Raw genomic sequence first — 144179 nt, forward strand, 5'->3', positions numbered from 1 at the left:
TGATAGTGCACAGAATAAAAACTAGGAAGCCAGGAGTCCATAGTGATATGCATACATAAATGAATAAATTAGCAGTTTGAAGAGGAACAGCTTACCTAGTCTAAAAGTATTTCCTCATAAAATGTTTATTTTTTTTAATTTATTAATTTTAAAATTTACATGCAAGTTAGTTAACATATGGTGCAATAACGATTTCAGGAATAGAATCCAGGGATTCATAACCTACATATAACATCCAGTACACATCCCAAGTGTCCTCCTAATGCCTCTTGCCCATTTAGCCCATCCCCCCACAAACACGTCTCTAGTAACCATAGTTTCTTCTCTGTATTTAAGAGTCTCTTATGGTTTGTCCCCTCCCTGTTTTTATATTATTTTTTATTCCCTTCCCTTATGTTCATCTGTTTGTATTTTAAATTCCACATGTGAGTGAAATCATGGTATTTGTTTTTCTCTGACTGACGTATTTCACTTAGGATAATACACTCTAGTTGCATCCATATTGTGCAAATGGCAAGATTTCATTCATTTTCATCGCCAAGTAATGTTCCATTGTACATATATACCACATCTTCTCTATCCATTCATCAGTTGATGGACATTTTGGGCTCTTTCCATACTTTGGCTCTTGTTGATAGTGCTGCTACAAACATTGGATGCATGTGCCCTTTTGAAACAGCACTCCTGTATCCTTTGGATAAATACCCACTAGAGCAATTTCTGGGTTGTAATGTAGTTCTATTTTTAATTGTTTGAGGAACCTCCATACTCTTTTGCAGGGTGACTTCACCAGTTTGCATTTCCACCAGCAGTGCAAAAGAGTTCTTCTTTCTCGACATCCTTGCCAACATCTGTTGTTTCCTGGGTTGTTAATTTTAGCCATTATGACAGGTGTGAAGTGGTATCTCACTCTGGTTTCGATTTGTATCTCCCTGATGGTGAGCTATATTGAGGATTTTTACATGTGTCTGCTAGTCATTTAGATGTCTTCTTTGGAAAAGTGTCCATTCTTGTCTTTTGACCATTTCTTCACTGGATTATTTGTTTTTTGGGTGTTGAGTTTGATAAGTTCCTTATAGATTTTAGGATACTAACCCTTTATCAGATATGTCATTTGCAAATATCTTGTCCCATTCATCAGTTGCCTTTTGGTTTTGATGATTCTTTCCTTCACCATGCATAAGCTTTTTATCTTGATGAGGTCCCAATAGTTCATTTCTGCTGTTGTTTCCCTTGCCTCTGAGACATGGCAGATAAGAAATTGCTGCAGCAAAGGTCAAAGAGGTTGTTGCCTGTTTTCTCCTCTAGATTTTTTTCCTGGGATTTTGATTAAATTATATTGAATTTATGGATCAATATGAGGGTAATTTATTCATAAACTATATGGTGTCTTTCAGTGTATGAACATGAATTAACTCTCTGCTTTTTATTTTATTTTATTTTATTTTAAATATAATTTATTGTCAAATTGGTTTCCATACAACACCCAGTGCTCATCCCAAAAAATGCCCTCCTCCATGCCCATCACCCACTTTTCCCTCTCCCCAACTGCCCACCAACCCTCAGTTTGTTCTCAGTATTTAAGAGTCTCTTATGGTTTGCCTCCCTCCCTCTCTGTAACTTTTTTTTCCCCTTCTCTTCCTCTATGGTCTTCTGTTAAGTTTCTCAAGATCCACATATGAGTGAAAACATATGGTATCTGTCTTTCTCTGACTGATTTATTTCACTTAGCATGATACCCTTCAGTTCCATCCACGTTGCTGCAAATGGTCAGATTTCATTCTTTCCCATTGCCAAGTAGTATTCCATTGTATATATAAACCACATTTTCTTTATCCATTTGTCAGTTGATGGACATTTGGGCTTTTTCCGTAATTTGACTATTGTTGAAAATGCTGCTATAAACATTGGGGTACAGGTGCCCCTATGCATCAGCACTTCTGTATCCCTTGGGTAAATTCTTAGCAGTGCTATTGCTGGGTCCTGGGTAGATCTATTTTTAATTTTTTGAGGAACCTCCACACTGTTTTCCAGAGCAGCTGCACCAATTTGCATTCTCACCAACAGTACTAGAGGGTTCATATTTCTCCACATCCTCATCAGCATCTTTAGTCTCCTGATTTGTTCATTTTAGCCACTCTGACCAGCATGAGATGATATCTCAGTGTAGTTTTGGTTTGTATTTCCCTGATGAGGAGTGATGTAGAGCATCTTTTCATGTGTCTGCAGGCCATCTGGATGTCTTCTTTGGAACGGTGTCTATTTACGTCTTCTGCCCATTTCTTCACTGGGTTATTTGTTACTTGGGTATGGTGTTTGGAGAGTTCTTTATAGATTTTAGATACTAGCCCTTTATCCGATATGTCATTTACAAATATCTTTTCCCATTCCATTGGTTGCCTTTTAGTTTTGTTGATTGTTTCCTTTGCAGTGCAGAAGCTTTTTATCTTGATGAGGTCCCGATAGTTCATTTTTGCTTTTAATTCCCTTGCCTTTGGAGATATGTCAGGTACGAAATTGCTGCGGCTGAGGTCAGAGAGGTTTTTTCCTGATTTCTCCTCTAGGGTTTTGATGGTTTCCTGTCACACATTCAGGTCCTTTATCCATTTTGAGTTTATTTTTGTGAATGGTGTAAAAAAGTGGTCTAGTTTCATTTTTCCGCATGCTGCTGTCCAGTTCTCCAGGCACCATTTGTTAAAGAGACTGTCTTTTTTTCCATTGGATACTCTTTCCTACCTTTTCAAAGATTAGCTGGCCATACATTTGTGGGTCCAATTCTAGGGTCTCTATTCTATTCCATTGGCTTATGTGTCTGTTTTCGTGTCAATACCATACTGTCTTGATGACTACAGCTTTGTAGTAGAGGCTAAAGTCTGGGATCGTGATGCCTCCCACTTTGCTTTTCTTCTTCAATGTTACTTTGGCTTTTCAGGAATTTTTGCATTTCCATACAAATTTGAGGATTGATTGTTCTAGTTTTGAGAGGAATGCTAGTGAAAATTTGATTGGGATTGGATTGAATGTGTAGATTGCTTTGGGTACTATTGACATTTTAACAATATTTATTCTTCCAATCCATGAGCATCGAATATTTTTCCATTTCTTTGTGTCTTCTTCAATTTCCTTTATAAGCTTTCTATAGTTTTCAGCATACAGATCTTTTACACCTTTGGTTAGGTTTATTCCTAGACATTTTATGGTTCTTGGTGCAATTGTGAATGGGATCAGTTTCTTTATTTCTCCGTTGCTTCATTATTGGTGTATAAAAATGCAACAGATTTCTGTACATTGATTTTGTACCCTGCAACTTTGCTGAATTCATGTATCAGTTCTAGCAGACTTTTGGTGGGGTCTGTCAGGTTTTCTATGTAGAGTATCATGTCGTCTGCAAAAAGTGAAAGTTTGCCTTCATCCTTGCCAATTTTGATGCCTCTGATTTCCTTTTGTTGTCTGATTGCTGATGCTAGGACTTCCAACACTATGTTAAACAACAGTGGTGAGAATGGATATCCCTGTCCTGTGCTTAATCTCAGGGGGAAAGCTCTCAGTTTTTCCCCATTGAGGATGATATTAGCTGTGGGCTTTTCATATATGGCTTTTATGATGTTTAAGTATGTTCCTTCTATCCCAACTTTCTTGAGAGTTTTCATTAAGAAACGATGATATATATGGTGTCAAATGCTTTTTTCTGCATCTATTGACAGGATCGTATGGTTCTTTTCTTTTATTAATTGGTATATCACATTGATTGATTTGTGTATGTTGAACAAGCCCTGTAGCCCAGGAATGATCCCACTTGATCATGGTGAATAATAATTCTTTTTATATGCTGTTGAATTCGATTTGCTAGTATCTTGTTGAGAATTTTTGCGCCCATATTCATCAGGGATATTGGCCTGTAGTTCTCTCTTTTTTCTGGGTGTGTGTCTGGTTTGGGAATCAAAGTAATGCTGGCTTCATAGAATGAGTCCAGAAGTTTTCCTTCCCTTTCTGTTTTTTGGAACAGCTTGAGAAGGATAAGTATTAACTCTGCTTTAAATGTCTGGTAGAATTCCCCAGGGAAGACATATGGTCCAGGACTCTTATTTGGAGATTTTTTGATAACTGATTCAATTTATTCACTAATTATGGGTCTGTTCAAAATTTCTATTTCTTCCTGTTTGAGTTTTGGTAGTGTGTGGGTGTTTAAGAATTTGTCCATTTCTTCCAGGTTGTCCAGTTTGTTGGCATATAATTTTTCATAGTATTCCCTGATAATTGCTTGTATCTCTGAGGGGTTGGTTGTAATAAATCCATTTTCATTCACGATTTTATCTATTTGGGTCCTCTCTCTTTTCTTTTTGAGAAGCCTGGCTGGAGGCTTATCAATTTTGTTTATTTTTTCAAAAAAAACAACTCTTGGTTTCATTGATCTGTTCTACTGTTTTTTGGATTCTATATTGTTTATTTTTGCTCTGATCTTTATTATTTCTCTTCTGCTGGGTTTGGGGTGTCTTTGCTGCTCTACTTCTATTTCCATTAGGTGTGCTGTTAGATTTTGTATTTATAAGTTTTCTTATTTCTTGAGATAGGCCTGGATTGCAATGTGTTTTCCTCTTAGGACTGACTTTGCTGCATCCCGAAAAGTTTGGATTGTTGTGTTTAATTTTCATTTGTTTCCATATATATTTTAATTTCTTCTCTAATTTCCTGGTTGATGCATTCATTCTTTAGTAAGATGTTCTTTAATCTCCATGCTTTTGGAGGGTTTCCAGACTTTTTCCTGTGGTTGATTTAAACTTTCATAGCATTGTGATCTGAAAGTGTGCATGGTATGATCCCAATTCTTTTATATTTATTGAGGGCATTTTGTGACCCAGTATTTGATCTATCTTGGAGAATTTTCCATGTGCACTCGAGAAGAAAGTATATTCTGCTGCTTTGGGATGTAGAATTCTAAATATATCCGTCAAGTCCATCTGGTCCAATGTATCATTCAGGGCCATTGTTTCCTTACTGATTCTCTGTCTAGATGACCTGTCCATTGTTGTAAGTGGAGTATTAAAGTCCTCTGCAATTCCCACATTCTTATCAGTAAGATCGCTTATGTTTATGATTAACTGTTTTATATATTTGGGTGCTATCTAATTTGGTTCATAGACATTTATAATTGTTAGCTCTTCCTGATGGATAGACTCTGTATTATTACATAATGCCCTTCTCCATCTCTTTTTACAGCCTTTAATTTAAAGTCTAGTTTGTTTGATATAACTTCCAGTAGCATGATAGATGGTTTTCCATCCCCTCACTTTCAATCTGAAGGTGTCCTCAGATCTAAAATGAGTCTCTTGTAGACAGAAAATAGATGGGTCTTGTTTTTTTATCCATTCTGATACCCTGTGTCTTTTGATTGGAGCATTTAGTCCATTTACATTCAGTGTTATTATTGAAAGATATAGGTTTAGAGTCATTGTGTTATCTGTAGGTTTCATGCTCGTAGTGATGTCTCTGCTACTTTGTGGTCCTTGCAACATTTCACTCACAGAGTCCCACTTAGGATCTCTTGTAGGGCTGTTTTAGTGGTGATGAATTCCTTCAGTTTTTGTTTGTTTGAGAAAACCGTTATCTCTCATTCTATTCTGAATGACAGACTTGCTGAATAAAGGATTCTTGGCTGCATATTTTTCCTGTTCATCACATCGAAGATTTCCTGCCATTCCTTTCTGGCCTGACATGTTTCAGTAGATACGCCTGCTACTAACTTTATATGTCTACATTTGTATGTTAAGGCCTGTTTATCCCCAGATGCTCTCAGAATTCTCTCTTTATCCTTGTATTTTTCCAGTTTCACTGTGATATGTCATGCAGAAGATCGATTCAAGTTACATCTGAAGGGAATTCTCTGTGCCTTTTGGATTTCAATGTCTGTGTCCTTCCCAAGATTGGGGAAGTTCTCAGCTATGACTTGTTCAAGTATGCCTTCTACCCCTTTCTCTCTCTCTTCTTTCTCTTCTGGAACTTCTATGGTACAAATAATGTTCTGTTTTATTGCATCACTTAGTTCTCTATTTCTTCCTTCTTGATCCTGGATTTTTTTTATCTCTTTTTTTCAGCTTCCTCTTTTTCCACAATTTGATCTTCTAATTCACCTATTCTCTCCTCTGCCTCTTCAATCCATGCTGTGGCCACCTCCATTTTATTTTGCACCTCATTGATAACATTTCTTAATTCGTCATAACTATTTTTTAGTTCCTTAGTCTCTTCAGCAATAGATTGCTATCTTCTATGCCTTTTTCAAGCCCAGTGATTAATCTTATGACTATTATTCTAAATTCTTGCTTAGTTACATTGCTTATATCTGTTTTGATCAATTATTTAGCTGTCACTTCTTCCTGGAATTTCTTTTGAGGAGAATTCTTCTGTTTCATAGTTTTGGCTAGGTTTCTCTCCTTAAAAATCTTGTTATGTGCTCTGCACTTGCAAGCACTACTGTATTAATGTGGGGGTCATACACCATCCGGGTCCTGGCCCTTCAGGAGGTGTATTTTGGAGAGTGTTATTTCCTCTATGTTGTTGTGACTTTGGTTATTTTATTTCTCTACTTGTAGTGATGTTTTGGACCCTCCACGAGGTGTGCTTTGATTTGTTCCTTGAAATAGCTGTGGAAAGGAAAACAGAAAAACAGGAAACAAAACACACACACAGACAAAACAGACCAAAAAAAACCACACACAAACAAAACAAAACCAAACAATCCAAAAGCAAAAAAACCAGAAACACCAGCTATAAGTAAAGAACAGAGTGGAGGTGGTGCTGATGGAAGAGCACATACAAAGAGAAAAATGACAGGGGTGGGGACAAAGAGAAAAAAAAACATTAACCAGACAGAGAGACTTAATGGTTTAATCTAGAGAGAGAGAAAGAAAATAAATAAGGAGGTGGGGAAAAGGAAATGAAGATATGGTTACCCAGACATAGAAACTATGTGGCTTGATTATTCCAGATATACAGAAAGTAAAGAAGGAGGTGTAGAACATGTATCAAGAGAATGGATTAAATATGTCTGCTTAAACCAACAACCAGAGTAACCAGCCTAGAGGAGGGAAGAGATAAGAAGGGGAATAAGAAGGGAGAATATATCTAAGTAACTAGAATTGTCCTGGAATTAATCCACACTGTGCAGCAGTGCTGGTCTGGAGGATGGAGCCGTCAGGGTCCACAGCATCTATCCCGCTCGAGTAGGTACAGAGTTACCCAGCAGGGAGAGGCATGATTTGGTGTATGCTGTTCCCACATCCACTGTGGGCCCCGAGGACCAATCCCTGAGGCCCCACCTCAGGTGGTGGTGGGGGAATGGCGATCCCCCAGTCTCTTCTCCACGGACCTGGTGGACTCCACTTTAGTTGTCTTCATTGTGCTGCTGCGAGATTACAACCTGAACCGAAGTCAGACACTCAACTGATAGAGCCAGCCAGGCACCCCTCTTGAGGGTTTTTATGAAGAAAGGATGCTTTATTTTGTCAAATGCTTTCTCTGCATCTATTGAGAGGACCATGTGCTTATTATTTCTTTTATTAATGTGATGTATCACATTGATTGATTTGTGGATATTGAACTAGCCCTATATGCCAGGAATAAATCCCACTTGATCGTGGTGAATAATTCTTTTAATGTATTGTTGGATCCGGTTGGCTAGTATCTTGTTGAGAAATCATGCATCCATGTTCATCAGAGAAATTGACCTGCAGTTCTTCTTTTAGTGGGGTCTTTGGTTTTGGAATCAAGGTAATGCTGGCCTTGTAGAATGAGCTTGGAAGTTTTCCTTCAGTTTCTATTTTTTGGAACAGCTTCAAAAGAATACGTGTTATGGGGCACCTGGGTGGCTCAGTTGGTTAAGCCTCCGACTTCAGCTCAGGTCATGCTCTTGCTGTTCATGAATTTGAGCCCTGCATTGGGCCCTGGGCTGACAGCTCAGAGCCTGGAGCCTGCTTTGGATTCTGTGTCTCTCTCTCTCTGCCCCTCCCCCACTTGCACTCCACATCTCTCTCTCTCTCTTAAAAGTGAATAAACATTTTAAAAAATTTTAAAAAAGAATAGGTGTTAATTCTTCTTTAAATGTTTGGTAGAATTGCCCTTGAAAGCCATCTGGCCCTGGACTCTTGTGTTTTGGGACATTTTTGATTACTGATTCAATATCTTTACTGGTTACGGGTCTGATCAAATTTTCTTTCTTCCTGTTTCAGTTTTGGTCGTTTATGTTTCTAGGAATTTGCCCATTTCTTCCAGATTGCCCAATTTATTGGCATACAATTACTCATAATATTTTCTTATTATTGTTTGTATTTCTGCAATGTTGGTTGTGTTGTCTCCTCTTTCATTCGTGATTTTATTTATTTGCATCCATTCCTTTTTCTTTTTGATAAAACTGGCTAGGAGTTTATCCATTTTGTTAATTCTTTCAAAGAACCCAGTTCTGGTTTCATTGATCTGTTCTACTGTTTTCTTTTGTTTTTTTTTTTTTTTTTTTGATATCACCGATTTCTGCTCTAATTTTTATTATTTCCCATCTTCTGCTGGTTTTGGTCTTTATTTGCTGTTCTTTTTCCAGCTCTTTAAGGTGTTAGGTTAAGTTGTATATCTGAGACTTTTCTTCCTTCTTTAGGAAGGCCTAGATTGCTTTATACTTCCCTCTTATGGCCCCCTTTGCTGCATCCCAGAGGTTTTGGGCTGTCATGTTTTCATTTTCACTGGCTTCCGTGTACTTTTTAATTTTGTCTTTAATTTCTTGTTAATCCATTCATTCTTTACTAGGATGTTCTTTAATCTCCAAGTATTCATGATCTTTCCAAATTTTTTCTTGTGATTGATTTCAAGTTTCATAGCATCATGGTCTGAAAATATGATCTCAATCTTGTACTTGTTGGGGCTGATTTGTCTCCCAATGTGTGATCTATTCTGGAGAATGTTTCATGTGCAATCCAGAAGAATATGTATTCTGCTGTTTTAGGATGAATGTTCTGAATATATCTGTTATTTCCAGTTCAGTATGTCATTCAAAGCCAATGTTTCCTTGTTGATTTTCTGATTAGATGATCTGTCCATTGTTGTAAGTGAGGTGTTGAATACCCCTACGATTATGGTATTATTATCAATGAGTTTCTTTATGTTTGTGATTAACTGATTTAAATATTTGGGTACTATATGTTGGGAGAATAAATGTTTACAATTGTTAGATCTTGGTGGATAGACTGCTTAATTATGATATAATGCCCTTCTTCATCTCTTGTTACAGTCTTTATTTTAAAATCTAGCTTGTCTAAAACAGACACAAAGACCAATGGAATGGAATAGAGAACCCAGAATTGGACCCACAAATGTATGGCCAACTAATCTTTAAAGCAAGCAAGAGTATCCAATGGAAAAAAGACAGTCTCTTTAACAAATGGTGCCTGGAGAACTGGGCAGCAACATGCAGAAGAATGAAACTAGACCACTTTCTTACACCATACACAAAAATAAACTCAAAATGGATGAAAAACCTAAATGTGAGACAGGAAGCCATCAAAATCCTAGAGGAGAAAACAGGAAAAAGCCTCTTTGACCTCAGCCGCAGCAATTTCTTGCTTGACACATCTCCAAAGGCAAGGGAATTAAAAGCAAAAATGAACTATTGGAACCACATCAAGATAAAAAGCTTCTGTACTGCAAAGGAAACAATCAGCAAAACTAAAGGTCAACTGACAGAATGGGAAAAGATATTTGTAAATGACATATCAGATAAAGGGTTAGTATCCAAAATCTATAAAGAACTTACCAAATTCAACACCCAAAAAACAAATAATCCAGTGAAGAAATGGGCAGAAGACATGAATAGACACTTTTCCAAGGAAGACATCCAGATGGCCTACAGACACATGAAAAGATGCTCAACATCACTCATCATCAGGGAAATACAAATCAGAACTACACTGAGATACCACTCACACCAGTCAGAGTGGCTAAAATGAACAAATCAGGAAACAATAGATGCTGGAGAGGATGTGGAGAAACGGGAATCCTTTTGCACTACTGGTGGGAATGCAAACTGGCACAGCCATTCTGGAAAACAGTGTGGAGGTTCCTCAAAAAAAAAAAAAAAAAAACTACCCTATCACCCAGCAATAGCACTGCTAGGAATTTATCCAAAGGATAAGGAGTGCTGGTTCATAGTGGTACATGTACCCCAGGGTTTACAGCAGTGCTTTCAACAATAGCCAAATTATGGAATGAGCCTAAATGTCCAGCAGCTGATGAGTAGACATAGAAGAAGTGATTTATATATATAACGGAATACTACTTGGCAATGAGAAAGAATGAAATTATGCCCTTTGCAGCAACATGAATGGAACTGGAGAGTATTATGCTAAGTGAAATAAGTCAGTCAGAGAAAGATATCATATGTTTTTACTCTATGGGAAACTTGAGAAACTTAATGGAAGACCATGGGTGAAGGGAAGGGGAAAAAATGGCTACAAAGAGAGAGGGAGGGAGGCAAACCATAAGAGACTCTTAAATACAGAGAACAAACTGAGGGTTAGTGTGGGCAGTGGGAGAGAAGGGAAATAGGTGATGGGCATTGAGGAGGGCACTTGTTGGGATTAGCACTGTGTGTTGTATGTAAGCAATGAATCATGGGAATCTACCCCAAAACCAAGGGCACACTTTATACATTGTATGTTAGCCAATTTGACAATAAATTATATTAAAAAAATAAAATCTAGTTTGTCTGATATAAGTATGGCTACTCCAGCTTTCTTTTCATGACCATTAGCATGATAGTTCTCCATCCTCTTACTTTCAATCTGAAAGTGTCTTTAGGTCTAAAGTGGGCCTCTTGTAAACAGTATATAGATGGATCTTGTTTTCTTATCCATTCTGATACCCTATGTCTTTTGATCAGAGTGTTTAGTCCATTGACAGAGTGAGTTCTGAAAGGTATGAATTTAGTGCCATTAAGTTGCCTGTAGAGTTGGAGTTTCTGATGGTGTTTCTAGACTTTGTTGGTTTGGGTCTTTTTTGTTTTGTTTCTTCTTTTCTCCCCTCAGAGTCTCCCTTAAAATTTCTTGAAGGGTTGGTTTAGTGGTCATGAACTCCTTTAGTTTCTGTTTGTGAAGCTCTTTATCTCTCTTTCTATTTTGAATGACAGCCTTGCTGGATAAAGAATTCTTGACTGCATATTTTTCCAGTTCAGCAGGTTGAATATATCCTGCCACTCCTTTCTGGCCTGCTGAGTTTCTGTGGATAGGCCTGCTGCAAACCTGATCTGTCTTACCTTATAGGTTAAAGACTATTTTTCCCTTGTTGCTTTCATAATTCTTTCCTTGTCTGTGTATTTTATGAATTTGACTATGATATGCCTTGCTGATGGTCAGTTTTAGATGAATCTAATGGGAGTTTCCTGTGCTTGAATTTTGATGTCTGTGTCTTTTCCCAGTTTAGGAAAGTTTTCCACTATAATTTGTTCACCTAAACCTTCCACCCCCTTTTCTCTCTCTTCGTCTTTGGGGACTCCTATGATTCAGATGTTATTCCTTTTTAATAAGTGACTAATTTCTCTAATTATTGTATTGTGCTCTTTTGCCTTAGTTTCCCTCTTTTTCTCTTCTTCATTATTCTCCATAATTTTCTCTTCTATATCATTTTTTCTCTGCTTTGCTTTGTCCATCCCTGCACCATGGCATCCATTCAAGATTGCATCTTGGTTATAGCATTTTTAACTTTGTCCTGACTAGATTTTCCTTCTTTTATCTCTGAAGAAAGGGATTCTATGTGTTTTTCAACCCCAGCTAGTATTCATGGTTTTAAACTCTAGTTTAGACATCTCGCTTCTATCTGTGTTGAATAAGCCCTTAGCTCTCATTTCTTCCTGTTCTATCTTTTGGGGTTAATTTCTTCATTTCATCACTTTGGAGGAAGAAAAATAATAAGAAAATAATAATAATATAATAAAATAAAAATGAAGAATTAAAAAATTATGAACAACACAAAAAATCAAATAAAGAAACCTGTATGGTAGATGTGTTTTGGTCTGGTTGTTGAACAAAACTTGATAGAACAGAGAAAAAAGGGAAAGAACAGAAAGAAAAGAAAAAAAAGGGAAAAAAGTTAAGAAAAAAGGCAAAAAAGGTAAGAAAAAGTTTAAAAATTATAAAAAGTGTATATAATAAAATAGAATAAGATGAAATGCAGAAAGTGAAATAGAATAAAAAGATTTATAAAAAGAAAATATAGTAAAAAGAATTTGAAAACTTAAAAAAGAAAATAAAAATAAAATTTTCTCTTTCTGTATCCAAGAAAAAGAAAAGAAAGGAGAAAAAAAAAACAATTTAAACAAAGACAGAAGCAAAAACAAAAAACAACAAACTAACCCAAATAGGTGCACCAGCAAACAGAATGAAACCCAAATGAAGTTACATCCAATTTCCCCTAGAACTCAAACTATGAAGCACTCTATAGTCTGTACACTAAGCAGGAAGAGTGACTTGTGCTGGTCTTCTAGTGCGATGTACTTGGAGGGCACAGATGGGTGGAGCTTGGTGTAATGGCTCCATTCTCCACCTGGTGGCACTGTCTTGCTTACTGGGATGGATCTGTCTGGCACGTGTATGTTCGCATGTATGTGTGTGCATGGGAGGGGTGGTAATGGGTTCATCCAACTTCCTAGTGTCTGGCACAGGAAATTTGTGCTCTCATTGATCTGCAGTCAAGCACCCGTACCCTGTGTCCAAGCCATCAGTTTGCCTGGTGGCACCTCCCTCCCGAATTTTATCTCAGATGGGGCTATGTTTCCAAACTCCTTACTTCAGAGAACCTTGTGGCTTGGACCCACAACAGCTGGGTCCTGGTTTGCCCCAGGATAGGTTCATGTGGTTACCCAGTGGCAGAGATTCAGAGATTATGACAAATCATAACACATAGCCAGCTCCAGGTTTCACCACACTCTGGCACCTTTGTCCCACTACCAGCAAACATGGCAGCTCTCCAGTTTCCAATGGAACTTTTGCCTGTGGGGAGGCCATATGGCCTCTACCAAATGCACTCCAAGCAGGGGAACCGCTTCTCCCTGTGTGATGCACAGACTCCTCATACCTCACTGCCTGCTCCTGAGGATTCAGTCCTCACCAGAGCACGGCCAGGTATTGAGCTTCAGAATTTCTGACTCTGGGCTTCACTCTTTATAGAACCCTAATGGTAATTGAAATCTTCTCCTTTTTCCCTATCAATGGTTTTAGGGAATATATTTCTTGTTCAGTTCCTTGTGAGTGTTTCCACTCTTTCTCTTTCTCTCCTGCTACTTTCAGGAGGAGTGCTTTTCCTGCATGATCCCAGTGTGCTGCACTCTCCCTCTCTCTCTTTCTCTGTCCTCTCTCCAAAAACAGCTCCCTGCTCTCTGCAGCTTTTTCTCCTCCAGTTCACCTCTCTGCACTGTATGCTTGCTGAGTTCTTTGGCTCAACTTATGCATATTATTGTGTTAATTCTAAGATCAATTTCCTAGGTGTGCAAAATGGTTTGGTATTGATCTAGTTGTGCTTCAGGAAAGAGACAAGCTGAGAATTTCTATACTGCTTCGCCATCTTGGAAATCCTCACTCATAAAATACTTATTAAACAAAACAAAAAAGGGTAACTTTTCTGGTAGAATCCCCTAGACAGCACCTTAAATCAAATGATCAAAAAGAACACCATCATTAGTGGGTCAGATTGAATTTCAAATTAGTTGAGAAGTGTTACAGCATTGCTTCCCTAGTATTCTTGCCCAAATTGCATAACTTGGATCTAATCATGACAAGATATCAAATTAAGGAACATCCTACAAAGTAAATGACCTATAATCTTCAAAAGAGTAAAGGTCAATAAAGTTAGGAAAGACTGAAGAACAATTCCAGCTTGAAGAAGGCTAAAAGACATGACAACTAAAGGCAACACAATGGCGCCTGGGTGGCTCAGTTGGTTAGGCATCCGACTTCGGCTCAGGTCATGATCTTGCAGTTCATGAGTTTGAGCCCCATGTCTGTGCTGACAGCTCAGAGCCTGGAGCCTGCTTCAGATTCTGTGTCTCCCTCTCTCTCTGCTCCTCCCCTCCTGGTGCTCTCTCTCTCTCTCTGTCTTTCAAAAATAAATGTTAAAAAAATTTAAAGGCAACACAAAATCCTGATATGGATTCTTTTTCTGTAAAAAAGATTCTTGGAACAAACTGGAAAAATTTGATTGGGATCTGAGAATTAGATGGTAGTTTATGTCAATTTTAGTTCCCTGATCTTTGTATTGTGGTTATGAAGGAAAATATCCTTCTTCATTGAAATTACAAACTAGTGTACTCATGGGTGATAGGGTATCATGTAGGCAACTTACTCTGATATTGTTCAAGAATAAGTATTTTAGGGGCGCCTGGGTGGCGCAGTCGGTTAAGCGTCCGACTTCAGCCAGGTCACGATCTCGCGGTCCGTGAGTTCGAGCCCCGCGTCAGGCTCTGGGCTGATGGCTCAGAGCCTGTAGCCTGTTTCCGATTCTGTGTCTCCCTCTCTCTCTGCCCCTCCCCCGTTCATGCTCTGTCTCTCTCTGTCCCAAAAATAAATAAACGTTGAAAAAATAAATAAATAAAAAAAGAATAAGTATTTTATACTACTTTCAACTTTTATTTAAGCCTAAGATTTTGTTTTTTAAATTAGAAACTCTGTAGTCTAGCTAGTCTGCCCATTTCCTAATACCAGCTCCACCATTTATGAGCCAAATTCTATGTATTGCATTTTATTTTATTTTATTTTATTTTATATGAAATTAATTGTCAAATTGGTTTCCATACAACACCCAGTGCTCATCCCAACAGGTGCCCTCCTCAATACCCATCACCTGCCCTCCCCTCCCTCCCACCCCCCATCAGCCCTCAGTTTGTTCTCAGTTTTTAAGAGTCTCTTATGGTTTGGCTCCCTCCCTGTCTAATTTTTTTTTTTACTCTTTCCCCTCCCCCATGGTCTTCTGTTAAGGTTCTCAGGATCCACATAAGAGTGAAAACATATAGTATCTGTCTTTCTCTGTATGACTTGTTTCACTTAGCATAACACTCTCCAGTTCCATCCATGTTGCTACAAAAGGCCATATTTCATTCTTTCTCATTGCCATGTAGTATTCCATTGTGTATATAAACCACAATTTCTTTATCCATTCGTCAGTTGGTGAACATTTAGGCTCTTTCCATAATTTGGCTATTGTTGTATTGCATTTTAATTATTTATAAGAGATAGGTTTGTTACAGGATTAAATGAGATAATACAAGTAAGACTTCAAAAAAACCCAAAGAATTATAATTGATATTAACAAATATTTAACTATTTAAAAAATTAGGGAGGAAAGGACAGGGAAAGAAAAGACAATGTAAATTGTAAACAAATAGCAAAGGGTAGACCTAAACTCAGTGATATCAAATATAAATGAGTTAAACATTCAAATTAAAAAAGCATAGATTGCCAGACTGATTGGAAAGAGAGCCCAACTGTATGTGTCTAAAAGAAACTAACTTTAAATATAAAGACACAAATAAATTAAAAGTAAATGGATAGAAAAAAATATACCAAGTAAGTATCACAAAAATGGGGGGCGCCTGGGTGGCGCAGTCGGTTAAGTGTCCGACTTCAGCCAGGTCACGATCTTGCGGTCCGTGAGTTCGAGCCCCGCGTCAGGCTCAGGGCTGATGGCTCAGAGCCTGGAGCCTGTTTCGGATTCTGTGTCTCCCTCTCTCTCTGCCCTTCCCCCGTTCATGCTCTGTCTCTCTCTGTCCCCAAAATAAATAAACGTTGAAAAAAAAAATTAAAAAAAAAAAAAGTATCACAAAAATGGACTATATTAATATCACACAATTAGACTTCAAGACAAAGTGTACAACCCCAAATAAGAAGGACCTTATTGGAAAGATAAAATAGTCAGTCATTAAGTAGACTTAATAATCATAGATATATATGCATCTGATACTGGAGCTTCAAAATCTATGAAGCAAAATTTGAAAGAACTGAGGGGAGAAATAGACAAATCTATAGTCAGTTGGAGATTTTTATCATTCTTCTTGGTAATTGGAAGAACTGGACAAAAATTACTAAGGACAAAGAAGATTTGACCTGATTGATAGTTCTTCAAGTCTGTACCCAACACTTGCAAAAGTTACATTTTTTGCAAGTGTATATGGAATGTTCTCCCAGTGGGGGCATGAAATAAGAATCACCTTCAAAAGATTGAATATTACAGAGTATATTCTCTGACCACAACGACTTAGAAATTAGTAACAATATGATGTCTAGAAAAGCCTAAATATTTAGAAATTAAACCATACTACACTGTATGTTGATTAACTTGAATTTAAATTAAAAACAACAACAACAAAGCAAAACATTATAACTCCAAATAACACATAGAAAGGTTGAAGAAGAGCACAAGTGAAAACTAAAAATTATCCAACCACTTTGGAAAACTTTTTGGTGGTTTCTTATATACATATATACTATTGTCTCCTTTTTTTCCATAACATATACACTGTTCTATCGCCCAGCAATTCCAATCCTAAGATTTTGTCCTAGAGAAATGTCAACAATTTGTCTATAAAACAAGATGTACATGAATATTCATGGCAGCTTTATTTATAATAAATCCAAACTGGAAACAACCCAAATGTTCATCAACCTGAGACAGGAGGAAAAAAAATTAGTATATTCATGCCATAAATATTACTCAGCAATGAAAAAGAATGAACTGCTGATCATATAACATGGGAAAACCTCAAAAACATTATGTAAGCTTAAAAATTAAAACAGTAGAGTATGTATTGTATTTTTCTATGCACATGACATTGAAAAACAGACAAAACTAATCTATGGTGATAGAAATCAGAAAAGTGGTTCCCTATGGGACCAGAAGGGGTGTCTAGGGAATTTTCTGAAGTGATAGAAGTGTTTTATGTCTTGATTGTGATGTTGTTATACAGGTATATTCACTTGTCAAAACTCATAAAATTGTACACTTAGATGTATGTGTCTCACTGTGTGTAAATTTTAACTCATTTTTGAAAAGATATTTTTCCATATATTCCTAAAATTCATGTTCTACTGAGATAATCAGTCATGAATAAGATAAGTGATATCCTTAAATTTCAAATATGTTGCTTCTGGAATTAAAAGAATAATATAAATATTAATAAAACCACCTCAGTGAATAGAGGTAGAAGAGGATCTCATAAAGCATGTATCATTTGAAATGGATCTTGAAGGTTGTGTAGCAGTTTTTCAGGTGAATGGTGGGAGGTCATTCTATGCAGACAGAATGCATTGTGCAAAGGCACATGACATTGACTATAGAGTGTAAGCTAAAGATGGAAAGGAGGGGTTCAAGGACAAATTGCAATGGGCATTTTGGAGTAAGCTGAAGCATTGGGCTTCCATAACACAAACCTATAGAGGTTTTAAAGCAATGGAATGATATGATTAATGTGTCTTTTAGTAGTATGTAGGATATCCTGGAATAGGAAGAAATTGATGCCAATGTCCTGGACTCTCAATGCCTTTTGAATGAAATTGCTCTGAGCATATCCCCTGCTTGAGTGTGTATTTTAGTTATCTGTCAAATGATGATCAGGACTGTACACTGAATGACCCTAAAGGTTTTCTCTGGGTTTCCTTGCAATGAGCTACCTGCAACTAGTGCTTCTCCATAGTGGTAGCATCTAAACATGCCTCACTTCTGACATGGTACCCAAATGCTATAAGCTTGGGAGAGCAACTTCCCAAAGTAACTGGTGACCAATTCCAGACTGTTTCTCCCTTATTTACAAGGACACTACCATACTTTCCCTATAAAAAGGAAGAGTAATAGGGGGGTAGGATCCCACTTTCTAAAGCACAAAAATGGTACATCAAAATAGCCCAAATATATCTCTCTTCAGGATGAGATCTTGTTGGTGTGTTTCAGAAGTCTCTTTGTCCAAAAATATTTCAAACTCTACACACCTGATTGGACCAGGGGTAGGTCAACCCATACGTTGTTCACTAGCTGACAATTCATAGCCTAGAGTAACAAGGTGATTTGTATCATTGACATTCTTCCTTTTGGGGCAATGAAATAGGGAGTACTAAAAGGTACTTGACCATTTAGCAGCAGGAGCAGTTTTTGGAAGAGTGTCAAAAAATGAGTGTCAAAAAGTGCAAACCCAAGCCAAGTATAATAGAAGCTAAGAAGGAGCTGAAAAAAGGAGAATGGGCCAATGTGCAGAGAGAATGGAGACCCCAGGAAAGGGAAAGTAAGAGTACTCAGCCTCCATAGCTGTCTTAGGGTTTTTTTTTGGGGGGGGGGGCGAGGTTACATGGAGGAATTCCAAATTAACTTTAAAGTCCCATAGATTATTTCTATCATTTTTCCACTAGCCTATTCCCTTGGACATTTTCCTTTAAGTTACATGAGTAGAATTCTGTTCTTTACTCTTTGTAAGCCTTTAGGATGCTATGGTAGCTATTGTTTTGGGTTTCCTGAAAAGCTTTCCACCACTCTTACCTTGTAGTAAAAGAGTCTGATCCCTGGCCACAGGGAAGAAAGGTGGACATGTCAAATAGGCTTTTAGAAATATAAGACTGAAACTGGAGTGAGAGTTTGGGCTGGAAAGAGATCATCATCATATAGATAAAAACAAGGAAGTAATTTTTTTTCTATTAGTTTTTATTTTAATTCTAGTTAGTTAACATACAATGTTATCTTAGTTTCAGATGTACAATATAGTGAATCAATACTTCCATATATCACCATATGTTCATGATGACAGGTGCACACCTTAATCCCCATCACCTATTTAACCCATCCCCCTACACACCTCCCCTCTGGTAACTATCAATTTGTTCTCTATAATTAAGAGTCTGTTTCTTGATTTTTTTCCCTCTCTCTCTGTCTTATTTTTCCCTTTGTTTATTTGTTTTGTTTCTTAAATTCTACATGAGTGGAATTATATGGTATTCATTTTCTCTGACTGACTTATTTTGTTTAGCATTATACTCTCTTGCTCCATCCATGTCATTGCAAATGGCAACATTTCATTCTTTTTTATGGCTGAATAATATTCCAGTGTGTGTGTGTGTGTGTGTGTGTGTGTGTGTGTGTAATCACCTCTTTATCCATTCGTCAATTAATGGATATGTGGGCTGCTTCCATGTCTTGGCTATTGTAAATAATGCTGCTATAAACATAGGGGTGCATGTATCCCTTTGAATTAGTGTTCTTGTATTCTTTGGGCAAAAAACCCAGTAGTGCAATTAATAGATCATAAGGTAGTTCTATTTTTAACTTTTTGAGGAACCTCCATACTGTTTTCCACAGTGGCTGCACCAGTTTGCAGTGCAAAAGGGTTCCCCTTTCTCTGTATCCTTACCAACATCTGTTGTTTCTTGTTTCTTTGTTGTTTCTTGTATTTTTGATTTTAGCCATCCTGACAGGTATAAGTTGATGCCTCATTATAGTTTGGATTTGCATTTCCCTAATGATGAGTGATGTTGAGCATCTTTCATGTACTGTTGGCCATCTGGATGTCTTCTTTGGAGAAATGTCTGTTCATGTCTTCTGCTCACTTTTAATTGGATTATTTGTGTGTGTGTTGAGTTTTATAACTTCTCTATATATTTGGATACTAACTCTTTATCGAATATGTCATTTGCAAATGCCTTCTCCCATTCTGTATGTTGCCTTTTAATTTTGGTGATTGTTTCCTTTGCTGTGCAGAAACTTTTTATTTTGATATAGTCTCAATGGTTTATTTTTGCTTTTGTTTCCCTTGCTTCAGGGGACATAACTAGAAAAAAGTTACTACAGCCAATGTCAAAGAGGTTACTGCCTGTGTTCTAGGACTTTTAGGGCTTCATGTCTCACATTTAGGTCTTTCATCCATTTTGAATTTATTTTTGTGTATAGTGTAAAAAAGTGGTCCAGTTTCATTCTTTTGCATGTTGCTATCCAGTTTTCCCAATACCATTTGGTGAAGAGACTGTCATTTTCCCATTGGATATTCTTTCCTGCTTTGTCAAAGATTAATTGACCATATAACTGTGGTTTATTTCTGGATTTTCTATTCTGTAGTATTGATCTGTGTGTCTTTTTTTTGTACCAGTACCATACTGTTTTGACTACTATAGCTTCAAGTAATACAACTTGAAGCCCAGAATTGTGCTGCCTCCAGCTTTGCTTTTCTTTTTTAAGTTTCTTTGGCTATTCAAGTTTTTTTGTTGGTTTCATATAAATTTTAGGATTGTTTGTTCTAGCTCTCTGAAAAAAAAATGCTGTTTGAATTTTGATAGGGATTGCATTAAATGTACAGATTGCTTTGTATTGCGAAGTAAGGTTTTTAAGTTTATTTTGAGAAAGCGAGAGAGAGAGAGAGAGAGAGAGAAAATTCTAAGAAGGCTCTATGCTGACAGCATAGATGTGGGGCTCGACCTCACAAACCATGAAATCATGACCTGAGCCAAAATCAAGAGCCCCACGCTTCACCAAATGAGCCACCCAGGTGCTCCCCGAAGGGAAGTAATTTTTATAGAAAACTTCCAACGTATTAGGTACTGGCACATTATATATATCAATACCAATTAATTTTGATACATCCAAGGATGTATTGACAGAGGAGGGAACTGAGGTTTAAAGAGTTTAAAGTGGCTTAGCCACTGTCATGCAATGGGTAGGGGTCAGAGTGATCAGTCTACAAAGCCCATGCCCCTCCATCAACCCTGGGGTGCCTCCCAGTTTATGGGAGTTCAGGAGGTCTATCTTCTAGGAAGATATTAATGATGAGATCAAGACTTGGAATTCTGGGGCACTCCAGCTCTTGAGAAGAGGAGCTAGCCAAAGAAAAGGGAAAGACCCACCATGGTGCTATGGGTGTGGGTGAGTACTTTGAAAAGCAAAAGGGTGTTCAGCCGTCAAATGGTTCAAAAACATCAGGAAGGATGAGGAGTGAATTGGATCTGGTAATTAGAAGCTCAAGTGTGACCTTGGTGAAAACCAATTCTGCTGGTGCTGAAAGTAGAAGCCAAGTTTAAAATTTTTTTTTTAATGTTTATTTATTATTGAGAAACAGAGAGAGACTGAGCATGAGCATGGGAGGGGCAGAGAGAAGGGGAGACACAGAATCTGAAGTAGGCTTCAGGCTCTAAGCTGTCTGCACAGAGCCGGACCAGGGGCTCCAACTCACAAATCCTCACAAACCTGAGATCATGACCTGAGCTGGAAGTCAGACGCTTAACTGATTTAGCCACCAGGAGCCCCAGTATAAGCCAGGTTTTAATGAGCACACAAGTTCATAAGAATTGAGGGAGTGAGGAGTGTCAGTAGACCGTATTGAGTATGGGCTGTGACAACAAGGTTAGGAGCCAATAGTGATGTCATACCTCAGAATTTGGAGTTCCAAGGAGGAGCAGGCATGAGGGATTAGCAGTGGATAGAGCAGGATAGAGTGGGCGCCTTTTGAAATAGGAACTAAGGAGGTAAGAAAGGAGTCATAATTGGTAGGTCTGTGCATGTGTGAGAAATTTGGGCAGTTTATACGGTTGAAAGTGAAATCTACAAAAGTAAAAATAAAGGATCAGCTGCAGCACATATTGGAAATCCCTGTAAGCTTACAAATTCCTAATTTGTTATCCCTCTTTTACAGATTCGGTACTTCAGGTTCAGTAACTTGATCAAAATCAAATTGCAAAGACCAACTCATGACCGCGAAGTTCTTAACCTAGGTTGAAGTCAGCAGTAACTCGACCTCGCCAGCGGCCGGCGGCCCGGGACACGGCTGGAACTACACTTCCCAGTGTGCCAAGCTGGGCGGGGCGCGAGCGGGGAGGGCGCAGGCTCCTTCCCAGAAGCAAAAGCGGAAACAAAAGAGTCTCGCCGGCGTCCCCTCCCGCACACTCGCGCACACTCGCTCTCGGGCGCACTCGGAGCAGGCACCGGCTGCCGGAGCGAGTTGGCGAGCAGCGAGCCGGGGACCTGCAGGGTTGATCCAGCCGAGCGGAGAGCGAACAGAGCCCACGACGACCCTACGTCCCCGAACCCTGCAGCCGCCCCCAACCGGCCGGTGTCCCCGCCGCCCTCCCTGACCCATGGCGCTGAAGAGGATTCAGAAAGTGAGTGCGGAGGCCAGGCCTGGAGCGGCGGGGTGCGCTTCGGCTCCCTGTCCACACTCACCCGGGCGATGGTCCCGAAAGACGCGCTGAGAGGGCACGAGATGGGAGGGTGGGCGGGGATCCGGCCAGAGATGCCGGCCCGGCCAGAGGGCACTGGATAGGTGAGGTGGGAGCAGGGGCAGGTCCCCGGTGGCCGGAGGTGCTTGGAGGCGGGGGCCCCGCTGCGGGCTCGCGCAGGACCTGAGCCGGGAGCCCTAGGGTGGAGATCCTTCTCGGGCTTCAGACCTTCCCGAAATCTGTGCTTCACGGTCACGACTGGATTTTGCCCTATACCGGTCTAGTTTTGGCCCCTGTCATGCTATTTCCTCCACGCTGTTTCTTAAGCGCGTTCTCTTATGTTCTTGCTTCCCCGGGCTCCGGGAGAGGGCACGGAAGGTGTGGTGGGCCTGCAGCCTTTCTCCTCGGTACTGTGGGTTTGTTCTTTTTCTCCTCTGCGGTTGGCTCCTGCTCAGATCCCCGAACGGGCTGGAAAAGCCCATTTGGGGCCCAGAAGCCAGGAGAAGCCTCTTTGCCTCTTCTATTTTGGTACCTCTTCTGCTGCCACTTCAGGTCACATAGCTGTAGTGAAAACATAGTTGCTGATACACAACAAGATGACCTCCTGGCTGTGATTCATCGTGAGTCAAGCCAAACAGGTTTTTTACCCCTTATGATAAACTTACATGTAAAGTTCGAAACACAAAGAAACTGCCACAGTTTAAGTTGATGCTTTGACACATGAGTATAGAATGAAGAAGAAATGTGTATGTTCATTCGACAAATATTTATCCATTCCAACTCTGTGTAAGGAATTATCTTCTCTTGCATAATACTGTATTTATTGCTACTGTTTCAGATGTGGACATCCCACAAAATTGGGGTTGGGGCATTTTTTTTTCTGTTCAATTTTATTTTTTGTTGGGTTATTGGTCTGTTCACTGACACAAGTTTTAAAAAGGTTTTATAGCTATAGTTTATGTGGAGAACACTGAGAATTTATATCTTAAATGGGGAATGTTTCAGCAAGTTAAGCCAACAACAGACAGCATGCCTTGTAAATAATTTTAGAAGAAATCAGTGCTACAGAAAATTTTTATTAGGTTTTTCAGGCATGAAGTGATAGAGATATATATACATTTGTGCTGTCATCTTCTAGTACAGAGGGCAGCAACTTTCAGGTCCAGACTTTTTTGTTGTTCAAACACTGAATCTGTAAAATACTGTGTTTGTGTGTGTGCGCGTGCCATTTGAGGGTCTTTCACTATAAAACTAACATCATTAAAACTAACTAATTAACTTTCACTATAAAAGCTAACACTCCACATCTATTGATTAATGTTTTCTGATTTGAAGATAATGCAATTATACATTCAAAATTATCCTAGTTTTGAAGCCCTAATCAGCATCTTTGCCATGCCTTGTATACTTACAAATGATGATGTAATACTGGCTTACATTTGAATTAAACAACACACATGTTCCAAGGAAGTTTTAAAATTCCATTTCCTCCTTTCCTACTTGTGACAATTCTTCATAAGACTTTGCATATACCATTGCTTTTAAATAATGTAGAATTTGTCCACAGCAAGTAGACAAAGAAAATGGACACTATTTGTGAATACTTTACTGGGCAGTTGTCAGTCACCATGCTGAACCAATGTATTTGGCTTATATTTAGAATATGGAATACACCCAAATCATATTTTTAATTTATAACAGAGTTGCCTGGTAAAAAATAAAATGACATAAAATTGATGTTAGGCCTGTAACAAATTGATATTTTGGAGAATAAATTGGGGATCACATAATGTCGCATCTCTATGTGTCAGTCTTTGGCTTTCCTTTTTTGTTATCAGAAAAGTTGACTTGCACAAATCTCCCTTTCCACTAGTCACATGTTCCATTCCCTCAAACTTTAAGGGGTGTTATTTTGTTTGATTTCCCACTTTTCTTACTTTTCACACCTTGATTAGAAACCAGTTCCAGGTAAGGTGTGCTGTTTGCCTTATGAACAGTAACAAAGCCTTTTTTTATATCATCAGTATATAAATTTATATTTGAATCTTGGCATGTTCCAACCAAAGACGATGAATATTAAAGAAGATGAATATTAACTTTTGGCCTTTCTCTGTAAGTGTATGAAAATAACACTATCCAATACCTTCCAGGTCATTGGGTTGTGATTTTCCTTTCCTAAAGTGGGAGACCTTAAAGTTGTGTAGAACTACTGAGAACTCTGCATTTTGGAGTTGAATGGAGGGTAGGGGCAGCTTCAGAATAGCTTTGGAACTGCTTCTAGGGTAGCGTATTAGAAATAACTGTGGGACGTTTTCAGACTGTCCCCACTGTTGTAAATGGAAAGATGTTGAATCCCTCAGATAGGCTGGGGTGGAAAGAAGGTTGAGAATTATTATTCAGAGAAGGAACCTGAGGCCAGGAGTGAAGGAATGCTTTGTTTAAGTTAATCTCTGAAGAAGTGACTTGAGAATGTTGAAAAAGTCATGACTTCACATTTCTTTACCTCATGTGAAAAGATTAAAGATGGTTGAATTAAAATTGTATGTATATACGAAGCATGTAGATATCAATGCTTAAAATATATTTTTATAGTAAAGTATGCTAAATGACTTAATACTCTTATTTAGACATCCAGTGCCAGTTTTGCATTTCAGCTCATAAATTTACACACCCATGCCCTATTTTTTGATACAGTAGAAGATGTTATCACAGTCACCTAAATCACTAAAGGGAGAAAGTTTGGACAAAGTCTGAGGAAAGATACCTAAGATATATTTGAAAAAAGAGGATAGTTTTTTAGCTGGGCATCTATTATTTTCTAGAATTATTTCTAAGTGTTTCTCTTATCAATACTATGTTTAATCCTTGATAAGCTTTTGTTGGAAATCACTTTTAAAATTATGAATGTTATGTCATAATACTGCATGTTTTGAAAACCAGAAGAAAAACAGGAGATCCTAATATAGTCATTATTATCATCTTAGTATATTTTTTTCTAGATTTTTTCTATTTGATAAATTGAAGTTATGATCATCATACTATCATGATATGATATTATTGCTTTTTTGGTCTTTTGAAAAGTGAAACAAAGAAGTTTTGTTTTGCAAATATAGCAACACAGATAACTACTCCTTAGTGTATAGTTCTATCCTCAAAATGGAATATTTGCTTTTTTAATAGTAATTTGACTTAAACTTCTTATGTAAGAAGATTAAAATACAACTTTATAAATGTTTTGAGCTGCTGAATTTTTTTATTTGTACAATTCCACAATATACTCTATATCAGTCTGGGAGATCTTAGGATACTTAAAAAAACAGCCAAGCCCTTTGTGGATAGAGCATCAAAGAGAAGAAGATCTGTTTTTTTATTTCTCGCTCTGTGACTTACTAGTCTGTTTCCCTATCCATATAATGATACTGTAGCTAAGTACAACCAGCATGTAATATATAATGATTACTCTGTGATAGATGCTGTTCTAAGTGTTTGACATACATTAATTGATTTAACCATTAGTGAATCCAAGAAGTTGAAATAATTATTTTCCCTGTTTTGCAAATGATGCAGCAGAGGCACAGAAAGTTGAGTAATGTATTGAGAATCACATATCTAATAAGTGGCAGTGCTAGGGTTCAAAACCAGGCAGTTGGCTTCAGATTCCATGCTATTAACCATTTTAGTACATGGCTTTTCTTATCCAAATGGACTTATATCTATTGTATTTAAATTGATAGACATATAGAGTCAAGTGAGTTTATGGTCATGATTTGCAAACTGGACTATTCTATACATATGTAAAGTGGTATTTAAACCTTGGCATATTTAATCATTTTCACTGATGCATCACACTGTGTTGTGCATTTTAAATCTCTGGTCTCAAGTAACATATGCTGAATCATTTAACATGGTAAATGGGTAATATAACTTTGTTTATTCTTGTTCTATCACTTAAAATTTTTCTCCTCCAAAGGGATTTAGAATAATTGTTTGGAATTTATAAATATTCTGTCAAAGTATCATTTCATTGTGAAGTTTTCATTTGAGAAAACTATTTATGAACTGATACAGCTGTTTAGTCCCTCTAGTGGCTTTGAGTAGCAGTCGACTGTTCAGATGACACAAATGTTAGGAAGACTTGCAGATTACAAGATTAGGTCTAGGACTCCAGATTCTTTCAGTAAAGAAGGATACAATTTTGGGGCACCAGGGTGGCTCAATCTGTTAAGCATCCACTTTGGCTCAGGTCATGATCTCACAGTTCGTGGGTTTGAACTCCACGTCAGGGTCTGAGCTAGAAGCTCAGAGCCTGGAGCCTGCTTTGGATTCTGTCTCCCTCTCTCTGCCCCTCCCCCACTCATGTTCTGTCTCTGTCTCTCAAAAATAAATAAACATTAAAAAAAAGGATATAATTTTAACAAAAATTTTAGAAAGGAAGAACACAGTATTTATGCTTCTTGGTAGATGAAGTGGTTTTCCTTGAGATGAAAGGAAGAAAGTGTTCTTTTTCTAAAAAGCCACAATGTCAGTTTTTTTGGCTTCTAAATCTTTGCAATTAAGCTCAATCTTCCTTTTACCCTGGGTATCATGTATTTTTCTTTCTTAATCACAACAAAAGTGTAAAAAAACAAGATAACCTATTATAGGTAAAGAGTTCTGAGGTCCTTCTCTGTGGAAATAAATAGCATAGATCTAAATGAAGCTGTTTATGCCTTTTTAGGAAGCCAAACACATATTATAAAAACCAAGTTAGCAAGATGTGGGATTGCCCCCACTAAAGCAGAGTAGCATCCTTACATGCTTTAGTTCCCTGAAATACACATAGAAAGCATATTTAATGAGTGCTACTAATCAAAATAATAAGCCTGATACTTTCCATCAAACTGAATTAATGGTTGTCTATGATGTATTAGCTCTCCTGTCTTCCCACCTTCTTTTTAACAGTGGGTGAACTGATATTATATTAATTAAAAACAGGTATTGAGATACTTGTCCTGTCTCCTCTTAACCTTGTGATGCTGGAATAAAAGATGCTAGAATATACAATCCAGATTTTCAGGGAATTGGAGGGATCCTCAGGCTACCTCAGAACATCTGTCTGAAGGCAAAACAGGTTCTATTTCTAGCCACTCTTGGTCAAGATGGCTTCTGAAAAGCTGAACTTTTTCTGCATTTAATTGGTTCTGGGATGAATTTGAAGGTTCTGTTAAACACATTATACAGTATTAGAGGCTACTATGTTCTGGAGTTGTCCTTTGTATGGGGAGGAAGCTACCATCCTGAAGCTTAGTTTAGTGCTACCCATCATGTTTCTGGATGTTTCCTCCACTGCTCTCTATTCATATTATTCTGTTTTTTGTTTTGTTTTGTTTTGTTTTGTTTTGTTTTGTGGCTCTTTCCCTTCAGTGTACCACATTGCTTATTAGATACCTAGTATCCTTTCGGATTTATGAAAACCTTTCCAACAGGGATAAGGTTGGTGTGTTGCTTCCTTCACTTTAAACTTACTTAGTAGTGCAAACAATCTGATGATTCTCAGTGCAAATGACTACCTCCTTATGTGAGCAGAGTCTGGATTTTGTTTAGAAGGAACCAAAAAGACCTGATGGCCTGTGCTCATTGTTCTTCTCTAAACCAGTAAAATTCTGGCCTGTGTTTTTGCTTCCCCTAAATTTTGATGTGTTGTATTTTCATTTAGTTAAAAATATTTCCTAATTTCCCATTTGATTCTTCAACCCTTGAGTTATTTAGAAGTATATTATTTATTCTCCCAATACTTGTGATTTTACAGATAGTTTTCTTCACTTTTCGGTCTTTTTTTTTTTTTTTTTTTTTTTTTTTAATGTTTATTATTGAGAGAAACAGAGCCTGCATGGGAGGGGCAGACAGAGACGGGGACAGAGGATCTGAAGTGGGCTTCCCTCTGACAGCAGAGCCCAAGGTGGGGCTCAGAATGACAAACTGCCAGGACCTGACCTGAGCCGAAGTCAGACCCTTAACCTACTGAGCCACCCAGGCGCCCCCAGATAGCTTTCTGTTATTGATTCTGAGTTAATTCCGTTATGAACAAAGAAATTGTTATTTGACTCCTTTTCAATATTTGGGATTTGTTTTATGGCCCAGTATATGGTCTGTACTTTATCCTTCCATAATAGTGATGCCCTTCAGATGCCCAACATAGCTTTGAATGAAAATATTTAATGAATTCCAGACTTCATTTTGCCAGTTTCTGGTTGGTGTCTGTAGAGCCTAGCTTATTTCTAAGGAATGAATGCCAAACCTTCCCGATGTCTTCTTGCACTTTTATGAGCTTCCAGAACAGGAGTGATGAAACCAATTTAGTGGGTCATAAACATCATTTTAAAAAATGGAATAGAAAATGGAATATTAATGCTTTAGGTATAGTAAGAGTGGTAGTGTTTCATGAAACTTTTTTTTTTAATTATATATTTGTGCCTGTGCCCTGTGCCTGTGTGTATGTGTGCTAGGTTGTACTATATGTATCATATTTTTCTTGTTATGAATTGCTGTAAGAAAAGTATGAAAATGATTGTTCAATAGCATAAGATCCTTAGGTAAAATTAATATTATCAGAAATATATGCCACACATTCGTATGTGTGTATATATAGAGAGAGCAAATGGACATACATACACATAGAAACACATATACATATATATATGTATATATATTCACATATACAGTATAAAGTACTGTAGCCTTGGAAACCATTCTATTTGCTACAAACTGCCAATGCTCATTGTTTTCTACTAAAAGTTGTAGCATTTGTGATATATAACCACAGTATTCAAGAATAGTGCTGAGTGATACTGATTAATTGATTTATTATGCAAATACTTATTAAGTGCCTGCTGTATAACAGTTATTTGGGATAGAACTGTAAGAAATGATACATAATAAATATTTGGCAAATATTGAAAGATATGTTGGTCTTTTAAGTAGTTTTTAAGAAATAGGCTGCTAACTTTTATTCTTTCATTTTTTTTCTTTCTTTTTTTCCTGAAGCACCTTTCTTGGTTACTATGAAGTAAATAGTAACTTTTAATAATGTAGCATTGAAAATGCTCTATGTTGCATGTTACATTATGTGTTAGAATTGTATTATGCATTTTGAAAAGTTGTCTGTAATTTTTTATCATGTTTTTCTTGCCTCTCAGAGTATCTTTAAACAAAAACACTCCTCAAAGCTTATGGAGTAGTGTTCATTTCTAACCTTTTGTAAAATTAGAGTTCCTGGGAAAAGATAAAAAGAATCCCTTTTCATTTCCTCACTTGTCACACTTTTGTGTTTCTTGAGTATGGCTGAAACTGTACAAATGGCCTTAATTCAAGTACCAGAGTATTGTTGGCTCCAATATTGATTGAGAATAATGGGCTGTAGTTACTGTAGCCTTGAGGTGAGTATTGTTTCAGGGTGGGGAGAGTGCTGGAGTGGAAATCAGATGGTCTGAGCCTTTGTTCTAACTTTGGCTTTATGACCTTGGCCAAGATACTCATAGTCTTTATTTTCTTTATCTAGAAATGATGCATTGAACTAGATAATTTCCGTGGTCCTTTCTGATTTATAATGAGTCTTTTAAGATGTCTTACTCTTTGATTAAAAAGCAGTTATTTGTGATGCAAATAAGATATATTTCTGTTTTTGTACCAGTATCATAACAAGCTTTTCTAATTCCATTTAGCTTCCATCTGTTTCACAGGTATCTTTAAAGTATAGAGATCGTTTTATCCACATATTTAGAAAACTGCCTTATACATCTACCTTCCATGTAGTAGATTTTTTTTGGATTCTAGTTAATGCATTTATGGAGCACCTTCTGTATATAAGGCATATACAAAATGAAATAAGGAGATACATGGAAAAGTGATGTATAGCTAGCATGAACCTAAGAAATTTAAAACTATTAATAGTGAGAAAGATACCATAATTATTAGGTAGACTTATGAAAGTACAATAAGGAAAATGTAACGTATTTGAACAGAAAGAGAGTTGAAGGTGGGAGAGACCAAATTTATTTAGGGAAGATCAGGAAAAATATTATGCAGATGGAATTAGATATAGGTTTGGAAGAATGGGTAGCATTTTTAAAGATGAGGTTCATAAAGGAAGGTACAGAAATGAAAGCACCAGAAAGTACTTGTCTTGTTTAGGAAGGAACAGATAATCCTGCCTTTGGGAAGCATTTGGGGAATAGTAGACATACAAGTTCATACAGTGGAGGGCCTTGAAGACTCATCATGAGAAATGTGTACTTAATGCTTCAAATTTGGGAAAGTTTGGGAAGCCATTGAAGTTTTTTGAGTAAGGAAGTAACATTCTTAATCATATTCTTAGGTATCCATTCTTGCCCTCATAGAACATAGGATTGTTTACCATTTATAATTACAAATCTGATGAATGTCATAGTATAGAGTTCTCTGGGAATATAGCAGGGACCCTTTGAAGTGTTCAAGCAAAACCTTAAGAAAATGTGTTTAAGATGAGACTTTAAAGGTAAAAGGAAAGTAGGTAAAGTGAATGAGTGTGTGTATGGTGGGGAGGTGCTTAGGAGTCTTCTATCTAAAAGGAAACAAGGGACAAAATAGCATTTGGGGGACTTTAAAGTTATGATTGGTATGGAGAGCATTGGGGGAAAATGGTTGCAGAGAGGAGTCAGATGCTAGAAGGCCTGGTAATAAGCCATTTTAAGGATTTATAAATTTTATGTTAAAGCTAATGAAAAATATTGAAAGGGTTCAACTTGGTACTTTGAGAAGATGATTTTAACTACAGTGTCTTGGTAGAAAAATAGGACAAGTCAGTTAACCCACTACACTTGTTTAAGTGAGATCCAAAGAGGGTCTGAGCTAGGATGGTGGCAGAAGACATTTGGAAAGAGGGTTATATGAGAAACCCTGGCCTTTTTGAGTTGGTCTGACCCACCCATGCCTACTTGGCCTTTCAGATCAGATCTCTAAAGCTCGGTGGTCAAGGCAGTCTCTTCAGACCCCTACTACCCAATTTGTTCTCAGATACTTTAATAGTGTCTCCCTGATTTGAACCTTTGGCTTCTTATGCTGAAATGTCTCATCTTGCTCTTCTCAGACTTTTTTTGTCCATTGGACCTCAGTTTTTTATATTCTGGGACCCTTTCAGTGGGAGGGATTTGGACTGAAGGAGAATCTGAACAACTTGTACTGATTAATATGAGGGATGGGAGAGTGGGGTGGGATATGATGAAGGAATCAGATGGTGATTCTAAAGTTTAGAGTTTGGATTACTGGAAAAAGTATATTTTTATCATAATACTTCATAAAGAAGACTGAAATACAGTTTTTACTGGGATATCTTAGATTTATCTGAGATGCATTTTTATTTATGTAATTCCTGTGATGGAAATATATGTAAAGGAGGTGACTGGGAGTCTTCTCTTTAAGAGGAAACTATGTTTTAAACTACAGGCAAGATAATATTGTGGGAAATTGAAAGTCATTATGACTGCTGTAGAAATCACCGGGAAAAAGTGGTTGCAGATCTGAGATATTGGGTAGATGATGTCCCTAATCTTGACCTCAAACATTTATTCCAAATTATGCTCTTTATAACTCTGGTTCAGTAAATACTATTTTGATATAACAAAGTCAGTAGCATAACTGCTTTCTTCATCTTTTTTTGTGTGGAATTTGGCTGCATTATTATTATTGATTGATTGACTGATTTTTTAATAAATAGCCTTTACCAGAGATATCTGATCCAGAGACAGTGAAGCAGCTAGGACCATTGTGTTGAAATGAGTAGTTCCTATGACTTAATCAATTGGATGCCATCAGCGTTTTGAAGTCTTCCAGGAAAAATCTGCATGGTTAATAATAAAGCTGTTCTTTAATTCAAGAGTTTAAAGAGGTTCTGTATATGGAGACCTTTCTGACAATTGTTTGATATCTCTATTGAAATAGCTCTAGTCAGCTGGATAAGGAGACCAGAGTCTGAACTGTAAGCCTGTGAAATGTTTATTTACAGACAAATCAAATATAGCTCATATATCCCTTTAGAGACAACATCAAAAATACAATGTGGTAAGAATCACTGTCTTGTTTTAGGAGTTTTCAGGTAAAGATAGTTGTGTCACATGAATTAATTGCCTGTTGAGCCAGGGTTTATGAAATAATGTTTTCATATGCTTTGGGTTCGGTAATTTAGATTTTGGACTGTAAATCAGTCCCTATGAACAGGCTGTGCATTAATGTCCTTTACACACATCCAGTGGGGTATATATTGTATCTATTACAGAGATTTAGACCTTCTGAACATTGATTGAAGCTAGAGAACAACCAAGCTTTTTCAGTCTGGTCAGCATAATTTTTTAGAGAATATTTACTGCATAGTGTCATATTAAATTTGATGGTAAATAAGGCAGCTCTGACTTGTTAGCTTTCATTCTCCACTGTTCAGGTTGGACTGTTAGCCTTCTGGGAACTGAGAGATTAATGCAAGCCTCTCTTCTCTTAGATTCCCTTCTTTGTTTCCTTTTATTTGTTTACTTTCTTTGAATTAGGCTGCCTCATCTACTTTTAGATTTTTAAATTCCCTAGAGGCAGGGACTGTGTCTAGGTTGGTTTTATGGAGAACACTCAGCATATTGTGGGGGTGTTATAAACATGCCATCTGTATCAATTTAAAATTCAGTTTCAGACCTCTTAGTACTTTCCTTTGTGTCTACTTGGTTATAGAAATCTGAACTGGAATAGAGGTGCTTAGCCATGTAAGGCTATATAAATCCATTAAGTACACATTTTTGTGGACGTATAATGCTTCTATAGTTCCAGTCAAAATCTGCCTTTCATATACAATATCTTATATTTTTATCTTTAAATTTAGATACCCTAATTAGTTTTTTTATTTGAATGTTAATCACATTGGAATAGAAAATTGCTTCACTGAAAGATTACTTTTGTCTGGAGCATCTTTCACCAGTTTGATGGTATTTATTGCCTGATCTGTGTTTAGGTATAAGGTTAGTTTGTTTTAAGCTTACTTTGTCTCAAAGGAGAAGAAGGAAATTGGATCAACTATGTATTTCAATTTTAGATTTTAAAAGTCACTGGAAATGAAATTGGAAGATACACCCATACATTAGAGACACACACACACACACACACACACACACACACACACCCCACATAGTCTGTTGACTATAATGAATTTCTTTTCATATATGGATTCATAACTAGTCTCATTGTTTGATAGACATCTGTTAACATTAGAAGATTTCTACATATTTCTGTTAGGTATATACCTGACAGTAAACTTGCTGGGTCATTAAGTATTCCTGTGTTTACCTTTGGTAGTTAATGTCAAACTTTGCCTCATTCACCAGCAGCATGAGAGTTCCAGTTGCCTACCATCTTTGCCAACACTTAAATTTTTTCTGGCTTTTTCACTTTATTCTGCTGGGTTTGTAGTGGCATCACATTTTGGTTTTAATTACATTTTTCGTTGATGCCTAATGAAGCCAAGCCCCTTCTCATATATGTATTGGCTGTTTGGATAGTCTTGTCTTGTCTTGTCTTTTCCTTTCCTTTTCTCTTCTCTTTTTTCTTCCTTCCTTCCTCCCTCCTTTCCTCTTTCTTTCTTTCTTTCTTTCTTTCACAGTCTCTTTTATAAAGTGCCTGTTCGAATCTGTCTTTTAAAAATTGATCTGTAGATAAAGATTTTACATATTCTGGATGTGGTTCTTTTGTCAGATATGTATATTACAAATATTTTCTTCTGTTTGATGGTTTGCTTGCCCTTTAATACTTTTAATGTGTCTTTCGATGAACAAATGTTCTTGATTTTAGTCCAGTCCAAATTTTTTATTTTTTCCCTTATGGGTAGTGCTCTTTGTTTGTGTCCTGCTTAAGAAGTTTCTGTCTCCTCCAAGGTCATGAAGACATTTTATGTTTCCTTTTAAAAGCATTATTTTAGGGGCGCCTGGGTGGCACAGTCGGTTAAGCGTCTGACTTCAGCCAGGTTGCGATCTCGCGGTCTGTGAGTTCGAGCCCCGCGTCGGGCTCTGGGCTGATGGCTCAGAGCCTGGAGCCTGTTTCCAATTCTGTGTCTCCCTCTCTCTCTGCCCCTCCCCCGTTCATGCTCTGTCTCTCTCTGTCCCAAAAATAAAATAAAATGTTTAAAAATAAATAAATAAAAATAAAAGCATTATTTTATCTTTTAAATGTAAACCTATGATCTATTTAGAATTGACTTTTGGATATGGTTTGAAGTGGGAGAGGTCAAGGTTTATATTTTTCCCTTATGGATACCCAGATGACCATCTATTGAAAAAATTTTTCTTTTCCTCCACTAGAATGCTGCTGACTTCACTTTTAATTTTTGAAGGCTAGGTTTGCCATTGTTTTCTTTCCATTTGAAATACATTGATAAATAAAGTAAATACTCATGGTCCCACTCATATGTCAAACACCATCACTTTTGCTTCTACATCAAAAGTACTATTTGTTTATCAGAAATAGTGATAATATCCTAAGTTGGGTTTAAAGGATATATTATCCATTTCTTTCATGTGCAACTCTCTGCAGTTAAACTTTATAGAGCCCTAGGGAGATACCACCCCATTAAAGTGTGTGAAAGATACCCCCCTGGATTTGGCTTATGCCCTGTGTGGCAAAATGAGGCAGCCCTAACTGCTACTTGTAATAACTGGCTAATACAAAAACAAAATACATTAAGTTTTCTGTGCTGTAGCAATCCACCTTTTGCAAATAAGGGTTATTTTTATTTAAGTATAGTATTGTAGTGTGCCACAGGTTTAAAGGGGTAGAGTAGGAGATAGTCTTTGAGGTAGTATATGTGGCTTTCCCGAATTTACTAGATCATATAACCTTATTTATTAATGTTTCATACTTGTACTTATTTTTTATTTAAAAGGTAGTTAGTGTCAGTCCAGATAGTCTATGCCAGTTCCTTACTAGATCACACTTCTGTCCTAGGAAGAAACTTTCTAAGATCCTTAGAATGTTCTAAACTTGAGTAAACACATTCAGAAGATGACTCTTGAGGTGTATGGCTACTCTTAAATGTATTTGCTTGGAGACAGAACCATTTTTAAGTTTCTAAGAATCTAGAGGCCCTCTTTACTATAGTTTTTAAACTGTGTCTTATGAAGTTATTTTTTTCCACAAATCAGTTCTCCTTGAATTTCATGCCTCAGTTTAATCATCAACAAATATGCCTGACTGGTGACTTAGGAGGATTTTTATAAGCATCATAACCTGATATCATTAAGTCTTTAAAACATTGGGAGGGTAAAGGTGGGATAATAGTATAAAAACAGAATCATAATCCCTATTAGATAGGATGTGGAACTGCTTAATAAACGTTTGCTATAATTAGTCCACTGGTTAAATTAATCATGGGACAAAAAACAACAAAAACAAAAAACTCTGTCATTGCCACAAACTGCGACCCTATCCCTGGGCAGCTCTGTCACCAAGGATTGCCAGTGGTTGGAAGATACCTTACTTTGAGCCTGGTCAACTCAGCACAAACCCCTAACTCCTGTCAGAAAAGCAACCAAAAGCTGTATCCTGACATTAGGTCAGCAGCATCCTAAATAAACAATAAGGATGGAATATTTAGAGTTATGAGGTCTTCTAAACCAGAAAAAAAACCCAAAAATTACTAATGAGAATTTTGTGTGGCTTTGGCTATTTTACTAGAATATCATACATTCTGTAAATTGAAAATAGTTGCAGCAGTAGCATGATTTTTAATACTTTAATGATTAATATTCTTTTGAGATTCATTTTTAGGTATGATTATATGTTACTTAAAAGGCCACCTCGGTGTTTTTAAGTGAACTGCACTCTTCTCTCTTAACACCTGTTATTACAATACTCTTTTTATTATATGTAGTCTACATGGCTACCTAAGGGAATAATTGATTCTGATTCTGTTGCCAAGTCTAATTATTTGCATTTCTTTAATGTTTTTATTTATTTTTGAGAAAAAGAGACACAGAGAGACAGATCATGAGCGGGGGAGGGGCAGAGAGTGAGCAAAAATCAGAATCTGAAACAAGCTCCAGGCTCCAAGCTGTCAGCACAGAGCATGATGCAGGGCTCGAACTGGAGATGAGATTATGAATGGAGCCAAAGTTGGACGCTTAACTGACTGAGCCACCCAAGCACCCTAATCATTTGTATTTCTAAAAGATTGAAATTTGAGTTGTCTATTCCCTGCTGATCATGTTTTTCCTTAAATTTTATTGGTTAGCTGAAATCATATCACACACCCTATATGAAAGGCATTGTGCTAAGGGTTATGGAGGAATCCATGAATAAAATGCATTAAAACCCTAGTTTAAAAAAAAAACAAAAACATTCTGGTAGAAGAGGAAAAGGAGGGAAGAAATAAGTTCTTATTATTATATATGCCAAATATTTGGGTACTTTTGCATTTTCATTCAATTTTCAATATAGTTCTTCAGGGTTACCAGTGATGTCCCCAGATGAGGCACTTGATACTCAAAGAGGTTAAGTTGCCCAGAGTCACACAGCTAGTAAAGGTTAGTGCAAGGCCAGATTTCATCCAAGTCTGACCCCAAAACTTGTGGTCAGTGACTGTTGAGAAGATGGCCACTATTAAGGAGAATGGGTAAATTTTGGGCATAGGGAAACAGAAAGATTATTTTAGGAGAAAGAAAATTGTGAAAGCCAGAAAATTTAGCCTTGTTACAACCAAGTAATCAGGTGGAACCTGACTAGATGCTCTCAAACTTTTGGTTCTTAGGACCTCCTTGTATTAAAAGCATTGAGGGCTTCAAAGAGCTTTTTTGTTTGTATGGGTTATATCTATTAATATTTACCATATGAGAAACAAAAACAAATTTAAAAATAGTAATTTAGAAATAACAGAACCATTACATATTAACATCAAGTAACATTTTTATTAAAAATAACTTTTCCAGGGGCACCTGGGTGGCTCAGTTGGTTAAGCATCCAACTCTTGACTTCGGCTTAGGTGATGATCTCAGGTCATGATCTAACGGTTCATGAGTTTGAGCCCCACATTGGAGCTGCACTGTCCGTGCAGAGCCTGCTTAGGATTCGGTCTCTGTCTTTCTCTCTGCCCCACCCCCGCTTGTGCTCTCTCTCTCAAAATAAATAAGAATTAAAAAAATTAAAATCTAAGAATTAGATGATAGTTGAATCCTCATATCTGCTTAGGAATTCAGTCTGTTACAATATCACATGCCATATAACTGGAAAACTCCACTGTATACTCATGAGATATTGAGAGTGAAAAAAGGTAAATAACATGTTAGTTTTATCATGAAATTAATGCTGTCTGCATAGACCTCCTGAAGGTGTTTTAGAAAACCCATGGGACTTCTTTGGAGTATTATTGGGCAAGCTTGTGAAAGAGAACCCAATTGAGTATGTAGGGTTGAGTTCATTGGTTAGGTTTGGTTTTAATAAACAATGTGGGAGCCACTGAAATTTTCTAAGGGAAGATGAAATAGAACTGTGCTTTTAGAAGATTATTCTACACATAATGCATAGATTTGGGAAGCAATTATAGTTGTACTATAATTGGTTGTTGAGGTAACTGTGATAAGCAGTGTAACAGATATTGAGAATATATTGTACTCTTCATCTGACTATACATGAAGGACAAGAGAAAGAGTCAAAACGATGCTGAGATTTTTGAGCCTTGTGACTGGGAGACTAATACTCTATTAGTAGATCTAGGAAACACAGGAGAAGAAGTAAGCTTGAGAAGGAAAGTAGTGGATTAAGTTTTAGAAAAATGTACAAAATCTACAAAAAAAATGTTTTACGTTATTATTACGTTGAAATAAATTTAGTCTTAGAGAAAAGTTACAAAAAATGATACAAAAAATTCATATGTATCCTTCACCTATTTTTCCCTAATATCTACAACTTACATAACCATAGTACATCTATCAAAATGAAAAAAGTAACAATAAGTACAATACTATAAACTAAACTCCTGACCTAACTCAGATTTCACCAGTTTTTCTACTGTTCTTTTCCTATTTGAGGATCCATTCTGGGACCCCACACTGAATTTATTTGTTATGTCTCCTTAGTACATATATTGTATATGTATTAAGATATGTACTAAGATAGTTCCTCGGTTTTCCTCTTACAAAAATTATTTAGTGAAAAGAGAAGATGTTTATTTTAAATGTAGTGGAAAAAAAGTATCTTTTCATCTTTTTAAAAATACCTAAGAACCTGAGTAAAATTTCACTATTTTTTCTTTAAGAAGTTACAAAAGTGGGCGCCTGGGTGGCTCAGCCAGTTAAGCGTCTGACTTCGGCTCAGGTCATGATCTTGCAGTTTGTGAGTTCGAGCCCCGGGTTGGGCTCTGTGCTGACAGCTCAGAGCCTGGAGCCTGCTTTGGATTCTGTGCCCCTCCCTCTCTCTCTGCCCCTCCCCTGCTCTCAGTCTGTCTCTCTGTCTCTCAAAAATAAATAATAAAAATATTTTTAAAAAATAAATGGTTTTAAATGCTTTTTTGCCTTTAGTCAGTGTGAGGTAAAAGCATGGCCATGAGGAGGCCTAGGCAAGGGATTAAAATGAAACAGTTATTTGGAGACTACCTATAGTGTACATCCTAGATTTCGAGGTACTTGGTGGAATAGGAAGAAGTGTTCAGGAAGTCAGAGCCAGGGTCGGGTTGTGAACTGTATTTTAGAGCGGCTTCCATGAGCAGTAAGAAATGTGAAGTTAGGTTTGGGCTCTTACATGAGGATCTTATGGACTTGAGCAATTTGTATAATTCAGTGATGATTCTTACAGAGACAGTGGAGAGAGGAGCAAAGGAAGAGATTACTAATCCTAGAATTTCCTTTTGAAATAACATAAGAATCACTAAATTATTTTTAATAGAAAATTTATGTGGCTGTGATGATAGAAGTAGATAAGTAAGAATGCCAATTAAATCAGAAAAACTATAAATCAATAATAAGACAGTTTTTGAAAAACTTGGAGTAAACTAAATCAGAAGAGACAATTTAACAAGGATAAGTGGTTCTTGTTTTGTGTGTGTGTGTGTGTGTGTGTGTGTGTGTGTGTCCTATCTTAAAAGTACACTGGCTGCTGAATAGACTAAGAACAAAAGGGTGGGGTTTTGGTTTCTTTGGTTTTAGTTTTTGTTTGTTATATATTTCACCCCCTTAGCAAGTCTCAGAATTCCTCATTTTTCTTTATTCAGTTTTAGGAATCTGTAGTTTTCTGGGTGAGGGAGAGTATATTTTGAACCTTTTGTTTTCTGTTGGTTCTGTCTGTACCTAGACAAAATAGTTTCATTTATATATTTCCAAATATATCAGGGCATATTTCTAGAGATGTGGTTTAAGAAAGGTATAGAACCTTAGATATTTAGACGCCTAAAAAGTCTAGGATGTGTTAGTCTCCTCACCTAAGCATTAGTGTCATTATTAGTAAGTAATGATCAATCTCACTGTTAAGAATGTTTGATGTACTGTCAGCTGCTTCTTTCCTATAATAAGTGAGCTTTAAATAGACAACTTAAGAACGTAACCTTTACAGTTCAGTTGTGAGATTTTCTCTCTTGTCCTGAGCTCTAACTGCTCCTAACAGGAGGTAGAATCAGGGCACAAAAATACAAAAACAAGATAACCTTTATTTTTCTATAATATGTTAAGGAGATTTGAAGAACAGTTTAACATTTAAAATTTGAACATGATTCAAGGCTATTACAAATAAAATTAATATGGAGTTGTTAGTATACAAAATAAACTTATGTATTTATGTATATTTGATATATTCACACATACAATAGTTCTGTAAAAGCTGTATGGAAGTTATTTATAACTTCCAGTTTTTTAACTATGGAAACTCATTTTCTAAACAACTAGTTTTGTAGTTAAGATAAGGGCAAACTAGTCCTATTTATCCATTTACACTAATGTTTAGAAAACTCAACGTGATTAATATTTTCAGAAGTAATCTCCTAAAAGCCCAGATTAGAAAACTATTAAATAAAGCACAGTCATCTAAAATGGATCTGTGACTTGGGAACACCCCTCCCCCAGTCATTTAAACTGTTCAATAATTGCATTCTGCTACTAGAGAATTGTACAGTTATCTATTCCATATTAACGTGACATTTACTTGAATGCTTACTACATGTCAGGGATTGCTGTACATTTCACATGTATCATTTCTCTTGTTTGTTATAGAAACTATGGATAAAGGTACAAATGCCACTTTACATTGAAGAAAACTAAGGTTTAGAGAGGAAAAAAAAAAATGTTTTGCCCAAGATCATATGGCAAGTGAGTAATGGCACCTGGACTTGAAGTTCCAAGCCTTGCTTTTTGACCATTTTTGCTAAGTCAAAGACTGAAATCTTCCTCTTTATTGTTCAACTATACTTGGAGCAAAGAAGCTGCTAACTGTGTTAAATTCTTATCAGGAAGAAGAATATAGCACCAGCTGTGAAGATAACAGCAACAAAAACAAAATGAAAGTACCAAGATATACTGGAGAAGATTTGGAAGAAGGAGACCAGAGTTTGCATTTGGCTCAGTTTTAAGCTCATATGTCACTTTCTTAGGAAGGCCTTTCCTACCACATCCTCTTCCATATTTGTCTCTGTTAGAACACTGAACTCATTGCTGTAATTATACAATGATTCTAAGGTGCACATATTTTTCATTGTAGCATGTCTAAAATCTAGATTCATCTTATAATTGATGGTATCTTAATTGGTAGCATTTCTCCTTAATTGTTGGTACAGAAAATAAGGATGTAATTTATGTTCGATGGCATCTTAGATTTGATGAAACACAGTATTTAAATGTGTTCCCATGGAAAGGTTTATATCAATCCAACAGTTTTAAGTACCAGGTAGAGACAACGATTTTCCAGTTTCTAACCTAGTTCTCTTTTAAAGTCCAGATCTGCATGCATGATTAACTGAATCTCCCTTTGATACCACAGGGATCCCTGTTTCAATATGTGTACTTTCCAAACAAACTTGTCTTTTAGTATTCCATCTCAGTAATGGAATCTACATTTGTGAAGCTAAAAAGCTAGGAGTTTGCCAGGTTTTGAGTCCTACTTCTACCCTATACTAGTTATAAAGAGACACAGTGAAATGTTTGCCTTTATTCTTCACCTGTAAAATGGGTACCATAATAACACCTACCCCCTGAAGTGGTTAGGACAATAAAACATGGAGTACATGTTAGCTGCCACTAATCTTCATGATAAATATCTGTGACCTCTCTCCTTAACTCTATACATGTAATTTCATCATGAAACCCTGTGAGAGGTAAGCTCTTCAAAACATCTCATTTCTATCCACTTTTATCTCATTGCTACTTCTCCACCCCAAGCCCTCATTTTTCTGACCTATACTAATAGCTTCTCCTCTTTTGCATCTCTAATCTGTTCTATACAAAGACCAGTCAGCCATCTTTCAAATCAGATCATGCAGCTTCTTAAAACCCCCAATCCTTGGTATGATGTGTATTGTTCTCAGTTGTCTGCCTGGCCTACATTTTCAGCCTCATCTTTTGCCACTCTACCTCACAGTGTCACTCATTTCTCCCAAAACAAATTCCCATTCATCCTTATTTTTCAACTTAGATGCCACTTCCTCAAAGACATTCTGATCTTCTAAACTTGAAGTGGGTACTTCAGTCCTAATGTATAATCTTTTATATTGAATTTATACCTTTCAAATTTGGGGTGAAGGTAAGGAAGTTAAATGATTTCTCCAAGGCTTGTGATGCTAGTTATGGCAGAACTAGAATGTCAACCCAGGACTGGCCAACTGTCATTTCCCTGATCCTTCATTTGCTTCCTTGAGAGCAGAAAGGAGCATATGAATCAATGTTGCCAGGCTTTCAAATATGGCCTGACTTCTCTCCTTTCTTTCCATTTAATCTTCAGGTTGTTCTTTCAATATCCATTTGGCTGTCAGCCATCACTCCCAAAGTAGATTGTAAACCTACTGAAGTTGTTCTTCATATATTCTTATAGTATAGGCGCTTTTTTTTTTTTTTTTTTTTTTTTTTTACATGAGAGAGCATTTGCATGAGCAAGGGAGGGGCAGAGAGGGAATCCCAAGCAGGGATGGGGCTCAATTTCATGACCATGAGATCATGACCTGAGCTGGTATCAAGAGTTGAATGCTTAACAGACTGAGCTACCAAGACACCTCTATAGCATTCTTATATATCTAGCACTTACATAAATTACTTTGCATACAGTAGATACTCATAGATATTTTTGTCTTAGGAATATTAGAGAAAAACTATTGTAATCAATTTAATTTTTTCAAGGTTTGGAGCTATCTCACGAAGGAATTTCATACCTCCCATCCTCTTCTACCAGTCAGTAACAGTACATTGACTGTTTCATATTTTGAATAGAACTGCCTAAAATTATTTTGAAGTAAATAGTTTGTGTCTATTCTATACAAAGACAATAGTTTGTGTCTTCATGAATTATTATGATTGTGTCACTGGAAAAACAATTAACCTTAAGTATTTTTGCTTTGCTACAGGAATTAAGTGATCTACAACGTGACCCACCTGCTCATTGTTCAGCTGGACCTGTGGGAGATGACTGTAAGCATTGCTTTCTTGCTAGGATTTTGCTACCATTAATCATATAGGTTTGAACACTTGTTAATGACTCCAAAACTCCTTTGTTTGTTTCAGTGTTCCACTGGCAAGCAACTATTATGGGACCTGTAAGTATGATTCACAAATATGAAATTAATTCTTTCAGCCATACTTCATTCTTGCCATTTCACCTGTGATCAGATGTTTGTAGCTAAGGTGGAGTTTTTTTGTACTCTGAATCACTCAGGAAGAAAAATACGGTTAAAGGATTTATGATAATTTTCTAAAGCAATGGTGGCAAATACTTGCTAGGATCACTGTGATTTTTCCTTTGCCACATCCTTGATCATTACACAGTCATGGATCATGCATAGTGCAACCAGGCCGTGTGTTTGCTTTATCTGTTTTAAAAAAAATTTTTTTTTTAACGTTTGTTTATTTTTGAGACAAAGAGAGACAAAGCATGAACGGGGGAGGGTCAGAGAGAGGGAGACACAGAATCTGTAACAGGCTCCAGGCTCTGAGCTGTCAGCACAGAGCCCGACGCGGGGCTCAAACTCACGGACCGCGAGATCATGACCTGAGCCAAAGTCGGCCGCTTAACCAACTGAGCCACCCAGGCACCCCATCTGTTTTTAAACACAAAAGTCAGTTGTTCAGAACTAAGCATTATTGTCACATCACCAAGTTTTGTAGGTTAGAAATGAGTTTCATTAACTCAGTAATGGAATACCTGCAAGTAACAAGCACCAGTTTACGATAACTTTCTTCACTGTTTGCATGTGTGAGAGAACGGATGAGATATTGCAATGGATCTGTCTTTGCCACCTCACGATTGGTTGTTTTTAGTTTTGGTGTATTGTACTGAACTCAGAATTACCTGTGATTTTTATGATTGGCTTTTCTTAACACTTAACCACCTTTGTTAAGATTATTTCTTTCTATACCTAAGAGGCAGTTATGACTTGAAACAGGCTTTTCTTTCGTGCACAAAAAACTGATTGCATAAGAATGGGCATTGACAACCTTCTGGGTGAGAGTATACTAGTAGCATGTTTCCATGAACATCATTCTCTCTTCCCTCCCCTGAAAGAGCTGTATCTAGTAAACCATAGAGGTTTTAATCATATTGCTTTGTGTTTCACTTTTAAAAACAATAGAAATTACTGAATTTTCAGAGCTGGAGTCCTAGGAAAATGTCTCAAATTACTAAATTGTTATATTAAGTTAGCTTACCAAAGGGTAAAGTGCAACATATTTATTTAAATAACAACAGTAAGAATCTAGGTATTTGTTTTTCATTGCTTACTAAGAACCTTCAAAATACTATTATTAAAAGGCCCACCCTAACCACTTGAATTATAGCCCTTCACAGATATTTCTTAGGTGAATCACATGTAGCAAATGGTTACAAATGATGTTACTCATCCCCCCTTTATTTTAGTAATGCATACATGCCACTCTATAATATGATTTGAATATCTGAGCAGACCATATCTGTTGATTGTAATTACTTAAATTTTCCACATTCCTTATAATTTTTGATGAACTAGAATTAAACTAGTAAGAATAATTACGCTGTACAGTTCTCTAATGTATATGCAGAAACTTAAGGAAATAATGATAGTCTTGCTGTTATTACCAAAGTGGTAGTTTAACATGATAAATTTAATTAAATATAAAGGAGTCAAAATAGAATTTTAGGGTTTAACTGTTACTAAGTGAAGATTGGAGGTCTGCATTGTGTGTTACTTAGCCTTTCCTTTTTATAACTTGGTCTTTTTAGTTTATCTCTATTCTTGCCCCTTTCTTATAGGACTATCAGAACTTAAGTTTTATAAATAAAAAGGTAAACATAGCCCTAACCTTTTTTCCCATACTGATTACTGTTGCAGAAAATTCTTCTTTTCTCAAAGCAACCTTGCGTGTATACTGATCTTTAAAAATCTTTACTCACAAACAGACCTGTTTAAGTCACACCACTGTGTGTGTGCGATTTTTATGTTTAACCATCATGATTGTTGTCTTCCTTCATACCTGCAAAGGGAAACCTGTTTTCAAGGTAAATGATTTGAACTTATGACAAAATGATGGCATTTTTTTTTTCAAATATATTTGGGGGGAAATCATCTTAGGTATTAAATAAATATAATAACCAAACACTGATGCAAATATTTGTAATTTCAGCCTGATAGCGCCTATCAAGGTGGAGTCTTCTTTCTCACTGTACATTTTCCGACAGACTATCCTTTTAAGCCACCAAAGGTATTTTTAGTTTTATGATTGGTGTGACTCCTTTATCAAGGATTTTACTTTCTACCCCAAGATATGTTCATGATGTCAGAGACTTTGGGTAGATTAGCATGTTCAAACTATTCTGTAAAATCACTGAATCTAAAATATGCTTTCTTACTCAAATATTGGACTATATCTGTAAAACAAAAGGTGGTATCTGATATACTATAAATTAGCTTCTTTACCTTTTTTTTCCCCCTCCTCATTAGATATATATGTAGTTTGGGAAATTTTTTAATGGTCTAAAATCAGACTTTTTTTTTTTTTAATTTTTATTTTTAATGTTTATTTTTGACAGAGAGAGAGAGACAGAGCATGAGCGGGGGAGGGGCAGAGAGAGAGGGAGACACAGAATCCGAAGCAGGCTCCAGGCTCTGAGCTGTCAGCATAGAGCCCGACGTGGGGCTCGAACTCACAGACCGTGAGATCATGACCTGAGCCGAAGTCGGACACTCAACCGACTGAGCCACCCAGGTGCCCCCAAAAATCAGACTTTTCTGTTCAGAGGATTATCTTTCCAAAGTTGACCTTATTTCTCAGTTCTTAAGTATTCAACAAAAATTTATTGAGCACCTCCAATGTTCTGTTACATTGGGGACTACAAAAGTAAATATGACACAGCCCCTTTATTAAGTATGGTAGGGAAAATAAAAACATGTTCTTATTAAATTAAATTTAGACTAGACCTGAAGAGAAAATAAATGATGGTGACATCAAGGAGGGACAGATTTGTTAACAAATTCTGTCACTTGAAATAATTATTTTATATTTTTAAGAACACCTGATTAACATTATATTTATGAAACAATATAACAATAACTCTTGTGGAAGAATTGTTAGCAGATTCCTTAGGATAAGTAACAGGCTGAGGCCCCTCAACTTCCCTCTGGAACGATGTCAGCACTCTATTTGTAGATCCAGGCATCACTTGTAAGTATCAGTGATTTTCAAATTAAGAAAAGGATTACTTTGAGGGATGATGGAAGCCATGGTTAATTATTCAGGTACTACTCAGCCAGTCATACCAGCTATTATAGGCTTATTTATTATATTCCAAAAATAGTTTTCAATTCCCCGGGGGGAGGGGGGGGCAGGGAAAGGGGATACTGACTCTTTTTGCTTTCATACTCCCAGTAGCTATGTATGCACAAAGTAGATGCTCAATTTGTGTTGAATACATTTCTCCTCTAAGGTCATATAAAATTCTAGAGGAAATTGGTTCTCTTTGTTCATAGATCATGGATTGTCACATTTTTGTTTTGTTTTTAGATTGCTTTCACAACAAAAATTTACCATCCAAACATAAACAGTAATGGAAGTATTTGTCTTGATATCCTGAGGTCACAATGGTCACCAGCTCTGACTGTATCAAAAGGTAATTTCATTTATCAGATTTATAACAGCTGATAACAGTGAGACAGAAAAAATATTTAGGGACTAAATATTTAGGGAAGTATTAGCAGAAGTATTCAGGGACTAAAGTTAAAAAAAAAAATAATCTGTGTTTTCTCCTGCTTTGATTTTGCTTTTCTTACCTAGTTCTTCTATTACTCTTTTGCTTTTAGCAGTTAACTTATGGGGAGGGGTTGATGGGCAAATATAAATGATAAAATGAGAGAAATCTTAAATGTTAGAGCTAGAAATTTGGATAAGCCTGTTGACATTTTGCCCCTTTAGTTTGGGCTTTAAAGAGAGAGACAGAGATAGAGTAAAAATAAGATTTTGGGACCAGCTGCCTCATTTATTATGTGGGATTGTTGATGTAATGAGTAAAGCTTTGTATCTTTTACTTCATCTAGGAAATACCTGATTAGGCTGATAACTGATTTAAAATGAATGACACATTTCACTCTTTAGAATAATGCACTACATTTAGCATGTTAGTCTAAACTTTGAATAATCAATAACATTATTGTAATGACTGATAACATAATCCCTGCGGATTCTCATCTTTCACAGATATATAGTTTTGTTCTTTGCTAAATTATCAGATATGTACCCTAGACTATCTGAAGCCTTTTTGTTATTAGCCAATACTATTTGCTGTGCCAGTCCTCTTAATTCATGTCTTGTTTCTCTAGCAGAAGAGAACCTGACTGTTCAAAATATTGTTTTGAGTTAGAAGCATCTGCCCCTGAAGTAATTTGGTAGTTTTCCCTTTTTGTAAAATTTTTTTAAAATTTAGGAAAACTTACTTCTCTTGAAGGATTCAGGGGAGGAATCTATGGTCATTTAAAATGTCTTTTAAATAAATGCTACCTGAATGTTTAACTTATTTTTTATAAAAGTGATAAGGATTATAGGAAGCAGCATCCACAGCCATAATTATTTCAAATATTAGGTAAGTAGTAGCCCTTCAGGTCAGCTAGTTATTATGACTGGCAGCTTTTCTGACCTAAAATATTTGTTTAAAATGTTCATGTCGATTCTAGTGTCTTTTTAAAAAATCTCACATAGTGTAACTGTTATGCAGTAGATGTAGGAAAAATTTTCTGTTGAAGGGTTATTCAAATTAATATACTCTTTTCCTGGAATGGTATCACAAAATGAAATTCATTTGGCATAAGTGCTTAAGTACTTACACATATAAAAGAAATGGCAGACTGCCAGATGTTAAGTATTTATCTCCTAACTCTTGCAGCTTTTTATAAATATTAATTAGTATGGTTGGCTTCTGGAAACTATCCTTTAAGAAGAATTTCTAATAGCCTTAGTTTCCTCATCTGTAAAATGGGGATTATAATAGTATTACCATATAAGGTCACTATGCATCTGGCACATAGTAAGCACTCAAATGAATGTTAACTATTACTAACTTTTTCCTTATCTTAAAACATTTGATTTGTGTGCATGATCGTGACATCAGGGCACCTGGCTCTTGACAGCAAGAGTGGGGAATGAAGAACTTCCCTCTTGGTTATTTTATAGGGTAGCTTATACTTTTGCTCATTTGTGCATTTTTCACTTTTTAATATTTTAAATGGTTTATTTTCCTTTTTATCATGAGTTTAGTATGGAAACTTTCTAGGGATGTGGGCCCAGATAATCTACCCTATTGGTTTAATATACAAGGCATAAAATTTCACTGGGCAGATAAGGAAGATGAATAAAATATTAGTTTTCTCATTAGCCCTGAGCAACCCCTTGTCTGTATCATTTAAGAATTACTTCTGCTTTATACATTCACTTGTGGATTTGTAAGAGTAGGAAAAGGTAAAGGAACATAGAGGTGGGTGAAGATGAAATATTGTTCCAAAGACTCCTTGTACCCCCTCAGAAGTGATAGCATGCAATTGAAGCAGACAAATGAGGAACCAGAGTCCTTGTTCCTTACTTTTTCAGATACTTAGATTTTTTTTTAAATGTAGCTGTTTGAATTTGTATTTTCACATGGCAGTAAACAACTACTTTTTCAATTTTCACTTATATTTTAATATACTATACAAGCTATGTGTTGATAACTGTTCACATTATGTTTAAATGAATGATACAAATGTGTATGGAATAAAAGATTCATTAAAAAATCTGACAAATGTTTCTTCTTGGTAGGCAAACTATAGCACCAAGTCAAAGTAAAAAAGTGCATAAACATGAGTCCGAAATGGTTTTTGGACTGTTAACTGTAATTTGATTGCTTTAATTTGAATTGATTAGAACATAGATCTTCTGCATTAGATAATTTTCTCATTAAAATACAAAAATATCTCTAAGAAATATCTGAAGTTAGGATACGTTCTAACAATGTTTTGATTAGGTACCATATTTGGGGTGTATACGTATTACCTAAAAATATTTTTGTAGAGAACTCTTGAGTTTAAATGTTGTTAATAGTTACTTTAGAGATGCACATTTTTTAAATAAGTAGAAATTCAAATAGAATTTAAAACTTCAAAAGTTTTAGTAATTTTTTATTATATACATTGTATGGTAATTTTATAATTTTAAATATTAAAAATACTTGCTCCTAACCAAAGATAATCTAAAATGTAATTTAATATATTTATTTTATTTTGTTTTCTTTGTAAGTTCATTGTCTGTATTCAGTAAAGTCATTTTCATACATGTGATTGTATAAAATAGATCATTATCTAATGTGATGTTCTCTTTTCAATCTAGTTTTATTGTCCATATGTTCTCTACTTTGTGATCCTAATCCCGATGACCCCTTAGTACCAGATATTGCACAAATCTATAAATCAGACAAAGAAAAGTAAGTGTTTACTTATATTAGTTTCTGCTTAGAAGTATTTCTAGGTAGTCTGCCAAAACATAAGTATTATTAATATATTTATGTCCATTTAATTGTGCTTATTATCTTTCCAATGGAAGATATTGTTCCTTTTAAAATTTTTTAAAAATCTTTTTTAAATCTTTTAAAAATATTTTTATAAAAAATATTGTTCCTTCCTACATAGTGTTTAATCCTTTACTATTTAATAGTACATGTTTATATTTGCATGATATGTCATGTTTTTTGATAGAAAGAACTATACATAGTTCTAGGTAATAAATTTAAAATAAAAGTATTTGATAATTGGAAAGCATTGAATACTATATTCCTTATCTTCTCCCCAGAAGAGAAGATATCCCTAACTGCCTCCACCCTGACCTAATTTTCAAGCTGCCTCATTTTGCTGGTACCATTGATTCATTTACAGTTTACAGATTAATGCCCATTCAGGGTTGGCTTTTATAGATTTGTTAGAAATTGGTTTCTTCATTTTTTTGTTTATAACTTAGGTATTTTTTTATATTGGTTGTAGAGAAATCCATCAGTTAAAAAATCACTTGTTTTCTGTTTTATTTAATGTATGGTCTAACATTGACCCAATAATTGGCATATGAACGATTATTGCAATTAAGTATAAGATGGTAGAATATACAGTTTTATATAAAATAGGTCTTCTAAAAGGTTCAATTTGTATGTTTTTACTGTATCCCTTTTGTATGCCCACAGATACAACAGACATGCAAGAGAATGGACTCAGAAATATGCAATGTAAAAACAAAAAAAATTTTCATATATACCAGAGTACTGTAAAATCTAGGTTTTTTTCAACATTAGCAGTAAATTGAGCACTGTTTACTGTTTCATTGTACCATGAAATCTTTGATTTTTATCCATTTTACATGTATTTCTGAAGCAAGACAGACTTCCAAAAATACCCTTAAGACTGTGATGAGAGCATTTGTCATTTTGTATGCATTGAGAAAGACATTTATTATGGTTTTTAAGATACTTGGACATCTGCATCTTCAGCTTACAAGATCTGCAGTGCATCTGAAAAGCAACCAAATTATTTTTTGCTGAAACTAGATGTTTTTACATGAGAAATACTGTATGTGTTGTCTAAGATGTTATCAGTTTTATAAATCTGTATTCAGATTTCATTCTTTGTTAGCTCACTTTATAATTTGTATTTTTTTACTGTATAGACTAAATATATTCTATGTACATGTACCTAAACTCGTTACCTTTTTCCTGTGAACAGTATTGAAAAAACCCAACAACTGGTAATTAAATGAATTAACTGTCTGTCTCCCTTGTTTTAGGGTATTCTGTAGATTGAGTGCAGATTTCTTAAACCTGAAATGATCTTTACACTGTAATTCTCAGTATCCTGATTATGGAGAAACACTTGTTTTGATTTTGTTATACTTGACTTAACTTTATTGCAATGTGAATTAATTGCACTGCTAAGTAGGAAGATGTGTAACTTTTATTTGTTGCTATTCACATTTGAATTTTTTTTTCTGTATAGGCAATATTATATTGACATCTTTTACAGATATTAATGTAGCTTTTTCCATATAAATAAAATGCTTTTTCTACTATTTGTCTTGATTACTTAAATAAATAAATTATCTATAAGGATAAAAACTATAAAATTTTGCATGAAAATTAATTCCAAATTGTGGGAATGAGGTCTGTTGTGTTTAGCATTAATTGCCATTGATTTTAAAAATTCTATTTCTTTAGGTTTGTATCTGTTTACTGTATTAAAAGTCTAGAGGATGATATACATTGGTCCCTTGTTATAGAAGAGAATTTAGAATACGCTGAGGTTTGTTTTGGATCACAGTTTAAATGGATTATTTACTAAAGTACTGTGATGAGTATAAGGCAGTGTCACCCACATTGACGAAAGTATAGACCTGAAAAATACATTAGTTTAATTCATTAAAATGCCCCTCTAGATGAAATGGACATTGTATTTCTTAACATTTTAAAAGCTAGAATTTTTATCATTTGGTGTCATCACAGTTTGAAAGAGGACATCCATTTTTTACTAAAGATGTTATAAAGAAAATTCTAAAATGATGCTTTCCTCTGTTTTTATAAATTTCCAGTTAAAAAGTGATTTAAATAAACAGGTTATCTTTGCAGATTTTAAAGAAAGCTAGAAAGTTTAATGTTTTAACTTGAAAAAAATACATTTCTAATTATTTAGCATGCTTACCAAACTTGAGTGTGTGTCATTTTTAAGAAGAGTTGTAGCTCTTTGGATTATTGCAGTAGCTGTGTAAGTGTACAAGAATCTGATTGATGTAGTCATTAGCGAAGCATTTAAATCACTTAAGTATTTTATCATGGATCATTATTATTAAAGCACAAAATAACCTGTTGTTAGAAAATGTGTTTTTATAAATGAATGTAAAAATAATTAAATGAATTGTGAAGTGGATGTTTAAGAAAATAGAGGCTTAAAAAGTACTATTAAGTAATGTCTTGAAACAGACATATCATGAAAAACACTGCTTTACTACCTATATGATTATAAGCTACATTCACCCAGAATTTGAACACTCAACATCATTAGATTTCAGTATTTAGTGTATTTTGATAGTAAAGGATTTTGTTTCTTGAATATCTTCCACTTTTTTAAAACTTTGATTTGTGTGGCATTTATTTTTGGAAGTGGCTTTTTTTTTCTTTATTAAAGTTTTTGAAAGTCGTCTAACTCTTGTTTGCCTTTGCTTACATCTGAATTATACGACCAGATTCTGGAAGAGTGAACACAAGTTACCATAATTAAATAAAAACCTTAAGAGTTCAACAGTGACATAATGATTAGCCAGGTCACCATTTTGGTTATGTTGTTTTTGCTTAATTCTGACAAAGAGTGCATCAATTACCTTGTACAACTGCAAGTTCAAAGCAGGGAACTTCCTCCATGGATTAACCATTAATTTAGGGACTGCTTTGGAGTGAGGAAAATGAATAGTCTTTGGAGATTTAGGATTTTAACCTTTTGAAGTCTTGGGTGGTCCAAGACAGTTGGAAATCATATTCAAATTGGATTCTGGACACTTGTAACTGCCACATATAGTAAATCAGTAATACAAGTTGTAAGGGTAACCTGACTTGCATCCCCCAACTAAAAAGCATGTGGTTCCTGCGGTACAGGCTTTACACCTACCTATGTAAACCATATATGATTATTCATTTTTGCTTTAAGTTATCCCCTTGTCCCCATCCTTAAACTATTTAAGGAAAGTGAAAAATTTACTTTGTAGATCAACTACTTATAAATTGCAAAGGATCATAAGGCATCAGGTGAGAAAGAAACACAGAAACAAGAGGAACCCTGAAAGTTAATATTCAAAAGAGTAACTTTTAAAAAAACTTGAAAAAAATGTCACGTAGTTTTTCATTTCTTTTATTACTTTATCACAGTGATCTGTTTATCTTTGTATATGATTCAGTCATTGATGTTATGCAGGATCCTGCTCTCACAGTTCTGTATTTTTAAGATGGAAAGATTGGGGATATTAATTTTCCTCTTAGATTAAAAGAGATTGTTGGTCATAAAAGAGATTGTTGGTTTGATAGAGTATCCTACTCTATCAAAGTAGGATTTTCAAAAAATGTTTGCTTAAAACAGAGGCTTAAATGCAATTCATTAGCCCTAAAGGATAATGCAGGTCATTTGTGAAAGTTCTCATTAAAAAAAAATTTTTTTTATTATGTTTATTTAATTTGAGAGAGACAGAGTGTGAGTGGGGGAGGGGCAGAGAGAGGGAGACAGAATCCAAGCAGGCTCCAGGCTCTGAGCCGTCAGAATAGACCCTACACGGGCTCGAACTCAAAAGCCGGGAGATCATGACCTGAGCTGAAGTCTGACACTTAACCGACTGAGCCACCAAACACCCCTAAAGTTCTCTCTTTTTTTTTTTTAACGTTTATCTATTTTTGAGAGACAGAGAACGAGCAGGGGAGGAACAGAGGGAGACACAGAATCCAAAGTAGGCTCCAGGCTTTGAGCTGTCAGCACAGCCTGACGCGGGGCTCGCACCCACGAACTGTGAGGTCATAACCTGAGCAGAAATCAGTTGCTCAACCGACTGAGCCACCCAGGTGCCCCGTTCTCATTTTTTTAATAGTGCTTCTCTAATAGTTCTAATAGTTGCACAGATGAGAGAAGATTCATCTGATTTCACTTGTAAAAATTGCTATGTATAGATAACTAGTCGTGTGTGTGTGTGTGCGTTGAGTGATGTTGGCAAACTTCCTACACAATTGATGTGCTTTCACCAGTTTTTTCAGTAGTAGTGACAATTAAAATTTGTGGACAGCTGATGTTTTTGGTTGTAGAAATAATCTAGTGTAAAAGTATCTTCAGGACAACCTAAGTGTTAAATCACTTAGTTGTATTATATTACATTTAAATTTCTGCTGCCATTATCCTGTTATATATAAGAATGTAGTTTTAAATTATAAATGAATAGGAGGAGGGAATATTCACCTAAAACTATTAGCATTTGGAGGCATTTTTATACAATAAGATATATTTCTTTAAAAACTTACTTTAGCACTCTATTAGGTTCTACTTGTAGAGGAAGGGATGTGCCTTTTTTACCTCAGGAGGAAGTTGCCTTTATTATTCTGAGTTATGCTTTCCCCATATAATTTATTTGTGTGACGATCTCTTTAGTGCAAAGGATCACGATGAGCTGTGTATGAAATACAGTATTGTAAATTCTTAATATACATATTATGAGAAACAGTTGTGACACCACTTGTGTTAGCACTTCTGACCCACTCATTTTAGCAGTCCCGTGAGCACCCACACAGTCAACGTGTCAATGTAATTCATAAGACTAAGCATGTGATCATACTCCTACCTAAAATTTATTATAGTGACACAGTGAAGATACACAGCTGGATCAGAAAGAGGAAAAGACTAGAGTCTAGAGGAATCCATGTGCAGGCTTCCTATGCTGTCCTTGAAGGGGCCACATTGAGTGCACTCCCTCCAACAATGCATTAATCTGGGCACACTGTTTCTCCCCAGGGAAACCTGTTTAAAATTCAAAGTCCAGGGTTTTTATTGGAGACTAAATCATATAGGCACATTTTGCCCTCCAAAATCCTAATCTCCCAAAAGAAAAGCAAGTATTCACCATAAATCATATTGTTTTTTTAAACAGTCTTAGGCTAGCACAGCCTATACAACCTTTGCACATAAAGAAAATTTCAAAACCAAGTTCTAGATGCCTGCTGAGGGTCAATCTTGTAAGCAAGCCCTTCTAAAGATCAGGCCTGCACCGTTTGTTGGAAAGACTTTTCTTTCCCTTTGAATGGTCATGGTACTCTTGTTGAAAATCAACTAGACACAGGTTTATTTCTGGACTCTATATTCTACAGATCTACATGCTTTATGTTAGTACCATACTATATTAATTACTGTAGCTTTGTAGTAACTTCTGAAATCAGGAATTATGGGTCTTCCAAATTTGTTCTTTTGTGATAGTTTGACTCTTCATGTCCCTTGTGATTCCAAATGCATCTCAGGGTCAGCTTTTCCACTTCTGCTGAGATTTTAATTGGGATTGTATTGAATCTATAGAGAGGTTTTAGTAAAGACAGCTTTTCTGGTTATTTATTGTTGAATGACAAATAACCCCAAATTAAGTAGTGTAAAGGAAAAACCTTTTTTATTATGCTCATGGATTCTGTTGGTAAGGATTTGGGATGGGGCACAGTAGGGATGGCTTATCTATTCCATGATACTTAGGCCTCAGTTGGGGGCAACTAGGGACTGGAGGCTTAAACCATCAGGAGGTTTCTTCACTCAGATGTTGGCATCTGGACAAGTATTGTCTACTAGAGCACTTATTAAAAGACTTCCTATGTGACTTGAGCTTCTCACAATATGGCAGCTCAGCTCTAAGAGGGAGCATCTGGGGAGCAGTGTTCCAAGAGAACAGGAGAAAGCTGCATGACCTTTTATGATCTAACCTTTGAAGTTACAGTGTCACTTCTGCTGTACTTCATTGGTTGAAGCAGTTATAAGCCCTCTCAAAGGGGAGGTGACATAGACTCCTACCTTTCCATGAGAAAATCTGGGGTCACTACCATATCTTATGAATTCCTCCATTCCATGAATATATATTCATGTTTAATGGTTGAATGTTTTATAGTTCTATGCGTAGAGGTATTGCATATTTTTCACTGGATTTATTCCTAGTATCTGATTTTTAAAATGTATTAAAATGTTTCTCATTTTCTATGTTCTTACTGTATAGAGATCAATTTATAATATTTTCCTTGCATCTGGCAACCTTGTTCAATTCCTTTTTAATGGTTTGTAGAATTTTAAGGTTTTCTGCAATTATATTTATGTAACCTGTCAATAGTGATAACTTCCTCATTTCTAATATATATATGTCTCTTATTTCCTTTTCTTTCCTTGTTGCATTAGCTATGACCTCCAGTACCATGCTGAATAAAAATGATGACAGCAAGCATCCTTTCTTGATTTCTGAGGGAATGCTTTCATCTTTTCAGTATTAAGTATGGTGTCTGTTTATTACTAAATTACCATCTATTGCTAATTTATGGATAATTTTTACCACTGTTGAGTTACATGTTAAGTTTTATTGAGTACTTTTTCTACATCAATCAAGATTATTATTGTGCTTTTTATCCCTTTTCTCAATGTAGTATGAATTACATTAACTGATGTTCAAATGTTAAGTTATCTCTACATTTCTGGACTAAACCCCCTTTGAGATGCATTATCCTCTTCTAAAACCCCTGACTTCTGGTGGGAGCTAGATGACGGCATAGGAGGAGGACCCTAGGCTTGGCTCATCCTCAAACACAGCTAGATAACTATCAAATAATGCTGAATATCTAAGATTGACCTGAGGACTGACAGAACAAACTGCACAACTAGACAGAGAGAAGAGGTCAGCCACAGGAAGGAAGTGGGAGAAGAAACAAATTGTAAGTGCTGCGGAGGGGAGGGAGCCCTGGTCGAGGAGAAAGGCAAGACAGAATGGAGTGCACAGGGATATGCATAAGGAGAACACCTCCCCAAAGCCAGTGGCTGGGAAAACGAGAGGCACTGATATTTTCATGAGTTTTTGCAACCACTGGGGTCAAAGACTGGAGTTTCAGACGTCAGCAGGTTTGGCTGGGATAGATCACTGAAGGTGTTGCCCTGCTCCAGGAGAGAAGGCATGCAAGCAACCTCAGGGCAGAGGGCATGATCTGAAGATCTCCTAAGGTGCGCGGGAAGAGAATGTTTGCTCTGCTTGGAGTGCATCTGTGAGAGGTAGCATTCACAGAGAAGCCTCTCCTGGGACCAAAGAATGAGGGGGGCACCATTTCCCTCCCCTGCCCCTCAGAATAGGTGCAGAGACCTGCTGAGGACCACTAACCCAGATACTGGCTGTTTAGTCTGCTTTGTTCCAAATCCCATACCCCTGAACTTGAGTGCCACTGCCCTTGTTGGTCAAACCTGCATCAGTTGCAGCATGGTGAGACCCACCCCCAGAAGACTAGTGCAAGTATCCCTGCCCTTCAAGGACCCTAAAGTTTGGAGTTATAAAGTCACCAGGCTTGGCTGGGATAGAGCCCAAAGTGCACTGTTCTGCTTCAGGTGGGCAAGCAACCCAGAAGACAGACAGCATGAAAACAATGATCTGAAAAATGCCTGGGATGCAGGAGGGGAAATTATTCACTCTTCTGGGAGTGCTTCCCTGAGAGCAAGAAGCATGGGCTCCCCTCTAGGGGACAAAGCAGCTGGCTGGTGCCATTTCCCTTCCCCACCCCTCAGCATCAACCAACTTCAATAAACAGCACAACACCAACACTGGTTGCCTAACTGGCTTACAGCAAGTCCTGCCCTGCTGTGCTCTGCTGATACTGCTTTTTTTCAGGCAAATGTGCCTAGGGACTAGAGCAGCAGGCCCCTTCTCCAGAAGAATAGAACAAACCATGCATGCACCTTGCCTACCACCATAGAGTTCTACAAGCTTCAGTTCTAGTGGAATTATCATCAGGTCTCATTTAACAAGGAGACCATAGTACCCCTAGTTAAAACTCATCATACTCTGGCCAAGGTCCAAAAATACCCACTCCCGGCAAGAAGAACCTCTGCATATGACTGACCTGAGGAACAGGCTGCCAAAACACATCAGCAGAGTGCACACAGCACACATCAGACATTCTCTGAAGCACCAGGCCCTGGACACTATATGACCCCTTCTTTATAAAGACATCATTCTCAGGAGCAAGAAACACAAAATGCCACAATGGAGGAATTCATCCCAAAAGAAAGAACAAGAAAATGTCAGGGCCAAGGATCTAAGTGAAACAGATATAAGTAATATGCCTGATGGAGAATTTAAAGCAACAATCATAAGAATACTTGCTGGGCTTGAGAAAAGCATGGAAAACATCAGAGAGACCCTTACTGCAGAGATAGAATTAAAACAGAAAAGAAAAATGCAATAGCTGAGATTCAAAACAGATGGACATAATAAATACAAGCATGGAAGAAGTGGAGGAATGAATAAGTAATATAGAAGATAGAATTATGAAAAATAATAAAGCTGAACAAAAGAGATAAAGAAGAATGATGGATCACAAGAGTAGAGTAAGGGAACTCTGACTCCATCAAGCATAATAACATTTGTATCATAGGAGTCCCAGAACAAGCAGAAAAGGGGGGCAGAAGGTTTATTTGAAAAAATAATAGCAGAAAACTTCCCTAATTTGGGGGAGGAAACAGATATCCAAATCCAGGATGCACAGAGAACTCCCATCGTGATCAACAAAAGCAGGCCAACACCAAGACATATCATACTTAAATTTTCAAAATATAGTGATAAAGAAAAGATCCTAAAGCAGCAAGACAAAAGAAGTCCCTAACTTACAAGGAAGGACCCATAAGGCTAGGTGCAGATCTCTCCATAGAAACTAGGAAAGCCAGAAGTGAGTGGCATGATATATCTAACATGCTGAATGGGGGAAATCTATAGCCAAGAATACTCGATCCAGGAAGTCTATTATTCAGAATAGAAGGAGAGATAGTTTCCCAGAAAAACAAAAACTAAAGGAGTTCTTGACCACTAAACCAGTCCTACAAGAAATATTAAAGCGGACTAATTGAATGGGAAGGAAAGACCAAGAGTGACAAAGACTAGAAAAGAACAAAGAAAATCTCCAGAAACAACAAAACAACAAGTAATAAAATGGCACTAAATACACATCTACCAATAATTACTCAATGTAAATGGACTAAATGTTCAAATTAAAAGACAAGGGTATCATATTGGATAGAAAACAAGACCCATCTATATACTGCCTACAAGAGACACATTTTAGACCTAAAGACACCTGCAGATTGAAAGTGAGGGCATAGAGAAACACTTACCATTCAAGTGGATGTCAAAAGAAAGCCAGAGTAGTAATACTTACATCAGACAAACTAGATTTTAAAACAAAGACTATATAATAAGAGATGAAGAAGCGCACTATATCATAATAAAGGGGACTATCCAACAAGATTCTAACAATTGTAAATATTTATGCTACCAACTTGAGAGCATCCAAATATGTTAAATAATTAGTAACAAACATAAAGCAACTCATAGATAATAATACAATAATAGGAGACTTCAATAGCCATCTTACAACAATGATACATGATGTAAACAGAAAATCAACAAGGAAACAGGGCTTTGAATGAGACACTCAACCAGATGGACTTAACAGATATATTCAGAACAATTCATCCTAAAACAGCATAATATACATTCTTTTCAAGTGCACATGGGATGTCCTCCAGAATAGATCACATACTAAGTCAAAAATCAGACTTCAACAAGGACAAAAAGATGGAGATGATACCATGCGTATTTTCTGACCACAATGTTATGAAAATTGAAGTCAACCACAAAAAAAATTGGAAAGACCACACATACATGGAGCTTAAACAACATGCTACTAAAGAATGAATGGGTCAACTAGGAAATTAAAGAAGAAATAAAAAAAAAATACATGGACACAAATGAAAATGAAAACACGATGGTCCTAAGGGTTGCAGCAAGGGGGTCATAAGAGGGAAGCATATAGCAATACAGTCCTACATCAATAAGCAAGAAAAATCTCAAATAACCTAAACTTACAACTAAAGAAGCTAGAAAAAAAGCACCAAATGAAGCCTAAAACCAGCAGAATAAGGGAAATAATAAAGATTAGAGCAGAAATAAATGATAACGAAACTACTTAAAAAAAAAAAAACAACAGAACAGATCAATGAAACCAGGAGCTGATTCTTTGAAAAAATAAAATTGATAACCTCCTAGCCAGACTTATCAAAAAGAAAAGATCACAAATGAGAGAGGAGAAACAACAACCAACACCACAGAGATCTGAACAATTATAAGAGAATATTATGAAAAATTATATGTCAACATATTGGGCAATGTAGAAGAAATGGATAAATTCCTAGAAACATATAAATTACAAAAACTGAAACAGGAAGAGATAGAAAATATGAACAGATCAAAAATCTCCCAACAAACAAAAGTCCAGGACCAGATGGCTTCACAGGGGAATTCTTCCAAACATTTGAAGAAGAGTCAATGCTGGGGCATGTATCTGGCTCAGTCAGTGGAGCATGTGACTCTTGAATTTGAGGTTATGAGTTTGAGCCCCATGTTGGGTGTAGAGATTACTTAAAAATAAGATCTTTAAAAATAAATAAAATTAATTATAGCTAGCTAGCTAGATGATAGATAGATAGATAGATAGATAGATAGATAGATAGATAAATAGATAGATAGGAGTTAATACCTATTCTTTCAAACTATTCCAGAAAGTAGACATGGAAGAAAAACTTCCAAAGTCATTCTAGAGGCCAACATTATACTGAGTCCAAAATCAGACAGAGACCCCACTAAAACAAAGAGAATTATAGGCCAATATCCCTGATGAACACAGATGCAAAAATTCTAAACAAAATACTAGCAAATCAATCCAATAGTACATTAAAATAATCATTCACCATGATCAAGTGGGATTTATTCCTGGTTTGCGAGGGTGGTTCAATATTCACTAATCAATCAATGTGATATACCACATTAAGAAAAGAAAAGAACCATATGATCCTCTCAATGGATGCAGAAATATTTGGCAAAGTACAACATCCATTCATGACAGAAATCCTCAAAAAAGTAGAGAAAAAGGGAACATACCTCAACATAATAAAGGTCACATATGAAAAACCCATCCTCAGTGGGGAAAAACAGAGCTCTTCCTCTATTGTCAGGAACAACACAGGGATGCCCACTCTTTATTTAACACAGTACTGGAAGTCTTAGCCTCAGCAATCAGACAACACAAAGAAAAGTCATCCAAATCAGCAAGGAAGAAGTCAAACTTTTACTATTTGCAGATGACATTTGCAGAAAATCCAAAGACTTCACAAAATAATTGCTAGAACTGATAAACGAATTCACTAAAGTCACAGGACACATTCAATATCCAGAAATCAGTTGCATTTCTATACACCAATAGCGAGCAGCAGGAGAAATCAAGAAATAAATCCCACTTACAACTGCACCAAAAACCTTAAGATACTTTGGAATAAACCTAGCCAAAGAGATAAAAGATCTGTATTCTGAAAACTATAAAATACTGATAAAAGGAATTGGAAATGACACAAAAAAGAAATGGGAAAATATTCTATGCTCACGGATTGGAAGAACAAATATTGTTAAAATGCCTATACTATCCAAAGCAATCTATACATCTAATGCAATCCCTATCAAAATACCACCAGCATTTTCTCAGAGTTAGAACAAATAATCCCAAAATTTATATGGAACCACAAAAGATCCCAAATAGCCAAAGCAATCTTGAAAAAAAAAAAGCTGGAGGCTTCACAATTTTGGACTTCAAGTTATATTACAAAGCTGTAGTGATCAAGGAAGTATGGTATTGGCACATAAACAGACACATAGGTCAATGGAACAGAATAGAAAACCCAAAAATGAACCCATAACTTTATGGCCAACTCATCTTCAACAAAGCAGGAAAGATTATCCATGGACAAAAGACAGTCTCTTCAACAAATGGTGTTGAGAAAACTGGATGACGACATGCAAAAGAATGAAACTAGACCACTTTTTTACACCATACACAAAAATAAATTCAAAATGGATGAAAGACCTCAAGGTCTTTGGTGATCTATGAGCTTCATGAACTTGGAAATCCAAATATCCCCAGATTTAGAAATTTCTCAGCAATTATTTCTTTAAGCTTTCTTCCCCTTCTCCTTCTCTTCTCCTTTTGGAACTTCGATAATTTTCAGAATGTTTCTTCGTATGATATCCCATAGATTATGTAGGCTTTCTTCATTCTTTTCCATTGTTTTTATTGTGGTTGTTGTTCATCTAAATAACATCAAAGGTCTTGTCTTCTGACTCACAGGTTCTTTCTTCTGTTTGTTCATTATGATGTTGATGCTCTCCATAGCATTTTGCATTTCATTCATTGAATTCTTCAGTTCCAGAATTTGTTTTAGTCTTTTATGATTTTTATCTCTTTGTTAAACTGCTCATTTTTTTCATGTATTGTTTTCTGATCTTGTTGAATTGTCTTTGTGTGCGCATGTGTGTTTTGTGGGGGGGGGAGAGAGAGGGAGAGGCGGGCAGTGGTGGGGGGGAGAGAGAGAGAGAGAGAGAGAGAGAGAGAGAATCTTAAGCAGGCTCCATGCCCAGCATAGAGCCCAACTTGGGGCATGTTCTCACGACCATGAGATCGGGACCCGAGCTGAAATCAAGAATCGGACACTTAACTGACTGAGCCACCCAGGTGCCACCCCCCTTTTTTGTAGCTCATTCAGTTTCCTTAAAATAGCTATTTGAATTCTTTACCAGGTAAATTGCAGATCTCTATGTTTTGGGGATCATCAGTTCCTGGATGATTATTGTGATCCTTGGTGGCATTGTTTTCCTTGATTTTTTTAATGTTCCTCAAAGTTTTGCATTGCCACCTTCACATCTGACATAGTACCTCCTCTAGTCTTTACTAACTACCTTCAGGAGAGAAATAACTTCCATCAGCCCTGCTAGGGATTCTGAGGCTTTCTTAGATTATGGATATACCTGTTCCATGCTTCTTGCTCCCTCTTGTGGCAGAGTTCTTAAACTTATATGCCTTATCTTGATTCTGTAATGCACCAGGTTGAGTGCTTGATAGCTTCTGTTTTGTTTTCCCAAAGGTGGCGTTAAAGCTCAAGTTTGTGGTCTCTCTTTGGCCTGTAGATTCCACGTGGTTCTCCATGAGTGCTCACTAGCCATATGTCAAAGTTTGCTCTTACTGCTGTCATCAGAAGTGCACACAGGAAGTTGGACACAGGGCATAAATTTGTGTGTGTAGTGTGTGTGTGTGTTGCAACAAGGGCTGGGGGGTGCCCATGGCAGTTGAGAAGATCCATGGGTGAGGCATCCCTAGAGCTGATGGGCTGGTTTCTTGATGGAGTCCACAACACCATTGGTAATACTCACATTCCTTTAATGCCCTCTGAGAATCCTATCTGACACTCCCTCAGCCTCTTCCTACTCCCCAGTCCTGAAGTTTATGATTCAGTGTTCTGGAATGAGCTCCTTTAACAGTGTTCTACACAGCTGGGGAAGTGGATTGCTCACTCACATACTGTCACTTTCCCTTGTTGGAGAAAGTGTGGGCTCAGATTTCTCTTGGCCTTATGCTGTGCTGTCTTAAGAAAGAGGTGATGACTCTGTTCCTCTTACCTTTTCCAATGTGTCAAAACTTTTTGTTTGTTTGCTTTTTTGCTGAAAGTTTTTTTCTGGAAACCTGGACTTCTACAATGACTCTTTTGGCCTTGATTGTCTAAGGCAGTGTTTTGCAGGGACTCCTAGACTGTGGCTTAGAGGGGCTGGAGTGGTTCACAGGCCACTGCAGTGTCCACAGCTGACACTAAGGTCAATATGCCTATTACCCATCACACAGGTGGGTGGAACTCCTCCCAAATCCCTTGGCAAATAGTGCTAGATTCCACAGCTCCCACCTAGGCACTTGTATTCATGGATGGATGTCAAATTGTTGGGGACACAGATGAGGGATGTCTTATTCAGCCATAATGCTGACATCACTCCACCCCCAGTGTGTATCTTTATAATTGCCCTTACCATGCTATATTATCAGTATCATTAACTGTTAAATACTTTGTGTTTTCCACTTTTTACTCCCTGGCACTTAGCACAATTATCTAGCACATAAGATTTCAATTATTAATTGAATAAATAAATAAATAAATAAATTAGGCAACAGAAGATACTTGGAATTTTTAATGGCATATTTAAATGGGGAAGGCATTAATTAAGATAAGTGAAACCAAGCAAAGATAATAAAGTAGAAGTAGAAATAAGAGAAATAAATAGTGGCCTTGGAGGTCTGTGTGTAATTAATGAGAGAAAAGATTAGGCGGAGAAGGCAGATCTACTGGATGTGAAACCTTGATTTGATAGCCTATAAAAAGTCAGTGTAAGTTTTTAGCCAGAAAACTTATGTAATAAGAGCATTTGTTTAGGGATATTTATTTACCACAGTATAGGATTTAAATTGGAACAGTCTGTCATACCAGAATCCTCAAAGTCATTCTTGGCTTGCTGGTTGTACTGAGAAATGCCTTTGGATTTTGAGTTGTAGCAGCATGCTAGTTCAGAATTTCAATCTCTTTCCTGGATTATAGCAATAATCTCCTCACTCCTCTTTTTTAAAGTTTCCTCATTCCCATCACCTTCTGTGCTCCTACCAAAGAGATTTATCTAAAAACAAGTTTAACCTACCTAAAAAGTTGTTTATCTTTTGCTAACAAACTCCTTAGCATATTACACACAGACCTTCACAACCTTTTGGATTTGTGTCATATAACTCCTTTCTACATACATACAGATTTTTAAAGTACACCATGCTCTCATGTATATCTGTGACTTGAAAATTACTGTTTCCTTTTTCTGAAATGCACCTCCACCCTTCCCGACTTGGAAAAAACAGTTCAAATGTCACCTGCTTTATGAAGCCATCCCCTCCTCCCCCAGGGAGATTTAAACAGATGGATAATGCCTTAGTCATCTTTGTATTTTTAAAAGTTATTGCAGTATTTTAAAAAATATTATAAAAGATTAATATTACTGTTATATTTTGGGAAAAAATGTAAATCAATACAGATTTATATACAGTAAAAAGTGAGTACCATCTACACACTCATGCAATTCTCAGGTATAATCACCAGTAAGCCCAATTTTGTGTGTATTATTTTGCATACTTTTTAATGCATTCACACACATGTGGATGTATGTGCATAGTCAAAAAAAATTCAAGCCTAAATGTTTTTGAATGAATGAGTGAATAAAGGAGCTTAAGATGTTATTATTATTTTTAATGTTTACTCACTTTTGAGAGATGGAGAGAGACAAGCATGAGTGGGGTAGGGGGAAAGAGAGAGGGAGACACAGAATCTGAAGCGGGCTCCAGGCTCTGAATTGTCAGCACAGAGCCCAACGCAGGGCTCGAACCCACAGACTGCAAGATGTTATTTTAACAGTCTACTCATTAGTTAAAGAAGTCAAGAAAGCCTTTAAGGGGATAGAAAAGAACAGTATATGAGTATTGAAAAAATAAACTACTGTAACTTGATGACTCACTAGCTTATATTGTCCTTACATACAATAAAATATAATTTCAAAGTTGCAAACTATGGATTCATAGGTGGAAATTTTTAATAAGATGCAACAAGAACAAGAATCCTTCCTCTCTCTCTCTCTCTGAATACCAGTTTTTATGTCTGTATAATACAAAGAATTCCAACTTGTAGGATTTTGAATGATTAGAGATAATGTATTAAAATGTTTGGCACATACCAGAGGGGAGGTGAGTGGGGGGTTGGGTTAAATAAGTGATGGGGATTAAGGAGTGCTCTTGTTGTGAATTTATTTATTTATTTATTTATTTATTTATTTATTTATTTATTTATTTTATGTTAAACAGAGAGTCAGTGAGTGTGAGCAGGGGAGAGGGGCAGAGGAGAAAGGGAGAGAATATTAAGCAGGTAGAGAGCCTGACACGAGGCTCAATCCCATGACCCTGGGATCATGACCTGAGCGGAAATCAAGAGTCAGGTGCTCAACCAACCAAGTCACCCACGCACCCTAGGAGTGCACTTGTTGTGATAAGCACAGGATGTTGTATGGAAGTGTTCAATTGCTATAGTGTACACTTGAAGCCAATATAATACTGTATGTTTACTAACCGGAATTAAAATAAAAACTTAAAAAAAGTATGTAAATAGCCAAGAAATAAAACATTTGGCACATATTTGAGCAATAAATTATAATTTGAATCGATCAGGTTTTTATAATAATGTGAGGGCAAATACTCTAAGTTATCCTGTTTATTAATAGCATTATTCCATCGATATAATCATTCTGTATTTCTTCCATTCTTTATGTCAGCTTTCAGGAATATCCAGCAATATGAATTTGAGTTTTATAATTTGCATAAAATTATAGCTATCCTGTTTTACTTGTCCTACCTCCTGCTGACTCATAGAATCAACTTTAAAATAGAAAAGCTATATTTATTTTGCATAATGCTGCCACAGCAATGGCTAAAAATAACTTTGATATGCTGTTAATAATTAAGGGTGCATCTACACTTTGCTCTACTTGAGAAATAATTTATAAACCAATTTGGATATCTGGAAACTGTTAATATGCAATAGATCTTTCTTTCTAATTTTTCTCTCCCTTCTATCCTTTTGTATACTATTTTAAGGCAAACTCAAGTGTGGTCATAATAGACACTAAGTAAATGAAAATGTATTTAAAACATTTTTTTTCAATGTTTATTTATTTTTAAGACAGAGAGAGTGTGAGTGAGGGAGTGGCAGAGAAAGAAGACACAGAATCTGAAGCAGGTTCCAGACTCTGACCTGCCAGCACAGAGCCCCATGTGGGGCTCAAACCCAAGAACTGTGAGATCACAACCTGAGCTGAAGTTGGATGTTTAACGGACTGAGCCACCCAGGCGCCCCAAATGGAAATTTTTTGAAGGAAAAACTTACATACACAGTTTTCTACTGTAACTAATTAAAATCTTGATTTGTAGAAAAGATAAGCTTTTTCCCTCTTGCTGCATTAAATTGTTATACTTTTATAATTTTCATGTGTTGTTGCTTTGTTTTCCTAATCAGAGTGAACCTCCTTGGGACAGGAACAATGTCTTATACTTATTGTGTTACTTCCAATACCTATGCAGGGCTATTTAATTGAGTAAATTGTCTTTACATGTGGTGTTTACAGTATAATCTTATTTCTTATTTCTACATTTACTTATGAGTTCAGAATGCATCTATTCCTTGTGCTAAACCTATCAGGTGATTGCTCTTATTTTAGTGAGTTTATTTATTCATTATAATTATAAAAGCAAAACTGCTTTCTTTTAGGAATATTTTTTCTTTGAGTGATATCACTGTATCTAACTCCATTATTCAGTAGGGAATTATCTTGGTCTCTGTTGCTATTTATTGCTGCTGCTATTTATTGTTGCTATCTTCAACTTTACCAAGTATCAATAAACCATGATCATTATTTTCATATATATTTTCCAAAATTTTACATGGTTCCTATCTCCACACATAACTGTCCCTTCTATTGGCAGCTGCTATTTTCTAACAGGTAGTTGCTATTTTCTACAAGGCCAAATTTGCATATAGGTAATTTGTGCAGATACAAATCTTTTTACATTTTCTTTCTTGCTCTTCCTCCCTTCCTTCCTCTTACCCATCTGTCATGCTTAATATACTATGCTAGGTACTACAACTGATAAGTGACAGGAAGAAGTATAAGACTTGATCTTGTCTTCAAGAGCTTACCATCTATTGAGGAAAAAAAAAAAAAAACATCTGCACATAAAAAAAGGTTAAACACCAGAGCAGTATATCTCACAAGTAAATAATACAAGCTCACACACTATAGAAGATTCAAAGAAGATATTTGGGGCTGGAATAATGTATGTTGAATGAGTCTGAGGGATAGTCTTATACAATGGGGGAAGCATTAAGACAATGAATTGGAAGACCAGGTTTTCACATTCACAACTTACTAATTAGTGTATGTAATTTAATAGAGACAGAAAATGACAAAGTAATGACAGGTTTGTGATGCAAATCTGACTTTGGGGAAAATTCATACTATACCTATAATTATTTAAAAGCTAATAATAATTGTTATGAGTAATATAAGGATAATTATAGCCACTGTTTGTTGACCCTCTTACTATGTCCCAGGGACTCTGTTAAGAACTTTTTGTACATTTTCTAATTTAATCTTTGTAATAATCCAAAGAATCAAACATTATTATCCCCATTTCACAGAAGGGAAAACTCTGGGTCACAGAAATGGTCATTTGGCAAGGTCACTCAGCTAGTAAATAACAAAAGCAGGATTCAAACCTAGATCTAACTTCTGAGTCTGTGTTCTTATCCAGTAATTTCCATAACTTTGGCACATCACACAACATGCAATGGTAAACTCAGAGCCAAATGAAGTGGTTTCAGTCAGAAGAAATAGATGTTTAAATAATAAATTATTTTTAAGCAAGGGTGGGTGAAGTGAGAAATGAAGCTATAGGGGAAACAAAAAAGCCAGTTCATGGAGGACTTGTATGCCATGTATGAGAACTTAAACTTGATACCATGGGCAATCAGAAGCCACTGAAGGTTTCAAATATAGAAGCATGATCATTGCCTGGCATGGAGTCTGTCTTAATAAACAAGGGAATAAATGAGATTTGCCTTTTAGAAAGACTGACTTGGTGACAGAGTGGAATATGATTAGGAGGGAAGTAAGCCTGAAAGTAGGAAAAGTACTTGTAAGAGTTTGGAAAAAGATGTCAGAGCCTGAACCAGTGAGTGGCACATAGGAGCTGGCTGGTACTGGCCTGGACAATCAATTATATATATCTTTTCCCAACCTCAGGAGTAATGATACCAAGTTGGTAGTTTGAAATCAGCCATGGTAGGAGTGTCTATATCACAGACCTCAGCAAACACAAATTAGGGCTTTCTTTTTGAGACCTGACTTACCAACATATTACTGTCCTGAACAAAAGCAGCAGCAATTGGACTGGAGAAGAAGGGATACTTACTACAGGGGTTAATGAGGTAGAATCATCAACACTTATCATTAGCTGGTTGATGGGGGAGAAGTTATGTCACCAGCTAGACCCCTGACCTTTACTGCTCACCTGCTAGTACCTACTGACTTTTGTCCCACATTTTTCCTTAAGCTCTTCTTTCTAGCTTCTCTCTTAATTCAGGCAAAAGACACAAGGGGAAGGAAACCGAAACTACCCCTCAAGCAATGACAACTGCCTGGGCAAAGAGTTCAGTCAGCCCAGACTAATTTGAGATTAACCCCAACTCACACCTGCACAGATGGACCATGGAATGACTGACAGTTACCTTTACCTCATTATAATACTAAAATCTCCATCCAAGGAGGAACACAAATCTCATTTACATACGATGTATGTATAGGCATGTTTCTTTAAGGTGCACGCACGACCTTATGCCCACCTCTACATACAATGACAAAGCTTCCCTATCTAAATATTCATCCTAACCCTAAATAAAAGGAACTCATTCACCCTTGCTCAGAGAGTCATAGCTTTGGAAGTTTATTCCCCATCATCTCCTTATTTGCTGCAAATAAAAGTTTACTTTGTGTCACAATTCCATCTAGTATAGTTTCTATCTGTGACTCGCCAAAGACCAAACTCATGTTAGTTCAGTTACAATGTCAATGGGAGATATTATAAAATGATTTATCAAGTTATTAGCTTGGATGATTCAAATGGGATACAGGTGCTTCTTAAGAAGAGAAGTTGTTCAAAACAGGAGAAAGATAGTGAATTCTGTTAATGAAAAATTGAAGTATCTGTGAGACATGATGGTAAAAATGTCCAGAAGACAGTGTTTATGTAGATTTGGGACTAAAATGGATTCAATATAAGATATGGGAACCATGAGGATATAACTGATAGCTGAAGTCATGGGAGTAGATAAACTTTTAAAACAAAATAAAAGAACAGAACCCTAGGAAGGGCTGTGGTAAGTCTTCATGTTTCATAAGTGAAACTCAAAGATAGTTTGAGTAAGCAGGTAGAATTATATTTTCTTTGTAAATGTTGCATTTGGAATAAAATTTTGCTGCAATGTAAATGACTGTTAAGGAATATTGGTATTTGCTGAAAACAAATATTATAGAACAGATTTATAAGACCTTTACAGTAAGATCAAAATGACACTCTAAAAAAACAAAAAGATTTTTTAAATATCCAAAAGAAGTTTTGTGGGAAATCAAATAGCTATGTCTTGGTTAAGGAGATTATAGGGAATGCATTACACTGCTTTCTGGCCCTGCTGAAAACAGCTGACCAGTATCTAGTTAGTGCATATTTAGGGGTTGGGTCTTTCCTGTGCTCATGAATTCCTTAGACCATGTTATCTATGGAATATCTTATCTTGTTCTCCACCCTGCTTTCTGCATCTGCTCTTTGGTGGTCTTGGGAATGCCTTGTTTTTTGTGCACACTTTCTATAGATCTTACTGGCACATAGCCAAAGACATATTGTGCAATGTTCTCCCTATAATATATGCTTAATATATACAGGAGTTGGAGATCATGTCGGGGAGATTTCCCTTAGCCTCCCTCTCATCTCTCTTGACTTGCATGGAGTCTTGAGTAATCTTTTCTGCTGAACCCACAATTGATGATAGGCTAAACCTGCAATTGGTGACCCCAATGTGATAAGCCGAACCTGCAATAGTTTTTTTAGCAAATAACCGAAAGAACAAAAATATTCTAGAAAATATAGAGAAAACAAATTATTTCAGAACCCAGCTGAAATGTTATAAGGAAGCATATTCTATACTTACCTCTGCCTTGGCAGTGCATTATAATTGTTTATTTCCTTCTGTCAGACTTTATGGGGAGTGGGGGAATATTGTGTCTTTTACCTAAGTTTGGGGCCTTGTACGTAGTTATGTAATCAGGAAAAAAAAGCTGTTTTTCCATGTCAAGATGAGAAGTTTGAACAGATGACCTGGAAAGTTCCTTTCAACCCTGAGAGACTAAGAAAAGGGAGTAGTGATAGTTGTTTACATACCACTTAAAAGTGGGCTTTTCCTTTGTTGCATCAAGGGCCAATGTTTCAAAGCTACAGAAAGCAGTTGACTCTCAGCTTAATATTACAGTGGTAAGAATTTTCTAACAAATATAGCTACCCAATAGAGGCTGTTTCAGAAGGAAATAATTGGAATATAAAAGCTGATCCTTATATACGTTTAGTTTAGGTCTTCCCAATCTTTTTCATGTCATTGCCGACACAGAAAATGGTTATACAGCATATCGATCAATATCTCAAGGCATATTTGTCACACTTTCTCAGGACTTCGAAAGAACTAATCTAGTCTAACATCCTCATCTGCGATGAGGGAAAGTGAGTTTTAGGGAATGCTACATTTCCGGATCAAGACTTTAACGTTAATAATGGGAATAGAGTCTTTGCATGACTAATCAGCCAAAGTTTCCTCCCTACTAATTAAGCAGGGTTGGATGTCAGGGTTGAAGACTGGGTCTGGGATAGTTGCAGTGGAGGGGACGAGGGTCTAGTTCAGTATTGCTTTAAATGTGGTCCTATGACCACTGGCATCAGAAATTGTTAAACAATGAGGAACCTGTTGAAAACAGAGTCACGGGCCTCACAGATATACTGAATCAGGCACTGCAGCAAGTCCAGGAAATCTGCATTTTTAGGTTTGAAACGTGCCCCACTTCCCCCGCCCATCAGTGTTTTGGATACTGAGCTTCAGTTGGGGCCTGAACTCAGCGGCTCTGCTGGTCGCGCAGCACCCGCCAGCTTGACCTCGGAGCAGCGCAGGCCGCACAGCTATCCCGCGTCCTCGCGGTAAAACTGTTACGTACTGGCCCTTTCGGTCGTCACAGGCGGACGCCAGCCAGCCCCGCACTGTCGCGGTGAGGTGGCCACAGTGCCTCCATCAGCCTCCAGGCCGGGCGGAGGAACCGAATGCGGAGGGGAGGGCCGGGGGCAGAGGTGGCTCAGCTGCGCCTCCTCTAGGTCAGGGCCCTCCGCAGGCAAGCCGGGCTGCGGTTTCCTTCTCCGCCCCCGAGCCCTCCCCCTTTGCAGCCCCACCCACCGGGAAGCTACTACAGCGCCTGCGTCAATTCTGCCCTGCCTAGTTCCCCGGCTACTGACCGGATGTTAGCCGATTTCCCATAGTGCCTTGCGAGTGGCGGGCATGAGCGTAAACTACAGAGGGTCACCAGCGGGTTCTGTTCGTCATTGTTGGAGTTCTGTTGTGCCGCGGGGGTGTAGGAGGGTGGCGCCTGGTCGCTGCCTTGTAAGTTGGTGCAATGGCGCTTTTCCGGGGCGTGTGGAGCGTGCTGAGTGCACTGGGAAAGTCCGGAGCGGACCTCTGCGCGGGCTGTGGAAGTCGACTGCGCTCTCCCTTCAGGTAAGGTCCTCTCGCCTGCACTTCAGGAGGCGGCACGGCTCAGGACGGTCTGGGTTGGAGTGTAGACGTTTTCGTACACTTTTTTGTGTCTCCTAGGTGGTCCGGGCCACCGTGGCGCTTTGAATCATGCCTCGACTTTGCGAAGGGGCTGGTGGTTTTGCGACCAGGCCTTATCCAGCAGTCTTACTTTCCGGCCATCCTCCACCTTTCCTCTTCCTTCCCGCCGCTCCGCGCTGTCCAACCTTGTAGCCCTCGTTCAGAGTTCTCTGCGAAGTCGCGCGCCAGAGTCTCTCTCCATCAGTAGAGGCGTTGAGGAGGCAGGGTCCAGGAGCTGAAGTGCTGATGCTTTCCTCCACTCTGCCCTTCTTAACAGGCATAGATGGAGCTTTGAGAGTTCAGTTTTGCAGGTCTTTTCTCTGGTTAGGACAGGGTTTTAAAAGTCACTAACACCGTGCCATATATAGCATCCTGATGGCGTCTTTTTGGGGGGAATCTGTGTTCATCTAAAAGTGAATATTGGCACTTAAATACTTGATATTGGTTATTTTCTTTATACGTAGTTTTGCATATGTACCGAGATGTTTTTCATCCACCGTGAATAGTTATCCAAAGAAGCCTCTGACTTCATACGTTCGATTTTCTAAAGAACAGCTACCCATATTTAAAGCTCAGAACCCAGGTAAGGAGTTTTGGAGCATTTACTGTTTTCTGATGTAATAAAGAAGCCACTAAACAGTTTTACTTCAAACTTGATTTGCACTTTGAAAGCATCCAGTGACTGCGGAAACATAACCATTAACGTTTAGTGGTCTGTAAAGTATGACATTTTTTACCAAGTACAAATTCCTTATAAATAATTGAGCTAATGAAAGGTATTTTTATTTGTTTCTTATTACTATGTATATTTTATTGAGGTATAGTTGAAGCACAGTGTTACACTAGTTTCAGGTGTACAACATAGTGGTGACTGGACAACTGTATACATTATGCTATGCTGACCACAAGTGTAGCTGCCATCAGTCACCATACAAGACTATTACAATACCATTGACTTTATCCTCCTGACTTACTCATTTAATGAAAAGTATTTTAAAAATAGCAGCATGTGGAGTGGAAGCACCCAGGGAAGAAGATGAAAAAGCTGAATTTTGGGGGTCTAGTTGCCATTGGCCTGGAGCACCATTGATGAATCATTTTATTACTTGCTTTAGCTCCTGCTTCAGGGAATTGTTAATGAAGTTGCAATAAAATAATAACTTATGTGGATGTGTTCTGTAAAGCTCTATACAAATTGCTAATTCCAAGAGGTTTTTCACTGGAAATCAGTTGACTTACTGAAAAAAAAAAAAAGATTTCCAGGTAGGATTTTTGTTGACTCCCTAGAAAGGCTGTGGGCCTTCATTTGTGATTATAGTAGTGTAAAGATAGTAACTAAATTAAGAATAGTCAACTTTATGATTTCTAGAGCCCTTTCACAGGGTACTTGTGAAAACCAAATGAACTGTAATGAAAATTCCTACATTATAAAGAATTGGTTTAAGAGACATGTTTAAGAAGTACTCACATGTTTTAAAATGTTGTAGTTCAAACTAAGTGGTTTGTTAAAATGCCACTCCAGTTAAGATGAGGAAGGAAATGGGGAATAATGACTTGATCAGGTAAGATGAGGAAGGAAATGGGGAATAATGATCAGTTAAGATGAGGAAGGAAATGGGGAATAATGAATTGATTTTAGAATAGCTTGTTGCAAGTAGTGTTTCTGTAACTGAAATACAAGGCAGTGTTACATGAATCAAGATTATATTTTATTGTTGAGTCAGGTTTTATGAACTTAATAATTCCTGAAAGATGGGAAAAAATTTTTTGTTTGAAATATGAAGTAAAAAGCTTGAAGACAGTGATTACCCAACTGCTTAAACTAATAATTTTGGGGGGGTATGTGACATATTTCTTAATTATTAGGTAACAGACTAATAATTCTGGATCAAGTATGAAATTAAAGAAAACCTAAATCATTGTATTAAATTATATGTGGTATAGAGGTGTCTGTAATAAAACTTAGAGCTAAAGCTAGACTTCCTAGAAGTCTTTAGAAATTAATCCTGAGACATAAAATTGTGACTTTTTCATTTTATTTCAATCTATAGATGCGAAAAATTCAGAACTAATTAGAAAAATTGCCCAGCTATGGAGGGAACTTCCTGATTCAGAGAAAAAAGTAAGCATATTGGTTTTCAGTATTGCTGACCAGTTATTCTGCAGTTAAGAATAATAGTCATGTCCTTTAAGGGACTAGATGATTAAAAAAATTTTTTTAATATCTGTTACCTATAAAGGAACTTCATACTTTCTGATTCATAATGATTAGAAAATGGATGTATGGCAGTGGCAACAAAGGGTTGGCAATATCTGAAACTGAAGACTAGTTGTTAGACTCTCACCTTTGTTAACATTTTTATGAAAAAAACATGTTTTTAGTCCATATACATGTGATTCCAGAGCACATGTTTCACTTGGTGGTTCAGTCTGTCTTTTTATTTTTTTTTAATTTTTATTTATTTTTAATGTTTATTTAAAAAAAAAAATTTTAATGTTTATTTATTTCTGAGACAGAGACAGAGTATGAGTGGGGGAGGGGCAGAGAGAGAGGGAGACACAGAATCAGAAGCAGGCTCCAGGCTCCGAGCTATCAGCACAGAGCCCGATGTGGGGCTCGAACTCACAAGTCGTGAGATCATGGCCTGAGCTGAAGTCGGACGCTCAACTGACTGAGCCACCCAGGTGCCCCTAGTCTGTCTTTATCTGAAGTCATGCAGTTGTCTTTCCCTGGCGGGTGTGCTGTGTTTGATTTATCAGCAGTAATTTATTGACTTCATGTTTGGGTTTTTTATTTATAGATATATGAAGATGCTTACAGGGCAGACTGGCAGGCATACAAAGAAGAGATAAACAGAATTCAAGAACAGTTAACTCCAAGTCAGATTGTATCTTTGGAAAAAGAAATCCAGCAAAAACGTTTAAAAAAGAAAGCATTAATAAAAAAGAGAGTGAGTATCAGTGAAATATTTTTTTCCTTTGGCAAAGAACTGAAATTATAGAACAGTGAATATTGGGAGTTTTTCTTATTTTGATATATGTGGCTAAATGGTAGAATGTCATCAGGAGTACCCCAGTTAGGAAAAAATGGGATAACTCTTTTCTGCCACTAGGACCACTTGGCATTGAGTCTGTCTTAGAACCCCTTGTTACTACTTTTGAATGTATCCAAATTTAAGATATGTAGTTAGGACTAGAATGAAAGCTGAAGGAACAGAGTTATGAAACAGCCAAATCAGGAATAGCAAGAATCTTTGTGTCTGTGTCTTGTCTAGGATAACCTGCTGATTTGAATTGTTTTATAGGTAATGGTGAGTTTGATTATGGATGAGTTTCATTATGGATGTTGCTAAATAGACTGATTTCATTAACACATCAGGAAAAAATGCCTTTATTGTATCTAGTCAAATAAGAAGTCCTATAGGATGAACTACTTTTCCTCATTAAACACCTCACATGGTTCAGATTTGTAGTCTGGTCCCAGTTTAAGGTTATTAATCCACATAAATACTATTGCTTGAAAGACTACATTTTTCTGTAGGAACAGTATTAGGTATGAGATGGTCAGCTTGCTGGTCTAGTACATATACTGTAGAAAATGGTCATCAGAGTTAAAACTATTTCTTTGAAAAAGTAAATTTGAGACTTTAATGTGAGATGACAACATATGTCTCCCTGACTCTTGTTGAGCTCTCCTAGCACCAGAGTTCAGGACTCACCTATTTTAAGTCAGTAATCTAGATAGCAATCTAGTCTTCTGATCCAATTAGTAAAAAGGAGCTAGAAAAGACAATAGAAATACAGTGTCTGCATAGGGGTAAGTATTTGGAGGGCTGGGTACTGAAGTTTATTCTCCCTCCTTTATTCTCCCTTCCTTTTTAATGCACCCATCCAATATAAGAGTGGAGAGACCAGAAATGAGGATTGGGCAGTAATACGGGATTTCCCTTTCATATATTTCTTTTTCTCTTTCTCCTCCTAGTATTCCCATTTTATGTTTGTTACACCTGTTCTAAGTTGTCCTATAGTCCTTGGATAGTCTTCAGTTTTTGGTTTATTTTCAGTCTTTGTTCTCTTTGTTTTGGATTTTTGAGGATTCTATTATTACATCCTTTAGCCCAGTGATTCTTTCTTCAGCCATGTCCAGTCTACTAATAAACCCATTAAAGACATTCTTCGTTTCATTACAACATTCTTGTCCCTCTCCTCTCTCTCCTTTCTCTGCTTTCTCTCCTTTCTCTCCTCTCTCTCTCTCTCTTTTTTTTTTTTAATAGGTGCCATATCCAGCTTGGAGCCCAGTCTCCTGAGCTGAGATTAAGAGTCAGATACTTAACTGACTGAGCCACCCAGGCACCTCTGTTACAGCATTTTTGATCTCTAACTTTTTTTGTTTTTTGTTTTTTTTTGGTTACTTCTTGGGATTTCCATCTCCGAGTTTTACATTGCTAATCTGTTCTTACATGCAATCTGGAGCCTTTAGCATACTAATCTAGTTGTTTTAAATTCCTGGTCTGATAATTTCAACATCCCTCCCATATCTGGTTCTGGTGCTTGCTTTGTCTCTTCATATTATGTTTTTTGCCTTTTAGTCTGCCTTGGAAGTTTGTTCTTGATTGATGGACATAATGTACTGAGTAAAAGGAACTGCTGTAAATAGGCCTTAGCAATGTGGTGGTGAGGTGTGGGGGTCAAGAAAAGCATTCTGGGGGCGCCTGGGTGGCGCAGTCGGTTAAGCGTCCGACTTCAGCCAGGTCACGATCTCGCGGTCCGTGAGTTCGAGCCCCGCGTCGGGCTCTGGGCTGATGGCTCAGAGCCTGGAGCCTCTTTCCGATTCTGTGTCTCCCTCTCTCTCTGCCCCTCCCCCGTTCATGCTCTGTCTCTCTCTGTCCCAAAAATAAATAAACATTGAAAAAAAAAAAAAATTAAAAAAAAAAAGAAAAGCATTCTGTAGTCCTACAATTAGGTCCCGATCTTTTAGTGAGCCTATGCAACTGGTCTGTGAACTTCACAAGAGTTTCTCAGTTCACTCTTCCACACTCCCCCTCCCCATTAGGTGTGAGTCAGGATGACTAGAGTGTGCAGGAGTTGGGTGTTTTCTCTTCATGCAGGTAAGTTAGGCTCTGGTTAACTAGTTTCCCCTGAAGGCAGGCCTTGTTAATAGTTGAGTGCTCAGGCATTTCAAAATAGTTTCTTTTCCTCTCTTCCTTTCTTACAGAAGCAGGGGAAATATTTTTTCTGGTATTAATTGTGGAAATCTGGTTTAGCTCCTAGAAGTATATCCCAATACTGTGAGGACTGTCTTTTTTTTTTTTTTTTTTTTTTTTTTTTAATTTAAGTTTATTTATTTTGAGAGGCCAAGAGAGCCAGCAGGGGAGAGGCAGAGAGAGAGAGAGAATCCCACACTATCATTGCAGAGCCCGATGCTGGGCTCAAACTCACTAATAGTGACCTGAGCTGAAACCAAGAGGCGGTCGCTTAACTGACTGAGCCACCCAGGCGTCCTGTGAGGACATTCTTATGACTGGCTCCCCCTGAAGCCAGAACATCCAGCAATTCATTAATTACAGTAGAGGTTTTGGTACCCTAGCACTGGTTCCAGCAGGGGTTGCTTCGACTCCCTGTATTTACTTGTGTGTCTCTCCAGTCTAGGGGGCAGCAGTTTGAAACAAACTTCTCTCCCTTAGGGATCCAAGAGGGTTGTTGATTTTTCAGTCTGTTCAGCTGTATACTTATTGTTAGGAAGGATGATGAATTCCAAGCTCTAGAAACAAAAGGGGAAACAGTTACGTTATGAAGTACCTGGAGTCTGCAGTAGTTTTATAGTAGTTCTGTGTCTGAGAAGTCCAGGAAGAATGAGGTTAATCACAGGGGCTGTACTTTATTTATGAAATAAAATTGGGTTTGTTATTGACTTTAACCAAATTGCCATTAAAAACCACATAATTTATGAATTACAAGTACTACTATCCAAATTCAAAAACTAAATAGAATAGTGCAGCATCCTTTATTCTCTGAAACTCAGAAACTAAACATTAAAAAAATTTTTTTTTAATGTTTTTATTTATGTTTGAGAGACAGAGTGTGAGTGGGTTAGGGGCAGAATGTGAGAGGGAGACACAGACTCTGAAGCAGGCTCTAGGCTCTGAGCTGTCAGCACAGAGCCCGAACTCAAGAGCTGTGAGATCATGACCTGAGCTGAAGTCGAACACTTAACTGACTGAGCTACCTAGGTGCCCCTTGAAACTAAACTAACTTAAGCAGTAAGGGATACATGTATTTGCTATTTCTTGCCTCCTCTGTCCTTTGGTACCTAGTTAAAAGAATTGAATTTAACACATTTGTTGAAGTTTAAAAGTTGAGAGATACCAAGGAAGGAAATGAAATGAGAGATTATTAAACAGATACTCTAGTGTTTATGAGTTGTGGTAGAGGCATATAGTGGCTGGGAGATGGTAGTGTTCTGGAAGGATGAAACTGAAATTGTTTTAACCTTTAAAAAAGATTTTGTACCTAAGTGCTCAGTTATTCACTTCATGGAGACCATGAAAATAATATGTAAGGGAAAAGTTTTTATATGGAAAATAACTCCTAAAACCTTTTACAATTTTCAAAACTTAGTGCTATCACAAAAATAATTCTGATCCCGAGTGAGTAGTCATTTTGTATATACAAAGAATCATAACATTCACTTATAGGAACTTCCTGTAATGCATAGTAGTGAATAAAGTTTCTGTAGGTAAAGTCTTACAGAAGTTAAAACTATATCTAACTCTTCCATTTTTGTTACTCAGGAGTTAACAATGCTTGGAAAACCGAAAAGACCTCGCTCAGCTTACAACATTTATATAGCTGAAAGGTTCCAGGAACATAAGGATGGTACATCACAGGTAAAACAGAATTAGATTTGTTTTTTAAATTTTTGTTTTGATTTTTAAATACTTAGACAGAAAATTGTAGGGGTGTCATATGTTAGGATGTGAATAAAAGTAGTAAGTTATTATAAATAAGTACTTTATACAAATAATGCCCTCTTGTATCTTTTAAAGGAAAACACATTTTCTCGCCACATACAATTTGAGTACTTAGCGGCCAATATATATATTGTCAGCTTTTTTAAATTTAAAATAATAACATTTTCAAATTTATAGGGGTGTTAAAGTTCTGGAGACTTCTTATCAGTCAGTCCTGGGACTGTTTTACCATCACTGGGAAAGAATGAGAGTGGGATTATAATACTTTGTACTAGGATTTGAGTATAACCTTGCTTCATATTATATCCTTTAATAAAATTTTGGTTATGCCCATGAGAATGTATTACACCCATGAGTATCACCATATGAATATGTCAAAGAAGAAAAGAAGTGTGTCATTCCTGCTGTGGCTTATTCTTTCCTTATTTCCTTGTTAGAAGCTCCAAATTGGCAATTGTATTTTTCCTTTTATAATATGATAGGGTAAGCGTTCAGATCTCTAACTTTTGTCAATCTGAGATGAAGGTTTTTGCCACTGTGCCACATTTTGGGTTATTAGGATCGGTAGTTCATTTCATAAGTCCTGTTTGACACTTGATTAAATAATATGTATATGTGATATGGTCTTCCCTGGCTGTATACTTTCATTTATTTACTCCTTGGGATTTTAAAATTGTTTCTATGGCCTTAAATTACTAAAAATATATGCTTGTTTATTTTTTTAGTTGGAATTTGCTCAGTCACTAAATGACTTTGGATTTAGTTTTCTTATCAGTGTAAAAAGGTTATATGCTAGAGAATGCTCCTAAATCAGTGGTTCTCAACTCGACTGCACCTTGGAATCACCTAGAAAGCTTAATGGCTGAGGGACCCTATCTCAGGATATTAAAATTAATGCAACTATCATTTTTATTCATTTAAAAAATATTGGGTATATATCCTTATAGTTAAAAGAATCAAAATAAGACTTGTTATAAAAGATAACCAGTTTTCACAGCCCTGTCATATAAGTGAATACCTTTTATTGTTAGCTCATTCTTGTGCTGTTTATCTTCATATCTGTAAATAACAGCCTTATATTGTTACTTCTTGATTTTTTTTCAATTTTCAGCATTACCTATATTTTAGGCATTATCTCCCATTATTTAAGATGAGCATTTATTACTTTCTCATCCCACTGTTCATGTTTCCATTTTCCTGCCTCCCAGTATACTTACAATTTTGGTTAGAGAAGTATCGAGTATGATATTTGCTATGCCATTTGCTATGACTATTTTTTTTTTAATTGCAAAACTTTCACTGAAGTTCAGTATGTCTTATGTTTTTGTTTCCTTAGTTTTTTATGTATTATCAGTAATTTAGCCCCAAACCCTTAAATATTTACCAGCTTTCAGTGCATTTAGATGCATTAGCTATTCTGTCAGTTTCAATCTGGAACCTCTGTTTTGTTCCACTTTGGTTGTAGCCTTTTATTGCTAGTGCACAGTTGACATTCATCTTTGTGGTGGTTTTGTTTCTGCTGTTGTCTTTCTTGGTTTACTGATTTTATTATAGCAGCATCTCCCTAGTGAGAGTACATGGAAGATCAGTTTTTTGAATTTTTGCTTGTCTGAAAATAATCTCTAACCTTATATTTGCTTGATAGTTTGGGCATAGAATTCTAGGCATAGAATCTAGAGATCATGTTCTTTCAGAATTTTAAAAATATTGCTTCTTTCTCTTGTTAATAGCTTTTGAGAAGTATAAAGCCATTTTGATTATTGGTCCTTTGAATGTGATCTGGTTTCTTTTTTCTTCTCTCCCCTCCCCCCCACCTTCCCCGCTGTGTTCTCTTTAAGACCTCATACTTGTTTTTGTGTCTTCTGAGCTGGTCCTCTCATTTTCTTTTCTGTATTGTTTTTCTCTTAACCTTTTTTGCTTTTCTTTCTGGGATACTGTATACGTACATTTTTACTTAATCTCCTTGTTTCCAGTGTGGTACCACTGGCCCCAACTGTACCTGGTATCCACAGAGTAGCTCTGTTTTACCCGTTTGAGGGGATAAGTCCTAGAATCTGCCCATGGTGGGGATTTAATCTCTTTTTCAAGAGAATTTCAGTCAGTCTTACTGTTTTAAGCATACCTTTCACCACCGTTTTCTACCTATCTTGTGCTGCCAATTCCTGAGCTGCTTGGGAATTATGCATTGTAAATTGTTTTGCTTTATGGCTTTCCCCAGTACCAGGTTGGGAATCTGCCTTCTTGGTTAGGTAAGTCAGTTACCATTTCTCCACCTACTTTTTAGCTGCTAAAATTTTGTGTTGGTAGTTTCCTCTCCTGTTGTCTTTGTCCATGTGGGTTTATGCCTTAAAAAATGTTTATTCATTTACTTAAAAAAAATAAACAATAGAAATTTATTGTTCACAGTTCTGGAGGCTGGGAAGTCCAAGATCAAGGCACTGTCATGGTTGTCTGCTAGTGAGGTCCCTCTTGGTTCATAGCTGGTACCATCTCACGGTGTCCTCACATGGTGGAAGGGCTTATTTAATGAGTTTTAGGAAGGAGCAAAACTAAACATCTTTCCATCTCTTTAATTTTCTTTAATGAATTACTTTATTAAGGTGAAAGATCAGATTTTTTTATGCATGCAACTTTATAAATTATTGTTGAACTCAGTGAATACAGAAGTTTATGGATTAAATATAAGGAAAAAGCTTAGCTATGAAAGATTGAAGCAATTCCTTCCAGAGCTAAGAGAGCAATTATTTAGTGAGTAAATGTCCCTGAATATATTAGATGTGTTTATAAAGGTAAGTATTAAAGTGTTCCAAAACATGATGGTTATGTAGTCTCAGATACTGTCTATATCTCTATTTTTGTTGGTAGGATAAAATACAGAGTTCTGGTCAGAACAGTAAAGTTCGTTATTCTCACTCTGCTTCTGTTTAAAATCACTGATGACTTCCTCTTAGATTTAAATAGATTCTTTTCAGACCATTTCCCTCCCTTCTTCACACTTGCCTTCTCCGACCCCTCTGCCCCTCATTCTCCACCCACCCATTTATTGCCTCAGTCTCTGCTTTCTGGGAGCAACAGCACATACTGTGTGAGGTGTGCTGACTCTCCTCTCTAACTTTCCTCCATCCCTGGGTTTCCTGCATCCTTTAATTTTATAAATGAAGAACCAAGCCTAAGAGAGGTAATAATGACTTTTTCCAGGTCATATAATTTAAGTTCAGCTAAGTAGAATTAAGGACCAGTGTTGTATTGTTCCTATGAGTATGCCTGAATACTTAGGTACAAATTTTAGAATAAAACATTAAGATACAGGGAAGAAATAAAACATTTAAGTCTTTGAAGTTAGTCTATCATAGGAATATAGTTGAATATAAGTATTGTTGAATCAAAAAAGATACATCTGCACAGCAAAGGAAACCATTAACAAAGTGAAAAAGCAACCTACTGAATGAGGGGAAAGATTTGAAAATCATATATATGAAAAGGGGTTAATATCTAAAATATATAAAGAACTTGTACAACTCAGTAGCAAAAAAACAAGCTGACTTAAAAAATGGGAGAGAATCTGAATACACATTTTTCCAAAGAAGACAATACAGATGATTAACATGTACATAAAAAGGTTTTCAGCATCAGTAATCAGGCAAATGCAAACCAAATGAGATATCACCTCATATCTGTTAGAATGGCTGTTATCAAAAAGATAAGAAAATAACGTGGTGGCAAAGATGCTGAGAAAAGGGAATTGCTGTGCATATGTTGATGGGAATGTAGATTGCAGCTCACTGTAGAAAATGGTATGGAGTTTCCTCAAAAAATTAATAGAATTGCCATATGATCCTGCAGTTCTACTTCTGGATATTTATCCAAAGGAAACAAAAACACTAACTTGAAAAGATATCTGCACTCCCATGTTCATTGGGCATTATTTACAATAATCAAGATGTGGAAGCTATCCAACTGTCCATTGATGGATGATGGATAAAGAAACTGGTGTGCATGCATTATTCAGCCATCAAAAAGAATGAAAATTTTGCTATTTGCAGCAACATGGATGGTCCTTGAGAGCATTATGCTAAATGAAATAAGTCAGAAATAGACAAATAACTATATGATCTCTCTTATATGTGGAATCTTGAAAACAACAAAACAACCAAGTTCATAAATAGAATGGATTGGTGGTTGCTAGAGGTTGGGGTTGGGATGCAGAATGGGTGAGAATGGTCAAAGTGTACCAGTTTCTAATTTTAAATAAGTAAGTCCTGAAGATACATTGTACAGCATGGTGACTGTAGGGGTGCCTGGGTGGCTTCATCGGTTGAGCATACTACTCTTGATTTTGGCTCAGGGTCGTGAGGTGAGCTCCGTGCTGAGCGTGGAGCCTGCTTAAGATTCTCGTCTCTTCCTCCCCTACTCACGTGTGTGCACATGCTCTCTCTCTCCTCTCTCCCTCTAAAAAACGACATGGTGACTATAGTTAAAAATAATATATTGCACTTTTGAGGGGCACCGGGGTGGCTCAGTTGGTTGAGCATCCGACTTTGGCTCAGGTCATGATCTTGTGGTTTGTGAGTTCAAGCCCCACGTGTGCTGACAGCTCAGAGCCTGAAGTCTGCTTCAGATTGTGTCTCCCTCTCTCTCGGCCCCACCCCTGCTTGTGCTGTGTCTCTCTCTGTCTTTCAAAAATGAATAAACATAAAAAAATTTTTTTTAAATGACATATTACACTTTTGAAAGTTGCCTGGAGTAAATCTTAAAACTTCTTGTCACAAAAAAAAATTTTGTAACTATGTATTGTGACAGATTAGTTAACTAGACTTAGGGTGGTGATCATTTCACAGGATATACAAATGATGAATCAAGTTTACACCTGAAATTAATAATGTCATATGTCGATTATATATCAATAAAAAAGGATAATATCTACATCCTATTCACTTTTTGTATGTTTTAAGTTTAATAGTTCTTATTTAGAAAGACGGGGCTCCTGGGTGGCTCAGTCGGTTGAGCGTCTGACTTCAGCTCAGGTCATGATCTCGCAGTTGACGAGTTTGGGCCCCGTGTTGGGCTCTGTGCTTATAGCTCAGAGCCTGGAGCCTGCTTCAGATTCTGTGTCTCCCTCTCTCTCTGCCTTTCCCACGCTCATGCTCTGTCTCTGTCTCAAAAATAAAGATAAACATTAAAAAAATTTTTTTGTTTTTTTTTTTTTTAGAAAGAAAGGTAAGGAGCCCCTGGGTGGCTCAGTCAGTTAAGCATCTGACTCTGGCTCAGGTCATGAGCTCATGGCTCATGGGTTTGAGCCCTGCTTCAGGCTCTGTGCTGACAGTTTGGAGCCTGGAGCCTGCTTCAGATTCTGTATCTCCATCTCTCTGCCCTCCCCCACTTGTCATCTGTCTCTCTCTCTCAAAAATAAACGTTAAAAAAAATTTTTTTAAAAGGGAGGTAAGGAATTGATAAGACTTTGCCTGTGATTCTCGATATCAGATTTTATTATTGGAATCAAGAATTAAAAAAGATCTTTCTTTAACCACTGAAGTCTCTGTATCTGGTACTTAAACATATGTGTTTTACAGGTAAAGCTGAAGACTATAAATGAAAACTGGAAAAATCTCTCCAGTTCTCAAAAGCAAGTAAGTAGTATGGTTTTAGTCTCAAGTGTCTAGTTGGAATATCTGTGAGAGAATATATTAGGGCAAGGCTTTATTCATGTGAAAACAACTTTATGTCACTAGTATCACAAAGTATTTTAAAATTATTTTTATATCTTTAGGACCAGTTCAGCTTTTTTCTTTTGGTAGTTTTTAACTACAAATAAAAAACAATGTCACTCATAACTTAAAGTGTTCACTCTATCCAGTGACAATCTCATCTTGCCTCAGCTCCTTTCCCACATCCCAAACCCTGAAATTGTAACAACTTAATTATCTTTATCTCAGCCTTTTTCTCATCTTTTATATCAAAAAAAAATTCCTTCCTTAGTCCCCCATTATACATGTAGAATAATAGGTGATTTCTATATGGAAGCATTCCAGAAATTAATTGTAAAGATTCTTCTAAAAGAAATTATTTTAACAGTTACACTTTTTCTCAGGTGTATATTCAACTTGCTAATGATGATAAAATTCGTTATTATAATGAAATGAAATCTTGGGAAGAACAGATGCTTGAAGTTGGACGAAATGATCTCCTACGTCGCACAGTAAAGCACCAAGCAAAAAATGGCATTGAAGAATATTAAAATAGAAGATTGAGTTATGTTCATAATGGATAGACACAAGAAACCAATTAGGTCTCCATATCTGATGCTGTTGAAAATTAGAAAGGATAAAGTTGGTGAACATTTTATATTTAATTCCTTTTTCTTTAGCCCATGGACTTCTGCCAGTTGAATACATTTTGTATTAGTATCTTGCTTTGGAAAACCCAAACAGATAAAAAGTTCATGTGAAATTTACTTTGTGTTAAGGAACTACTGAGAATCACAATAATCCATGAAATGCAGTAGTGAATCATTTTACCTTTGATAAAGGTAAATCAGACTGTGAAGTTTTTCTTACTTGATGACTGGAAAGAGTATTCTTGTTTCCTTATATATATATATGGATGCAGGAGTTTCATATTCAAAAGTGCCCCAAATTGTAGAAGTCATGGTGTTTTATGATACAGTTGTACATGTTTAAAAGAGGGGTGCCTGGGTGGCTCAGTCGGTTTTACATCTGATCTTGGTTTCGGCTCGGGTCATGGTCTCACAGTTCATGAGTTTGAGCCCTGCATCCGGCTTTGCTCTGATGGTGTGGAGCCTGTTTGGGATTCTCGCCCCCCCCCCCCCCCCGCCCCCCCCTTCCCTCACCTGTTCTCTCTCTCTGACCCTCCCCGCTCGTACCCTCTCTCTTTCTCTCTCTCTCAAAAGAGCACCCAGTACTCATATATGTAAATGCCAATTCCTAGGTATAATTCATATATTCAGAATTGATAGTTGTACTTGCAAGGAATTGCTGGTTTCAGTTGCAACTTTTTATAAAAGGGATGGAGAGATTTATAAACGTTTTCCTTATTGCCTTGTTTCCTAAAGTAAAAACCAAGAAATTGTGTACCAAATCTATGCATATTGTTTTATATTGCATAGAATAAAAATTTTAAATGTTTCCTAATTATATGTTTTAGGGTGAAAGATTCATTTTGCAAAAATTTTTCCTGTCTTCTTTTTTAAGTAGGGATATGTATTCTGAATTATTTTCTCTGTCTCACATGAATGTATTTATCCAGGAAGTAGACAACTTATCTAGTATAAGTTTTAAAATGAGAGATCTAAAAAACAAAAGTCTCCAATGTCTTTAGACTTGGAATTTAAACATTTTGTGTAACATATAAAAGCCCATATAAGGTATAGCCAACTCTGGTCTGTGGGCCAAATCCAGCTCAATGCCTGCTTTTCATGGCCTGTGGGCTAAGGATTGTGTTTACAGTTTTAAGTGGTTAAAAACAATTTTTCAAAACACACAAAAATTAAAAGAGATTTGGTGTCCATAAATGAAATTTTATTGGAACACAGTTGTACTTTTTTCCTCATGGTTTATGGCTACTTTTGTGGAACAGTGTTGAATAGTTATTTCAGAGACTGTGTAGCCTGCCTAAAGCCTGCCTAAAATATTTACTATCTGACCCTTTACAAAGAAAGTTTGTCAACCTGTGGCCTTTAGTATAGATTAGTGTGACTAGTGTTCTATGTGTAAACTACTAGTGTCCAGTGTATAATTGTTAGTAATAGTTCTATAAAACTCTTTTCAGAGGTTGTTTTAGAATCTTTGTCACCATTATCTTAAGAGGAAAGAAGTCAAATCACTGAAGAAGCTAAGCAAAGTTGCTCCACAGTGTTAGCAAGGAAAATACTCTTTAGTTTCAAATTATATTAGTATAATAAAAAAGGTCCATATAGTGTGGGATGAGATTCTTTTAAATTATTTGTTATGGCTTAGTAAAAGCTTTATGAGCTTTCCAGTTAGTATATACCACATACCTTATCAACTTTTAGCATTTGTTTATCCTCTCTGGGGAGTCAAGCAAAGGTTTTCAAAATCTATACCACCTTTTGATTAAAATCATTCATCTTTCACCATCAGTTCACAGGAACAGGATAACTCAAAATTTATATGCACTTAATTTTATGCTAAATATGGAGAAAAATTGTAGCTTCTAAATCTCCAGAAAAACTCTGAAGATTTTTATAGTTTCTATATAGAAAATCAGTACAAAGTCATGAAAAGATAACTTGTATATAATAAGCTTGACAAAAGTAGGGACTGAAGAGAAAAATAGAACTTAAGAGGAAGAATAAGATTTAAACATATAAAGTTGGGTGTTTTCAAAGTTTCCCCTGTGGTTACAAATACAGGATGGTCTGCCATTAGTTAAATGGATATGCCATGAAAAAAAAATAGATATAGCGTGATTCTGAGGCTAGAAGGATTTGGGGAAAGAAGAGGAGGTACACTACTAGTGTCTATCAGTCTTTATTATTAGGGTTTCCAGGAAAGAATTAAGCCCTCATTCCCTGTGGCATCTAGAAAGGTACTGATTATGTACCATCTTGAGAATGGAGAAAGTCATCAGTGAAATAATTTACTGTGTTCTGTGCTTCACATGAGCCCAAGGAGCACATACGAGTCCGTGTTGATAGTACAATATTCATTGTAGAATGGGTAAGATAGAGAAATGAATTTTGTAAATATCTGCCTGGACAAATGTAGTACAAAACATATCTTCACAATTACCTTCTGGGTGCTTTTAACATTTAACTACCTACGTATGGTATTTTATACAGAACACATTCAAATCATATCTTTCCAAGTATATTGGGAAATCCAGTATCCGGTAAGTTCTCAAGTAGTTACACTCTCATATTGGAAAAAGAAGTATGAAACAGTGGCTAGAGCCGAACCACATTATGATAATACTTTATTGGGTATTGATAAAGTTGGGTATCATTATAAAATAATGATAATTTATTGGGTTTTCTTCATTTCTAAAAGAATGTTACTGTTAATACTTTAAATATTGGAATATCTGAGTCCGCACCTTAATAAACTTCAGTACATGCGGAAGACTGGAATGCCATATACCAAATGCAATCTAGATTCACAGTATACACAGTTTCTGTTATAACTCTTAATTTTTTTTTATTTTTAGAGAAGGAGAGAGCAAGTGGGGGAGGGGGAGAGAAAGAGGGACAGAGGATCCGAAGTGGGCTCTTTGCTCACAGCAGACAGCCCCATGCGGGTCTCAAGCTCACAAACCGTGAGATCATGCGTGACCTGAGTCGAAGTCGGGCGCTTAACCAACTGAGCGACCCAAGTGCCCCACAAAGTTTCTATTATAAAGAACAGGCTCTTACTGGCCAATAACCAGTGGCCACTCATAAAAAGCCTTACTTTTGGGGCTTTTCTTAAGTTGCCCTAACAAAGTATTTGCTGTAGGAGGTACAGAAAGTGCTAGAGGGAAAGATGCTGAAGAAATGAAACAAAGTAGTGTTCATGCTGTTCTAAGCAGTTAGTCATAAAGAGATTTTTGTACTTTTGTTCATTGGAGTACCAATGTTGGGTTCTTGAAATAATTTGATGACAGGAGAGGGGGCGGTGTGATTACTTTCTGACATTTACTTAAAGGATATTGTGTGCACATTCAGCCTACTGTAATTGTGTAGTTTTGCTATTGTTTTTGGCTAACTCCTTTTTTGGAAATGCCATTTTAGAAGATAAGCCATATGTTTTTATAATGGCTCTAAATGTGTATATTTAATTTGTAAATTAAAAAGGTATTACTATAAGTGGATTTAAAGTAACCAGAAAATTTTGATTTTTTTTCTGACATTTGCTGCACCTAAAATTAATCACCACCAGGTTGTGCTAAAACAGCAGGAAGTTTTAGTATAGTTAACTGATGGTATCCATTATTTCTCTTAATGATGTCAATATTCATTTTAAGAAAATTCTCTTCCTTACTTTTTTATTCTCTGCCACTCTTTTCTTCATAGCACCAAGCTCTTACAGACAAATTTGAAAATGTTATTAAGCACAGATTCTGTGTGTTTTGCAATTTTAAAGCAGTAATATTCTTTTCTAAATTGAAGCTTTGGAAAGAATAAGAACATAAACATTTATTATTTTGAATTTGTAAAACTCCAAACAGAAAGTAAAATTATACAAAGCTGCTATTATCAGTCTCTCACATTTTTCACAAATAGAATACTTCTGACAATTGATTAAATCATTGATTGCATTTAATGGAAAATACATAAAATGCAAAACCTTTTTCTAATACATTTAAAATATTAAAAAAATTTACTGGATAAGGATCTAAATACTAAAATTGACCCTAAACAAGAATTTTGAATAAGCTAAACATTTTTCTCTCAACATCATTCAAAATATTTTATATAAAATGGTTTCTGATTTACATATGTGATGTACAAGAAGATACTTGAGTTAATTCTTTTTTGCTGAATTTAGAATTTATCCAATTTCATTTCTCCTCCCGCCCCAAATCATGTATAAAATATGGACAGAAGGAAGGGAGTGCATGGTTTTGACACAGTGACCTTTTATTATACAGGCTGCGAACTACCAGCCTTCACATTAGAAAACTTGATTTGGTTGTACCCATCTCAAGGTCCTGTTTAAATTACTTGTTTAAACTGGAAATTTACTGCATTGAATTGGGTGGGATTAATGATGAGAGGAGGGATCCAAATTTGTTTATTAATCCTTCAGAAATTATTGAAGCATTATGAGCATTTTCTATGAGTTTTGGATTTTTTTTTTCCTCATTCACCCATCAGAACAGGACCTTAGTAGTTGTGTAACTAAGGTTTATACCCTGACTACAAGACTACTTAGGTGGGGGGAGTGGAGATTTGTTAAAAACATAGCAGTTTTCTCTTAATTTTGACATTAATAAATCTGATTATGTGTAAGCTTAGTATCAAATATAAATTAGACCTAAACAACTCAGGACATTTCCCCAAAAGTTATCTCCATCCTCAGTTTTTACTTTTGCAAAGCTCCTACTTGTCCTCTGTAACAAGAGCCTGAATGACAATTTGACTGAATGGTGAGATGTCATAACCTTTAGCTAATACTATTACTGACAGTAGTATCTTGGATTCAGATGTGAAGTGTTCGTTTTTATTTATTTTTTTTTTAATTTTTTTTTCAACATTTTTAATTTATTTTTGGGACAGAGAGAGACAGAGCATGAACGGGGGAGGGGCACAGAGAGAGGGAGGCACAGAATCGGAAACAGGCTCCAGGCTCCGAGCCATCAGCCCAGAGCCCGACACGGGGCTCGAACTCACGGACTGCAAGATCGTGACCTGGCTGAAGTCGGACGCTTAACCGACTGCGCCACCCAGGCGCCCCATCCATCCCTTTACTTTCAATCGCAGGTGACTTTAGGTCTAAAATGAGTCTCTTGTAGGGAGCATATAGATTTGGTCTTTTTTTTTTTTTTTTTTTTAATCCATTCTGATACCCTATGTCTTTTGATTGGAGCATTTAGTTCATTTACATTCAGAATGATTACTGATAAATATGAACTTAGTGGCTTGTGTTACTTGCAAAGTGATGTTTCTGATGATGTTCTCTGTTCCTTTCTAGTCTTTTTTTGTTTTTGGTCCTTTTTTTTCACCACTAAATAGTTCCATTTAATATTTCTTGCAGGGCTGGTTTAGTTGTCACGAACTCCTTTAGGTTTTGTCTGGGAAAACTTTGTCTCTCCTATTCTTAATGACAGGCTTGCTGGACAAAGTATTCTGGGCTGCATATTATTCCCATTCAGCACATAGAATATATTGTGCCACTCCCTCTGTCCCGCCACATTTCTGTGGACAGATCTGTTGCAAATGTGATCTGTCTTCCCTTGTCAGTTAAGTATTTTTTTTCCCTTGTTGCTTTCAGGATTGTTTCTTTGTCTGTGTATTTTGTGAATTTGACTGTGTCTTGGTGATGAATTTAATGGGAGTTCTCTGTGCTTCTTGGATTTTGATATCTGTTTCCTTCCCAGATTAGGGAAGGTTTCAGCTATAATTTGCTCAAAAAACGTTCTGCCCCCCTTTTCTCTCTCTTCATCTTCTGGGACTTCTATGATACGAATGTTATTACACTTTAAAGAGTCACTGAATTCCTTAAGCCTAATTTATGATCCAAACCTTTTTCCCCCCTCTTCTTTTCAGCTTCATTATTTTGTGTAATTTTATCGTCTATATCACTGATTCATTCCTCTGCTTCATCCATCTTCATTGTCATGTCATCCATTTGGGTTTGCATCTCAGTTACAGCATTTTTAATTTTGGCCTCCCTAGTTTTTTTGTTTTTGTTTTGTAACATTCATTTATTTATTTTCAGAGAGTGGGAGGAGGGACAGATACAAAAGAAAAGAAAGAGAATTCCAAGCAGGTTCTGAACTGTCAGCACAGATGTGCTGGCTCGAATTCATGAACCATGAGTTCATGACCTGAGCCAAAATCAAGAGTTGGATGCTTAAGCAACTGAGTCACCCAGGCACCCATTGCCTGACTACTTTTTAGTTCTTCTGTCTCTGCAGTAAGGGATTCTCTAGTGTCTTCTATGCTTTTTTCAAGACCAGCTACTATCCTTATAATTGTTTTAAATTCTAGTTCAGACATCATATATCTGTATTGATTAAATCTCTGGCTGTCACTTCTTCCTGTACTTTCTTTTGGGGTGAATTCCTCCATCTTGTAATATTGTCATGGCAAACAAACAAAGAGCTTGATCCTATGTGTGTTTTGGTCTGCTTCTTAAAAGAAGCTAGATCCATTGAATTAATTAATTAATTAATTAATTGAAAAAAATTGGCTCTTTTGTATCTTAAGAGAAAAACAAACCCCCAAACCAAAGAGGCTAGATCCTATTTCCCCTAGAACTGAAACTTTGTAGCACTGTACGATCAGTAGATTTGGTGTGTGGGGGGGGTTTGTGCTAGTCTTCTGGAGGCGGGCCTGCTTCACTGATTTTCAGGTGGACTTGCCCTAGTGGAGATGCACCTTCCAGGAGCAGGGGGACAATGCTTGGTGTAAGCTGCTCTGGCCTCCACTTGGTAGTTCTGTTTTGCTCACTGAAGTTGGTCAGTGCTGATGGGTGGGCTGAAAATGATGTCACCCCTCTCTCTTGTCCCTGCAGTGGGGAGATCGTTCCTACCACTCTCTAAGCCCTCACAGAAGAGCAAACAATCACCTCTCTAGTGTCCCTGGCTTTCATCAGATCCCCACCTTCACCCTGCCTGTATCTGAGCTGTCTGCCTGCCAGCCAGGTGGCACAGCAGTTCTGTGTTTTATCTCAGGCACAAGGCTAGGTTTCAAAATTCCAAATTTTAGAGATCTGTGCAGGGCATCCACACTGGTCTCTGGGGGAGGATCTCAAAGTGCTGTGGCCAATCCCTGCTTATCCCAGAAATCAGTTGTGCAACAATGCAGGTTCAGAGTTATGGTAAAGTGCAACAGAAAGCTGGCACCAAGGCATGCTGCCCTCAACCAGTGTCCCATTCTTATGTTAGTGAATGGGTTAGCTCAATGGTGTCTGTTGGGTCTTTTGCCCCTGGGAGAGGCTATGCCCTCTCCCAAATGCACTCCAAGCAGGAAAACTGCTTCTCCCTGTGCATTTCAGGGGAAGCTCAGAACATGTTGCTGGCTCCAGGGTCTCTGCCCTCCTTCCCCACTGGAGTACTGCTAAAGCCCACTAAGCCCAACCCTGGTGATGGTGCAGACCTCCAAAACTTCAGAATCTACATTGTTATTTATAAAAACTTGTGGTATTCAGTCCCTCTCCTTTTCCCAGTCAGTGGTTTTGGGGAAGAGTTTTTCTTGTGCAATTCCCCTGTGTACTTTCACTTTTTCTCTCTCACTCCTCTCTGTGATCAGATCTCCTTTTCCTCCACAGAACCCACAACTCTTCTCTCCCCTAAATCAACTCTCTGCAGCTCCTACCTTCCACTATGTGGCAGTTTTTTCACCTCTACTTGTGCATTTTTCTTCTCTTGGTCCTCAGATCAATTGGGAGTTCAAACTGATTTGTTTTTCATCTAGCTGTGTTTGAGGACCGAAGCAAGCCTAGGGTCTCCCACTCCTCTGCCATCGTAACTCCTTTTTAAGTAGAAAACCAAAACACCCACAGATATTTTGAGGAAAGAAAGAGAATACTATGAATAAGATTTCATATTCCTAGGGCTCTTGGGAGGTTGGCCAGGATTCAAACACTGACTTGACTCTTAACAATTATATGTACTGTCTTCCATTTTAATTATTGAGTGCTAACTGTTACAGGTATTGTGAGCACTCTATGTTTCTTTTTCTTGAGTATGTACCTAAGTGCTGGCTTATATGACCACTTTACATTTCCACCAGCAATGTATGAAGGTTCTTTCTAACCTCTCCACATTCTTGCTACCACTTTTTCTTTTTTTTTATTGAGATATAATTGACATATGCTATTGCATTGTTTTCACATGTACAACATAATGATTCATTGTTTGTATACATTGCAAAATGATCACCAAATAAGTCCAATTAACGTCTGTCATCCATACACAGTTACAAAGATTTTTGCTCTTGTGATATGAAGATCTATTCTCAGAAGATATGCAATGCAGTATTATTAATTATAGTCACCATGCTGTACATTACATCCTGAGGGCTTGTTTATTTTATAACTAAAATTTGTACCTTTTACCCACCACTTTCACCCCTTTTGTCTACCCGCCCAACACTCACCTCTGACAACCACCTATCTGTTCTCTGTATAACACTTGTTTTTAATCTTTTATTATAGCCATCCTTGTGATTTTAACTTGTGTTTTACATAATGACTAAAGATATCAAGCATTTTTTCATGTGTTTATTAGTCATTTTGTATATCTTCTTTAGAGAAATGTCTATTTAGATTTTTTGACGTATTTAAGACTGGGTTATCTTTTTATTATAGAGTTTAAAAAGTTCTTTATAGTCTAGATTTAAGTCCCTTATGAGATACGTGAATCACAAATATTTTCTCCCATTCTGGGGGTTGTCTTTTACTTCATTGATAATATATCGCTTGCAGCACAAGTTTTAATTTTGATGATGTCCAGTTTCTTTTTTCTTTTTTTTCCTATGTTTTGGTGTCATGTCTGTGAAACAATTGCCAAATCTAAATTTATGAAGATTTACCCTCTATTTTCTTCTGTTTTATAGTTTGGCTCTTACATTTAGATCTATAATCCATTTTTAATTTTTGTATTAAGGTTACACAGGGAGTTTATTTTTGTGTATGGTGTGAGGTGGGAGTCAAACTTCATTCTTTTGCTTGTGGATATCTGTTGTTCTAGCACTATTTGTTGAAAAGATTATTTTAGCCCATTGGCTTATCTTGATATCCTTGTGAAAAATCAATTTGCCACAAATATACAGGTCTATTTTTGAAGTTTCAGTGCTAATAGATTAATCTGTATGTCTGTCTTTCTGCCAGTACCACACTGTCTTAATTACTGTAGATTTGTAGTAAGTTTTATAACTGGGAAGTGTGAATTTTTCAACTCTGCTCAGCACTTTCAAGATTGTTTTGGCTATTCTGGATTCTCTTTCCATGTGAATTTTAGGATCAGCTTGGCAATTTATGCAAAGAAGTTGGCTGGGATTCTGATAGGGATTGCACCGAATCTGTGGTAAAATTGGTGTTTTTTGATATTTCTATTATTTTGTCTTATCAATGACATCTTCATATTAACTTGCATTTGGCAGATGCATAAATTTGTTCTTGGAACAATTCTGGAGCATGATTATTGGTTAACCTAACAGTGAGGTGGCCAGTATGTAGCTAGTAGTCTTCCTTAGTAGAAAGACAGAGGAAACAGCACATCCAAAGCCTTATATTGGGGATGATGATAATTAGGTTGGTTCAAGACATATTCAATAGGTTGAATTCATAGGACCTGGTAATTGATGATATATGAGAGATGAAACAGAGAAACATATTTAAAAAATTATTCCCAAGTTTCTTTGAGCAACCAAGATGGGAATGCTGAAGAATTTGTTCCTTCAACTTAGCCATTTCTCTGCCTAGATCTGTGGATTTCTTACCTCTCTAAGTTATTGTTTCCATAGTCAAAGAGGCAGGACAAGGCCAGGATTTAGATTGTAGGCATTTACACAAAAATGGTGAAATTGGGAGGATTGAGAGATACATTGCTACATTGCTACATTGTTACAATGGATAAAGCTAAGGGTTAATTTGTATAGAGATAATCATAGTGTGACTTTATTCACTTAACATTTGTTAAGTAGAGCTCTGGGGTGTCAGATAGTAAGCCAAAGTTCAACAAAATACTTGAAAAGAAAGTGAAATAGAGATGTATATTACTCACAGGTCCTGTGAGTATTCCTGTGAGGAAACTATTTCCCTAATAGTATAGGGAACCAGAAATCCGAAATCAATGGTTCAGCAGGGCCATAATCCCTCCAAAGGCTGAAGGGGAGAATATTTGTTTTTTCCAGCTTTCTGGTGGTTGTTGGCATTTCTTGGCTGTGGTAGCTCTATCTCTCTCTCTGCTCTGTTTTCCCATCACTTTTCTTCTGTGTATATGTCTCAGAACCCCCTCTGCCTTTCTCATTCAGGCATACATGTAATTGCATTTTGGTTCCACTCAGATAACCCTGGATAAGATTCTCCTCTCAAGATCCTTAACTTAATCACATCTTTTGCCACATAAGGTGATAGTCACAGGTCTTAGGGATTAGGATGTGAACATATTCTTCTGGAATCTCTACCATTCAGCCCACTGTGCAGGGTAATGATGACCCTCATTTTGCATTATTTTACTAGGTTACATGGCTAATGAATTGTGGAATTTGGCCTTTGAGGCCAAATCCTAGTCCCATTGTTTAACAATATACATACATTTATTGTTTAACAATAAATCATAACAAGAAATAAGAGAAGAAAAAAAGCTAAGGCAGAAAACAAGAATAGAGGAGAAATAGGGAAGTAGAAAACAAAGTTAATTTGCTGACTCAAGATTTGGGAGAGTAGCAAAACTAAATACTGCTGTGGAAAAAAAAGGCTAATAGATGAACCCAGGAGCAATGATTAGTTAATGTATAATTGAATTACTACCTTCTGGGGTTTTTCTGTCACCACACCTCCCATGGTTCAGTGTTCTAGGCCTGGGATTATCTACAGAGGAGATAATGTCATTTACTTAAAATAGTTGGCACAGTGCCTTACAAATAATAGCATTTCATCATTGCAAGACACCATAATTATCAGCCACAGCTGCCAGTTAACATTTTTGTGTTTAAGTTCTATAACGACAATTGATTTGATGTTTTTATAAACCTTGCAAATCATTACTTGCCAGGCAACTAACACTCTCAGGCAAGTGGTAAACTATGCAGCTTTCATTTTTTCTGCTTCTTGTCCAGAGTTATCTTATTGAGAGAGACTACTGTTTTTAAACTACAGCTTTTCTCAATTTTGGCTACACACTAGAATAACCTGGGGAACTTTAAAAACCCCATGATGTTCCTGCACACCCCAGGCTACTTAAAGATCATCCTCTAGGGATGGGACCTGAGAGAAGGGGTACTCAAACTTTTTGGCTTTATTTTTTAATTTTCACATTCACATTTTAAAATTAGTATATAGAATTTTATACTATACTTTAAACTAGAGTTTAAAGAGTTGTAAAGTATTAAATTTCTAGCATATCATAAATATTGATTTAAAAAGATAAGTCATCATTTCTTTAAATGGATAAAATGGGGGGTAAAAACCATAGTGTAACATTATAACTTCATTTCACTGGGAAATTTCCCATTATTTCCATTCCACACCCTCCATAGAATTTTATCTTACTAATGTAATATATTCTCATCCTTAAATGTCTTTTGTTTATTACCTTATCATAATTCTGTAGAGCAAAAATATGGATATAAATTTGGATTGAGCTTTTAAATTTCCTGTATCCAAAGACTTTAAGTACTTAGAATTTCTGGATTGTGGGATCATTATAATTACTATTAGAATATAATTAATAAATGCAACAATATATTAAGGATAAACTGAATTATATATATATGTATATATTATATATACTTCTTATGTTAAAAAGTATATATATACCTTTTTTTTGAACCACATGATTTGTTTTGATAAAACAAACACTGAACAAGTAATCTCATGGGTATAGGCAGTCTTTGCAGTTATTCCATGTTAGTGAAGCTTAAAAGGCAAATATTTTCTTTTTAAAATTTTTATTAAATTTTAATTTTAATTCCTATATAGTTAACACCATTTCAGATGTACAAAATAGTGATTCAACAATTCCATACATTAGTGCTCATCATGATAAGCACACTCCTTAATCCCTATCGCCTATTTCACCCATCTCTCCCACCTACCTCCCCTCTGGTAACCATCAGTTTGTTCTCTATAGTTAATAGTCTATTTCTTGATTTGTCTCTCCTTTTCTTTTTCTTTGCTTATTTGGTTTTTTTTCCTTAAATTCCACATATGAATGAAATCATATGGTGTTTATCTTTCTCTCACTGACTTACTTTACTTAGCATTATACTTTATTTATAGCTTCATCCATGTTGCAAATGGCAAGATTTCATTCTTTTTTGTGGCTTAATAATATTCCATTGGTAAATGTGTTTGTGTGTGTGTGTGTGTGTGTGTGTGTGTGTGTATACACACATGCCACATCTTCTTTATCCATTCATCTATTGATGGACACTTGGGTAGCTTTCATATTTTGGCTATTATAAGTAATGTTGCTATAAATATAGGGATGCACGTATCCCTTTAAGTTAATGTTCTTTTATTTTTTGGGTAAATACCCAGTAGCATGATTGCTAGATCATAGGGTAGTTCTAGTTTTAACTTTTTGAGGAATCTCCATACTGTTTTCCATAGTGGCTGCACCAATTTGCATTCCCACCAACATGCATGAGGGTTCCTTTTTTCTCCACATCCTCACCAACACCTGTTGTTTCTTGTATTGTTGATTTTAGCGATTCTGACAGGTGTGAGGTGATATCTCATTGTAGTTTTGATTTGCATTTCCCTGATATTCAGCATTTTTTTCATCAGTCTGTTGGCCATCTGGATGTATTTTTGGAGAAATGTCTGTTCATGTCTTCTGCCCATTTTTAAATTGTTTTATGTGTTTTTTGGGTGTGCAATTGTGGAAGTTCCTTACATATCTTGGGTACTAACCCTTTATTGGATATATCATTTGTAAATACTTTCTCCATTCAGTAGATTGTCTTTTTTTAATAAAATTTTTTAATGTTTATTTTATTAATGAGAGACAGAGAGACAGAGCATGAGCAGGGGAGTGGCAGATAGAGAGGGAGACACAGAATCTGAAGCAGGGTCCAGGCTCTGAGCTGTCACACAAAGCCTGATGCAGGGCTCGAACTCACGAGCCACGAGATCATGACCTGAGCCAAAGTTGGATGCTTAAACAACTGAGCCACCCAGGCGCCCCTCAGTAGATTGTCTTTGAGTTTTGTTGATTGTTTCCTTTGCTGTGCAGAAGCTTTTTATTTGGATGTAGTCCCAATAGTTTATTTTTGCTTTTTTTTCCCTTGCCTCAGGAGATGTATCTAGAAAAATATTGCTACAGCTAATGTTACAAATATTATTGCCTGTGCTCTCTTCACAAATATTTATGGTTTCAGGACATTTAGGTCTCTAATCCATTTGGAATTTATTTTTGTGTAAGGTGTGAGAAAGTGCTCCAGTTTCATTCTTTTGCATATAACTTTACAGTTTTCCCAACACTATTGGTTGAAGAGACTTTTTCCCATTTCATATTCTTTCCTCCTTTGTCAAAGATTAATTGATCATGTGACTGTAGATTTATTTCTGGATTTTCTATTCTATTCCATTCATCTATGTGTCTATTTTGATACCAGTGCCATAATGTTTTAATTACTACAGCTCTGTAGTATAACTTGAAGTCTGGAATTGTGATGCCTCCAGATTTGCTTTTCTTTTTCAGGATTGATTTGGCTATTTGGGGTCTTTTGTGGTTCCATACAAATTTTAGGGTTGTTTTTCTAGTTTTGTGAAAGCTGCTATTGATATTTTGATAAGGATTGCATTGAATGTGTAGATTGCTTTGGGTAGTATAGATATTTTAACAGTATTTGTTCTTCCAATCCAGGAGTATGGAATGTGTTTCCATTTCTTTGTGTCATCTTCCATTTCTTTTATCAATGCTTTATAGTTTTCGGGGTATAGGTCTTTCATCTCTTTGGTTGAGTATATTCCTAGGTATTTTACATTTTTGGTGCAATTGTAAGTGATTTTTTTCTTTTCTTAAAAAAATTTAATGTTTGTTTATTTCGAGAGAGAGAGAAAGAGAGAGATAGAGCACAAGAAGGGGAGGGATAGAGAGAGAGGGAGACACAGAATCAGAAGCAGGCTTCAGGCTCTGAGCTGTTAGCACAGAGCTCAATGTGGGGCTTGAACCCATGGACTGTGAGATCATGACCTGGGCTGAAGTCAGATGCTTAACGGACTGAGCCACCCAGGTGTCCCTAAATGGGATTGTTTTCTTAATTTCTCTTTCTGCTGCTTCATTATTAGTACATAGAAATCAACTGATCTCTGTAAAATTTTGTATTCCTGTGACTTTACTGAATTCATGATCAGTTCTAGCAGTTTTGGAGGTTTTGTTTTGTTTTGTTTTGTTTTGTTTGTTTTTTGTTTGGTAGAGTCTTTCAGGTTTTCTATATAGTATCATGTCAGCTGCCAATAGTGAAAGTTTTACTTCTTCCTTACCAATTTGGATGCCTTTTATTTCTTTTTGTTGTCTGGTTGCTGTGGCTAAGACTTCCAGTGCTATCTTGAATAAAAGTGGTGAGAGTGGACATCCTTATCTTTTCCTGACCTTACAGGAAAGCTCTCAGTTTTGTTTTTGTTTTTTCTTTTGAGTATGATGTTTGCCATGGGTTTTTCATATATACGCTTTAATATGTTGAGTTATGTTGCCTCTAAACCTACTTTGTTGAGGGTTTTTATCATGAATGGATGTTGTACTTTTCAAATGCTTTTTCTGCATCTATTGAAATGATCATATGGCTTTATCATTTCTTTAATGGATGAAATGTATTATGTTGATTGATTTGCAAATATTTAGCCACTCTTGCATGCTGGGAATAAATCCCACTTGACTGTGGTGAATGATTTTTAATATATTGTTGGATTTGTTTTGCTAGTATTTTGTTGAAGATTTCCACATCTGTGTTAGTCAGATACTGGCCTGTAGTTCTCTTCTTTTATGGCATCTTTACTGGTTTCGTTATCAGGGTGATGCTGGCCTGATAGAATGAATTTGGAAGGCTTCCTTCCTTTACTGTTTTTGGAATAGTTTGAGAAAAATAGGTTCTATTCTTAAAATCTTTGGTAGAATTTACCTGTGAAGCAGTCTGGTCCTAGACTTTTTTTGTTGGGAGTTTTTTGATTACTGATTGAATTTCCTTGCTAGTAATCAATCTGTTCAAATTTTCTATTTCTTCCTCCTTCAGTTTTGTTAGGTTATATGTTTCTAGGAATATATCCATTTCTTCTAGGTTTTCCAGTTTGTTGACATACAGCTTTTCATAATATTTTGTTACAATTGTTTGTATTTCTGTAGTGTTGGTTGTTATTTCTCCTCTTTCATTTGTGGTTATGTTTGAATCTTTTCTCTCTTTTCTTTCTTTCATGAGTCTAACTAGAGGTTTGTCAATTTTGTTGATATTTGCAAGGAACCATCTCCTGGTTTCATTGATCTGTATTTTTGTTTTTTTAGTTTCTATATCATTTATTTCTGCTCTAATCTTCATTTCTTTCCATCTGCTAGGTTTGGGTTTTGTTTGTTCTTTTTCTAGCTCCTTTAGGTGTAGAGTTAGGTTGTTTATTGGAGATTTTTCTTGCTTCTTGAGGTACGCCTGTATTGCCATAAGCTTCTCTTTTAGAATTGCTTTTCCTGCATCCCAAAGGTTTTGGATCCTTGTGTTTTCATTTTCATTTGTTTCCATGTACTTTTTATTTCTTCTTTGATTTCCTGGCTGACCTAGTCATTACTTAGTAGTATGTTATTTAAACTCCATGTGTTTGTGGTCTTTCCAGATTTTTTTTTATGGTGGGTGATTTCTAATTTTATAGCATTGTGGTCAGAAAAGATGCATGGCATGACTTCAATCTCTTTGAGTTTGTTGAGGCTTGTTTTGTGCCCTAATATGTGAGATATTGTGGAGAATGTTCCATATGCACTTGAAAAGAATTTGTATTCAGCTGTCTTAGCATGGGATGCTCTGAATATATCTGTTAAATCCATCTGGTCGAGTGTGTTATTCAAAGCCACTGTTTCCTTGTTCCATTTCTATTTGGATCATCTTTTCATTTATGTAAGTGGCCTGTTAAAGTCCCTATTATTATTGAATTGCTATCAATTAGTCCTTTATGTTTGTTATTAACTGTTTCATGTATTTAGATGTTCCATATTGGTTCCATAAATATTTACAGTTGTTATAGCTTCCTGTTGGATTGTCCCTTTGATTATTAGTGTCCTTCTTTGTCTCTTGTTACAGTCTTTTTTTTTTTTTTTTAAGTCTATTTTATCCGATATAAGTTTTCCTATCTTGGCTTTCTTTTGATATCCATTTGCATGATAAATGTTTGTACATCCCTTCACTTCCAGTTTGTGGGTGTCTTTTGGTCTGAAATGAGTCTCTTGTAAGCAGCAGATACATAGATTTTTTAAAAATCTATACTGTCATCCTATTTTTTTTTATTGGATTGTTGAGTCCATTTACATTCAAAGTAATTACTGATAGATATGTATTTCTTGCCATTTTGTTACTTGTTTTGTTTCCATAGTTTGTCTTTGATCTTTTCTTGTACTGTTTCATGGTTTGCTGGTTTTCTTTAGTGATATACTTGGATTCCTTTTTCTTTATTCTTTGCATATCTATTACTGGTTTTTGATTTGTGGCTATCAATAGGGTTGTATGTAACATTTTTTGCATATCTCAGTCTATATTAAGTTGATGGTTGCTTAAGTTTGAACCCATTATTTACTCCTCTCCTCCCTTCATTTTAGTATATGTTGTCATATTTTACATTCTTTTATTTTGTGTATCTTTTGGCTGATTTTTACAGATATATTTATTTTTTATACTCTCATTTATGGTCTTTCCTTTTCACTCATAGAATCCCCTTTACATTTCTTGTGAGTCTGGTTTAGTGGTCATGAATTCCTTTAGTTTTGTTTATCCAAAAACTTCTCTATCTCTCCTTCTATTCTGAATGATAGCCTTGCTGGATAGAGTATTCTTGGCTGCAGATTTTCCCTCTCACCACTTTGAATATATCATGCCACTTCCTTCTGGCCTGTAAAATTCCTGTTGAAAAATCCACTGATAGCCTTATGGGGTTTCCCTGGTATGTGACCGTTTTCTTTTGCTGCTTTTAAATATTTTTCTTTGTCACTACTTTTTGGCATTTTAATTACTATGTATCTTGGTGTGGATCTCCTTGGTTTGATTTTGGGGGGGAATCTCTGTGCCTCCTGGATCTTAGTATCTATTTCCTTCCCATATTAGGGAAGTTTTCAGCTATTATGTCTTCAAACATATTTTCTGCCATTTTTTCACTCCGTTCTTTTTCAAGGATCCTTATAATGCAAAATCATTACAATTGATGGAGTCACTGAGTTCCCTAAGGCTATTCTTGTTTTGCAAAATTCCTTTTTTCCCCCATTTGCTCAGCTTGATTAATTTCCATTACCCTGTTTTCCAGATCACTAATTCGTTCCTCTGCTTCTCTAGCCTGCTGTGTATTCCATCAAGTGTATTTTTAATTTAATTTATTGTGTTCTTCAATTCTGATATTTTTTTTCTCTCTCTTTGTTAAGGATTTTACTGATGTCCTCCCCTATTTTCTCAAGTCCAGTGAGTATCTTTGTGATCATTATTTTAAATTCTCTATCAGGCATATTTTTTATAACTGTTTGGTTAAGTCTCTTGCTGTGGTTCTGTCCTGTTCTTTCATTTAGGACATGTTCCTCTGTCTCCTCATTTTGTCTAACGTTATGTGTCTGTTTCTGTGTGTTATAAAAATCAGCTATGTCTCCTGCACTGGAAAGTAGTGGCCTTATGGAGAAGATGTCTTGTAGTGCTCTGCTGTGTAGTGTCCCATGTTTGCAAGAATCTGTTGCTTCAGAAAGTTCTCCTGTGTGTGTTGCATGTGCCTTGCTATTATGGCTGGGTCACTTTTTCCTTCAGTGCAGTCATCTGTAATGGCTTCCTTGCAGTATTAGTGGGCCAATCTGGGGACTCTTTGGGCTTGAGTTGAATCAGGCCAGGCATTTATTTGAGATTCAGTAACACCAAACTGTTGGGTGCTTTCCCTGTGTTATCCCCTGAGAAGTTTTCATTGGTGGACGGGACCTACAGTCAGACTAGTAGTTTGCCTCCAGCCCACTGCTGACGTCTCTGTCTGATGGGTGTGTGTGATTATCTTTCCCTCTCTCTGGAGCAGGAGTCACTTTGGAGTTGTGCTGGCCACCATAGGGGCTGCTTGCACACTGCCAAACCTGCAGCATTGCCCTGTAACTGTGTTCAAGAGTGCCCCTTGGAGAGGGTGGTTCCCTCGAGGCACAGTGCAGGGGTAGTGTCATGAAAGGGGGTGGGAGAGATGCCTTCAAGCTTGTAGGTCATGGGAGGGGCCCTGTAGGACCAGCACTGAAGTACCCATCAGTCTCCACCGAAACACAGTGCATGGCAGCAGTGCGGTAAGGGGGTGGTGTATGACTGTTTCATTGCAGAAGGGGCCCTGTTACACTGGACTAAAGCTGCCCTTCCAGAGGGGTGGATTGGTGGAAGCACAGCATGTAGAAGCAGGGTGGCAGTTTTAGCAAGTTAGGTAGGGGACAGGGAAGGAAAATGGTGCCTGCCAGTTCCTTTGTTCCTAGAGGACTTCCCCAGTGATTTCTATGCTCCAGACACTCTCTGAGATGAGTAAATGACTCTTCCTCACATATGTCCCAGGCACCTTTCAAACTGCTGCTTAGATGCTCTATATCCACCAGCTGTTTGTTGTGCTGTCTTTTTAAGGGGGTGGGGAGGTCTCAGTGTCCTCTCACCCTCCTTACTCTCCCAAAGCTGAGCCCACTGATTTTTTTTTTCTAATTTCAGGTGTTAAGTCATTTAGCTCCTGACTGTGTCTCCACCCTCCTACCCTTTTCCATGTGCACTCTTCTCCACAGTTAGTTGTGGAGTTTATTCTGCCATTTTCTGAGTTATTTAGACTGCTATTGGGTGTTCTCTAGTTGTATCTGTGGGATGAGGTGAGCCTAGACTTATCCTACTGTGCCATCTTCCCCAAAAGTCAATATGGTATGTTTATACACAGCAACAAAAACGAATGACGTACTTATATATACATTAGGATGAATGAATTTGAAAAGCATTGTGTTGAGTGAAAGAAGCCAGACATAAAAGAGTATATTCTGTATGATTCCATTTATATAAAAATTCTAGAAAACGCAAACCAATTTATATGGACACAAATCAGACTGGTAGTGACTGGGGCTGCCAGTGAAGAGAGGGATGGACTATAAAGGGTTTTAGGGAAGCTCATAAGGATGATGGAAATGTTCTGTAACTTGCATGTGGTGATGAGTTCATAGGTGTAATGTAAAGAATTAATTGAATTGTACCGTTTATATATCATATAGTTGATAAAATATGTTTAAAGTTTTTATAAATATTAAAATAAAATTTTATTGGGAATATACAGAAGAATAAATCCCTACACAAAGTAGTAAAGTCTGTCTCACTTTTGAACCAAAGCAAATAGTGCTGCTGTGATTAATTCATCATCTGACTTCATCTCCTATTCTATCTATAACTCACCTCATTCTATCCACTTGTCCCCCACCAGACCATAGGTCCACTTCTGGGGCATGCTCCTCTCCATAACTTCCTTCAAGTCTTTCTTCAAATGTCATCTTTTATTAAAGGCCATTCTGAACATTTTTAAAAATGGCAACCTAATACAGAGAAAGACAGATACCATATGGTTTCACTCTTATGTGGATCCTGAGAAACTTAACAAAAACCCATGGGGGAGGGGAAGGAAAAAAAAAAACGTTAGAGTGGAAGAGAGCCAAAGCATGAGAGACTCTTAAAAACTGAGAACAAACTGAGGATTGATGGGGGGTGGGAGGGAGGGAAGGGTGGGTGATGGGTATTGAGGAGGGCACATTTTAGGATGAGCACTGGGTGTTGTATGGAAACCAATTTGACAATAAACTTCATATATTGAAAAAAAATAAAAAATAAAATGGCAACCTATATCTTCCTCACTATACTTTGATCTCTTCTACTTCACTCTTTCTTTATTCTATAGGCCTTAACATCTTCTAAGCACTATATAATTTACTCATTATATTTAGGATTTATTGCCATTTTGGATGTAAATTCCATGATGGCAGAAATCTTTGTTTTGTTCTCTGCCATACCTAGCTAGAACTGTGCCTGGCATATGCTCAGCCCTCAGTAAATGTTGAATAAAAGATGAATGAAAGTAGACTTAAAACTGAAGACTTCTCAAGTTGGTATATATTTGTGTCACTAAGATCCATCATTAAACATCATTAAACATTTTAAACCCTTCTAGGGATTTCTATAAGGGTACTCTGATAAAAAAGCAAAACAAAAAACTTACAGTTTGTATAACATGTATAACAACCTTCTTGTATGACAGACATTTATGCTTTCAATCACATCACTGAAACCTAGTTTCTCAGAGATTTTATCATTCCTAATTCAAAGGAATGTCTACTTTTGACACAAAAGTGTCATAGATTAGGTATATTTCTGTACTACATATGTTTAGCACCCAAAGAAATGGAGTTAGAAAGTCAGAACTGGGTCAGGAGAAACTGGCCCAGTTGTGGGATTATTGTCAGTGCTTGAAGTGCTTTTACTGAACTGTGAAGTAGATCAAAAAGACAATAGTCTTTAGGATGTCCAATCCAGTGGCCCAATTAAGGGTAGGGTGAAGGTGAAATGTGCAGTGTTCAGAGGGAATGTAAACAACAGGCAATGCTCAGGTAAGTAGAAACAAGTAATGCCTCAGGAAGCAGGATGAGGCGAGATAAGCAAACACACAAGAGAAGGTTTCTAGCACAAAGGCTGGGCAACATGGCAAGAAGGGCAGGGTGCAAACAAGGACCCCAGTTCAAGCAGAAACTATCAAGACACCTTGCAGTTTGGGGGACTAACCTGGAGTAGTAAAATATGTAGGGAAAACTCTCTCTTCTAAGAGCACTGAGGAAGCCACAGAGCATTCACCTTTTGAGACCCCTTAATCTTAGAATTTATGTAGGATAGGGAGATTGCAATTCAAGATGAATTTCAATTAGGGTCAGAAGACTAACTTTTACAAAATTTCTCAATATTGAGAATCAGCATGGTACGTAAGAATAGCACTTTCATTATAGTCTTGTTTGAAGATCAAATTAGTGATGTTTATACTGCATTTAGAATAGTACCTTACATAGTAAGCACTACATTATCAGGAGATGTGTCTTATAATAGAACATAATTCTGTGAAAATACAGTGCCTAAGTTCTCACCCATCTAGTATGTAACAAAGGTTATGTTGTACTTTCCTGAAAAAAAACGTAAATTTAGAAATTTCTTGAGTAAACTTTTAAAATTGCAAATGGAACTGAATATTGATGGATTTGGAAAATATTGCAGAGCTGATGAAAAGAATAGTGGTATAAGAAAAATGTATGAATGTTACACATGTATTTGCACTTCCACTTTACCTGAATGACATCTAAAAATAACAAAAGAAGTAAATGAAAAATAAGTGGCAAAAGACAACTAATAGTTAGACTACAAGAATATTGACAGACCAGTGAAGTTACAATACTTATGTAGTGTGTAAATAAACTATATGATCACATAGTATATATAATGCATATAATTGCATAAAATTGTATGAACTATCATTTAAAGGATGTCTATCTCATGTTGCTCTCTGAGAAGAAAAGTGTCACCATATAAATTGAAGTAGATAAAACATTCTTAAGTCATCAACTGGGTAGCCAAGTGTTTTGTGCTCATAAATCCATCTTTCCATCTGTGAATAACTCTGGATGACCAGGAATGACCTTTACTGTACTTCCATTATAGTTCTTAGAAAATGATATAGATAGCCTCAAGCTCAAAAGTACCAAAATATGAATATTTGTGGAGGACTTCTTGCTTCTGTGAACAAATTTACCCATGAACATTAGCCAAATTTCAGGGCCCTTTTGAGGCTGAGCTTGCTAAATGGTATGGTTTGATTGCCCTCTCATAGATCCTGGATCTGACTTCAACTTAGTGAGAAGACTTATTTCACCCCAGATATGAGTTCTGTGGTTACTCTAACACTGTTTCTCAAAGACTGGTCCAAGGACCTGCTGAATCAGAATCACCTGTTGTGCTTGATAAAAAAGATACCAAATGGGCCAAAGATCTTAGGAAACACTTCATTAAAGATTTGCAGATGGCAGATAAGCACATGAAAAGGTGATTTTCATCCTATCAATAAAATACAAATTAAAACAACAATAAGATACTACTACATACTTATTAGAAAGGCCAAAATCTAGAACATGGACAACATTAAATGCTGGTGAGGATGTGGAACAGCAGGAACTCCCATTGATTGCTGGTGGGAATGCAAAATGGTACAGCTACTTTGGAAGACAATTTAACATTTTCTTACAAAATAAACGTCTCTTACCATACAATCCATTAATCATATTTACCCAAAGGAATTAAAAACTTACATCCACACAAAAACCTGCACTTGAACGTTCACAGCTACTTTATTCATAATTGCTAAAACCTGGAAACAACCGGGGTGCCTGGGTGGCTCAGTCGGTTGAGCATCCGACTTAGGCTCAGGTCATGATCTCACAGCTGGTGGGTTTGAGCCCTGTGTTGGGCTCTGTGCTGATGGCTCAGAGCCTGGATCTGCTTTGGATTCTGTGTCTCCCTTCTCTCTGACCCTCCCCCACTCACACTCTGTCTCTCTCTCAAAAATAAGTAATAAAACATTAAAAAATTAAAAAAAAAACCTGGAAGCAACCACGATGTGCTTCAGTAGGTGAATGGATAAATAAATTGTGGTATAGGGGCGCCTGGGTGGCTCAGTCGGTTAAGCGGACGACTTGGCTCAGGTCATGATCTCGCGGTCCGTGAGTTTGAGCCCCGCGTCGGGCTCTGTGCTGACAGCTCAGAGCCTGGAGCCTGTTTCAGATTCTGTGTCTCCCTCTCTCTGACCCTCCCCCGTTCATGCTCTGTCTCAAAAGTAAATAAACGTGAAAAAAAATTAAAAAAAAAAAGAAAGAAAGAAAGATTGTGTTTAAAAAAAAAATAATAAATTGTGGTATAACCAGACAATGGAATATTATTTAGCTCAAACAAGAAATGAGCTATCAAGCTGTGAAAAGACATGGAGGAAACTTAAATACATATTATTAAGTGAAAGAAACTAATCAGAAAAGACTATGTACTGTAAGGTTACAACTACATGTATGACATTCTAGAAAAGGCAAAATTATAGAGACAGTAAAAAGATAAGTGGTTTTCAGAGGTAGGTGGGGAGAGAGGGATGATAGGGTGGAATATAGAGGATTTTTAGGTCAGTGAAACTACTCTGGGTGATATTATAATGGTAGGTATATGTCATTATACCTTTGTCCAAACCCATAGTATGTACAACAAAGGTGAGCTGTAATGTGAACTATGGACTTTGAGTGATAATAATTTGTCAGTGTAGGTTAATCGATTGTAACAAGTGCATCACTCTGATGGGGGATGTTGATAATGGGGAGGCTATGCTGTGTGGGGGCATGAGGTATATTGGAAATCTCTGTACCTTCCTCTCAATTTTGAATCTAAAACTGTTCTAAAAAATAGTCTGTTTACAAAATAAAAAACCCCACCAATTCCAGCACCTAATCCCAGACCTATAGAGTCACAATCTCTGAGGAAAGACCACTTGGATCTTCATTTTCTGCAAGCAATCCAGATGATTCTTATGCCTACTAAAATTTAAAATCTACTACATTGGCATACATACATATGCTTTCTCAACTCAGGCTGCCCCGTTCAGGAACAGCTCAGTGCCCAGATGGCTGAGGTTGAAAGCAATAGAGGCTGAAGCAAGCTGGATTGGGCTCTGGCTGTGTTTCATTCAGCATATATTCTTCCCAGGCTCTCTCACTCAATCTGTTAACCTCAAATGGCAGTGTAGTATACATACTGTTTTTGATTTTGTTGTTATTATTACTGTTTTACATTAGCAGTGTATCTAAAAGAAAAAGAAGCATAGAGAACTGCTTCTGTTTTTGTTTTTGATTTTTTTTGCTTTTTGTTTTTTAAGCCTGTGCTTTATTCCATTGCATGGCTATAGCCACAACTTAAAAAAAAAAAAACCAAAACCAGATTCCCTAATGATTGATTGTTTCTCAACTTCAGCTGTTACAAAAAGAAATGCTGCCATAAATAGTCTTGTACATGTTTACACATGTCTTTAGCACCTCTGTGAACATATATAAGATAAATTCCTTAAAGTAAAAATGCCAATTGGAGGTATATGCATTTGTAATTTTGATCTGTGGTGCCAAGTTGCCTTCCACAGAAGTAGTGCCAATTACATACCCCTAGCAGTATGTGAGCACTGCATAACTTTTTAATGACTGCTTATTATTCTACTGTAGAGATTACCATAATTTGTTTAATCTGTCTTTTGTTTGTGAGCATTGAACTTGTTTCTCTAGCCTACATTCATTTTGATCTCAAAGCCACACTATTTTGTGGTACTATGACTAAACTAATCAACATGGGGGATTTGACAGCCTTGGGAGGGTCCTTGTGCTTATTGTTGTCATTATCCTAACAACAGCCCTACAAAGTCTTTTCAAAGTGCTTCTCCATCTACATCTCACTTTTGTGGCCAGACCTCACCCTAGCCTCTGGGAATTTCTTCAGTGAACCCAGCAGGACAACATCCCTTAAGTTAAATTCCAAAGCTTTGAAGCATATCAGCAGATCAGGACCCCTTACTGACTAAATACACACAGCCCTGACCCCACACAGCTTCAAGCTTGTTGTTTTCTGCAGCCTTTCATCCCTGCATCCTTCAGTCCATCTCTTCCCCAGTGGGAAAGCAAACAGTGGAGTGGGAAGAGCAAGATGCTTGTCCCCCAGGCTGTGCAGATGGCTCTGATCTCTGCAGTGACTTGTTTGCAAACAACTTCTTTCCTTTAGTGCCGGGGGACTGAAGAGAGAAGTGGGAATGGGGACAGCTCTGGCACCTGGAAACTGAAGGTTAATCTGCATGAAGCAATATAAGAAGTGGTTTATGCTGAGCATCTCCAGCTTGTCATATTTTAGTTCAGCTCTAGCCTCAAACTTGGATGGTTTCTTACTGTTTGTTAAAGAGTTCCCACATATTTAGAGGTTCTCAGAGATGGTGGTCTTGGAGTAGAAACAGTTCTCAGAAAAAGTGCTACAACTCCAGCCTTGATGGCCTTTTGTCATTAATCTCCTAGGCTCTTCTAGTCTGGATCCAATTAGAAATCAGAGAGAGAGATGATACTAGAAATTACTGTAGCCAGAGACCCATGAAGATTTAAATCTTACCAAAGAATAGCCAAGAAAGACATACAAGGAAGAAAGGTTAGCAAAGGAATACGAAGTAACGCATGATTGATAAATGTGCTTCTGACCCCGCAACCCCAATATACACAACTAAAGTTTTCTAAAGCTTCCTTTAGGTAGTACCTATTCTAATACAACTTCACCCAAAGATCCCGAACCATAGTTCTGGTTTGCCACAAAAAAGCCCTAAGGAAAGAAGAGGGAAGTGAGGAGGTTATGACAATTTACTTCCTGTGAACATGGACCCTGGATCTATATCAGCTTGGAAGGAAGATGAGAGAATCACACTCCTATGGATGTCATATTGGAGGAAACCAGGCTCCAAGCAGGGAGAAAGTAAAGGCACTGAAGCAGGAGCATTCTTGGTGTGTATAAGGGACAGCCCCTGATCCAGGGATTTATTTAATTTATGATTCTGGCAAGTGTTTTGGATTACAGTTGGTGGCTTTGGATTTAATAATTTTAAATATAGTAGCCTTCATTTTTTGGATGCACTGAACAATACTTTATTCAGAATTCTGTTTTCATCTGTTGACATATGCTTGTTCCTACTGGCATATAAAATTCTGAAAATCATGGGGCACCTGGGTGGCTCAGTTGGTTGAACAGCTGACTCTTGATTTTAGCTCAGGTCACGATACCAGGGTCTTGGGACTGAGCCCTGTGTCAGGCTCCATGCTGAGTGTGGAGTTTGCTTAAGATTCTCTTTCTCCCTCTGCCCCTCTCCCCCCACCTTCTCTCTCTCTTTCTAAAATAAAAGAATAATAAAAAATAAAAATAAATTAAAATTAAATTAAAATTCTGAAAATCAATGATGTCACTCTTTTCCTAACTGTGGTTGGGAAGACCTTGTAAATATAGATTACAAACCAAGAAATGTCAAATTAATGACACTGACAATAAATTAAATTATTTTACTGGCAGTCTTCACTTTGGTCCATAATTTGTATAAATCATTCATAAATTAATTGATCATCTGCTTTTCTGATCATTGAATTTACCAAAAGGAATAAAATTTCCCCATTCTGATTATAAAGGGAAAAATAACCTATACCTAGAAGTTTGAGTCAGTAACACCTTGGCAAAGTTTGATTTGGATGTTAATTGGCCAAATAATTTGGAAGTAGTTTTGGTGTCCAGTGGGCTTTTCCCAGTTTCCAAGAAGTTTAGACATCTATAGCTACTCATCCAAGAAAACTACAGCTAGATGCATTCCATCATCTGGTTATATTTCAGTGTTTCTCAAGAGTAGTTTATTCCACAAACATCAGAGGGCAGCATTTGATAGGTATTCCAGAAACACAGAAAAAATTCTCCACATCAAACCTGTCTGAATGTTCCATTGAGCTATGCTTTTCTCTCTTCTCTTCTGTTTCCATTTCTGCTCTTTGCAAGCCAGCAAATGCCTTCACCTGTGGCTTTTCACTACTCACTGCTCTCTCCTTCCTCCATGGACAGAGCCGGCTGGCTGAGGTTCATCCTTTGCCCCTCCATTTAGGATGCTTGTCTGTACCTCATAGGCTGGGAAACCAAAAACTGTATCTCTGTTTAGGGCTGCAAATGTGATTTAAATTTGGCCAATCACTTGTGGGATGCACTTGTGGGATATTTGGAAGACAGATATAAGTAGGGAGGAGTGCTGTTGTTTCTGTTTCTGCAGGCAAGCATGGTGTGGAGGGGCTGGGCTTTCTGTAGTAGCATCACAATATCTAGTCACTAGCTCCATTGGGCTCAAGGCATGGGATACTGGACATGCAGGTTTTGCTGATGCCGGTCAAGCAGGAGCAGTGTAACTTCAGAGACAAGAGCTATATCAGTGGGGCATTGTGATTTCCGGATTGCTGTGTAGGCTGAATTCCATGGCAGTTTCCTGATTCTCTACCTTTTTGATTATGCCATGGTAGCTGGTTTCTTGGCAGGCCAGTTCTGTCTTCTGGGAGTCATTCCTGGAGGCCCTGCCTCAAATTTGTTTCCCCATCTTTTCCAATATTTTATATACACCCAATTCTCTGCATTTCTTACATTCCTTTCTGCTGAAAATAGTGAATGTGGTTTCTGTTTTCTATAACTGACCCCTGAATGATGCACTGGCTGGAGGTAAGCAAAAATTCCAGCTCAAGTACAGTACCAATCATATTTCTATGATCTTTGTAGCCATCCGGTGAACTGAACTGAAATACCACCATGAAATCTAGGGAATAAAAATTACTTCTTCCCATGTGTCTTGCCCCCCTTTTAAAGTAAGTTACTATGATTCTACTGCTGCCACTAACATAATGGATTTGAAGCGGGATCTCTTGGATTGCATGCTGGCAATTAAGCTCACAGCCATAATTCACTCAATAAACATTTACCTAGCAGATGACAGCAAGATAGTTTAGAAAGGGTTATCAGGAACTAACCACTCTAACGTTAGCGTAGTGTAGCTTCCCTGGCCCTCAAAAGACACATTGGCTGGAGGATACTGATATAGTTGGCTTGAGGGATCCACATATCTAAGGATGCCTGCCAACTTCCTCAGCTATTCTATATACCTTTCTTTTGTATGAGGCATAGCTTGGATATGTTCCCTGACACTATTCACATGCTAGCATGGGAAATATCTAAACCCATTTGACCTCACAAGATAGATCCTAAACAAATATGTTCTACTTATTCATGTTTCCAACAGCTACTATTGGGGTATTTAAACTATTCCTTTACATGAATTCCCAGTATACCAGCCACTCTTAATGACATGATACTCTAGTGGGCATATTGAATAGAGTCTCTGGTAAGTGAACTCTTTAAAAATAAATGTCCAGGATTTTTATATAAGATAATTGACAAGACTGTAAATCCAACCTATAAACTAGAAGATCAAACTCAGGGTTTTATTTTCAAGGAGACAAACTAAAATTCCTTAATTTTTTATGATCAGCATGCCGCAAGAATCCCTAACTCTTATAGCTATAGGGCTGAGATTACTATAAGAGTTGAAGAAGGAATCAAAGATTTCCAAGCAACCAATCCCTCTTTAAAACACACACACACACCACCACCACCACCACCACCACCATTGAAATTTCATTGCATAAGGAAGCCTTTCTGTCTTCCTCGTTTATAGAAACTATACTTTTTGCTACACTGAAAGCTCTCTTTCAGGAGGAAGCTGATAATCCCCTTCATGCTACATCTACTGTCAGGAGACTAGGGACTAGGACCACATCCTATTTTTCCCTGTGGTCATGTGCAAAACTGGACGTTTCAAAAGAAATTTCTGAAAACATCACAGGAATTGGCAAACTCAACTAGCAAAAAAAAAAAAAAAGCAATCTTTTTAGAAATAGATATTGAGACTACTTGGCTCAGATATAGAGGTGATACTTTCAGATGGGGCTAAATTTTTTTCTATGAGTGCACAATTCTCTTATGGCTCTATACCCTATAATTTGATCCCTGGATCCATATTCCTATCTGTTAGGATTCTTCAGTCATTAACAATACAAATCAATGCTGGGTAGCTGAAACAATATAGAAGTTAATAGCTTAAGCTTACCTTGGTACAAATTCTGATTTTTTAACTTACTAATTATGTCATTGGGCAATAAAACTAACCTCCATTTGTTTTCATTTGTATAAGGGAATAATAAAAATACTACACACTTCATAAGGCATTGTGAGAAATAGGTGGAAAGTTGTATGTCAAGAGTTAGGTGCATAGTAACTATTCAATGGATTTCAACTATGATTTTATTTCTGGATGGCCTTTCTTACATTTCTCAAAGGAATTGTTTATGATCATTAAATAAAAAACATACCTGGAGCCCACCACATAGAGTTTTTGATGCTTGTAAATAAGTTTTCCTTTCCTGAATGAATGCTTATAATTTTTGTGTTTGCCCTTGTGGCATTAAATTTGGAGTTTGTACTCAAAACCATTTGTGTCAGTTGGGTCCTAGAGTAAGCCGACCCTGAGACAAAGTTGGAAGTGCAAGAGGTTTATTGGGAGATATTATCTGTGACAGGCAAAAGGGGAAAGAAGTGGGATTTGAGGGGGAGAGCCTTCAGAATATGATACAGCTCTGACACCTGCAAAGGAAGAGAAATGGAAAACAGGAATGGATAGGGAGAGCCTCAGATCTGACAAAACATCAGCCAACCTGGTGGGGACGTCTAAAGCAAAGATTGCTTTTTAGAGTATGCATTAATGGTGAGGCACTAGTGTCTCTGTTGTGTTGTCATTGGCCGGGAATGCCTTAGAAGAATACGGCTTCAACTTGAAAGTTAAGGCAGATCCTGAAAGCATTAATAGCTGAAGCTGCTGGCAAGTTCTTTTTTTTTTTTATATATATATATATGAAATTTATTGTCAAATTGGTTTCCATACAACACCCAGTGCTCATCCCAAAAGGTGCCCTCCTCAATACCCATCACCCACACTTCCCTCCTTCCACCCCCCATCAATCCTCAGTTTGTTCTCAGTTTTTACGAGTCTCTCATGCTTTGGCTCTCTCCCACTCTAACCTCTTTTTTTTTTTTTCCTTCCCCTCCCCCATGGGTTCCTGTTAAGTTTCTCAGGATCCACATAAGAGTGAAACCATATGGTATCTGTCTTTCTCTGTATGGCTTATTTCACTTAGCATCACGCTCTCCAGTTCCATCCACGTTGCTACAAAAGGCCATATTTCATTTTTTCTCATTGCCACGTAGTATTCGATTGTGTATATAAACCACAATTTCTTTATGCATTCATCAGTTGATGGACATTTATGTTCTTTCCATAATTTGGCTATTGTTGAGAGTGCTGCTATAAACATTGGGGTACAAGTGCCCCTATGCATCAGTACTCCTGTATCCCTTGGATAAATTTCTAGCAGTGCTATTGCTGGGTCATAGGGTAGGTTTATTTTTAATTTTCTGAGGAACCTCCACACTGCTTTCCAGAGTGGCTGCACCAATTTGCATTCCCACCAACAGTGCAAGAGGGATCCCGTTTCTCCACATCCTCTCCAGCATCTATAGTCTCCTGATTTGTTCATTTTGGCCACTCTGACTGGCGTGAGGTGATACCTGAGTGTGGTTTTGATTTGTATTTCCCTGATGAGGAGCGACGCTGAACATCTTTTCATGTGCCTGTTGGCCATCCGGATGTCTTCTTTAGAGAAGTGTCTATTCATGTTTTCTGCCCATTTCTTCACTGGGTTATTTGTTTTTCGGGTGTGGAGTTTGGTGAGCTCTTTATAGATTTTGGATAGTAGCCCTTTGTCCGATATGTCATTTGCAAATATCTTTTCCCATTCCGTCAGTTGCCTTTTAGTTTTGTTGGTTGTTTCCTTTGCTGTGCAGAAGCTTTTTATCTTCATAAGGTCCCAGTAATTCACTTTTACTTTTAATTCCCTTGCCTTTGGGGATGTGTCAAGTAAGAGATTGCTGTGGCTGAGGTCAGAGAGGTCTTTTCCTGCTTTCTCCTCTAAGGTTTTGATGGTTTCCTGTCTCACATTCAGGTCCTTTATCCATTTTGAGTTTATTTTTGTGAATGGTGTGAGAAAGTGGTCTAGTTTCATTCTTCTGCATGTTGCTGTCCAGTTCTCCCAGCACCATTTGTAAAAGAGACTGTCTTTTTTTCCATTGGATGTTCTTTCCTGCTTTGTCAAAGATGAGTTGGCCATATGTTAGTGGGTCTAGTTCTGGGGTTTCTATTCTATTCCATTGGTCTATGTGTCTGTTTTTGTGCCAATACCATGCTGTCTTGATGATGACAGCTTTGTAGTAGAGGCTAAAGTCTGGGATTGTGATGCCTCCTGCTTTGGTCTTCTTCTTCAAAATTCCTTTGGCTATTCGGGGCCTTTTGTGGTTCCATATGAATTTTAGGATTGCTTGTTCTAGCTTCGAGAAGAATGCTGGTGCAATTTTGATTGGGATTGCATTGAATGTGTAGATAGCTTTGGGTAGTATTGACATTTTGACAATATTTATTCGTCCAACCCATGAGCAGGGAATGTCTTTCCATTTCTTTAAATCTTCTTCAATTACCTTCATAAGCTTTCTATAGTTTTCAGCCTACAGATCTTTTACATCTTTGGTTAGATTTATGCCTAGGTATTTTATGCTTCTTGGTGCAATTGTGAATGGGATCAGTTTCTTTATTTGTCTTTCTGTTGCTTCATTATTAGTGTATAAGAATGTAACTGAATTCTGTACATTGATTTTGTATCCTGCAACTTTGCTGAATTCATGTATCAGTCCTAGCAGACTTTTGGGGGAGTCTATCGGATTTTCCATGTATAATATCATGTCATCTGCAAAAAGCGAAAGCTTGACTTCATCTTTGCCAATTTGGATGCCTTTGATTTCCTTTTGTTGTCTGATTGCTGATGCTAGCACTTCCAGCACTATGTTAAACAACAGCGGTGAGAGTGGGCATCCCTGTCGTGTTCCTGATCTCAGGGAAAAAGCTCTCAGTTTTTCCCCGTTGAGGATGATGTTAGCTGTGGGCTTTTCATAAATAGCTTTTATGATCTTTAAGTATGTTCCTTCTATCCCGACTTTCTCAAGGGTTTTTATTAAGAAACGGTGCTGGATTTTGTCAAAGGCCTTTTCTGCATCGATTGACAGGATCATATGGTTCTTCTCTTTTTTTTTGTTAATGTGATGTATCACGTTGATTGATTTGCGAATGTTGAACCAGCCCTGCATCCCAGGAATGAATCCCACTTGATCATGGTGAATCATTCTTTTTATATGCCGTTGAATTCGATTTGCTAGTATCTTATTGAGAATTTTTGCATCCATATTCATCAGGGATATTGGCCTGTAGTTCTCTTTTTTTACTGGGTCTCTGTCTGGTTTAGGAATCAAAGTAATACTGGCTTCATAGAATGAGTCTGGAAGTTTTCCTTCCCCTTCTATTTCTTGGAATAGCTTGAGAAGGATAGGTATTATCTCTGCTTTAAACGTCTGGTAGAACTCCCCTGGGAAGCCATCTGGTCCTGGACTCTTATTTGTTGGGAGATTTTTGATAACCGATTCAATTTCTTCACTGGTGTTGGGTCTGTTCAAGCTTTCTATTTCCTCCTGATTGAGTTTTGGAAGAGTGTGGGTGTTTAGGAATTTGTCCATTTCTTCCAGGTTGTCCAATTTGTTGGCATATAATTTTTCATAGCATTCCCTGATAATTGTTTGTATCTCTGAGGGATTGGTTGTAATAATTCCATTTTCATTCATGATTTTATCTATTTGGGTCATCTCCCTTTTCCTTTTGAGAAGCCTGGCTAGAGGTTTGTCAATTTTGTTTATTTTTTCAAAAAACCAACTCTTGGTTTCGTTGATCTGCTCTACAGTTTTTTAGATTCTATATTGTTTATTTCTGCTCTGATCTTTATTATTTCTCTTCTTCTACTGGGTTTAGGCTGCCTTTGCTGTTCTGCTTCTATTTCCTTTAGGTGTGCTGTTAGATTTTGTAATTGGGATTTTTCTTGTTTCTAGAGATAGGCCTGGATTGCAATGTATTTTCCTCTCAGGACTGCCTTCGCTGCGTCCCAAAGCGTTTGGATTGTTGTATTTTCATTTTCGTTTGTTTCCATATATTTTTTAATTTCTTCTCTAATTGCCTGGTTGACCCACTCATTCTTTAGTAGGGTGTTCTTTAACCTCCATGCTTTTGGAGGTTTTCCAGACTTTTTCCTGTGGTTGATTTCAAGCTTCATATCATTGTGGTCTGAAAGTATGCATGGTATAATTTCAATTTTTGTAAACTTATGAAGGGCTGTTTTGTGACCCAGTATATGATCTATCTTGGAGAATGTTCCATGTGCACTTGAGAAGAAAGTATATTGTGTTGCTTTGGGATGCAGAGTTCTAAATATATCTGTCAAGTCCATCTGATCCAATGTATCCTTCAGGGCCCTTGTTTCTTTTTTTTCAATGTTTTTTTTTGTTTTTTGTTTTTTTTTTTTTTAATTTTTGGGACAGAGAGAGACAGAGCATGAACGGGGGAGGGGCAGAGAGAGAGGGAGACACAGAATCAGAAACAGGCTCCAGGCTCCGAGCCATCAGCCCAGAGCCCGACGCAGGGCTCAAACTCCCGGACCGCGAGATCGTGACCTGGCTGAAGTCGGACGTTTAACCGACTGCGCCACCCAGGCGCCCCTCAGGGCCCTTGTTTCTTTATTGACCGTGTGTCTAGATGATCTATCCATTTCTGTAAGTGGGGTGTTAAAGTCCCCTGCAATTACCACATTCTTATCAATAAGGTTGCTTATGTTTATGAGTAATTGTTTTATATATTTGGGGGCTCCTGTATTTGGCGCATAGACATTTATAATTGTTAGCTCTTCCTGATGGATAGACCTTGTAATTATTATATAATGCCCTTCTTCATCTCTTGTTACAGGCTTTAATTTAAAGTCTAGTTTGTCTGATATAAGTATGGCTACTCCAGCTTTCTTTTGGCTTCCAGTAGCATGATAAATAGTTCTCCATCCCCTCACTCTCAATCTAAAGGTGTCCTCAGATCTAAAATGAGTCTCTTGTAGACAGCAAATAGATGGGTCTTGTTTTTTTATCCATTCTGATACCCTATGTCTTTTGGTTGGCGCATTTAGTCCATTTACATTCAGTGTTATTATAGAAAGATACGGGTTTAGAGTCATTGTGATGTCTGTATGTTTTATGCTTGTAGTGATGTCTCTGGTACTTTGTCTCACAGGGTGCCCCTTAGGATCTCTTGTAAGGCTGGTTTAGTGGTGATGAGTTCCTTCAGTTTTTGTTTGTTTGGGAAGACCTTTATCTCTCCTTCTATTCTAAATGACAGACTTGCTGGATAAAGGATTCTCGGCTGCATATTTTTTCTGTTTAGCACACTGAAGATCTTGTGCCAATTCTTTCTGGCCTGCCAAGTGTCAGTAGAGAGATCAGTCACGAGTCCTATACGTCTCCCTTTATATGTGAGAGCACGTTTATCCCTTGCTGCTTTCAGAATTTTCTCTTTATCCTTGTATTTTGCCAGTTTCACTATGATATGTCGTGCAGATCGATTCAAGTTACGTCTGACGGGAGTTCTCTGTGCCTCTTGGATTTTAATGCCTTTTTCCTTCCCCAGTTCAGGGAAGTTCTCAGCTATAGTTTCTTCAAGTACCCCTTCAGCACCTTTCCCTCTCTCTTCCTCCTCTGGGATACCAATTATGCGTATATTATTTCTTTTTAGTGTATCCCTTAGTTCTCTAATTTTCCCCTCATACTCCTGGAGTTTTTTATCTCTCTCTCTCTCAGCTTCCTCTTTTTCCATAACTTTATCTTCTAGTTCACCTATTCTCTCCTCTGCCTCTTCAATCCGAGCTGTCGTCGTTTCCATTTTGTTTTGCATTTTGTTTAAAGCGCTTTTCAGCTCCTCGTGACTGTTCCTTAGTCCCTTGATCTCTGTAGCAAGAGATTCTCTGCTGTCCTCTATACTGTTTTCAAGCCCAGCGATTAATTTTATGACTATTATTCTAAATTCACTTTCTGTTATATTATTTAAATCCTTTTTGATCAGTTCATTGGCTGTTGTTATTTCCTAGAGATTCTTCTGAGGGGAATTCTTCCGTTTGGTCATTTTGGATAGTCCCTGGAGTGGTGAGGACCTGCAGGGCACCTCCCCTGTGCTGTGGTGTATAACTGGAGTTGGTGGGCGGGGCCGCAGTCCGACCTGATGTCTGCCCCCAGCCCACCGCTGGGGCCACAGTCAGACTGGTGTGTGCCTTCTCTTCCCCTCTCCTAGGGGCGGGATTCACTGTGGGGTGGCTTGGCCCATCTGGGCTACTTGCTCACTGCCAGGCTTGTGATGCTGGGGATCTGGCGTATTAGCTGGGTTGGGTAGGCAAGGTGCATGGGGGCAGGAGGGGCAGGCTTAGCTCGCTTCTCCTTAGGTGATCCACTTCATGAGGGGCCCTGTGGCAGCGGGGTGGGGGGGAGTCAGATCCGCTGCCACAGGTTTGGCTCCGCAGAAGCACAGAGTTGGGTGTTTGCGCACAGCGAGCAAGTTCCCTGGCAGGAACTGGTTCCTTTTGGGATTTTGGCTGGGGGATGGGCGGGCGAGATGGCGCTGGCGAGCGCCTTTGTTCCCCACCAAACTGAGCTCTGTTGTCAGGGGGCTCAGCAGCTCTCCCTCCCTTTGTCCTCCAGCCTTCCCGCTTTCTGAGCAGAGCTGTTAACTTATGACCTCCCAGACGCTAAGTTGCGCTTGCTGTCGGAACACAATCTGTCAGGCCCCTCCGCTTTTGCCAGCCAGACTCGGGGGCTCTGCTTGGCCGGTGAGCCGCCCCTCTGCCCCGGCTCCCTCCCGCCAGTCCGTGGAGTGTGCACCGCCTCACCGTCCTTCCTACCCTCTTCCGTGGGCCTCTCGTCTGTGCTGGGCTCCAGAGACTCCGTTCTGCTAATCCTCTGGCAGTTTTCTGGGTTATTTAGGCAGGTGTAGGTGGAATCTAAGTGATCAGCAGGACGCGCGGTGAGCCCAGCGTCCTCCTATGCCGCCATCTTCCCTCTCTCCTCCGGCAAGTTCTTTCTTGAAGGGAGTTCTGAGCAGTCAGCATCCATGGCTGCCACAGGCCACCCTTTATGCTTCTTGGCAGCAGCTCCTCCAGGGTTCTAATGAGCCTCCATTCCTAGTGAAAAAGTCACAGTTTCCAGCTGATATTCATTGTCTTTCGTCCTCCAGTGAACGTTCTAAATCCTCCCCTTCCCTAGCTAACCACTTCTCTGGCCTCAGTGACTTGTCTGTTGGTTTTTCCCTAAAGCTAATTCCTGAGGAGTCTCAGCCTCAGAGAACCATCACAAACAAAACTCTATGCCCATTGAAAAAATAACTCACCATTTCTCCATCCCTTCAGCGCCTGGTAACTGCTATTCTACTTTCTGTTACTATGAATTTGCCAATTTTAGGTAACTCATAGAAGTGGAATCATACAATATTTGTCCTTCTGCGAGTGGCTTATTTCACTCAGCATGTCTTCAAGTTTCATCCATGTCATAGCGTGTGTGAGAAGATGGCTTTAAATTTTTTTTTTTTAATTTTAACTTGTTTTATTTTCTATTTCTTAAAATTTACATCTGAATTAGTTAGCATATAGTGCAACAATGGTTTCAGTAGATTCCTTAATCCCCCTATCCATTTAGCCCATCCCCCCTCCCACAACCCCTCCAGTAACCCTCATTTTGTTCTCCATATTTGTGAATCTCTTCTGTTTTGTCCCCCTCCCTGTTTTTTTTTTTATTTTTGTTTCCCTCCCTTTATATTCATCTGTTTTGTATCTTAAAGTCCTCATGAGTGAAGTCATATGATTTTTGTCTTTCTCTGATTGACTAATTTCACTTAGCGTAATACCCTCCAGTTCCATCCACATAGTTGCAAATGACAAGGTTTCATTCTTTTTTTTTTTTTTTTTTGACAGTCACAGCAAAATTTATTGCACTGAGAGGCAAGGCCGACCGATCGGGACCGACACTCTTGACCAGAGTGCGGTTGGTTTCATTCTTTTTGATTGCCAAGTAATACTCCATTGTATATATATCCTACATCTTCTTTATCCATTCATCCATAGGTGGACATTTGGGCTCTTTCCAAATAGACTTTGGCTATTGTTGATAGTGCTGCTATAAACATGGGGGTGCATGTGTCCCTTCGAAACAGCACACCTGTATCCCATGGATAAATGCCTAGTAGTGCAATTGCTGAGTCATAGGGTAGTTCTATTTTTAGTTTTTTGAGGAACCTCCATACTGTTTTCCAGAGTGGCTGCACCACCTTGCATTCCCACCAACAATGCAAAAGAGATCCTCTTTCTCCGCATCCTCGCCAACATCTGTTGTTGCCTGAGTTGTGAATGTTAGCTATTCTGACAGGTTTAGGTGGTATCTCATTGTGGTTTTGATTTGTATTTCCCTGATGATGAGTGATGTTGAGCATTTTTTCATGTGCCGGTTGGCCATCTGGATGTCTTCTTTGGAGAAGTGTCTATTCATGTCTTTCGCCCATTTCTTCAGTGGATTATTTGTTTTTTGGGTGTTGAGTTTGATAAGTTCTTTATAGATTTTGGATACTAACCCTTTATCTGGTATGTCATTTGCAAATATCTTCTCCCATTCTGTTGGTTGCCTTTTAGTTTTGCTGATTGTTTCCTTTGCTGTGTAGAAGGTTTTTATTTTGATGAGGTCCCAGTAGTTCCCCTAAAAAAATTTTTAATTGAAGTATCACATACAAAGAGAAAAGTTGATAACTCCTTCACCACTTAAACACATCAGGGTAAGCAACACCTAGATAAAAAATCTAAAATTACTAGTGCTACAGAAGACCCCCTTGTACTCCTTTCCAGTCATAACTCCCAGTGGTAACCTCTATCCTAACTTTTAAGAGTATAAATTTTGCCTACTTTTTAACTTATGAAGCCACACAGTATTTACTATTTTTGATATGCTTTCTTTTTTATTATATTTGGTAGTATTCATCCTAATTGTACATATTTATAGTTTTTAAAATTCTCATTCCTTTATAGTATTCTATCAAAGAATATTTTGATATTCTATTGATGTAACAGAATCACAATTTATCCATTAAACTATTGATGGATACTTAGGTAGTTCCTGTCTTTAGTATTATAAATAGTGCTGCTCTGAACATTTTTATGCATATCTTTTGGTGAACACATGAAAAAATTTATATTACTTATATGCATATATAGTTTATTGAATATATGGTATATAACCTGAATATATAATGTGAACATATTATGTATATACCTAGACATATGTAGTCAGAAGTGGAAACATTGGGTCACAGAACAGGCATGTATATATATATGTTTAGCTTTAGTTGCTTTCCAAAATGGTTTATGCATTTAGAAACAGGCACATTTAGGGGTGCCTGGGTGGCTCAGTTGGTTAAGCATCCAACTTCTGATTTCAGCTCAGGTCATGATCTCATGGTCTTGGGATTGAGCCCCACGTTGGGCTCTATGCTCAGCATGGATTCATCTCCTCTTTCTCTCTCTGTCCCTCCCCTGCTTGTGCACACTCTCCTTCTCTCAAAATAAATAAAAACAACAAACAAGCAAATAAACATTAAAAAAAAAAGTCACATTTAAGCTGTGGCCTGAAGGACAACAGGGAGTGGAAGCTGCACTGATATTTCTGTACTAACATCTCTCCATTGCTGTGCCAAAAATGTATCCTTTCTTAAAGTGGTTCCAGTCCAATGGGAGAAGTCCTCCACCTCCTTCTGGCTGTGGCCTCCCAGTGACACTTGAGTGAGATGAGCCTCTGTCATTGTGGTCAGATCCAGGGAGACAGGAGATGCTGACTGATGACTCAACCCCCTTGGCTCCACTTTCCAGAACTCCACTCACCACATCAGTGAGCCTGGCACTAGGGGGAGACTAAACACAACCATGGTGTTGATATCAGTACTAGCAGAGATGTCAAGAGTGAAAGCCTGAGAAGAGGAGGAGAGAATTGGGGTAAATATGTCAATGGAAAAAAGATCAAGTGAGGGACTTGAAAGTCATGTCTAAAGAATTGTTTAAGTAACAGTGGCAAATGAAACACAAATCTCTATTGCTAAAATAAGCAGTGGGTACCTATTTCAGATTCCTAAGCATCTTTTTGGGAGGTCTTGGGACTCAGAGTTTTGCCAATTGTGTGGCCTGGGATGAGAGCCATCAACAGAGGTTGGAATTCAGGGTTTTCTTCTCAACAGAATTGAAAGGAGGCCAAAAAAGTTGGCCACAGTAATGTCTATAAATGCTGTGCGAGTGTGAGCGACTGATTCTTTGTCCTGGTTCAGGAAGTATAAATAAAACTGGTAGAAATTTGTCATTTTGAGGAAAAGTTTCCAGTGGGAAAGAGAAAGGTTTACTGGTTTTGCCCTTCAGTGGTTTAGAATTTCCTCAGGACATAGAGGTTCCAGTGTGTTTCTTTGAGGTGCTGCTCATATTGTCCTATCTTTTGAAAAGAAGAAACAGAACAAAAATTATTGGTGTGTTAAGGTGGGATTTCATTCTCATCTATATGGTCACAAGTCACTGATGCCTTTTTGAATTGTTTGTGTCTTTAAGGTTGCCAAACAGGTGTGCAGCAAACTGCCCTTAAGTACAATGCTCAGGGCCAGAAAGGATTGTGTCTTATGTCAAAATCTCTTCTGGTTATTTTTCTTTCTTTAGTATGTTCAAAAAGTGAGATTTTAATAGTATCTTAGGGTCATCATTCTGAGCTTGAGCTGAGTGCTCATCTTTTATAGATTAGAGCTGTAGATGGAGAAAGTATTAAAGATTGAAATGTATCTATCCTCCAACAGTTGTGTGTATGTGTGTTCTAACAGAATTTCTTGTTCTAACAAAATAACTCTCTTTCACTTATTTGTGTCTCCTATGAGTCCTCTGGGAAAATAAAGGTTAAATTAGCTTAGAAAATTCTGATTGGTTGTCTCCCACTTATAGTGGTTTCCCTATAATTAGAGATGAGGGGAACAAGGGAGAAAGATCCCATTTAAACATTGGGCCCCACTTGATACAGTCTGTATGATGCATCACATTCAAATAAATACAAGTTTGACAATAGAGACTAATCAGAAGGTAATTCGAATATTTGACAAGACTCTCAAAGAATGACAAAATAATATCTAGGAGAACTCCTTAAAATTACTTCATCACTCGTCCTATTCCCTACCCACTCTAAAGTTCTTTCCAAAGACTCTCTCAGCCCACCAAATCTATTTATCATCCCTATATACACTCAGAGTTCTGGTCTCCACGCCCCGCCTCCCCCACAGCTCCCCCCCCACAACAAAGAAGGTTTTTTTTTTTCTCTTTTTAAGATTAAAAAATAAATATCCTCAGGCTATTATCTTCCAATGCCAGGAGGTAAGCACATAGTCACAGAGGGGCAAAGTTGAGAACTCTCACACAATAATGCTTTTGGCACCACTTGAGCATTTTTTAACAGACTATATTCCTGTCACTAAATGGCAAAACATTTTTTTTTGCAGTAAGAGGCAAGGTTGACAGTTACCAAAATCCACATTTTTTGAAGACTGGAGGAAGGAAAGAGTTGAAATGGTACAAAATGAACAACAAATTTGAGCACAGATATAATTCTGCTTAGACCCACCTTTCCCCTGGAGGCTGTATTTCTTGAAACCTGAAAACATAAACCAGTAAGTCATCCCCTTGTAAATTCACCTACTTTTCTTGAGGGGCTGGGATGGGCTAAGGCCAGTATTTAACATTGAACCTGAAGTAGGATAGTTAAAGTGCTTTACTTGATGTATCCAAAAACTAGAGCAGGCAGAGAAGGAGTCTAAGAGCATGCAAAGTAAAGACATAAACAATATGATTTGATAAGATATAAGCATAATAAAAAGTTAGAAAAGAAGAAATACCAAATACACACTAAATGTAAATGTGCTGAAGAGATTGCCAGATAAGAGTGTTTTCATAGTGTGGCAGAATAAGTAAAATGTTTCCTCAAAAAACACTATATTGAGAAAATTTCCATGTCATTTATATTTGTCTAGAAAGAGCTATTTTGAGAGTACCTAGATGTCTTGGGATTAAACTTCTCAGCTCTTAGGGAAGGAAGTAATTGCTTGTTCATTTATTAACTTAGAATAAGTTCAAATAAAATTTACTGTAAAAGCACAGTATTAGGCAATAGAAGTAGGACATAGAATAAAACCAACATGGTCTTTACTCTCTTGGAACTTACAATATATAACAGGGAAGACATTGAATAGGTTATTACTCATTCAGACATTGAATATATGCAGTGAGAGTTATGATGGAGAAGTGCATGGTGCTTTTCAAGCTAGTCAGGGAAGGCTTTATAGAAGAATATGATTTAAAAAAAAAAGACAGAGTTGCCTTCCTTTCTCTGGCATATTAAACCAAGTAAATATGTGTTGAGTAATTCAGGTGTTACTACTATAACCTCTGGGCATAGTCTTTCTCCTTTGCCTAAAAAGCATACATTAACATCAGATTAAGTGAAGAGCTTATAAAATGCATGATGGCACACTGACCAATCAAAACATGCCAAGCATTCTTTTTCAGAGGATTGGGAAAGAGATTCATTTTGAAATAATTATCTGGCAATAGGTTCAACCTGAAAAAAACAAACATGAAGCCATAACTGTTTTCCAACAAAACTGTAGACCTATTCTACTTTCTGAAATTGTATATCTCTTTCATAGCACTGGAAGGTCAATACCATGTTTTATGTTCTAAGGGTAAAAACATAATGTCTGTTTTATTTCACAACATGAATTGAAACATTTGTGGGACAGGATGTTGTTTTGGTTGAATAGGTTGTTCAAGGTTCCTTAGGAGTTTTATCCAGTAACTGCTTTCAGCTTTAAGGTATTAATGTTTCCACTTGGTTCTCAGGTCCAAAGACTGCGTAAGCAGATTTTTCTGTTTTTGATCCTTTGTGCTACTGCTAGTGTGGTTTAAGGTAATCAGTCATATAACTGAAAGTAATAAAGGACTCTGGCTAAGAGTTTTTACACAAATAAAACATGCATTGGGCTTGAGTGGAGATGGCAATTATTCAAGGATTGCAGGAATAACTTCAAGTCAAACCTCAAAAATGTCCCAGATTTGTAACTCATGAGCTGGTTGGGAAGGCTGTCCCTCATGTTAATTCAGGTAAGATGCTGGCCAGGCTTATGTTAGGGCAACTAGAGTGCCTGATGGGAAAAATAAAGTGGCCTGATTCCCTTGGGCTATTCAGCAAGTCTCTACTCCTCCTTCAGGAATCTACCTGCCAGACTCTACAAGGAAAACCTGCTCTACTCCCATCTTTCCCTGGGGACCTTGTATTTAGGAACACAATTAAGAAGTCAGGTTTGTCATAAACTGTTTTCGATCAGGACCCTTTCCCCTTGGGGTCTATCACTCCTATCTGCCAGTTCTCAGAACTATACTGCTACCCTCTAGAGGCTCAAAGTTCACCACATTGAAGCCCTACTTTGGTTTTCCCTATTTGGCCCAATATTGCTAATGATAATTCTCCCCAATTTTTTTGCTTCCCCACTACATTAGTTTACTGTTGTTTCAACAAGTTACCATAATCTTAGGGCTTAAAACAGCACAAATTTATTATCAGACAGTCCTGAAGGTCAGAAGTCTGAAATGGTGTCATTGGGTTAAAATCAGGGTGTCAGCAGGGCTGCATTCCTTCCTGGAGATTTTAGGAGAGAATCCATTTTCTTGCTTTTTCCGTGCTTTCCTCATGGCCTATGGCTCCCTTCCATCTTCAAAGCCAGCAGTGGCTGGTGGAGGCTTTCTCTTATATATCTCTCTGACTTTGCTTTTGTCATCATATTTCACTCTGACTCTTACTTTCCTCCTTTTACTTTCAATTTTTATGTCTGTGATCACTTTGGGCCCACCTGAATAACCCAGGATAATTTCCTTATTTTGAGGTCAGCCTTAATTCCTTCTTTCGTCTTCACTCTCTCTTGCTGTGTAACGTAACTTATTCACAGGTTCTGGAAATTAGGGCATGAACATCTTTCTAGAGTCTTTAATCTACCATACTCGTCTTTAATTTTGCAGTCAAGAATTTTATTTCTCCAATGATTCCCTACGAAGCTGAAAAACAGACCTGATAATTGAACTCAATAGAAGATGTTAAAGGCAAACATGTAGGACATGTCCCCACTCATTCTCCTGTGTCTGTTTACATATCATGAGTCAGCCATGGTCCTTTCCTATACAGAACCCAAATGAGTCTTCAGAATCTTTTTAACATAGTATTCTTGGTAACCCCTTCCAGTTGGTCAGATTCAGTGTTAAGATGAAACTCATTTGATATTGCTGCTTTAGTGGGTTACTTCTTCCTTTTAATTGGGAACTTCCAGATATGCAATATTTTAACCCAAAGGGATACTTTTAATGGTAAACTTTAGAGTACCAGTAATCAACCCGTGGAGACAAGTGTGCTTAGGAGGTTTTCCTGGAATCTTTTAAGATATAATACCTGTGCCAATTCCTGTTCCCCTCTTTCTAAGGCCACCTCTGCACAGGGAACAGGATTGGATGATCTAGGACAAAGTTTCTCAATCTCAGCATTGCAGGCATTTTGCATGGGATAATTCTCTGTTGTGAGTGCTGTCTGTGCATTGTAGGATGTTTAGTAGCATCTCTGGCCTTTACCCACTTTGCCAGTAGCACTTCTCCACTGAAAAACATCTTTAGACATTGTCAGATATACTCAAGGCAACAAAATAGCCCCCAGTTGAGAACCACTGCTCTAGTAGAATGAAGTGGAAACCACCTATTTCTGGAATTAATGTTAGAAAGATATACTTTTGTTTTGTTGTGATTCTTTGCCTTCCTTTTGGCTTTTATTTAATGGCATTTCCATTTCTTTGCCAATTGAAGACCCCATCAACAATATCATTTCCCCAAGTCTTCATTTCAGATATCCAAATCTCAGACCAGAGTGGAAGCCCTTTTGTTAGCAAGGGTGTAACATGAGCACAAATATTGATTCTACCCATTTTAAGTCTCATCTCAGGAATACTCCTTTAATAATCATTCTCTGCCCTCTTCTGAACTGCTGTTGGCTAAACCTCCAATGACTGTTATCATATACATTTGGTAGTCCTGGTCATTTTATTTATGGATACATGGCTGACCCGAAATAGAATACTTTGAGAATGGTTTTTATATCTTACTTATGTACAGTATCCTGAACATACTAGGTACTTAACAATTACTTTTTTAAAAAGGTTTACATATTTCTTACACACAATTTATTTTTTTTTAAATTTTTTTTTAACATTTATTTTTGAGACAGAGAGAGACAGAGCATGAACAGGGGAGGGGCAGAGAGAGAGGGAGACACAGAATCTGAAACAGGCTCCAGGCTCTGAGCTGTCAGCACAGAGCCCGACACGGGGCTAGAACTCACAGACCGTGAGATCATGACCTGAGCTGAAGTCGGACGCTTAACCAACCAAGCCACCCAGGCGCCCCTCTTCCACACAATTTAAAGAGCCAAATAAAACCGTTGAGGCTTATGAAAAGTAACAGAGTTATGATTCTCTCTTACCACTCTCCCATTTTCCAGAATGTAGAAACAATCATTTTTACCTTTTTTAGAATGTCTTGGTGTTTAACTCTATGTTGCTAAATAATGCCTGTATTGCTGCCTCTTTTTTCAGTTTTAGGCGGTATCTATGTAGGGATTTCTCTCTCTTTACATACATACAGACTAGCAATTTTCAGAAAATAAAAGTTATATTATTAATGTGTACTTCCCAGTACAATCTTGCAATATGGTTATACCATTGTTTTCAGTTGAATAATTTTCACTGTTTATGCATGTCATTTAGTATATAAGTGCTTTTCATAGCTGCACTGCATAGCATATGATTATTTCTATTCCTTTTCTGTACATTTTATAAAGTTAATACACCTCTACAATCCTTAATTTACAATTTCAAAATTCAAAAAGCTCTGAAGACCAAAACCAAAACAAAATAAAACAAAATTTTACATTGGCAGAAAATTCATTTGACAGCAACATCTGATTTGAACATATCTGGCTACTTATAGTTCTTACTTATGCTACCTGGTGTGATTATTTAGATGCTTTGCTGAAGAAATTTTGATGTGTTTGATTATAGTGATTATAGCAAGTGATCCACTTGGGGAGTTATAGAAAATATATCTATCCACCATATTTCTAAAATCTGAAAAAATCTAAAATTTGAAATATATCCTTCCCCAAAGGGTTCAGATAAGTGATTGTCTCATTTTGTTTTCTTTCTTAAAATTCCTTTTCACAATTTTATACTATGAAATACAACAAACTTACAGGAAAGTGCATAAAACATAAGTGTACAATTTAATGAATATTTGTAAAATGAACGTGTGTTTAACTATCACCTAGGTCAAATAGTACAAGATTCCCAGCACCCAAGAAGCTCCAAGCATTTCCCTTCTCAATCATCATCCTCTCCCATGCCATTAGTGGTAACCACTAACCTAACTTTTATGTATTAATTTTCTTGGTTTTCATTTTAGTTTTGCCACCAAATTATACATCCCTAAACAAATAGTTTTGTCTGTTTTTTAACTTTAGATAAATTAAATCACACCCACAATACATGTATTTATATTATATATATATATATATACACACACACACACACACACACACACACATACATATAGTGCCTGACTTTAATTTTCCATTTAAAATTTCTCTGAAATTGGGGCGCCTGGGTGGCTCAGTCGGTTAAGCGTCCGACTTCAGCTCAGGTCATGATCTCACGGTCCGTGAGTTCGAGCCCCGCGTCGGGCTCTGTGCTGACAGCTCAGAGCCTGGGGCCCATTTCAGATTCTGTGTCTCCCTCTCTCTTGCCCCTCCCCTGTTCATTCTCTGTCTCTCTCTGTCTCAAAAATAAATAAACTTTAAAAAAAAAGAAATTTGTCTGAAATAAATTTATAGAAAAGTTGAAAATATGGTACATAATTTTTTTTACACTATACGAGAATAAACTGCTAATATGTCCCATATAATTCTCCATAATGCCCCTTACTTCTGGGATACTTTAGTATGTGTTTCTTTTTTTTTTTCTTTAAAAATTTATTTTTTTTAATTTTATTTTTTATTTTTAAAAATTTACATCCAAATTAGTTAGCATATAGTGAACCAGTGATTTCAGGAGTAGATTAGTATGTGTTTCTTATAAACAAGAACATTCTATTGTATAACCTCAATACAACTATCAAAAGCAGGAAATTAGCATTGGTATCATACCATCTAATCCTTAGATTCCATTCAAGTTTTGCACATTGTCTCAATACTGTCTTTTATACCTACTCCCTAATTTGCAATTCCAAAATTCAAAACCTCCAGTTCAGAATCACACACTCTTGAGGCTTCTTCAATTCAATTCAAAACAGTTCCTCCAATTTTCTTTGACTGTCATAACCATGAAGCTTTTGCAGATTATAGGTCAATTATTTTTAAAATGTCGCTCCATTTAAGATTATCTGATATTTACTCTTGATTAGATTTACTTTATGCATCTTTGCCAAGAAAATTATAAAAGTGATGTTATGTTCATGGGGCGCCTGGGTGGCTCAGTTGGTTAAGCGTCGACATCAGCTCAGGTCATGATCTCCCCGTTAGTGGGTTCAAGCCCCACATTGAGCTCAGTGCTGACAACTCAGAGCCTGCAGCCTGCTTCGGATTCTGTGTCTTCCTCTCCCTCTGCCGCTCCCCTGCTTGCACTCTGTCTCTCTGTCTCTCTCTCAAAAATAAAGATTTTTTAAAAATTAAAAAAAAGTGATGTTATGTTCTTTTCATTGCATTCTACCAGGTGGCATAGAGTTTCTATTTGTTCTGTTATTGATGTTGTTAGTTTTGATCACTTGATTAAGGTAGTTAAGTTTGCTATCCTTCTCAGCTGCAAATTTACTCTTTTGTCCTTTATAATTAACAGATATTTTGTGGGGAGATTCTTTGATCATATTGAAGTACCTCATTTAAATATCTTATGAAACTCAGCTTATTAATTTTTAAATTTATGTTGAGTCATGGTTTCCAATTTTATTCAAAGGATTATAGTGCTTTAACATATGATTTACTGTGATGCTTAAATCATCCCAGATGTGTGGGATAGTCCCTTCAAGACAGGTCTTTGCCATTTTGACATATCACCATCATTCTTTAAGCCATTCCTTATTTTCTGGCACAAAAAGAAAGAATATTCCAGGATCATGTTCTACTTTTCCTGACCTTATCTTGAAACTGACTATTTCTCTAAGAAATTTAATTCCAAGATTCCACTTCGTGGATTTAGAGAATAAGATCTGCATACTAGATGTGCTTATTGCTTTTGAAGGTATTACTGCTCACATGTTCTCTTAGTGGACATAGCTAGAGAATATATGTATGTGTATGTATACATTTATATGTATATATGTATGTATATATGCATATGTATGCATATATATCATATATATATAATATTCATTCTCTGTTTTTATCTTATTTTCCCTTCCCTTCCCTTCCCCTATGTTCATCTGTTTAGTTTCTTAAATTCTACATATGAGTGAAATCATATGATATTTGTCTTTCTCTGACTGGCTTATTTAACATATCATAAAACAGAGAGACAAACCCTAAGAGACTCTTAAATACAGAGAACAAACTGATGGTTGCTGGAGGGGTGTTAGATGGGGGGATGGGTTAAATGGGTGATGGACATTAAGAAGGGCACTTGGGATAAGCACTGTTATATGTAAGTGATAAATCACTAAATTCTACTCCTAAAACCATTATTATACTATATGTTAACTAATTTGGATTTAAATAAACAAAATAAAATAATAAAATAAAATATATTCACATATAACAATACACATTTACATCTATATTTACCTATCAATCTATGTGTTGAAAACTATGAATCTACAGTGACAACTCTAATTTTATTTTAGCACCACAAGGTTCATTCTAGTTTTCCTTCTTTCCACACATTTACTCCCTTTCTCCCAACAGGAAACTGATTCCATTATCCTTAACAGATTTACTCAATTGATCAATTTCTTTTATGCAATCCCATCACTGCTGCTCGTTCCTCTCCCACTTTTACGCTGTCATCATTTTACTGGTGCTCTGACACCATGCAATGGGCCTGTGACCAGCCTTATGACCCTTGTTAATCCCTCCACTTTACTCTTCCTACGTGACCACTGATCTTCTATGTATCTCTATAAATGAGTTTGAATTTTCTAGAATTTTATGTAAATGGAATCACACAGTGATTCTTTCATTCAGCATAAGTAATTTAAGATTCACTCATGTTGTTATATCACTAGTTCCTGCCCTGTTATTGCTGAGCCTTCCATTGTATGGATATACCACAATTTATCTATTCATCTGCTGATAGACATTTGAGTTGTCTCCACGTTTTGGCTATTAAAAATAAAGCCATATGCTTCATGTGCAAGTCTTTGTGTGGACATGTATCTCCCTTTCTCTTGGGTAAATACCTAGGAATTAAATGACTGGATAGTATTATAGGTATAGTTTAACTTTTTTTTTTTTTTGGTCACACATCTGCCTTTATTGTGAGCAGCAAATGGGACACTTCCAGCAATAGTAAAAAAATTAATTTGCAAAAGCAGATATTCAGTGAAGCCACCTGGTTGGAACCATTGGGAGCCCATACATAGATGACAACCCAGAGCAACAGGAAGAGGACTCCAAAGCCCATGAAAAGCAAGGCCACCAAGTAGATGAGAAGCTGTTTGTAGATAAATGTACTTAGTGGAGGTAACCTCATAAATAAAGAACCAGGCAGTGAAGAACATGCCAATGGTCAACAGCACCACAGTCAGACGGGAGAGGACAACCAAAGTTCATTGGGTTGGTGTATCTGCTCATGGCCTCAGTGTCCATTTTGCCAGGCAAAGGGTGATCCACCACCACCACCAGAATAACACATTGGCAGAAGCGGTATATGTTTAACTTTTAAAGAAACTGCCAAAATGTTTTTCAATGTGGTTGTGCCATTTTACATGCAGACCAGCAGTGTATGAAAGTTTCAGTTTTCTACATCCCACCCACACTCATAAAGTCTGTCTTTTAAATTTTAGCCATTCTAGTGGAACCTCATTGTGCTTTTAATTTGCATTTCCCTAATGACCAATGATATTGAAATCATTTTCATGTGCCCTTTATAGATCTTCTTTGGTGAAATATCTGATTAAATCTTTTACCTAATTTTTAATTGTCTTGTTTTTTTCTCTTATAGCTGAGCTTTGAGTGTTCTTTATATAATCTGGATACAAGTCTTTTATCAGATATATGCTTTGCAAAGATTTTTCCCAGTATGTCTCTTGCCTTTTCATTCTCATTCTTTTATTTAATTTTCATTCTTTCATTTAAAGAAAAATGGTGTATTTTTACAGAGCAAAAGTTTTAAATTTTGTTGAAGTCCAATTTATGAATTTGTTATGAATTGTTTTTGGCATCATATCTAAGAAATCTCCACTTAACCCAAGGTCACCATAAGTATTTGTTATTTTTTTGCTGTCATAAGTGGTAATCCTCTTTAATGTCAATTTCCAAATCTCTGTTGTCAGTATATAGGTGTAATGCTATATAGTTCCTCTCCATCATGTCTGGAGGCACATAATGCCAGTTTTTCCCACTCATAGTAATTCTTAGATTTGAGTTTTTATTTTTGAGTTTTTATTTTTGGACTATCATTATGAAAAATGGATTTGTATATATTTGATATACTTCAATTCATTGGAGCCATTATTTTTTTAGATGCTTAAGTTGTCCCATCTTTGGTCAGTATGAGCCCCTTCTAATTGGCTCCTGTGTTCTTTCAGTATGACACTAGTAGCCATTGATAACTTTCTTGCTTTCAGGCTGGACAAGATATCTCTGATTCATCCTGTACATTTGGTGTTACAGATTTGGAACTGCCATCACTAAAAGGTGCTCTGGTTCTCTTTTTGGAGAAATAGTATAATGAGATTACAATCTAGATACAAAGGGCATTCATTACTCCTGGAGTGTCATTGTTTATTTTGGTGGTGTAATTTCATGAACAGAAGTATTTAGTTTAAATTTTGTCAAATTTATTAATATTTTAATTAATATTAGCCTTATACTTTTTTTTGTGTTTTGTTTGGGACTATATCCTTACCCTGAAGTTCTGAAAATATTCACCTATATTATCTTCTAAAAGGGTTTATTATTTTGCCTTTCCTATTCAGTGCCATGAGCTAGGTGGAATTGATTTTGATTTCATTGCATAGTAAGTGTTCCAATATCATTTTTCCCCAAAAGGATGCTCAACGTTCCTGTCATTATGTACTGAAAAGACCACCCACTTCTAACTACTCTACATTATTATTATGACTTGTCATAAGTCAAGTACCCATATACGTGTAGGTCAGTTTCTGGAGCACACATATTTTATTTGATTTGTCTATTGGCCTGTTCTTGCACCACTACCTTCTTTTATTTTTTTTATTTATTTTTATTTTTTTAAATATAATGTATTGTCAAATTGATTTCCATACAACACCCAGTGCTCATCCCAACAGGTGCCTTCCTCAATGTCCATCACCCACTTTCCCCTCCCCTGTACCCCTCATCAACCCTCAGTTTGTTCTCAGTATTTAAGAGTCTCTTATGGTTTGCCTTCTTCCCTCTCTGTAACTTTTTTTCCCCCTTCCCCTCCCCCATGGTTTTCTGTTAAGTTTCTTAGGATCCACATATGAGTGAAAACATATGGTATCTGTCTTTCTCTGACTTATTTCACTTAGCATAACACTCTCCAGTTCCATCCACATTGCTACAAATGGCCAGATTTCATTCTTTCTCCACTACCTTCTTTTAAGTGCTGTACTTTAATATCTTTATTTTTGGTAGAGCCAAAGTCTTTACTATAATTGTTTCTTGTGTATTCTAGTCTTGGGTTTTTTTTTTTTGTATTATATATATTTTTTATAGAATTGGCTTGTTATTATTTCTTCAGACCTATTGAGATTTTTATTTAATTGCATTGAAATTGTAGATACATTTGTGGAGAACTGTTATTTAATAATAGAGAGCCCCCAAATCCATGTGCTTAGTCTCTGTACTTGGTTTAGGTCTCCTTTAACTTTCTTTATTAAAATTTCATAGTCTTTTGCCATATACGCCTTACAAATCTTAGGCTATAATTATTCCTAATTACTTAAATTTTGATAATATAATAAATGGCATATTATTTTAACTTTTGTTTTTTAAATGTTTGTTGCTCATATATAGAAATAAATTTTATATTGATGTTGTATCTAGCAACCTTGCTAAACTGCATTAATTATCACTAGATTATTTTTGTATTTCTAGGAACACAATCATAACACTTGCAAATAATGACAGTTGTATTTTGTGTTTAACCCTTATACATTATATTTCTTCATTTTGCTTTATAGTTTTGGCTAGGACCTTTAGGGCAATGTTGACAAGAAATGAGACAGAGGCATCCTTATTTTGTTACTTACATCAAAAAGATAACTTTCAGTGTCTCTGCATTAAAAATTATGTTTGGTTGTGGGTTAAGATTGATTTTTATTTATTTTTTTATAAAAATGATCCCTTGTGTTTTAAGTTTCCTGAGCTTTTTCTTTTTAATCATGAAAGTATGTTGAATTTTATCACATGTTTTTCTACATCTATTGAACTGATTGTACAATTTTTCTTCTTTAACTTCTTTTTTTAAGTTTATTTATTTATTTTGAGAGAGAGAGAGAAAGAGAGAGAGCATGTAAATCAGGGTAGGGCAAAAAGAGAGGGAGAGGGAGAATCCCAAGCAGGATCTTAACTGTCAGTTCAGAACCCCACATGGGGCTCAATCCCATGAACAGTGAGATCATGACCGGAGCAGAAATCAAGAGTCAGCTGCTTAACCAACTGAGCCACCCAGGCGCCCCTCTTCTTTAACTTCTTAACATGGCAAATTACATTGATCAACTTTTTTTAAACTGTTAAACTCCCCTTGATTTGCTGGTTTATTTTTTTTTTTTTTTTTTTTGGTAGTGATTTATTTTTTTTTTAATGAAATTTATTGACAAATTGGTTTCCATACAACACCCAGTGCTCATCCCAAAATGTGCCCTCCTCAATACCCATCACCCACCCTCTCCTCCCTCCCACCCCCCATCAACCCTCAGTTTGTTCTCAGTTTTTAACAGTCTCTTATGCTTTGGCTCTCTCCCATTCTAACCTCTTTTTTTTTTTTTTTTCCTTTCCCTCCCCCATGGGTTCCTGTTCAGTTTCTCAGGATCCACATAAGAGTGAAACCATATGGTATCTGTCTTTCTCTGTATGGCTTATTTCACTTAGCATCACACTCTCCAGTTCCATCCACGTTGCTACAAAAGGCCATATTTCATTTTTTCTCATTGCCACGTAATATTCCATTGTGTATATAAACCACAATTTCTTTATCCATTCATCAGTTGATGGACATTTAGGCTCTTTCCATAATTTGGCTATTGTTGAGAGTGCTGCTATGAACATTGGGGTACAAGTGGCCCTATGCATCAGTGCTCCTGTGTCCCTTGGATAAATTCCTAGCAGTGCTATTGCTGGGTCATAGGGTAGGTCTATTTTTAATTTTCTGAGGAACCTCCACACTGCTTTCCAGAGCGGCTGCACCAATTTGCATGCCCACCAACAGTGCAAGAGGGTTCCCGTTTCTCCACATCCTCTCCAGCATCTATAGTCTCCTGATTTGTTCATTTTGGCCACTCTGATTGGCGTGAGGTGATACCTGAGTGTGGTTTTGATTTGTATTTCCCTGATAAGGAGTGACGCTGAACATCTTTTCATGTGCCTGTTGGCCATCCGGATGTCTTCTTTAGAGAAGTGTCTATTCATGTTTTCTGCCCATTTCTTCACTGGGTTATTTGTTTTTTGGGTGTGGAGTTTGGTGAGCTCTTTATAGATTTTGGAGACTAGCCCTTTGTCCGATATGTCATTTGCGAATATCTTTTCCCATTCCGTTGGTTGCCTTTTAGTTTTGTTGGTTGTTTCCTTTGCTGTGCAGAAGCTTTTTATCTTCATAAGGTCCCAGTAATTCACTTTTGCTTTTAATTCCCTTGCCTTTGGGGATGTGTCGAGTAAGAGATTGCTACGGCTGAGGTCAGAGAGGTCTTTTCCTGCTTTCTCCTCTAAGGTTTTGATGGTTTCCTGTCTCACATTTAGGTCCTTTATCCATTTTGAGTTTATTTTTGTGAATGGTGTGAGAAAGTGGTCTAGTTTCAACCTTCTGCATGTTGCTGTCCAGTTCTCCCAGCACCATTTGTTAAAGAGGCTGTCTTTTTTCCATTGGATGTTCTTTCCTGCTTTGTCAAAGATGAGTTGGCCATACGTTTGTGTGTCTAGTTCTGGGGTTTCTATTCTATTCCATTGGTCTATGTGTCTGTTTTGGTGCCAATACCATGCTGTCTTGATGATGACAGCTTTGTAGTAGAGGCTAAAGTCTGGGATTGTGATGCCTCCTGCTTTGGTCTTCTTCTTCAAAATTCCTTTGGCTATTCGGGGCCTTTTGTGGTTCCATATGAATTTTAGGATGGCTTGTTCTAGTTTCGAGAAGAATGCTGGTGCAATTTTGATTGGGATTGCATTGAATGTGTAGATAGCTTTGGGTAGTATTGACATTTTGACAATATTTATTTTTCCAATCCATGAGCAGGGAATGTCTTTCCATTTCTTTAAATCTTCTTCAATTTCCTTCAGAAGCTTTCTATAGTTTTCAGCATACAGATCCTTTACATCTTTGGTTAGATTTATTCCTAGGTATTTTATGCTTCTTGGTGCCATTGTGAATGGGATCAGTTTCTTTATTTGTCTTTCTGTTGCTTCATTGTTAGTGTATAAGAATGCAACTGATTTCTGTACATTGATTTTGTATCCTGCAACTTTGCTGAATTCCTGTATCAGTTCTAGCAGACTTTTGGTGGAGTCTATCGGATTTTCCATGTATAATATCATGTCATCTGCAAAAAGCGAAAGCTTGACTTCATCTTTGCCAATTTGGATGCCTTTGATTTCCTTTTGTTGTCTGATTGCTGATGCTAGAACTTCCAGCACTATGTTAAACAGCAGCGGTGAGAGTGGGCATCCTTGTCGTGTTCCTGATCTCAGGGAAAAAGCTCTCAGTTTTTCCCCGTTGAGGATGATGTTAGCTGTGGGCTTTTCATAAATGGCTTTTATGATCTTTAAGTATGTTCCTTCTATCCCGACTTTCTCAAGCGTTTTTATTAAGAAAGGGTGCTGGATTTTGTCGAAGGCCTTTTCTGCATCGATTGACAGGATCATATGGTTCTTCTCTTTTTTTTTGTTAATGTGATGTATCACGTTGATTGATTTGCGAATGTTGAACCAGCCCTGCATCCCAGGAATGAATCCCACTTGATCATGGTGAATAATTCTTTTTATATGCCGTTGAATTCGATTTGCTAGTACCTTATTGAGAATTTTTGCATCCATATTCATCAGGGATATTGGCCTGTAGTTCTCTTTTTTTACTGGGTCTCTGTCTGGTTTAGGAATCAAAGTAATACTGGCTTCATAGAATGAGTCTGGAAGTTTTCCTTCCCTTTCTATTTCTTGGAATAGCTTGAGAAGGATAGGTATGATCTCTGCTTTAAACGTCTGGTAGAACTCCCCTGGGAAGCCATCTGGTCCTGGACTCTTATTTGTTGGGAGATTTTTGATAACCGATTCAATTTCTTCACTGGTTATGGGTCTGTTCAAGCTTTCTATTTCCTCCTGATTGAGTTTTGGAAGAGTGTGGGTGTTCAGGAATTTGTCCATTTCTTCCAGGTTGTCCAATTTGTTGGCATATAATTTTTCATAGTATTCCCTGATAATTGTTTGTATCTCTGAGGGATTGGTTGTAATCATTCCATTTTCATTCATGATTTTATCTATTTGGGTCATCTCCCTTTTCTTTTTGAGAAGCCTGGCTAGAGGTTCGTCAATTTTGTTTATTTTTTCAAAAAACCAACTCTTGGTTTCGTTGATCTGCTCTACAGTTTTTTTAGATTCTATATTGTTTATTTCTGCTCTGATCTTTATTATTTCTCTTCTTCTGCTGGGCTTAGGCTGCCTTTGCTGTTCTGCTTCTAGTTCCTTTAGGTGTGCTGTTAGATTTTGTATTTGGGATTTTTCTTGTTTCTAGAGATAGGCCTGGATTGCAATGTATTTTCCTCTCAGGACTGCCTTCGCTGCATCCCAAAGTGTTTGGATTGTTGTATTTTCATTTTCGTTTGTTTCCATATATTTTTTAATTTCTTCTCTAATTGCCTGGTTGACCCACTCATTCGTTAGTAGGGTGTTCTTTAACCTCCATGCTTTTGGAGGTTTTCCAGACTTTTTCCTGTGGTTGATTTCAAGCTTCATAGCATTGTGGTCTGAAAGTAAGCATGGTATAATTTCAATTCTTGTAAACTTATGAAGGGCTGTTTTGTGACCCAGTATATGATCTATCTTGGAGAATGTTCCATGTGCACTCGAGAAGAAAGTATATTCTGTTGCTTTGGGATGCAGAGTTCTAAATATATCTGTCAAGTCCATCTGATCCAATGTCTCATTCAGGGTCCTTGTTTCTTTATTGACCGTGTGTCTAGATGATCTATCCATTTCTGTAAGTGGTGTATTAAAGTCCCCTGCAATTACCACATTCTTATCAATAAGGTTGCTTATGTTTATGAGTAATTGTTTTATATATTTGGGGGCTCCGGTATTCGGTGCATAGACATTGATAATTGTTAGCTCTTCCTGATGGATAGACCCTGTAACTATTATATAATGTCCTTCTTCATCTCTTGTTACAGCCTTTAATTTAAAGTCTAGTTTGTCTGATATAAGTATGGCTACTCCAGCTTTCTTTTGGCTTCCAGTCGCATGATAAATAGTTCTCCATCCCCTCACTCTCAATCTAAAGGTGTCCTCAGGTCTAAAATGAGTCTCTTGTAGACAGCAAATAGATGGGTCTTGTTTTTTTATCCATTCTGATACCCTATGTCTTTTGGTTGGCGCATTTAATCCATTTACATTCAGTGTTATTATAGAAAGATACGGGTTTAGAGTCATTGTGATGTCTGTATGTTTTATGCTTATAGTGATGACTCTGGGACTTTGTCTCACAGGGTCCCCCTTAGGATCTCTTGTAGGGCTGGTTTAGTGGTGACAAATTCCTTCAGTTTTTGTTTGTTTGGGAAGACCTTTATCTCTCCTTCTATTCTAAATGACAGACTTGCTGGATAAAGGATTCTTGGCTGCATATTGTTTCTGTCTAGCACCCTGAAAATCTCGTGCCAATTCTTTCTGGCCTGCCAAGTTTCAAAAGAGAGATCAGTCACGAGTCTTATAGGTCTCCCTTTATATGTGAGGGCACGTTTACCCCTTGCTGCTTTCAGAATTTTCTCTTTATCCTTGTATTTTGCCAGTTTCACTATGATATGTCGTGCAGAAGATCGATTCAAGTTACGTCTGAAGGGAGTTCTCTGTGCCTCTTGGATTTCAATGCCTTTTTCCTTCCCCAGTTCAGGGAAGTTCTCAGCTATTATTTCTTCAAGTATCCCTTCAGCACCTTTCCCTCTCTCTTCCTCCTCTGGGATACCAATTATGCGTATATTATTTCTTTTTAGTGTATCACTTAGTTCTCTAATTTTCCCCTCATACTCCTGGATTTTTTTATCTCTCTTTTTCTCAGCTTCCTCTTTTTCCATAACTTTATCTTCTAGTTCACCTATTCTCTCCTCTGCCTCTTCAAGCCGAGCTGTGGTGGTTTCCATTTTGTTATGCATTTCGTTTAAAGCGTTTTTCAGCTCCTCGTGACTGTTCCTTAGTCCCTTGATCTCTGTAGCAAGAGATTCTCTGCTGTCCTGGATACTGTTTTCAAGCCCAGCGATTAATTTTATGACTATTATTCTAAATTCACTTTCTGTTATGTTATTTAAGTCCTTTTTGATCAGCTCATTAGCTGTTGTTATTTCCTGGAGATTCTTCTGAGGGGAGTTCTTCCGCTTGGTCATTTTGGATAGTCCCTGGAGTGGTGAGGACCTGCAGGGCACTTCCCCTGTGCTGTGGTGTATAACTGGAGTTGGTGGGCGGGGCCGCAGTCAGACCTGATGTCTGCCCCCAGCCCACCGCTGGGGCCACAGTCAGACTGGTGTGTGCCTTCTCCTCCCCTCTCCTAGGGGCGGGATTCACTGTGGGGTGGTGTGGCTCGTCTGGGCTACTTGCACCCTGGCAGGCTTGTGATGCTGGGGATCTGGCGTATTAGCTGGGGTGGGTAGGCAAGGTGCTCGGGGGCAGGAGGGGCAGGCTTAGATCGCTTCTCCTTAGGTGATCTACTTCAGGAGGGGCCCTGTGGCAGCGGGAGGGAGTCAGATCCGCTGCCGGAGGTTTGGCTCCGCCGAAGCGCAGAGTTGGGTGTTTGCGCGGAGCGAGCAAGTTCCCTGGTAGGAACTGGTTCCCTTTGGGATTTTGGCTGGGGGATGGGTGGGGGAGATGGCGCTGGCGAGCGCCTTTGTTCCCCACCAAACTGAGCTCTGTTGTCAGGGGGCTCAGCAGCTCTCCCTCCCTTTGTCCTCCAGCCTTCCCGCTTTCCGAGCAGAGCTGTTAACTTATGACCTCCCAGACTCTAAGTCGCGCTTGTTGTGGGAACACAGTCCGTCAGGCCCCTCCGCTTTTGCAAGCCAGTCTCAGCGGCTCTGCTTGGCCTGCGAGCCGCCCCTCCGCCCCGGCTCCCTCCCGCCAGTCCGTGGAGCGCGCACCGCCTCGCCGCCCTTCCTACCCTCTTCCGTGGGCCTCTCGTCTGTGCTTGGCTCCGGCGACTCCGTTCTGCTAATCCTCTGGCGTTTTTCTGGGTTATTTAGGCAGGTGTAGATGGAATCTAAGTGATCAGCAGGACGTGCGGTGAGCCCAGCGTCCTCCTAAGCCGCCATCTTGCCGCCGGTCGATTTGCTGGTTTAAAAACATTTTTGTTTATCTTATATTCTTTTGCTAAACTGCCAGGTGTAAATTGCCATTTTAGTAGGATTTCAAGGGTGACTGAAATTAAGTGCCTATTTTCAGTCTGCCATATTTACCTACAGGTTAATACTCATTAATTTTTGCCAGATGTTTTACTATGTTGGCACTTTCATTTCTTTTTTTTTCTAAATGATAAGTCTGTTTATTTTTTTAAGTGGTTATATCAATTTATTTATTTTTTTAATTTTATTTTTCATTTTTAAAAATTTACATCCAAATTAGTTAGCATATAGTGCAACAATGATTTCAGAAGTAGAATCCTTAATGCCCCTTACCCATTTAACACATCCCCCCTCCCACAACCCCTCCAGTAACCCTCAGTTTGTTCTCCATATTTATGAGTCTCTTCTGTTTTGTCCCCCTCCTTGTTTTTATATTATTTTTGTTTCTCTTCTCTTATGTTCATCTGTTTTGTCTCTTAAAGTCCTCGTATGAGTGAAGTCATATGATTTTTGTCTTTCTCTGATTGACTAATTTCACTTAGCATAATACCCTCCAGTTCCATCCATGTAGTTGCAAATGGCAAGATTTCATTCTTTTTGATTGCTGTGTAATACTCTATTGTATATATATACTACATCTTCTTTATCCATTCATCCATAGGTGGACATTTGGGCTCTTGGACATAGGTGGACATTTGGGCTCTTTCCAAATAGACTTTGGCTATTGTTGATAGTGCTGCTATAAACATGGGGGTGCATGTGTCCCTTCGAAACAGCACACCTGTATCCCATGGATAAATGCCTAGTAGT

At 37.2% G+C, this 144179-nt stretch overlaps 2 protein-coding genes and 1 pseudogene across 5 annotated transcripts; 2 read left to right on the forward strand and 1 right to left on the reverse strand.

The window, feature by feature from the left end:
* Positions 1-21896: 21896 nt before the first annotated feature.
* UBE2D1 (ubiquitin conjugating enzyme E2 D1) lies at positions 21897-51996 on the forward strand. 4 transcript variants are annotated; one of them, XM_047825552.1, is made up of 7 exons: positions 21897-22145; positions 42772-42835; positions 42929-42960; positions 45020-45097; positions 46397-46502; positions 49244-49337; positions 50063-51996. In XM_047825552.1, exons 1-7 carry the CDS (start codon positions 22122-22124, stop codon positions 50166-50168), a joined length of 504 nt encoding a protein of 167 aa, XP_047681508.1. In that variant the 5' UTR covers positions 21897-22121; the 3' UTR covers positions 50169-51996. The 4 variants fall into 4 exon arrangements, with proteins under 4 accessions (XP_047681508.1, XP_047681506.1, XP_047681509.1 ...); XM_047825550.1 differs by having other exon boundaries at positions 50074-51996; XM_047825553.1 differs by having other exon boundaries at positions 50085-51996.
* A 19509-nt stretch (positions 51997-71505) lies between these two features.
* Positions 71506-86209, forward strand: TFAM (transcription factor A, mitochondrial). Its single transcript, XM_047826176.1, has 7 exons — positions 71506-71994; positions 72555-72673; positions 74142-74212; positions 74892-75041; positions 78882-78977; positions 84632-84688; positions 85150-86209. Exons 1-7 carry the CDS (start codon positions 71894-71896, stop codon positions 85294-85296), a joined length of 741 nt encoding a protein of 246 aa, XP_047682132.1. The 5' UTR covers positions 71506-71893; the 3' UTR covers positions 85297-86209.
* A 47712-nt stretch (positions 86210-133921) lies between these two features.
* LOC125147579 (transmembrane protein 258-like) lies at positions 133922-134271 on the reverse strand (annotated as a pseudogene).
* Between the last annotated feature and the right edge of the window lie 9908 nt (positions 134272-144179).

Source organism: Prionailurus viverrinus, chromosome D2, assembly GCF_022837055.1.
Source record: "Prionailurus viverrinus isolate Anna chromosome D2, UM_Priviv_1.0, whole genome shotgun sequence".
Taxonomy (NCBI): Eukaryota; Metazoa; Chordata; class Mammalia; order Carnivora; family Felidae; genus Prionailurus; species Prionailurus viverrinus.

What these genes read in the sequence shown, in the direction of transcription:
- UBE2D1 (XM_047825550.1), top strand. Translation starts at nt 22,122, where the DNA reads ATGGCGCTGAAGAGGATTCAGAAA. An exon ending in CGCTGAAGAGGATTCAGAAA is followed by an intron (nt 22,146 to 42,771) that starts GTGAGTGCGGAG and finishes GCTTTGCTACAG; the next exon opens with GAATTAAGTGATCTACAACG. An exon ending in TGGACCTGTGGGAGATGACT is followed by an intron (nt 42,836 to 42,928) that starts GTAAGCATTGCT and finishes TGTTTGTTTCAG; the next exon opens with TGTTCCACTGGCAAGCAACT.
- TFAM (XM_047826176.1), top strand. Translation starts at nt 71,894, where the DNA reads ATGGCGCTTTTCCGGGGCGTGTGGAGCGTGCTGAGTGCACTGGGAAAG. An exon ending in CGACTGCGCTCTCCCTTCAG is followed by an intron (nt 71,995 to 72,554) that starts GTAAGGTCCTCT and finishes CTTTATACGTAG; the next exon opens with TTTTGCATATGTACCGAGAT. An exon ending in TCTCCAGTTCTCAAAAGCAA is followed by an intron (nt 84,689 to 85,149) that starts GTAAGTAGTATG and finishes ACTTTTTCTCAG; the next exon opens with GTGTATATTCAACTTGCTAA.